Below are 143,601 nucleotides of genomic sequence, written 5' to 3'. Positions count from 1 at the left end.
AAGATAAATTAGTCTGTTTTGCAATAATCAGTGCTGGTTTTGGTGTTTTTTTTCCTTCAAAGAGTAGATTTTCCATCTCCCCAGCAGCCCAAGAAGCGGACAATAAGAGCAAAGTGAGTGGATGGGGTGAAGTGCACATCTGATGAGATGGCAAGTGGGAGAGGTAACTGAGATGTAGCTGTGTGGGAGGGGTGTGTAAAGCTGAGACAACGGCAAAAAGACTGTCTTGCTGCTGCTGCTGCCTGAGTTCCCCCACTAACTCTGTTGTTCCATGCAACCTTTCAGTCCAGTGTTACTCTGGAATTTAATTGCCACTGGTAATTTTTTTGAGAGGAAGTTCATGATGGGTCATACTTACGTCTCTGTTCAATTATCAGTTGCGAATACTAGCCAAAATTACCAGTGCTCAACCTGTAAAATACTACTGATGATGCTCTACTGGGCTGCTAAACTGGAAGTGAGTCAGGGCTGATGCAAACAAGCAGAGAAGGCTGATGAGAAATGAGGTTGGGTCTGACAGTCTTTGTCTGTAAAATTATGATGGTACACTTTCCTAGCTCTTAGGCTGCCAGAAATACATCTTCCACCACCACTGGATGCAATGAGCAGTGGAAACAGGAGAAACACATAGTCTTCTACATTTGTCATCATGGTTTTTTTTTTTTTTAATTTCTTCACTTGTTCTATCCGGGATCCAACTTTGTAATCTTTTGCGTTCATCACTGTTAGAACATGCCAAAAAAAGGAGATTGCGGGGAGGAACAGACAATTTTACTGTCTCCATCGTTAGTTTTTGTTGGATAACCTCACACATCATCATCATCACCTCTCCCAGGGAGCTGGAGTCTGGCACAGACCATCGATACAGCGGGTCTGTGCCCAGCGGAGGGCAGCAGTGCACGCACCGAGCCACAGCTCCTACTGCTTCCCATCTCAGCTCAGAGCAAGCTGCTTACAAAAATTCCTCTCCCCTTTAAACCCAGCGTGTCACTTCTGACACTGCAAGTGCAAAATGAGAAAAACAAAATGAGAAAAATAGAAAGGAAAGGAGTATGAAAGAAAGAAAAAGCTTCTGGAACGCTGATGCAAGTGAAGAAAGCTTTTCTGCCTGATTCTATGATTAAGTACAAATTAATTATATGAATAATCATGGAGTCATAGAATATCCAGAGTTGGATCCATGAGGATTATTGAAGTCCAACTTCTGGCCCTGCATGGAACAGCTATAAGAATCCCACCACGTGCCTGGGAGAGTTGTCCAAATGATTCTTAAACTGTCAGGCTGGTGCTATGACCACTTTCCTGGGGAGCTGTTCCAGTGTCTGACCACCCTCTGGGTGAAAAACTTTTCCTAATGTCCAACATAAATTTACCCTGAGACAACTTCAGGCCATTCCCTTGGGTTCCTGTCACTGGTCACCAGAGAGAAGAGATCAATACCTACCCCTCCTTTTCCCCCCATGAGGAAGTTGTAACTGCAATGAGGTCTCCCCTCGGTCTCCTCCAAGCTGAACAGAGCAAGTGACCTCAGACACTCCTCACCAGGCTTCCTCTCCAGGCTCTTCACCATCTCTGTTGCCCTTTGGACACTTTCTAATAGTTTAATGTCTTCCTTATATTGTGACACCCGAAACTGCCCCCAACACTCGAGGTGAGGCTGCCCCAGAGCAGAGCAGAGCAGGACAATCCCCTCCCTTGCCTGGCTGGCCATGCTGTGCCTGATGCCACCCAGGACAGGATTGGCCCTTTTGGCTGCCAGGGCACTGCTGGATCATGTTCAACCTAATCAGGACCCCTATGTCCCTTTCCACTGCACTGCTTTCCAGCATCTCATTCCCCAGTCTGTCTGTGCATTCTGCCCCATCCCAGGTACAGAATCCAACACTTGTCTTTGTTAGCCTTCATATGGTTTGTGATTGCCCAGGCCTCTAATTAACAGAGAGACAAAGCTGTCCCTAATGCATTGCATTTGTTTTTGAGGGAAAAAAACCAACAACAACAAATCAAACAAAAAAAATATTCCAAACCAAACAAAAACCCCACAACAAAACTGCTTCCTTGAATTTCCTTTGGTTTGTCTAAGGAAAGAAAAATATTTCTGGTTTGTTTTTCAACATCCAGCTTTTAATTGAGAGCAAGAATTTGTAAGTGAGCACGGTTGACACATGAAGCCTGGACAAAACTAGTAATCTTGAAAGGCACGGATCTTGGTTTTACATCCTAGGCCCGATGTCACAAAAACTGTGGGCTTTAACACTTTTCAAATTTTGGTTACTCTTCTAGTATGGATTAGGCCCACCTTGTTATTAGTTCTCATTTTTCTCTGGTTGCACACCTGAGTCTACACACTCTCAACATATATGTAAGATCATCTTGGTATGAGAAATTCTGGTTTATAGTTTATTCATCTATACTTTCCTAGCATGAATGGATCCTTCTGCAACCTCTGAGCAGCCAAATCCTTTGGGTTTTTTTTTATTGTTAACTGGGTTGAAAAAGAAGACTATAGTTTCTATAATTTAGAAGCCAATGCTTTGTGATATTTTTTAATAAATCCTTACATTGATTTAACAGCATAGCAGAAAGAAGAAAAATCAGTACTTGTTTTGCCATAAGTATCCTCCCTCTTTGAAGGTATTACTTGTGTGCCTCTAGCTATCTTCACATTTTCATTAGTTTCTAATACACATTTCTTATTAGCTGAAAACCTCTTTTCTGTTAAACTGGGAATAATGCAAACCCCATCCCTTTGATACTACTCTCTAATTCACAGCTTTAGAGCTGATATGTTGTTTTAGTCTGCTCAAATATTTGCTTCTTGGGAGCTAGTGATGGCTTATATATATTCATTAGTTCTCTTCACAAAAGAATTGTACTAAAACCGATCCCCTGGGATACACAAACTTCTAGTCTGTGCAGAAGAGCCAAGCTGAATGGCAATATTGTGCACTGTTGTGGCTAAACACTACTTTATTGTTCCATTTTCTTACCCTGATGATTATGAATGTAGGATTTCATATTGATTTTCTTTAAATACCCAGAAAAAGGTTCTTCTGATTTAATGAAGCCATCTGCACCTGCCGTGAGGAGGCCTCCACGTTTTGAGGTGATCATCTGTTACCCCACTGTAGCCCATGGGGAGAAACAGGCACTTCTGTGTCCATTTGACTTTTACTTATGCAAATGATTCATGGGTGAGGTGAATCACACTGAAAATTACCTTTTTTTTTTTTCCTGTGACTAAAAAACACTCGAGTTAACACCTCACACAATGTAGCTATCCAAATTTAGAATATTCAGATAATGGCATATAAAAACAAATCAAAGAGGATAGTCTTCATGGCATTATTTGTAACTTGGCATTTGAGAGGATAAGGAGATCAAGAGCAGCCTGGCTGAAACGGACTTAGGGGTGCTGGTGGATGAGAGGTTGGATTTGGCCCAACCATGTGCACTCACAGCCCAGGAAGCCAAATGTGGCCTGGGCTACATCCAAAGCAGTGTGGGCAGCAGGGTGAGGGAGGGGATTCTGTCCCTCTGCTCCAGTCTGGTGTGACACCACCTGCAGTGCTGCATCAGCTCTGGGGTCCCCAGCACAGGAAGGGGACAGGACATGGACCTGTTGGAGTGAGCTCAGAGGAGAGACATCAAGATGGTTAGACAGGTGGAGCACCTCTCCTGTAGGGTCAGGCTGTACTGGCTGACATCACCCTGGATGTTTTGTAAAGAGGGGAAGCATGTAAGCACACTCAACTACTTGTACAGTAGTTTACATATGAAAACTAATTTACTTTAATATCTCAATTACTTTTAAATATTGGACGAACTCCATAGGTGCAATAGTTTCTCTCTTTTTCTTTCTCTCTCAATTTTTGTTTTCATTTAATTTTATTGATTTATGTTTTCTCCTTCTGCACAAAATAAATAACCCCAGTCATATCAGACATCCAGGGATGATTATAATATTGCTTTACCTTGACTTTGAAGACAAATAGGGCCTTTTTTTCTGCCTAGCAAGAAAAGCTCAGGTTTCAAGTACAGCTTGGGGGTATCCTCAGCAGTGGCAGTGGTGAGTTCTGCCTCTACGTCTGTCTATAGAAAGACAGAAGCTTTGCCTTAATCCTGTTACAAAATCCTTTCTGCAGCCAAACTGAGACCAGCTGCATTCCACTGAGCTGAGCTGTCATGAATTTATTCAACCCACAGACTCAGATCTAGCTTCCACTACTCACTCATCCAGCAGCAAAAGCTTCCCTGGGAGCAGAATCAGTGCCTCTGCACAGGCCATTAGGAATTTGATCTGCACTCTCTGAACTGGCTGTGCTAGCCCAAAAAACACTTTTGCTGAGCTCCTGGGCAGAGAGGGCCACAAGCACCATGAAAACTGAGCATGTTACCAAGGCAGTGAAAGCCACCAAAAGCATGATTCAGATGAAATGTAAGACATTTTAGTCCCAGTACGTGATTCATCCCAACTTCACATAGCTATTTAAGCAGCCTGAACAGTAGAAGAGTCTGTAGGCTTTTGAATCTCCATGGGTAAAGCTGCTTCACATCAAATGTTCTGCCAATACATATACCCCAGGGTGGCTAAATGGCTGCTATTCAGTTCTTCTCTCAAGCTGAAACCTCGTAGACATTCATGGACTAGTCACCACTGCTGATGAAAGCCCACAGCATGACACTGTTTCATTCCAAAACCTGGCCACAAGGGAAGGAAGTGGTGTCCTGACCTTATTACAGATAATAGCCTGGGGGTTCATGCACTTGTTGAAGAAGTAGGCCACCTGGAGTCAAGCACTGTCCTGAGCCTGGGAGGGGAATAAAATGTGGGACTCAGCTCTCCCCTCATCACACCTGCTCTGCAGGGCAAGTGCAAGACAGTCCCTCGGAGCTGAAGGAAAGATTTAGTTGTGCGTGGGAGGACAGAGGTTGGAATGATATAGAAAAGTGCAAAAATGCTGTTTGATAGTTCCCAAATTTACAGTAATCCTGATGGGAAAGCTTAATGTTTGCTGCTGACTGCTGTGAACCTCACTCTGCTGTGCCTAACTGTGTCTGTCTTAGCTCTTTTTTGTGGTGATTCTGAACCTCTCTCAGTTGCAGGTGGTGAGGGGTTAAGATACTTTCAGTATGAGTTGTTTTATCTTTCAGTGTTCTAATATAAACCTTTCCTACAATTTATTCATTCAACCAAAGTAAAATTTGGAAAAATGTTTATTCCAAAGAAATTCACAGGTCTCTCAATCTCCAAATGCTTGTGCTGGTACAGCTACCAGTGCCTAACAGAGAAGAAATTGAGATAGAATATTTACATTATGTAGATGAGAAACAACTCATATCTGATAGTAGACACATATTTTTTACCATTGAGTATCATGATTTCTTAAGAATGTTGCACTTGTGCTGGGCTTTGTTTCATCAGAGGAAGAATGTTTCCCAGCAAAATCTGCTTCATGTAAATTCCAGAAACCATTTTCACTGTAACTATTTTTATTGTTTTGTTTAGATTGGTACCCACACATTTTCACTCAGACATAGAATCACATGATCGTTTAGGCTGGAAAAACCTCTAAAATCATCTGAGTCTAACTGTTAACCCAGCCTGCCAAGTTCACCACTAAACCATGTTCCCAAGAGTCACATCTACATGTCTTTTAAATACCTCCAGGGCTGGGAACTCAATCATTTCCCTGGGCAGCCTGTTCTGATTCTTGACAACCCTTGCAAAGAAGAATTTTTTCCCAATATTTAATTTAAACCTCCCCTCTCACGACTTGGAGCCATTTCCTCCGATTATTTTGCTTGATGCATTGGAGAAGAGGCTGATCCCTACCTTGCTACCCTCCTTTCAGCTACACCCTCCTTTCAGGTGGTTGTAGAGAGAAAAAAATGTCTTCCCTGAGCCTCCTTTTCTTCAGACTAAACACCCCAAGCTCCTTAGCTGCTCCTCATCAGACTTCAGATCCACCACCAGCTTTCTTACCCTTCTCTGGCCATGCTTCAGCACCTCAATGTCTTTCTTGTCATGAGGGGCCCAAAATGAGCACAGGATTTGGGGTGAGGCTTCATGAGTGCTTCAGAAAAAACAGTGAGGATCATCAAAGTGCTCACATGGGGCTTTCTGGGACCCCCTTGATCTCCCATAACATGTATGTGTCCCTGCCTTTTTAAGCCTTGCAGTTGGATGTTTTCAGAAATACATACTAGGAATGCAGCACAGAGTATATCTTCCTCCAAGTGTTAACTTTCTACTCTTCTGACATTTTAGTTTATGCTTTTTTCCATTCCAGTTGAAAATCTAACTAAACACTTTTAACACCTTCAGTTCCAAGAGAATAAGTATACAGGTTTTAGACATCTAATTAAAGGCATCTGCATTGTTCTAATAGTAGGATTGTTTAATTCATATCGGATGTTTTTCCTTAAACTTAAAAAATACAAACTCACATTTTAGAAGATTATTGAAAATGTTGCAATAAAAATAATTTCCATTAATTTTTTTGTATGGTGGTATTCATTTGTTTGATCTCTTAGTAGAATGATTAACAGTATGGTTTGGTATAATTTTCACCACTTTCAATCTAGCTTGAATACAGAGCCATACAAATTCTCTCTATAGGGACATTAAATATAGATTGGAACCTTCAAAGGATGTTTCATCTCACCTAGAATAGCATTACAGGACAGCTGGACTGCCCTCCATGTGACTGTCTTCCACCATTGATCACAGAGCCTGGATGGCAGGCTTAGATGTGAACAGTTAAATTTTTGTTAGTGAAAGCCGGGTGATACGAACCCATTCCATGGTGCAGGAGGAAACAGCACTGGATTCTGTCTCCTACTGGAAACCATGTGGACAATCAGTTGCATCATAGCCTTCTAAGTATATTAGTTGCATTACTTACCAGGCATTAGATAAGTTGAGCCTCAAACAGGAATTGGGGCATCTGAATTACTGCTTTACCCCAGACCAGGAGTGCACTTTTAAAGCACCTGTCCCACTCTCCCCCACCTGCTGCAGTTTGGCTCATGTTGCAGAGCACTCCTGGAATACATGAATCAGGCTCCTTCCCAAAGAGTGTTGCACACCTGTATTGCATGCTCCGGGATGAGGGGTAAGGCTCTGCAACTGCTCCCGGGAATCCAGGCCGTGAAGAGCTAGAATAAAGCAGAGTTCCAAGAAATAACACCATTACATCATTGTGCAATGACTTTTAGAAAGGTGGAATGTGGATCCACTGTACACTGAAACAAATACAAGGTAGTAGTCGCTAGAGGGAGCCCAGTAATCATCATATCCTCCACCAAACCCCACTAACCTGGGTTTTGGCTCTTAGATGGTTAAGCAATTTAATGAGGTCATGGAGTGTTACTGCCTCCAGTACTCAGTAAAGAAAACGAGGGTAGTAAGGCAGGAGTAATCAAGGCTTCTGCAAAATTCAGCATTCGTTCTACATTCTGAAAAAAATACAGACTTTTTAAAGAATTCCCCACAGAAAACCAGCTATTGCAAAGTCAGTGCAGTGGCTGGGAACAAAATTAGTTTTGCTTAGACCTTTTAAAAATGTCAGCTTTAAGTAGCAGTATCTTTTAGTGAGAAGGCATTCACCTTTTGCTCCTTCGAAGATCAAACACCAAAATGGGCACAAGATGTCCTTCTGAAAGCCTTTAGACCACAAGCACTACCCTCTTTTCCATAACTTCATTACACCATAGGTGTGCCCAGATGGCAATTCCCAGCAGCCAGACTTCAACAAGTGCTGCTTATAGCAGCAAACCAGCCTGGCTCTCTCTGTGGTTAAAGAGGGCTGTGTAAAAGACAACAAAGGCATATTCCTGCGGTGTAACTACAGACATGCATTCAATTTTCTGCTGTATTCTAAATTTAGTAAATAACATAGCAGTTACAGTTTGTGGTTCTCTGTTACAAACTCTATAGAATTTGCAAGAAGTCCCAGAAAAAACACTTCAAGAATATGAAAGCTGTGGAGATGGCCCCTGCTGCAAAAGAGGCTCTCTCAGGGAGCAGGGCCCTGCAGGGATTGATTGCAACCTGGACAGAAAAACACCGAAGCATCTCAGGTGTTTCTTTTTAGAAAGCATACAGCAGTAGAGGGCAGCAGACAACAAGAAATCCTGTGGACCTTAATGAATCCTTGAAGTGCTGAGGTAACTTGCCTCAGAGTTACTCCTCTAGCAATCCAACCTGATCATTGCAATAGATACCACCAACTCATACCAACGTCTCACTTCTGAGATACAAAAATGCAGGAAATTCTCTATCAGTAAAGCAAAATTGCTGGCAAGTAATGCTTCATGCTGTCCTAAAACACTCAGTGCAACAGGACTCAAATAAGAAAATTCAAGAAAATTAGCATTAGCCAGCATGTAACCCGAATTTGTCCTTTTCAGTGATGGCTAGAAAACAGGCAGCACTTAGAAGTGAAGCTGAATGACTAATTTTCTGAAAAAGCAAATTCAAGCCTCTGACTGGCTTTTCCTCCCCACCCTAGAACTATTTCTCCCTGTGTGTGCAGAGGTAACCACCTCACTGCTGCAGGCACTCAGGGTTGCCGTAAAGTGAAGAAATTATCTCAATTTCTATTTCTCCAACCAAGAATTGCTGCTCCGTAAGTACAGCGATTTTCTCTTTTCCGTGGTGGAAGGGAGAAGAGTTTTATTGGGAGCTGTTATTTATGCCTTTCATGGGAATGTCTCAGACGTGAAGGAGATCGTTCCTGTCCCTGGAGAGCCTGTTGGTTAGGCAGAAAGCATTTTAGCTACGTCTGTGGGTTCCCCTGCCCGACCCTCAGGCGTTGTGTGAATGTCAGAGTTGAGCAAACAGCAGGGGAACACTCAGCTTAAGAGACTCCACGATAAGCCAGAACATCCAGCTGCTGGAAAGCTCTGGCATAACACGCTTTTCCTGTGGTGAGCTGTGGGACGTGCAGTCAGGGCTCATTTCAGGGCTGCCTTCAGAAACACAGCACAAGCAGCAGTCCTTGTGCTGAAAAAATTCGGAATGGTTTCAAGTCACCAGTTTTTGAGCTGCCTGCTTTGAACATAATTTGACCAGGTACTGTACTGCTCCCTTACTATGTTGGGAAATACGCAGCAAAATGTTTATGGCTATTTGGAATTTTTTTCCTTCTGTAGATAAAAATATCTCAGGGAAGTTTTTCAAGTACTTTTCCCTTTACAACATTATTCTCATGCAAGACTATGGAGGTTTTTAAAATGCTTTTCCCTTTACAACATTATTCTCATACAAGGCTGTGTACAAAGTGAGAGCTGCAGGCAATTTGTTTACAAGCCTGGGTTTTCTTTTATCTGTATCAAGCCTACAAAAATAGGAATTTTGAAAAGAGATTTTCACAGACTGAACAGTACTGAATTGAATGGTATTAACTGTGTAACTTTTCACTGAGTGTTGCCAAACTGATGCCACAAATGGGTACTGTTCTCGAGAAGAGTGTATATGTGGACATCTAAAAATATGAATATTTTCTCTTATGCAAACTGGCTTGAATTGGGATTTTAGTATCTTTTAAGTATTTTGCTGGAAAGTAAATACTGATTATAAAATTTGAATCAATACAGGAAAACAATTGATCAAATATTAAATATATACAAGCTGTGCCCCCCAGGATTATGAAAAGCGATGAAGAACTGGATAAAAACTAAATTACTCTGGGGGAGGGATTAACAATGGGAGAGGGAGTAAAGAGTTTTGCTTTAAGCCAAATTTGGCTCAGATGGCAGAGGGGACTCTTTGCTCACAGTTTCTCTGCCTGGACTCCGATTACCTCTCACAGAGGAAATGGCTTGACAGGGATGCTAGCAGCCAGTATAACACCAGTAACTGTTTTCTGCATATTGCCTGCTATTTTACAGGCAGCTTCTGGGGAAGCTCAGCCTCGTGCTCCTGGCTGGGCTTTAAATCAGTGTCTCTACTGTGAAACACAGGCAGTCAGTGACAACCAGCTGCACAATTAAATCTGATTATTTCCAGCTCACTTTTACTTCAACTGTTTTGAAGGCACATATTATGTAAATACAAAAGATGGCTGAGGTGTTCTCCAGTCCTTTTCCTATAACTACTTAGGATGCAGCAAAGGCACAAACTCAAATGCAGGAAACTAAGTATCTGTAGATAGCAATGCTGCATCAGCTATGGTGGTTGTAAACAAGTGTTTGGATGCCAGTTTTCTAAGCATAGAAATTTAAATTTTTGCATCGAAGCTTGTAGAGTAGAATGTAAGAACTACTGATATTAACTAAACTGCTTAATACACAGTTTCTGGAAAAAAAAAATAAATATGAAACAAATATAATTTATAAAATTGAGATGCTTGGGACAGTTCAGCCAGAAGTGGGACAAATTTGAAAGAAGTCTTATTTTAAGGCTTTTGAACTAAGTTCATTTGGCACTTACTTCAAAGTCTTTAAATAGTTTGTCTCATTGTCCTAATAGTGAAAGGAAAAGCCCTAGAGAATCCTCTTCATTCTCACAGTTAAATAACAAGAGGTCACAAATTCTTCTAAGAAAATATAGTTGTTGGAAAAAGATGACTAGAATTTATACAACTAAAAATACCTCCTACAAGCCTGAAAGGAAACTTAGCACATTATATGAAGAAGCACAATGCTGCTGTTGTCTGTGATTACAGAAAAATAAATTATATTGGACTGGATTTTAAAAAACTTTTTTTCCTTTCTGTACAATAGGTATTTTTTATACAGATGAGTCATGTAAGAAAATAGAATTATTTCACTATTTTGAGATAAGCTTCTCTACATAAAAAGAAAAATTCCTCTAATAAGTGAAGTGCTAGCAATAAAAATAACATTAATGCCTTTACTCTTCTTAATTTAGGGTCTGATCTGTGGTGCACTGGGGCAAATAAAACAGAATGTCAACAGGCTTTGATTAAGTTTTTAATCTATTTTTATTCCAGTGACTTCTAAGAAGATGTAACTATGACAAGATACTCTTGGTTTTGCAGAATTTGAACACTCCAAATGCAGAAATGTTTTGGCAACTAACATCTCATTGGTAAGAAAAAAATCATGACTTACTGTTATATCATACTTTGATCTAATGTGAGTGAAGCTTAATAATTACATATATAGTGTGTTATAAAAGAGTAGCGTGTCTTATCCATAAAGTATGCTCACAGTGTGATTTTTGTTTGTTTTCTTACTAACTTTTTCACAAACCAAAGGTCCCTGTCTGGGCAAAAAAGATGTCAAAGGAAGTTGATTCCATTCTCAGTTTTCCAGACCAACTTTTAATAAACATCCTAAGCCACTGAAGCAAAATCACATGTGTGTCATCTGCTACATGTAAATTCACATGTGGGACTGCTCACAGGAAACTTGGAAACAATCAGGAAAGGAGATTTTAAAGTTATGTTCCTGACATTTTCCTCTTCATTACTTCTGCTTGGGCAAATGATATACACTTAGCACACCCTCTGTGTCTGGACAGCGGGGTTTGGTCTGCAGCCAAGCTCAACTCTGAGGGTCTCTGGCCATGTGCTGGGGAGTGGCCAATTCATTGGCTTCTTTCCTTCTTCTGTGTTTCAGGTCACCCCTGATTTTTGGTCTGCTCCTGCAGGCGCCATTCACACAGCTTTCCAGCATCACACAGCCAAACTTTGTCCTGCTGCTGGCTGATGATCTTGGCATAGGGGATGTGGGTTGCTATGGGAATGATACCATCAGGTAAGGAAACTGACCATATGGGTGAGCAGAGCTGGTGTGATATTTAATGTAAACCTGAAACCCTCTGCCCAGGATTATCTCCTAGCCTAGAGGGCATTCCCAGGGCCAGCTGTGCTTTGTGGAGCTGTATTACTCTGGGAATAGGACAATTGTTCTCGTGTATTCCTTAATTACCTAACACTTAAAAAACAGCTATATCTGAAGATAGAAATGTTGTCCCTTCTTTCAGCATACAGGGTTCATTACCTCAGTTTAATTCTATGTCACCATTCTTTCCCAGTCTCACATCAAAATACAGATAAATGATTGCAATGTGCAAGGAAATATTTCTCTTTTGAGCCTCAAGGGCAGAGAACTTGGCTTCTCTTTGAAAACTGTGCCACAGTATTGCCCTCTGGCTTGTAACTTGTTTGACCAAAACCAAATTTGCTATGATCCCTCCCCTCATCCTGTGAAATTCTTGGAATCTCACCTTGAAAGGCTTCAGTCAGCAAGTTTCTGATAGGCAGCTGGTGATCACAGGTAGCTGATAGGGTTCTGCAAGGCCAGGCCTCCACAGCATCACCCCCAATGCATGGATTTTCTTTTCAAGAGCAGTGAGCTATGTTTGGAGTGTACTAGCAGGGTGAAAAGTACCTGGACTCTCTTAGCAATAGGTTCTCTGCAGTACTAGGAATGGAAGGACTTCAAAACAGCAGTTTGGGAAGCAGACATAGTGCTCCTTTGAGGAGGAATGTTTATCAGCTATCTGAGATGGCAATTCTGCTGAAGGGTGGAACTACACCAGCTGCCTTGCCAAGTTACCCCAGACTGTACCTCTGGGTGAAAGTCTGCAGAGAATAAGAAACCTTGCTGCAGATGTTGTTTCCTGGCAGAGTGCCTTTGAGGAAGGAATCCACAACAGTACCAGTACAAAGCAACAAAACATCCAGGACCTTTCAAAATCCTACTGAAGGTTTTGTCTACATTGAACTGATAATTGCAAATACAAAATTGTAAAACTGAAGCTCAATCTAATTTAAAATAGAAGCAGGCACACCTTGAATTGGAAGAGGGAGATATTGTATTCTGAAATATAAGATATTATCTTGCATGTAACTAGTGTGCTAAGCAAGCTTGTTTTTGTTGATTGCCAGTTGCTTGCAAAAGACTTTCCGCTCACCTACTTACTCACCTTGTGGCTTAATTCACACAAGAAATTGCCACTACAGTGTGAAAACATGCAGGATTTCTTTCCATTTTCTGCCTTTCTCTTCATGACAAATGTCTTGTTTGCTTCCTTATCTGTGCCGTAAGTCGTGTATCGTCTTGTCTAGTCAAGCACTGTCACCCTGTGGCAACTAAATTACCATTACACTGATTCACTGAGGCTGATCCACTGCTCTTTAAAGAGCCAGTGTAGGAAATGCAGTTCTGGAGGGATGAAAGGTTTTTGCCATGAGGGTGGTGAGGCACTGGAATATGTTGTCTGGAGAAACTCAACGTGCCCAATCTTTGGAAGTGTTCAAAGCCAGGTTGTATGGGGCTCTGAGCAATATCATCTCAGGAGGAGTTCATGCCCATGGCAATGGGGTTGGAACTTTATGATCTTTAAGGTCCCTTCCAGCCAAAACCATTCTACAATTCTATGATTTCTGCAAGACTCATAGTAGGATATGGGAATCAAGAAGGAATTGTTGGCTTGAAATTAATCCAGATACTGATTGTTAATGAAGAAAGAAAAAGTGAAATATTTTCCCATCACTCAAGAAAATTAAAATAAATTTTAAAAAATATTTCCCAGCCATCTTTGAGTAGAAGAAACTTCTATAAATAAAGACAAGTACTGTAAATAAATACAAGTATACAATATCTTGAAAGACTCCCTGAATGATATCTGGTGGCATTGGTTGCATTTGTAGGACGCCGAACATTGATCGCCTGGCAAAGGAAGGAGTGAAGCTGACCCAACACATTGCTGCAGCTCCACTTTGCACCCCCAGCAGAGCAGCTTTCCTCACTGGCAGATATCCCATCCGATCAGGTTTGCCTTGCAAAGCCACACAGCCTTTCAACATTGCTTTATTGCTGGAGAGAACAATGTCATACAATGAGCAAAGAAGAAATGAGGGAGTGCAAATCAGAGGGGTGCCACAGACATGCCATCCCTCACTGAGACACATGAAATGGCAGGCTAAATACCTTTGAGGCGCCATCTGTATTTGTGGGGATCTGGGGGAAGCAGAGCAGAGAAGAACCAGCTGTGTAGAGCATCTTTGTCTTCCCCAACTCAAAATTTTGGCTGTGTTTTTCTACTCAGATTGCAGCCAGGATGGGGTTAGAGCAAATTGTTACATTCAAAAAAGTCAATACACAAAACATGAATAATAGCAACAACACATTTATAAAGCACTAGTTAAATTAATTTTTATCATAGGTGACTCCTCATCAGATGCCAGAAGCAGATCAGCCCTGCAGGGAGCAGAGTAGGTCTGTGCAGATGTGTGTCCATTCTGTCCAGTCAAGGTGCATTCATGGGAACAAGTCATTCATGGGAAAGCTTATTTACGTATCTGTCAAAATTAATCTGTCCTAGGAGATAACAGTTTGACAGCTATATTATTTTTCCTAGTTGTGTTTTTGAAGAAAAAACACTGTACTGTCAAACTGAATCCCTGAGATGAAGAGGTATGAAAAACAAATAACTCTACATGTTTCTAGGAGCAACCCTCAAACACTTGTTCTATTGCAAATTATCTTCAGAGCCTTCATTCCCAAGACATTTTGAAGCTGGTATGTCATTCTACTCTTACACTGACAGCTCCCACTGAGACTAGTATCTTGAAAATGCAAATGGCTTGTACAGACCCTCTTTCACTGTAACAACAGGGACAGAGATGTTCAACGCTGCAATGACAGATTGAACTTTACATAGCACTGTATGATGGAGTTATGCTAGGGTAAAATGTGAAATAACAGGGTGTAAAACTGCAGGTGAAGAGAAGAGAACTCCTCTGTGGGTCTCAGAGATCAGGTACCAGCCATGCCACTGTGCAAGGAAATCTTGAGTTCCGAGGCAGCCTTCAGTGAGCTGGAGTTTGAAACTGACAGAGGGCTGGAATCTCCTTATGCTCCTCCCTGCCCTCACATTTGCACTAAGCACGTCCATTTCATGCAGTCTAGATGCCACTGTGACATATAAAATCTCCTATATAACCATGTCATTACAAATGAAATGAAATTTTTTTTAAAAAGTCTCTGTATGAGATACAAAGAAGAAATAATAGGTACTATGGAGAGCCTTAACTCTTTCTTAATCTTGTCCTGGGTCTTAGATTCATTTTCCCAAACAAACAGCATTAGCAGAAATTTTTAACACCATTATTTCAATGAAATCAGGAAACAAAAATTATGTTGGATAAAAGTACTCAAACTTTTATACTTACTCAGGTTTTTTTATTGTATTTTTAGGGATGGATGCTATAAATAATTACCGTGTTATTTTTTGGAATGCTGGCTCAGGAGGGCTTCCTCCAAATGAAACCACTTTTGCCAAAATACTGCAGCAGCAAGGCTACAGCACAGGACTGATAGGTATGGGGGCACCCCTCTCCTAAAGATGTTCTTGAATGTGTTTCACCTGCACATCTCAGTCAATACATTTGTTTTTGTTAGTAACTGTTCATACTTCGGTTGAAGTATTTTTATTTCCTAATTAAGAATAACATGTAAAGAGAAATTCTGACAAAAAAAGTACCTCTTTTAAAAGAAGAAGCATATGATAAAGAAGACAGTATTTACCATGGACCCTCTTTCAGCTGTGGCTGTTAAAATACATTATTAAGTCCTGAATATTATTGTACCAGGTATAAGATGCTTATTCCAATACTATTTCATTCAAAAAAAAGGTGAAAATATAAGTGCTATTTAAATACGCATGACAATGTTTTACACAGTTAAGACCAAATTCACAGCAAAAGGGAACAGCTGTATGTAAAACATTAGAGATAGTTAATAGTATCACAAGATTGGGCCTTTCAGAAACAAAGCAATTATTTTTTTCTTCAGTCACAGCATGCCACTGTACTTCACCAAGATTTCAGTACAGCCCAAAAACACTGCCTTCTTCAGCATCAATGTGAATTTCATTTTACTTTTTATATTATAGTGCTATTTTTTTAATGCAGTTGTAACTTTTGGTCATGATCTAGTTTCAAATAATAATCTTAGATGTACCACGGTTCTACAGGCTGATAAAGCACAGACATTCCTGCCTGACTTTAAAGCTCTTTGCCTTACCTCATCTGAATATGTAAAATGCCAAAATCCAAAATCTGTATTTGGCACATAAAATTATTAGCTGCACAAACCAACTGAATGTATTAGCAAAAGTTCCTGCAAAAATATATTAGTATTCATTCAACAGAATAAATCTAAACCACACAAGAAAAAACTAAAAGAAGCCTTCCAGGCACTTGAAATTCTACTTTACTGAAGCTCCATCTTCTGTTAGTTTTGTAGGGATATTATTTTGGTTGTTTTTATCAGCTCGTAAAACAGACTGTTCATGCTTCCTCTTGGTTTCAGCAAGTTATCACTAGCAAAACAATCAGATTTTTCTCCACTCTCCCCAGGGAATTGCCCTGCAGGGGAGTTGTGCCTCTTGCCTCCTAGAAGCAAAATGGACAGGTATTTTCCCTGTGGGCATCTCAGCTAAACTCACACTACAGGTGCCAAAAGCATCACTTAGATTTACCAGATTGACAGATCCTGATTAATTGCACCATGGGGGATGATGGAAAGCACCAATGATAAGTGACACACAAACACCCACTGGAACTTTACCTTCAAGTCACAAAGCAAAAAATCTTAACACAACATCTACTTACATCACCACAGCTGAATGAGCACTAAGTAGTCTCACCTGAATTGTTTGTGATTGTTTTGCCCTGAGCACATCCAGTTTAATTGCAAAGTTAAATCCTATTAATAACCTGAAGCTTGAGGTGATAATGAGATTTTTTGTTAGGAAATGCTTTGAAGGTACTTTGTAGTCAGAAAACCAACTCTGCACAACTTATGCCCTCAGAGATTAATTTATCTTAATTATACACTTAGTTTAGCTTCTGGAGATTTGATTCTTTTCTAGCATGTCAGAAACCTTTATCGACCTCAGCTGGAGATTTAGGTGTTGGAGTGCAGCTGAATTCCAAAGAAACTTTAGCTGCATCCGTGTTTATGACCACGGCATCTATGTATTGATTACAAACCCATTTCATTCTATAGCTGGCTCTAAATATGCCAAGAGGTAAACTGAGCAGAGATCTTAGCTAAAAGTGATTAATCCACCTACAATAGAACTTCCATTCTTTCTTTATATTTACAGCTGAAAAGCAGCATTTTTTCTCCTCTGAGGCAGTTTTTTTGTCTCATATTGTAATGACTGCAATTCTATTGAAACCTACAAACCATTGTTGCCATAGTCCTGTCATCAAGCTCTTCAAAACCTTACAGAAACAAACCTGCATAGCACTTTGAAGGTAAAGGGACAACTAAAAAAAGGTTATTTTGCCCTGTGCTTACAAAAGGACAGCTTCTTCCTATTCACTACATGACAGGCCACCAGGAAGTCCATACATTTTTGCTCAGTTTTGAATTTCCCTCAGTTTCTAGTTCCCTTTATAGTACCTTCTTTTAATATATATTTTTGATCAAAGCTATAGGGCATGAATATGTGTACAGAGCACAAATAACTTTATTGGAAATTTATAACTTGTAGAGGTTTACTTCCATCAATTCCACCATGTTACGTTATATTACTCAGTATATTTCTGTGTAGGATAAAGAAGTTATCACAGGCAGAAAACAACCAACAAATTTTTTTAGAAATGTTTGTATAAGGAAAAGTCAATTCTTTTAAAATATTACCTTTTTAATAATCTCTGTTTTCAGGGAAGTGGCATCAAGGTGTTAACTGTGAATCCCGCAATGACCATTGCCATCACCCTTTAAAACATGGATTTGACTATTTTTATGGTTTGCCTTTTACGCTGATAAGTGACTGTGAGCCAATGGAGACACCAGAGATGGACAGAGCCTTCAGAAGGAAACTCTGGCTTTCCACTCAGATGATTGGCCTCATTACACTCACTGCTGTCCTGGGAAGACTGACTGGCTTGATTTCAGTCCACTGGAAAACCCTGACCTGCCTTGCTGGGTTTAGTTTCCTGTTCTTCATATCCTGGTACTCAAGCTATGGGTTTGTACGCTACTGGAACTGCATCGTGATGAGAAACCATGAAATTACTGAGCAGCCAATGGTGACAGACAGAACTACATCCCTTATCTTGAGAGAGTCCATTTCATTTATTGAAAGGTAAAGCAGGCTTCCTTTGATCACAAATTTTCTGGTTCTTGCACATTTTGTGGCTTTTAAACAGCACTATCCTGTTTCATGTCTTCATAATTTTTTTAAATTTTTACAAATTACAACATTTCTAAAACACAATATAATTTATTTTTAGAATCCTATAATGATGTAGGATTATAAGCACTAATATTTTGTCCATTTTAAATAATATCAATAATTATATATATTTTTTTAAAGCTGTTGCTTAAGAATGCCTCCAATCCCTAGCTCACTAAAGCTGTTAATATTTCCCAACTTTCATGAGTTGTATTGAATATTTCTAGGCTATATTTAAGAAATATGTATATCTATCAATTGGACCAATATTGCAGCTTTAAGAAATAGCAGGTGATGTCAGAAATGTGTGTGTGGGCCAGGGAAGGAGAAGCAGAGCTGTGATGTAGCCTTCTCACATGGACTGATAAGTGGGCAGCAGCTGGCAGGAGATGAACCTGCTGCCTTCACTTGGTGCTTTGCAAGAGCAGAAAGTGGAGCTTCAATATGGAAGTTTTATATCTATGATTCAGGGTAAAAAAAAGGTAATTTTATACAGGCCCAACATTATTCTATCAGATGGCTCTTAATCACTGGGTTATAATATCTTACAAAGTAGGGTGTTTCTGACGGGGTTGTTGAAATAACTCTACGCAAATAATATAATTTTTCATTACAACTGACCTTTATGTGCAATGAGAACCTGCCTCCTTAATAACACACTGTGGATTTCTGTTTTGTAGAAATAAGCACAAGCCATTCCTCCTGTTTCTTTCCTTTTTGCATTCCCACACCCCTCTACTCACCACAGAGAAGTTTCTTGGGAAGAGCAGACACGGTCTATATGGAGACAATGTAGAGGAGATGGACTGGATGGTGGGTAAGTCACCATAGCGTACAGCAATGTCTCCACCTGTCTAATACCTAGGCCTAAATTTGTAATAAAAACACTGTTGTTATTAAAAGAACAAGGAAAATAATTAAAAGCAAGTGCAAAAAATTCCTAAGCTTTTAATGAACATCTGTCAATCTTGTGTGAGCACTGTTGACTTATAGTGTTGGCTTTTTACCTTCTCCAGTTTTGGACCAAAAAAGTCTTTCTGTTCACTCTTTTTTAGTTTTTTTGGTCAAGTTTTTACCGGATTTAACCATGTCCCCTTAGCTCCAGTCAACAATTCTCCTTCTCTTCTTACTAAATATGTGATAATTGTTTTGTTTTCTATGATTAGTAAAGACCAGGTAATTTCAGTCTCTTATACTCATTTCTAAGTAGGATGCATCAGAAGGTGATAAAATCAATGAGCAAATTATTCCAGATGAAAAGCAGCAGGCTGTTTATTTGTGGCTGCTGCATTAAGCAGAGTACAGAATATTTTTCAGCCACAATAGTAAATCCAGAAATGTTCATCAATGTTAACTGGTATGCCCCCACCCCCAGATTAGATTTGTGTTATTTTTCAGCCTGTTTTTTTGGAAGGGAAGGATAATTATTTATGATTCAGTCATGATGGACAAAGAGTACCCACATTTGCAAAAGAGGTAAGAGTCAGATATACATACAGGAAGAATTTGGTTTCAAACCTAACTGTCAAACACTTACACCCCACAAATATCATTAAAAACATCAGAAACAGCTCAACAATTACTTTTAAATTTAAAGGAACTGTTTTAATAATGCATATTATATCCATGCAGTAATGTAATGCAAACCCTAACTGTGGTCTAGACAATATGAGACAAGGGTAACCTTATGCTTTTTCCACATTTTTCATGATGGCCACCACTGATGCAGAATCTAACTTTTTGGGGCCTTGGACCACACTTTCTTTCCATATTTTTACAGTATGTGGTGCTTTTGCCCTCTACAATACAGACTTCCTGTCTATGACTGTGGTTCTTTTCACTCCTTGTTAAAATACCAATAATAAAGTGGTTACAACACATGACACATTTTCTGTGCTTTTAGAGACAATGAAATCATAACTACAAATCTCAATCTTAATCATATTAAACAATGAGCAGATAAACATAGGTAAGAAATTACATTGGTAAATGTTTAAAAGAGGTTAAAATTTATGTAGTCTGAGGTATGTTTTTGCTTTTTAGTATACACATATTATTGTGTTCACAGGCCAGGTTCTAGATGCTATTGACAAGGAAGGCTTGAAAGATACCACACTAGTTTACTTTGCCTCTGATCATGGTGGATGGCTGGAAAGACAAGAAGGAGAAAGGCAGCTGGGTGGCTGGAATGGAATATACAGAGGTAAGAGCTTCCAGGGATGGTGACAACCCAGCAGCAACCACTAGAGAACTTAGGACCCCCCTAAGGTTTAGATAAGATTGTACACTCAAGGAGTAACACTAGTTTATAACCAACAAGAAAAGATGTCTCATTATAATAAAGCATGTAACAATGTAGCAAATTCTAACCTGGGCAGGCATTCTTTATAAGCATGAATTCCCAAATGGTCAGGGGACTGGTCAAGTGAACACATTTTCACTCATGCTGATTAGGAGCTTAGCAGCAAAAACAAGAGAAAACAAAAGATGCATCAAGGTAACATGATAATACAATAAAATTTGTGTAAAATTTCTCTTTGTTTTAAATCAAACTTATTTTATTTTTTTCTTTTTTTTGATGAAAGGTGGAAAAGGAATGGGAGGCTGGGAAGGAGGAATCCGTGTCCCAGGGATATTTAGATGGCCAGGAGTGTTACCTGCAGGCACAGTTATTGATGAACCTACAAGCCTTATGGATATTTATCCTACAGTAGTTCATTTGGCTGGAGGGGAAGTGCCCCAGGACAGGTACAAACAAAAGTATCTTTATACCTCCTTCTTTCCCAAAAAATTGGTAAATCTAGTTTGGAAACAAATTCTAAGAGTGTGATTTCTTTTTCAGTCCTGCTGCTTTTTTTAGACACATAGGTGTCTAGGAGCTCAGTCACCTCTTCTCTATATTTGAGATTCAGACACTACTTGCCATCTTCTGCAATCCTCTTTCTTGTCCAGACATGCCAGTTCCAGCAAGAGGTGTGCAGAAGGAGCACAGTCCTGTTCAGCTCACCTGAGCCTTGTGGTCTCTGTTTTTCCTGCTAGGGTGATGGATGGCCGGGATCTGCTGCTTTTGTTGCGAGGAGCAGCTGCACACTCTGAGCACGAGTTCCTGTTCCATTACTGCGGCGTTCACCTACATGCTGTGCGGTGGCACCAGAAGGACAGTGAGTACAGAGATTCTTTCCAAACAACTGTGTTCAGTCTGCAGGAAGACACATCGGTCTAGCACATCTTTTTCTGGGATTTCATCTTTCCAAGTAGTTCCAGGTGTAAGGTGGTAAAGAACTTACTAGTGTTGCCTGTATTGTACAGCACCAGGAGAAATTACAATAATACATTAACTAATAAGTGTAGAGCTGAAGTGCATCCAGAAATGAACTCTAGACAAACATTCACTCTTCCTTGCAATAACTCACATTGTTATAACCAGCCTTCTGTGATCCTTTCTTTCCTGCCAGCTGGAGCAGTTTGGAAAGCTCATTATGTGACTCCCATCTTCAGTCCTCCCGGTGCTGGCGCTTGTTACAATAGAGGGGTTTGCCCATGCTTTGGGGAAGGTGTGACCCATCATGACCCTCCATTGCTGTTTGAGCTCTCACAGGACCCTTCTGAAGCCAAACCCCTCTCGGCTGACACAGAGCCCCTCTTTGACACTGTCATCAGGAAGGTTGGCAGAGCCATAGAGGAGCATCGCAGGACACTGACTGCAGTGCCACAGCAGCTCTCTGTGTCCAACGTGGTGTGGAAGCCTTGGCTGCAGCCGTGCTGTGGGACATTCCCGTTCTGTTGGTGTGATAAGGAAGGTGAAAATAAACTCATTTGACCTATAAAGGATAGAAACTGAGACTTTCTCAGAAATGTATTTATATTCAGAGTGTTTCCTTTGGGGGTGTTGACCCATGGGTCATTTTTTCTCTAAATTGACCCTTAATAAAATAATTGTTCCAGGGAATGGCACGGTACTTAGTAAAGGTAGTTTTAAGCTGGACATGCTCAGAGAGGGATCAAGATAATCTGAAGACCATATTTTTACTTGTATCTGCTGACAACAGAATGAATAGTTCATATGCACTGAGGCAGGCCAAGATTAGAGCTGTACAAATAATGATATAACTTATGTTTTTGTGATTATGAATGTACACTCAGAAGCTTTGCTTTGTTTTTTTTGTGCTGAATTTCTAAGTGATTCTTGGACTGAAGTCTCCCTTAAGTTTGTTATTTCCCTATCCTTTTGCTATCCTGGCAATGCATAAGGTGACCCTATAATAAATTTTTGAGGAACATTGCTTCCAAAATAATTAGAAAATAATCTTTCCTGCAGTTCTCCACAGAATTTTTCTTAGGAGAGGTTTGCTTCTTTCCTTGTAGCTAGTGACTCCAGCAGCAGTGATGATGGCAGCTAATTAGCCAGGGCAAGGTATAAATCTTGGAAACATGACAGGCTGGGCCGTGGCTGTCTGCACTCTCTGAGAAGGGTGGGACTCCTCTGGTTGGAGTCAGCCTCTTCTAAAGGAGAACAAAAAATGGAAGGGATTTCCTTTTTCCAAACTTCCCTTTGCACCCAGCTCCCTAAACAGCACTGGCAAGAGCCTTTTGGCTCTATGGCCACAGCAGAGCCACACGAAAACCTGTTCAGTCATTCAGGCACAGGACTGCACAAGTTACCCTGCTGCCCATAGCTCAGTCATAACTGTTTCCTGCTGACAAGCAGCATGTGCAGAAAATGCTCCTTGAAAAATGCCAAACACTGATTATGAAAACAAGCAATAATTTTCTATGGAAAAGAAGAAATGCACAATTAAGGTATTTTTACCTTCACAAGTTACATTTTCACTCCACCAAAGAGCTAGAATTACCTAGGATTATCTCTTTGCTTTTGTGCTTTCTTCTGCTGCAGTTATTTGTGTTAAAATAGCTGTTCCTATTCAAGTGGCTTTGCAGGTAATGTTTTTCTTTGTAGGGCAGTAAATACATCTGTTCACATAGACATGTTTACACTGGTATATCTGAATATGTAGGCATCTGAGAACATAATTTGCCCATTTGTTTTACTTCACTGTTTTTAACTGTTGTTCTAACTACCGTGTTAGGACCAATTTATCTTGTTTGTCTTCTTTGGAAAACATTTGGTTTATTTTGGTTTAATTTCCTTTTCTGCTTCCCACAATTCAGTTGCCGGAAAATCTGCAGGTAAACAAAGTCCTACAGCTTAAAAGCAAAGTTTTATTTTATGCTGTGACATCATACATTTCACAGACTGTTATAATTCAACCAGATGCTCCATCAGTGCTATTGATGAGAAAGGTGCTCAGTCTTACTGTGAAAAATTGAAGAGGTTCAGTAAATCCATCACTTTCACATGTTCTGATTGCTGCTACTTCCTCCATTGTTAGGGAAGTCTGCATTTTTCCTCATCTGATTGCATTCTATTTAACTGGTTCTTTCTTGGAGAGATTTTCATATTTGTATTTCATATGGGGTTCTTTTCATATTCATTATGAAGTGTTTTCTTTACATGAAATTATTGTAATCAGGCTGGCATTTTTCAATTTTCTCAGTAATTTTCAAGATATCACTTCCATTCTCAAGCCAGTTTAGTATCTGGGATTTTATATCCTTTCGATTTTTCGACACCTTTAAAAATGTACTGGTATAATACCTGTTAATATGAGTGAGCCAGTTTTTCTTGCACTGAAATACTTCATAGCACTGTAGAATATCCATTAGGAGCTAGAGGGTACTGGAAAATATCCGAGCTAGGATTTGTCCTGGATTGGTGTTTGTAAAGAAAGCACAGTGATCATCCCCTGCTGATCTCCAAAGTGCCACAGGATCAACAAACATTCAGGGTTTGGTAGAATGGACATTATGCTTGCAATGATGCCAGGCAATTATAAAGACTGCCTTTACAAAAACATATTTGGAAATATCCTAACTGGCAAATACTAATCAGCTTGTTCACATTTTTTTTTTTTTCTGTATGATTGATGGGATACTATTTCAGAGCAAATCATTTGCTAATACTGATTTTTCCTGCTAAGTCACAAAACACTTTTCCTCTAGCTGATTTATGCTGGTCATAGCCTAAGACGATGTAAACAGTGTTTAAGACTGAATTTCAAGAGTATCCTATAAAACCCCTGAGACCTAAATTTGGATACTGAAAACGTTTTCAAACACTGTAGAATGCAACATTTGAGCATGAATATTGAGCTGTTAAAAATATAATTTTCTCTTTTCATTTAAAAATTTGGCATAAAGGATTTGTCTTTTGTCATAATATTTGTCATAAAATATTTTACTGAAAAGAGATAGGTGAAGCAGAAGAAGGAGAAAAAAATGAGTAGTTCTCTAGGCAGTTTGTTTTGGGGTGTTTTTTTTTTGGTGAGGTGTTTTGTTTGTTTGTTTGTTTTTGTTTTTTTTTTTTTTAATTAGAATAAGAGGAATATTTTTAAGCTGGCTTTGAGCCCTACTGGACACACAGTGGTCAAGTGCTTCAGTTTGACTTCACTGTGTAATCACCAAAAAGATCATAGTTTTCAGTATTTCAAGCTAAGCTTCTGTGCACACCATGATGGAACATTCTGATAATTTGTCAGGCGTCAGAGATTAGCAGTTTTGTCCCTGAAGTACAAGTTGGTATCTGTGATATCTATGCTTGAGCACTATCTCAAACAAGACTCTGTGCTGTTAAATATCATCTCAGGGGCAAATCAAAATATCAGCAATTAACGGCAATACCTGGAAATATCAAAATCAGGATTATAAATTTAAAACTCTCACAGCATCTGTCAGAACCATGAAACTGAATGGACACAATGTGGCCTCAAAATTTCCACTATGTGTCACATCATCACATGGTATTTTACAACCAAGAATTTTTATTCTATCTAAAAGTTGCAATTAAATATTGTTATTATTATAAATTACCAGTAATATATAAAGAACAAGCACTTACTAGTCCTTTTTCAGGATTTGTCTTTTTCAGGATTTGACTTCAGTTAGTATTGTTTCCTTAATGGGGCTTCACTCTTTCACTCTTGCACACTTTAGTACCCCCCACAGTTTGCTGATGGTTTTTGTTTAAAGGAGTTTACTAATCTCAGCAGAAGACTGGGATACTTGCAAAATTCAAACATGTGAGCCAGTTACAGAGTTGACTTTCTGCCATTACACAGTTCATTTATTTCTTACTAGTCACTGTTACAATTAATGAATTGTTTATACCACAAAAATGAAAAGTCAAAATTGCAAGTATTTTTAAAAATACATGTTCAATCTATATGAAAGAAATTGAGAAATCAAGAAAAATTGTTGGTAGCCAGGAGATATGAAAGTTGATTTATTTCACCCTATTTCAATCTTTCTCTGGAGGCCACACTAAAGACTCTGGTAATAAAGAGTACTTTAAAAACATCACATCACCTTACTATGCTTCTGATTATGGCAGATGGCCAGAGACACAAGACGGAAGAGCCTTTCTGGCTGGATAGAGTAAATTTCCACAGATGTGGGAATTGCGAATGGTGTGATCAGACCCGCACTGGAGTAAAAGGGCCAAACCCAAATCCCTTCTTCACTGTGAATTTCTTCACTGTGTCTTTGGGGAGTGGATTCTTCCCTTGAGTCTTGGTTTGTAATCCAGGAATTTTCTGCTGCCTCCTGAATTATACCATTTCTACTTAGCTCTTTTCAATTTCCTCAAAAATAGGAAAAAAAACCCTTTCTCTTTGTATTTCTGAAGCTCTCCTTTAATATCTTTTCCCTAAAGCATGCAAGCCTCCTACTCTCCTCAAAAGTGTTTAACTTGAGTTGAAAATCCATTGCTTATGCTCTTATTTCTTTGTCCTACTCCATGGGCTTTTCCCAGCTACCAATTACTTTTTTGGGCAGAAATTCTTAAGGAAAATTTTGTATTAAGTATTGCTATATGCCAATAACATTTAAGACCCTAATGCTCCCCTTAATTCTAGTACACCACACCCAACAATGAGGCTGTGAATACCATTGTAATTATCAAGGTCTAGTTAGTAAATTCTGTTTCTTCCTTCTTGTCATAGTATTTTTTATTAATATTTACTTTGGCCTTTGAGCAAGAATATGTCTACACCAAGAACCTCTCTCTTTGAATAAAGCCCTTATTCAGTGTTTTACATAACACCTTTATATCCTCCTTTTAAACCAGCATAAGCACACACAGACAGTAAAAAGAGGGATCCAGTGCCCCCATGGGACTGGAAAGATGCATGGCAAGCCAGACTATGCAACCACATGGGTATTAATGCTGACACAGGGGAGAACTCACAAAGAGAGGAACTATAATAACATACAGGGGAATTAGCCATGCTGCCAGAACTGGCCAGTCAATACGATGCTGGATTTTCTTTGATCTCAAAGGAACTGGTTGGCTCATTCTCTGCATTAGCCAGGGCTCTCCCACTTCCATCCACGTGGTGGTTCTCCACTCGGTGCGCTGTAGCCAACAGTCTCACTGCCTGGGATTTACGAGCTTCCCCTCAGTTGCTGCTAAAGCTCTTCTGTTTGCCTTAGCAGTTACAGCTGCTGGATTTGCAGCATCTGCTTTAGAACAACTCTTCCTTACTCGACACTTGTTACCAGGGGAAGGCAGGGAAGCTCTCCTCTGCAGCAGGCAGGATAAAGTAAATGCCCTTGCCCAGTTTTTTGAAGGAAACCGACACCTGCAAATTACTCTGATAGGACGATATGAGCTGTGGTTTTGATAACCCTTCCTTGGAAGCAAAGATCAGAAAGCCTGAGGCAAAGAGGGAAGTGAGAAGAAAGCTCTGGCAGTGAGTGAGCATGGAGTAAGTAAAAGATTAGGGGGTTGTTTTGATTTTGGGTTGTTTGGGTTTCTTCGTTTTTCAGTTGGATTGCTTTGTTCTCTTGAAAAACCAAAAAAACCCAAAAGATCCCACCCTCCCGCCACCCCCCAGAAAAACCCCAAACTTTGCCTATGTTTTCCTTTGGAGACAACATTTCTTCCCTTCCTTTGAACAGTGCTGAGCCATCTTCTGGGTAAGGGGTGAATTTGCCATTAATTGATGCCAAGCCCTGGGACCCTGGGGCTCGAGGTGGGAGCATCCACTGAGAAAGATTCTCTGAGCTTTTGCCCCCCTTCCACCAGCACAGGCGCCTGTCTGTGGCTTCGAGGGCTGAAGGCTGAACTCTTAATTCAAATTCAAATTGTAGGTAACAGCTCTGGCCTGATGGCTTATCGGCTAAGCATGCATTTGAAACCAGCACAGAAACCGCTGAATCATCCCATGAAGGATCTTCACCCTGGAGGGGGCTTTGGGGGTATCCAAAGACCACCAGGATATACGGAGCATGTGTGGTGCACATGCTAATGATATTAATGACTTCCAAGAAATGATTTATATAACCACTCCTATCCTGAAGAATGTAATTAATATTCATGATTTTACCTATAACACTGTGTCTTTGGGGTACTGAGGTGTGTGTTTGGTGGAAACAATTCCCACACATCCGGTGCACCGAATAAAGCAAATACCCACTTCTCTGACTTGGTCTCTGAAGGGTCTCTGGGCTCGATTGGGGCGAATCACCACCAGAGCCAGCTCTTTCCCAGGCAGATTCCACTCCACTTCCCATGAGGCAGTGCTGGGAAGTAGTGCTGGAACAGAGAACTCTGCCCTGCAGAGCTATGCTCCCCTGGGGGAGGCAGCCTCCAGCCTCTGCTCCTATTCACTCCCGTCCTCCTCTGCCAAGCTCTCAGCCTCCACCTGCTGGTAGAGCTGGTCCAGCCGGTCATAAATAGTAAAAACAAAACATGATTGGGGTTGGAGTGTGTGATAGGGGGAATCAGCAGAGTACAATCATTAACAAGCTGTGCTTTCCTTCCCTTCTTAGTGTTTCAAACCGAACTCCAGTGTTTGAGGCTTATTATTATTATTTTTATCATTATTATTATTATTATCATTATTACTGTGACTTCATAGAGATGAACACAAAGCATGATCTATCTCTAGTTTGCTCCCCTGAGTTCACTGTTCCTCTAGCAGCTATGCCCCTAATTGCTGCTCTTTTAATGTCATTTCCCTTCTCTCGTTCTGTCTCTGATTCTCCAACACTGTGCACTGCTCTTGTCCTGGCTGTGAGGAAAGTTGTGTGCTCCTAGGTGAGTAGTTTGAAGCCTGAAGGCACAATTAGAACAGTCAGACCAGGGACTGCTAATCATAATGTAAAAATGCATTAGGTAATTTACAGCCTAGGGCCAGGCCATCCCCTACTGCTGCTGCTCTGAAGGCAGGGTGCTGCTGTGCAGCAGCCTGGCAGAACAGGATGGCAATAATAAGTTAAAAAATTTGGGTTACTTGCCATGAGAGTGTACTCACTGACAATGCACAAAGCTAAGTGGTAATATAATATAATCATGGTACCAGCTAGCAAGTATTGATATTTTCCAGGCCAGTAAAAACTGTATCCCCCTGGTGAGCACTGTTACAGCTGGTTCCCCCAGAGTGCAGAATGGAAAGTAAAGAAAAGAAAAAAAAAAAAAACAAAAAGGCTACTGATAATCTCTTGGACAATGACTGTGCTCACACAAGATGGGAGTTTTTAATTTCTTCTCTCTCTTTCCCCACTTGTTGCCTCCCCTCTCCTGAACATCTGTATAGCTAGAAGCTATGGAAGAAAGGGATCAACAGGGTGGAAGTGTATGTGGCATATGGTATGTTTGAATGTGCTTCTTCCAGAGCCATAAAGCAATAAGAAGTTACCATTTTTAATTGCATTTCAATATACTGTTTAATGAGTTGAAGCTGTTCTGTAGCATGCGTTTATACAAAGTGGAAAACAAGTGTTTATTTTCAGCCAAAAGCTCAGCAGAAAGACGCTTTTGTACATCACTTGTAAATATTTCTATATGTATAAGAATTATAATTCACTTATTTTTATATAAAAAAGTGTTGAAGAGTTTGGGGTTTTGCTCTGGTTTTACAGCAGTATGCAAATTATTTCTTTCAGTATCTGAAGTTAGACAAAGAAAGCAAGAAGGTTTTTACCCTGTTTATTACTGTTCTAATTTACTAGTAGAATGTACAAAAAACCCCTAGACAACTGAAACTTTGCTCCTGGATAGTTAAATCCCCAGAGCTACTGGTTAATTATTTACAATGGGGAGTTCACAGTCATGTTTACAGACAGTCCTGTGTGTTGGGTTTGCCTGTTAGAGATGATGGTTACTTATTCATTCAAAAACATGTTACTGTACATAAGATCTTTGCATGAAAATGGAAAATTCTAAATTTCCTAAATTTAAATGGGAGCTCTCTCAGTCTGCGATAGAGATTTGCTGTTGTCCCATATCATGCAAAATTACTACATATTGGGATAACTGTGTCCATCTGAAAATATCAATCTCGGAACAGGCTTTAAGGCTATTGATGAGCAATATTTACTATGCATAATTATGAAAATTCTGATATGTATGTGTAAAAATGTAAATTCGGGATCTTTTTGCAGCATGTATTTATTATAGCTGATGCAGGTGTGGGCCTGGTTGGCATCTTACAATCACAGTAGAGGAGATGGCTTCAAGTCCAAGTATCCTTGATTTGGAGAGGGGAGTTTGTTTAGGTTTTCCCACTTCCCTTCCAAATATAATTAAAACTACTTTACTTACTGGAGACAAAATACTCAAAAATGCCAGTGCGACAGTGGAACATAACCTGGATTTTCATAGAATTTATGGAACTTTCAAAGACCAATTGTTCTCAGGTCTTGGAAGTTTTCGATACATTTTGAAATCTATGACAATGATTCAAGATGAAAATTCCTGAGCCAAATGGATGACAGTGTTTCTTTGACTACAGTCACCAAGGCTGCGGTAGCCTATCTGGGTTTTTGAGATGGAAGAAGTGAAACCACTAAAACTCTATTCCCCTGCTTCCCTAAAAAAATTGTGGCTGGCAAATACAGTTTCCCATCAGTCTCCAACACTTATGAGTCATGTAAATAAAGAGTAATTTTTCTGTGTTTCAGGAGGTGTGTCATAACAACACTGACTTCATGTTTGTTCTGGACCACGTTTGGCCTCAGTGCAGCTATGGACTCTAAACCCAATATCCTTCTGTTCCTGGCTGATGATCTTGGAATCGGAGATATAGGTTGTTATGGGAACAATTCTATAAGGTAAAAGATCTCTCAGTACAATACATTTGACATGGAACCGCAATTCTGGGGAATTCAGCCTATTTAATAAAAAAATAGAAATGTTCTTAATCTCCTAATTGAAGACTCTAGTAACAGTGTATTTAAATACTTGTAGATATTCACATATTATTGGGGTCTAAATAAAGACTGTGCAGTGAAAGAAAAAGGTATGATATTTTCATTTTGTTTTTAAGTTCATTCTGGGAATCCCTCACCCCCACAATGTGCTAAGTCTCTAGCCACTTGTTTTTGTATTACAGTTACTATTTTCTCTCCTTCTCATGAATGAATTTCTTTGTTCCTTTTCATGCATAGTTAAGCCTTACACTATCCACCCAGTACTTTTCCAGAATTCCTGATACACTTGTTTGCTGCCTTCTCCAAAACACTCCAATCCAGAATTATGTGGACTGACCCACATGAGTTATTATATGATTGTGCCATAAAAACTAGTGATTCCATTCCTTCAAAACTAAAGAAGCAAAGTAGAAGTGAACATACATCAGGCACATCTCACAAGCCTCCACCTGTGTCCTCAAGTGGAGCACAGACATTTTGCTAGCATGCTGTGGGTGCATGTGTCTCACATGGCATTGGTGGGGCTGTGCAGAGATGTGGGAATGTGCTTATGAAACTCTGCTGATCTCCTCTGCTGGTGGTGAAGATGGGTGAGGCATCTTTCACTCTTTGTGGTGTTGGAGTTTGCTCACCTGGGAGAGCTGGGCATGCACACAAATATAACTGCATAAAGATATCAGCTTATTATGAAATAAAGAGCATGTTTTAAAAACATGGAACAAGGCAGTCTTGGTTTCAAGAGCTCCAGATGCCCTGGGAGATTCTCTGGCTCAGTGAACTCTAAAATTTAGGGTTCAAACGTTCTGGCAAATAGTTTTTAAACTAAACAGTTCCCACAATGCTTAAGGTTTTTTCTGCAGTGTTGGCAGGTATATTCTAAGACTGTGTCTCAAGAATGGATTCTCCAGTGGCTACAACTACTTAACCTGTTGTGTCAAACTTGTTACTATAGCAGTCTACCAGTCCTGGAGTAATAAAAAATATTTAGTTTTTTCTTTTTTTTTTTTTTTGAGGGACTGTTCAAAAGCTTTAGTTCTTGATGTTTTATTTTAACAATTTTCAGTTTACCTTGCTTCTGTTAAATTCAAAACTGTGTTTTAGGACCCCAAACATCGACCGCTTGGCAAGAGAAGGAGTGAAGCTTACTCAGCACATTGCTGCAGCTTCACTTTGCACTCCCAGCAGAGCAGCTTTCCTCACTGGCAGATACCCCATTCGATCAGGTTTGGCCCATTTTGAATTATATATTTCTGTGCATGCTTCTGAGGAAATACAATAGCCAATAAGTTTTGGAATAGGAGAACTGAGCTATTTGCTTGGCCTGAGACAGAAGATACACTGCTAGAGGCTCAAGCCTTCTATAAGGGACTTCTGACTAGGAAACAGTGCCTTACCAGCTGACAGAGCTTTAGCCTTACTTTACAGGATGCAGGAGACGCAAATGATGAAAATAAATAGGTATGGAGAAATGCCAACAGCAGTCATACCTGTCACTCCCATACTGCAGCACAGCCTGGGTTGCAAACCTCCGGAATTCCTCTTGATGGTCATGGATAGGAGTAACGGGTTAAAACAGGGCTCCCAAAAGAAATGAGCAAATTCATTGTGAACATAGTGCAGAATGTCACAAAATTCCCATGAAAATGGAGATTGGATCCATTCCCTGTCTTTTAAAGGTGCCTTATGGAGGACTTAATAAATGCATGTCTTGGCTTGAGACAATTTAAAGGGAACATTCTAAAATTAATTTTCCCCTTTTGTTTTAACTAATCCCTTTCCACCAATAAGAAGAAAGGGAATATAAGTAGCTATAAGTGAAAAATAACAGTTTACTAACAAAGAGAAATTTAAAGTGGTGGAGTCATGAAGGGGTGACTGCATGTAAGGAGACAAAGGAAAAATGGTGTCAGCTGTCCCCCTCTGTTGCCTCAGCTCTATGGAAAAAACAACAGGACCAGAAATAAGTAAGGTAAGAGACAGGACAGATGGCAAGAGAGAAGAAAAGAAAAAGCTAAGAGGAGCCTCTGCCTTGAGCAAGGACCATGAGGCCAAAGCAGATCTGTCTGAGAGACCCCTGACTTTTAAAAGGACCCCCTGGCTCTTTTTCTGGCTGCAGCACTGGGTCTTAAAGAGATGGCAATATTTTGGGGCAAAGATAGATATGGAATATGATATCATATGGGGTTACCCAGGACATCTCTCTCTAGGTGCTGTATAGCAAAATTAGATACTTATATTTAGAGCCAAGTGAAAATTCAGTGCATATATTTGGTCTCCTGCTCAACATGGTACAGCATCCCTCTGAGGTAGGAAAATGCAACTGTTATCTCCTGGTTTAGATGAAGAGCAGAGACTACCACAGTAGCTCAGAGATGCAGAGAATAAAACCTACACTACAATAACGCCATTGATTTATTAACAACTGAGTGGTAAAACTGGTGCCAAGCAATATTTATTTTGAAAAACAGCTCTTGACCACCTAAAGTATATAAAACACACTATTGATAATGTGATGTGACTACTTACAACATTTGCTTTATTTTATATTTTGTGAGGAACTGCTGGCTTCAGGTTGAGCTCCTCACACAATAACTGGCAGGAGCAGCCCAGCCTCTGCCAGCAGAAAGAAATGACCCACAGGAATGACTGGAGCTCTTTCTGTCAGGGATGGCATCCAGCAACAGATACCGAGCGCTACAGTGGAATGCTGGGTCAGGAGGGCTCCCTGCTAATGAAACAACATTTGCCAGGCTGCTACAGCAACAAGGCTACACCACTGGACTGATAGGTAAGGAAAAATATTTAACATGACCTCGAAGAATGAGCTAGTTATGTGAAGGGAATTTTGGGATTGTTTTTAGCCCAAAAACATCAGTTAGTCCAGGATACAAAGCCTCTCCAAAAGGCTGATAGGGGAAAACGCCCCTCCTATTTACAAAACTCATATACAATACAATCTAAAGGGTTTTAAGACAATGCTAATGGCTGTACAGGGTACTCAAAACAGGAAAATTTAAAAAGTGTGTCATGGTCATAATGGTGGGCATTTATTTTAATTGGTTTAAAATTTTTCTCAGAAGTTGGTCTACTGTGAGAGTTTTGCTAATGCAGAGACTGCTCCACACAAAATAAAGTCTTTAAGTATTTCATCTGCCTTTATGAGGCAAGAGGAAGAGAAACAGAAGAGGATAGTCAGAGAAAGGAATAAAGTTTGTACCACAAAGGACTTGATGAAGCATGAGCATCTCACAGATGAGGCACTATGTAATAGCTGTCTCCTCAGATGAAGCCAAAATGCAAAGGTTTCAGGGAAATGCTGCCCCACAACACCATCCTGTCTCTGACTTTGATCAAGCCTCAACAGTTTCAAGATCCATCCTTCTTTTGCCAATGTCTCTAAAATCAACTGGCAAAATTACTTTTCCCTTCCATTCAAGTTGATTGTGGCAGGCACTCCATGATGGATCCCTTCACATAAATGGGTAGGTAGGGTAAGCACTGTGTCCCTAAAATCAAGAGATTTGGGATCAGCTATGTCAAATGCATTGTTACTTCCAAGTGCTGGAAATGGGTTACTAACTGTAGTCTTTCTTATTTTCTTTCTTTTAATTAGTTGGCAATCACATAACTCAGCAAACCACAGGGCCTTTTGATCCAGTACGCTTTTGAAGCAGACAACAGCTTCTTTTTACATTTTGGGCAGGCATAGAGTAAGATTTTGGTTTACATCCTTTTCTCTTTTCATATGGAGAAACTTGTTTGAGAATTCATCTTGCTGAGTTTGGGGATCAAAATGTTTGTCAACATTGCCCAAAAATTTATTGGATCTTTCAGTTGTCTTCTCTACGCTGAAATGAAGTTTGTGAATTGAAAGTTTGGAAGGGAGCTTAATTAAGCCACTAGCAAGTTAAAGTACCTTAATTCTTTGATTGTCCCGGAATTGTAATGAAATTCCCTCCTTATGTGACCTCTGTCACCTCAGTAGGTGAGAATGTCACAAAGATGTGTTTATTCCCTGACCATTTGGGGAGCACCCATTATGGCAGGATGTTCACCTGGTCAGGCATTGGTTTCACTCAGCATCCTTGCTCATGAGGTCCATGCATCAACACTGTGAGGAAGAATGGACTCACTCACCTAATTCCCAAACAGACGCTGCCATTGTTACCTTGAGCTGCTTCTTTTGAGATGTTCACCATAATGTTCTAATTTCTTTCATGCTTTAAAACCTTCAGGAAAGTGGCATCAAGGTGTAAACTGTGAATCCTTCAACGATCACTGCCACCATCCTCTCAATCATGGATTTGACTACTTTTATGGAATGCCTTTAACACTTCGAAACAACTGCCAAAATAACAAATCTCTGGATCTGGATCCAGTCCTTCAAGCTAAGCTTTGGTTTTATGCTCAGATAATTTTCCTTGGTGTGCTCACACTCACTGCTGGTAAACTGACTGGTTTGATTCCCATTCACTGGAAGATAATTACCTGTTTCACTTTGGCTGGCAGCCTTTTCTTCATTTCTTGGTATTCCAGTTATGGCTTCGTGCAGTATTGGAACTGTATCCTGATGAGGAACCATGATATCACTGAGCAGCCCATGAGGTTAGAGAGGACTGCTTTCCTCATGCTGAAGGAAGCAATATCATTTATCAAAAGGTCTGTAGTCTTTTGTAAGGGAGCTGGGATGTGCTGGGCACTTGGAATAAGAGTGTTTCTCTCCAGTAACTATAACCGTATCATGCAAATCACTTTGAAACTCATATTCCAGTTCTCTATTAGAAACCCAATGTACTTAAAATTTAATTACAGTTGTCTCACATTGAAATCTACAGTAAATTCAGATGGATTTAAAAAAAATGATGCATGACCATCTAACCATGCCCTATAGTCTGTAATGAATATATTTATTCTAAGATTAGCTAGCTTGTTTAGACTTCTCTGCAAGACTCATTTGTGCTGTTAGTCATAAACCATACAAAACACCTAGAAAAATGTGTCAGGTGCACAAAGTTATTACATGCTAAAATATCAAAACACTTTAAATCTATTTTTATGGATTGAAAAGGAAGGCAAGTAAGGTTTTTCAGTTTCTAGATTCAGGTTCTGCTTGCACGGTTATCTATAATATTTTTGTGCAACAAATATCTTTCCATAAAACAGGGGAAATGACTATTCTTTTCTTATACTTTGTGAAAATAAACATAATGAAAATGATAAGTGGCCATCCTAAAAAAGCCACGTGAATATTAAACATGAGACTGCATCCAGTTGCATTTCATGAAAAAGTCAACGAAGTTGAGCATCTGATTCATTTAACCACTGTGCAAATGCTATGCCTAGTTACACAGTGGAAATTGAAAATAATCTGTCTGAAAAGGATTTTTCTTGCCTACATTTCATGCAAAAAGAAAACAGTTATCTGTTATCACTGAGGATGCACTAGAGATGTGTACAGTTGAGACCCAATGTCTCTCTCTGTGCATAGATGAATATTAAACCCTTCAAAATACCCTAAAAGCACACACAAAACAATTCTGTTTGTTCTTAAGAAACAGGCATGGACCATTCCTCCTCTTCGTTTCCTTCTTACATGTCCACACCCCCCTCTTTACCACTGCAAAATTTCTTGGGAAGAGCCGTCATGGTTTATATGGAGACAACGTAGAAGAAATGGACTGGATGGTGGGTAAGTGTCTTTCATGAAGGATATGTTGCAGACACATACACCTGTGTATTTTAAGGCAGGAAAACTAACAAGGCAAAAATACCTAGAGAAATTTAAGCTATTAAAAACTCCTTATAGGGCATTGTGAAAAATTATTATTGAAACATTTAAGTCTGGCTTGTACTTTCCAATTTTTTAACAGAAACCTTGTTATTTATCTTCTCAAATTTAAGGCAAAATTCTGGATTTGCTAGACAAAGAAGGTTTGAAAAATCATACATTCACATACTTTGCCTCTGATCATGGGGGGCACTTGGAGGCTCAGAATGGATCTGCCCAGCTAGGTGGTTGGAACGGTATTTATAAAGGTAGGAAAAACATTATAAATTTACATGCAGGTTGAAATCAGAAACAATTAATTTGCTTGGCTGAAGATGGAATGAATTGCATTTTTAGCTTGAAATATAAGTGACATACAGAGCTGTTTTAATCCTAGACACTTTTTCTTTCAGTAATGTGCAAGCATTATTACACATCACTTTGACAAAAGTGATGTCTAGCTTTACCAGTAAATTATCTTGTTTTCAAGTGAAAGGTGCTGAAAAAAAGTGACAGTTCACTATGTTGAATTACCCCTTCCTCTTCCCCTTCCCTCCCTCTTTCCCTAAAATACTATGTACTGATTTGCTTATTCCTTTTCCTCACTATGTTCCAGAAGTCATTGCTGCCCAGCTGATCAATACAGAACAGAGTAGGGCATGTTGTGTCATGACTTGTGGCAAAAATTTATTCCTTTTAAGTGTTTATATTCCACCAAATCCAGTGATTTACATAATATCTTTTTTTTTCCCCTCTGAGTTCCATATATTGAATCATTTTACTGCAGGAGGAAAAGGCATGGGAGGCTGGGAAGGAGGGATCCGTGTGCCAGGACTATTTATGTGGCCAGGAGTATTACCTGCAGGCACAGTTACTGATGAACCTACAAGTCTTATGGATATCTATCCCACAGTTGTTCATTTGGCTGAAGGAATATTGCCACATGACAGGTATGGAGATGTTTACTACTAGAGGGATTGATAGGAGAGCTAAATACTAAAAATTGACTGTATTTTATCACCCTTAGAGATTCCACAAACGCTCCTTTGCCTCAATCCTAGCCTGAGATTTTAAACTAGTGAGCAAACTCTCACAGATATGTCCACAGGCATGCATGTGGGCAGAGCAGCAGTTCATTCCAAAGACCAGGTGTCAGTTTCAAGCCCAGGTTCAGCCTCATTCTGGAAAGAATTGGTGGCTGAGGTTATTTTGGCACCAACTGACTTGACTTACAGGCCTTTACAAGGTATGTCCCAAGTCTGGTAAACCCCTACTTGCCCAAGGGATTTCTTTCAGTTCCATTGAAAGTTGCAAAATGTTAACAGTTATGAGATCAGTATTGATTTAATGAATAAATTAACTTTTTTTCTGCTAGACCAAGCTCTAAATATTGTGTATTGCTAGATGGAATGAATTGAGCCAGATATTATGAATTAAAAATGAACAAACAAACAACCTTCTAAACAACTGAAAAAAAATCTAGGTATGTAAGTACTGGCTTGGCAGTCTGCTGGCTGCTCTAAATCTATGAGCAAATTATTCTGTTAGCTGTCTCATGCACTGATGCAGCCAATGCAAAGGCTGTGCTACAAATGCAGTTCACTGTCAGGTTTGCCCCTGCCTGACTAGGTTTCTCTCCATTACATTAGGGTGATTGATGGGCGAAACTTGATGCCTTTACTGCAAGGAAGAGCTCAAAAGTCAGAGCATGAGTTTCTGTTTCACTATTGTGGGTCCTACTTGCACGCTGTGCGGTGGCACCAGAAGGACAGTAAGTACAAATGTTTGCTCCATGGCAACTGCAAAACATTAGTTTTTTCCTCTTGCTAATTGTCAATTTTCTTGCATGACTGGTGTTTTTCAGTACTGGTGTCTGAGATTCTTGAAATTGTTGTGCATGACATACCAGTGATTCTGTCTAGCAGATAAGTCTTATAGCAAAAAAATTTTTGTGGGTAACAAAGGACATTATAGGAAGAGTGGTGAGAATACAGACTCTTTACTAGTATGCTGGAAATTTAATGTGGTTTTCTCTCCATATTTCTAGTGAGTTCCATGTTCAAAGTCAGTAGTCTACACAGAAAATCTTATTTGTGATCGTGGGGGTACCAGGGTGTGTGAGAAGAGGTCTCCTTAATAAATAGCTCTACTACTATTGCTTCAAGGAATTTTCTGGTTTTCTCTATGGCCTTGTAGTTGTGCCATCAGTTTTCTTTCCTGACAGGTGGAGCTATTTGGAAGGCTCATTATGTGACCCCAGTCTTTCATCCACCTGGAGCAGGAGCTTGCTATGGAAAAAGAATTTGCCCATGCTTTGGGGAAGGTGTGACCCATCATGACCCTCCATTGCTGTTTGAGCTCTCACAGGACCCTTCTGAAGCCAAACCCCTCTCGGCTGACACAGAGCCCCTCTTTGACACTGTCATCAGGAAGGTTGGCAGAGCCATAGAGGAGCATCGCAGGACACTGACTGCAGTGCCACAGCAGCTCTCTGTGTCCAACGTGGTGTGGAAGCCTTGGCTGCAGCCGTGCTGTGGGACATTCCCGTTCTGTTGGTGTGATAAGGAGGGTGACAGCACACAAATTTTGTGACATGCATGTCTAATGGCATGTCCCATGACACTCAGTACTCTGCTGACAAGCAAGATAATAATTGCGTCTTTTCTTCTTCCGGGAAGCAAAGTGGATGAAAATAAAAAAAAGGAAAAACAATGTCAACCAGAAGTTTTTCTCTTTATTCTTGGCCACTAATCAAAGGTTTAAGGAAATCCTGGTTTTGCAGACTTGACTGTAAGAGAAAACTCTAGAGGTGTATGCCTAATATCTGACTGATTGATGCCTGCTCAAGGAAGACAGTTGGAAAATGCTGCAAAGCAGCAAGTGTACAGTGCTGAGCAGGCAGCAGTAAGAAATGCTAGGTTCACATAAAACTAAGTGTTTGTAGTTGTGCCTCTACAGTCACAAACCGTAGTTGTACTCTATTCAAACGTGGTAGTTTGAGTCATTACTGCTTACTGTACTGCTCTGTTATCTCTGCTGAGAGATGTTGAGCAACATCTGAGGTGGAGAAGATCTGACCTAGTAAGGGATTGTCCTTGACTTGTGAACTTGTGATCTGAAGCTTTATCTGGGTAAAAATAACCTATATCACAGACAATATGAAGTATAAAATATTAATGGGAAGTATAGCTCTGCAGCAGCTACAAAAGAGAGAGGAACATTTTGCCCTTCAAAAAGAGCTACTGCTGCATACTAATTTGGCAAAAGCAGTTTTATTGCATACAAGAAGCTAATAAAAATGTTTGAGTTAGTAGTTTGCACTATTTCAATGTCAGTTCCAAAAAACAAGGTTCATTTGAGAGTTATATTGGAGTAAAAAGTATTTGGTAGCAATATATATATTTTTACAAACTACAACTTATATAAAGGGATCATGTCAATGCTACTTAAAAAAACATAAAACAAACCCAAACCAACAAAACAAAAACCTGCAGTGGTGTGACCCTAGCCTGACTTTCTTAGGAAATATGACTGCACTGCATTTTGCAATGAAATTACACAGATTTTGGGACTTTGAACTATAGTAATGCCTGTATTTTTGAAGTAGTAGATTAATTTACTCGTTGTTGAATTTAGTAAATGGAAAAAGGTTGTTTTAGTTTGTTTGTTGTTTTGCTTCCCTTACCCCTTTAAATCTCCCTGCAAACAGTTTACCTGATCAGCCAGTTTAGTTGGTTAACACTTTTCTTCTTGTCTCTTAGGGAATTTTTTCCCCCACAGTCTGACATAGAAGCGATTTTATGAAATTTTGTAAGTGTTATTTCAATATTTATGTTCACTACTATAAGTTGCCTCAGCAAGCCTCTCAAAGGGAGAAGGAGCTTAACAAATGCCAGTGTTTGCTTTTAGTACTTAGACGTGTCAGAAAAGCAGGAAGAAAACAGCAGTATAAAACACACAGTGACTCAAAAAAATAAGTTTTTGCTGACAGAGACATTGCCTGTTTGCAGCAGGGAGTACATGGGAGCTTCCTGTGCTCAGGTGCAGTAAAAAACTGTTTAGCTGAAGAGGAGGAAATACTGCAGGGCTCAAATGCAGAGATAAAAATCATCTCCTTTCTGCTTTGGTGTTACGTACTCACATTTTTTGGGGGGGTTAGAAAAAGTTTAAAATTTAATTCTGCTGAAGACAATAAGTAATCACAGCTGTTACCTTTATAGTCTGTCACTAACACAGTGGTGAGAATCAGAATGCAAGGTCTTTGCCTCAAGATAAATTTTTGCTAGCAGGAAAAAATGTGAAACTGTGTGATTGCTTTTTTTTTTTTTTTTTTTGAGTCAGTGTGGCCAGGCAGTAGGGTTTGTTTCAGTTTGCATTTCTAAGTCATGGCAGCAGCAGCATGGGCCCACCTTCATTAGTGAGCACATAGTGAGAAAGTCATAAATAGTTAAATAGAAGTTCAATCATAATTTGGATGAAAGCTAGTGAAAGTTAATACTTACGTTTTTGGCAGTTTTCAAAGATCTGCCTTTCCCCAAGCATGATATAATTTTTGAGAAATATAATTTTTTCAATAAAAATCTTTGCACCAGAAGCATCACAAGCTGTTAAGCAGTCATACATAATAAGTATTGTGGTCAAATATATATGAATAAAAGTAGCCCAATGTCACAACATAAAAATAACTGAGTATAGTCATATGTGCAAGGAGGTAAAAAAGAAAAACAACTGTCTCCAACCCTGGTTATCCCTGCCACTGGATTATATTAATCTGGTAGTTTTAGTTGCTTCGTCTTTCCACCTCACCGACTCCTACTGACTTCTCTAGAACACAGTCTTAAATTCAGTAGCTGCTGTATTCAAGTAATACAGAGAACCAAAATGTCAGCAAATAAATAGGGCACCTCCAAGTCATTGCTCAAGACATTCTGAATTGTAAAATGTATTACACCAGATCTGAGATCTGAAAGAAGGGGATGAATAGTGAACATTACAAATAAACACATCTTCAGCACAGGTGTGCTTACCTTTCTAGAAAATGCAACAAAATAGACAACATGACAGAAGAAAAGGAGGAGGATGTGTGAGTCCTTTTATCTCATCTGGAAGGCTGGAAAAGCTGTGTGGGAGAAACAAAACCATTTGTAGCATCTCCTGTTATTTTTTATAGCATCTCTTCTGAAGCACTGAAATAGAGCAGTGACAGACTTTATATACATTTTCACAGAATGAACTGGATAGGGAATCTAGAAAAGGGGGTAGCCATTTTGTGGCAGCATTTCAAGAATAAGGACTTTGTACTCTGCCTGGAATTCATATAAAAGCTGCATAGCTGTTCCTGTTTGATGGCTGTTCCAGTTTGCTGGTTGTTGTTGGCAGGGATCCCAGGTGCGTCCCTGATGAAGAAGGGGGAAGGGAGAGCAAGAGGAACAGGAGCAAGTTCCTGCCTGCTTTCTCCCACCCAGCTTTTAGAAGATCAGGACTGCTCAGCACATCCAGGAGCAAGAGAGATCTTGGAACAAGAATAATTGAGAAGAGGGTTTGTTTTCCACATTGTTAGAAGGCGTTGGCATTTTTTATTAGTCCTGATGATCATTTTATTGTGGCTTACTGGCTTACAGAGGGAATTAATATCTGATGTATTCTTGGATTGCTGTAAGAAATTGCTGATTTTTACAGGCTGCTGTTAGATTTATAAATTATGGTAGTTTTTCTTATTTAACAGCTAAGGCAACTGCACAAGCCCTAGGGCCCAGTAGTACATTCATCACATCCTAGTGCTGTCAGTGAGAGCTCTGCCTTCAGAAGGAATCAGACTCTAACAGAGATATGTGAATATGCATATTTAAATTGTGGTGTTTTTTTCAGTAAATGTGGTTCTTCTTGTAGTCCTTCAGTAAGAGCAGTGCTCCTAAAATGGCTTGCAGTAAACCAGATTGTGCCACACCCATGATATTATGATCTTTTTAATACCACCAGTATGCCTCCTTGGTTAAAAATTCACAGTTTTCCTGAGAGTCTCTACATAAGTCTCTGTCTAAATACTGATGGGCCTGCTGTGACCTGCTGGCCATGATGCAAGACCCTATGGGGAGAAAGTGGAAGAAAGCAGAGCTGTTGTACAAGCTCGGAAAGCTTATCAACACCCTGGGAAGTCAAGGGATTTCTTAGATGTTCAGATCTGTTTGGTTCTTTTGCTGCTCTACAGTTCACAAGGGCTGATCCTCAGCTACTTGGTGTAGACTGAAGATTTGCATTGCAGTAGTTTTTGCTTCATCATGTACCCCAAGCTCTTTTAATTTAATGCTGCCTAGCAGTTGCTGGGAAGGCAGAGCTCTGCCTCCATTGTTAAAGGACCATGAAAATATTGCCATTATAGATGATGACCAGAGCCATCGCTTCTTCTTTGCTCTCACAGATTAATGGCTTCATGCACTTGCCTGATCATAGCCCCAGCTCTGTCCTATGGAACCACAGTTCATTGGGGTCTCAGGGGAGCTACATCCAGGCTGTGACAGTGAAACACCACCACACTGCCATCTCAGAAAAATCTGAGATCCTAGCAGCAAGTCCTACACTTCATACTAATACAGCCAGCTTTTTTGGGCTTCTGGCATCTGCATTCGCAGTAAGGTCTTGCTTCAAACAGCCACTACATTGAGTCAGAGAGACTTTGCTGCCTTCCTGTTAATCTCTGATTCACCCACTGGGCAGGGAGCTGGAGCTTGAGCTTTCAGTAGAGCCTTTCAGGATCTTGCCAACAGCAAAGGGAAACATCATCGAATCTATAGAAAATTTCGTAACTAACAGTGATAAAGTTTGGCTTTTTGTTATGTTGTTTTTGTTGTTCTTGAGGGTTTTGTTGGTTGCTTTGAGGCAGTTATTTTTGTTTTGCTGGGGTATGTGTTTATTTGTTTTGGGGGTGGTTTGGAAGGGGGGGTTAGTTTTTTTATTTCTCATATTTTCTCAGCTATAGCCAAACAAGCTTGGAAAAATCATCAATGGACCCCAAGTTCTGACTTTTTTAATACTGTTTTCCTGGTCCCAATAACAGTATCTGCAATTATTTTGTCTTACTGCTAGCCCTCTGAAATGAGTAAGGCAGAATTATACTCTGCTCTTGCCAGTTTAATATTTCTCAGACATTCAAGGTAAACTGTTGTGTACTAAAAAGGGAGAAAAAAAGTTCCCAGAAAATGCTATATTTTCATTTTTGGAGAAAAAAACCCAAAACCCAAGTCTTTCATTAGTCAAGATGGAACTTTTCAGTTCTCTGTGTTTAGAAGTGACTTTGTGTTTACAGAAGTGTCATGAGTTGTCACAGAAAGTAAATGTTCTTATTACTTTCAATCTGTTCCTTGGTACAGACAATAATATATTTGTTCTTGTACTGCTTTGAAATAGAAAGAAGCATGGAAAAGTAAGGATATTGCATGGGTGGGATATTTCCAACTTTTTTCTTTCTTTTCAGTGATGGAATGAATGGCATCTCTAATTTAGGTCAGTTTATACCACGAAGCTGAGCATGTGCCAATCCCTCCCCCACTGGAGCCAGTGTATCAAGTACTTCTGCAGGACTTTTTGCACAATTCCAATGCAACCTTTTCTGTAGATCCCTTAGGCCATTCACGAGGAAAAGGAGGGCATTTCCCAAGCCATTTCTTATTCAGAGTGGCTAGATGTGCTCTCTGTTTCAGCAAGCATAGGAAATCACTTCCACTCATATGCCTTGCCAGACAAAAATAAATATTTAAGAAACTAAAAGATTATTTCTAGATTTTTTAAAAGTCCAGGTTGACTTCATAGAGTTAGCAGGTAGAAAAACTGCCTTGTTAAATTTAAAAATGGCTTTAAGCTTTGGAGTCCTTTAAGGAAATAATCAGGAAGATATTTATTTCTGGAAGTTTTTAGTAACAATTCAGATAGAGACACCTTCTTGAATATACCACATATCATCTAAACCTAAGAACAATACAGTTTCTTCCCTAAGAATAACACTGCAAATGTTAGTTTCCAGGATGGCTTTTATTTGAGGGTTTTTTTGTCATTTATAAGCTCACAGTAAAGGTCAGATTCTTTTCCTTAAAGTTGATCTGAGGTTAGGTAAAAAGTGAGATACTAGTTTTGCCTGATTTGTAAAATGGTGGAAACTTTGCTTTCAGTGAACACCAACAGTTCTGTGCATGTATTGAGTAATAGGTACTTCTAGAACTTCTTTAAATCCAGTAACATTTTGCCTTCTTTCCCAATACTCACAAGTCCCCCTGGAGTTATTAGCAGCTGGGAACAGGCCAGATCTTGCAAAACTGCATGCGAAATCACCAGAACTGCTGGGCTCTGACTTATTTTTTTTCCTTTTTCACCAGAATTTATATGCCAAATTATGTACCTGTTTCTTAAAAGGGAAAACTATGATGTTTACCAAGGAAAACAATGGTAAAAAAGACATTCACTGAGGCTGCTTCCTGGCTTGTGGGTGGTGTGCACAAGAGAATATAGGCAGATCTATTGCTTTTTCCCTGCTACCACTACCCCAGCTTAAGGAGAATCTAAGAGTAGCTAGTACAGGTTTAGATTGGTTTGTATTTCAAGATTTTTTAACCTACTTTTATAAGACATGGAGGTTTAGGAGTATATATTACATATAGTATAGTACACTTACTTTGCATTTATCACTTTTTGCTGATGAACTAGCAACAAGAAGATGTGTCTAGCATATGTATTTTACATCAGGTGAGCATTTGTAAGCTTCCATTGCAAACACCTTGAGCAACTAAAACATATGGAGATACTTTTAGGGTCTTCTAGGAAGATAATAGAGTTTAAGCTGCACCTTGATTTTGCAGATGGTGTCATGGTTTAAGGAGCATTTTCCAGACAGTCTGTGTAGCAGTGGGTGCAGTAAATGCCACAGTCAAGCCATGGCCATAATGCCCAGTGTGACTCCACATCAATCACCTTCGTGCTCCTGTCCCACTCATTCCAGGAGCCTTAAGAGGAGCATCCTACACTCCCCTACAAGGGGTGCCTCTGGACACTTGTAAGTATCCAACCACTCTTTCTGCTGGGAATATCTGCAGAGATCAGGGCAAATGTCATTAAAGAAATGCAGACGCAATATTCCTGTGTGAATAAATAATAATAGTAATAAATAAGTAATGTAAAATAATTAGAACAAAACCCCCAGAAAATTATACTAATACTATATAACTCAAGGACTTCTGAAAATATTCAGGAGCTCCATCTGCTGGCACTCTTTGGCTGCTGTTTGCACCTTACTGAGTCCCCATAAAACTTTAAAAATAATAATTTAAAGTCTATTGTAAAATTTAAAATTGTTTCTTGGCAATTTTCCACTTTACTTTTGCTTTTAGGAGCTACCTAAAATTTTGGCTAATTTTATGCTTGTTTCCAAGAACCTGTGTATCAAACCCTTCAAAACCTAACTTTTTACTGATACTGGCTGATGATCTTGGTATTGGAGATGTGGGTTGCTATGGCAATGATACAATAAGGTAAGAAATAAATTACCCCTTCCTGGTGAACTTCAGTAAAAAAAAAACATTGATGATACTTAGCATTAAAAATTAATTATTAATTTGTTAGTTTATCTAGATACACTTAATTTAGCTAGATAAACTATATACAAAATGAATGTTCTACAGTAATTCCTGCTGGAGTCACACAGGCATGCTTGAGGAGCTGTCTTGGACTTAGACCTTTGCAAATGTGTCTGTGCACTGTGCTGGTCAGGCATATGTATAATATATAAACTTCTGCAACTCCAGGGTTGAAATATGAAGGACTGAGATTAGAATTTAAATCAGTTCACAACTCTAGTAGACTTGTTATGAAATGACAGGTCAGTCTATGTGATATATTTATCCCTAGTGCAGTTATCGGTCTGTGTATAGATTGATTGAGAGAATTATGTGTCTTTGTTATAGCCTATTATTATCTTGGATGTTGTGCTGTGAACAGACTGTTCTTCCCTGTGCTGCATGGGATTCTGTATGGGATATAGCTGAGATATCTTTTCCCCCCCTTTTTTTAAAGTTAATAATAAGAACATATATAACCATGTAAAACTCATTTCTAAGGACTCAAGCTATCTCAAAAATATATATATATATAAAGCACACAACTTTTCTAGCTGAGTTGTAGGTAAAGAGATTTTTGCAAATTTTATGGTGATATTCTCGACAAAACTAGAAGGAGCAAGATACCATGGATTTCTGTGTAATATGTTTTTATCATAGATGGGGTTTTTCTCCTTAGGACCCCTAACATCGATGGCCTGGCAAAGGATGGAGTGAGACTTACTCAGCACATTGCTGCAGCTGCTGTCTGTACTCCAAGCAGAGCTGCTTTCCTGACTGGCAGATACCCTATCAGATCAGGTTGGGCCTCTCTCTAGTGCTTTGCTGCAGTTAGTCTAGTCAGTGTTGATATTAAAAATCCCCTTAAATAAACCGTTTTAAAGAATAGTTAATCTTGGGATTTGGAGTCTCAGTGAGATGGGCAAAAAATAGAGATGACTAATGATTGATTTCTATGGGCAAATCCCCATGTAAAACACATTTAATGTGCTAAATGACAACACAGAAATGGATGAAAATCCAAACAGTACAAAGCACCCAGAAGTAGAAAAATGAAGAAAATTGTGCAAATGTTGTATGTTCAGTGGCATTAAATGTAATATTTTTAATATCCTGGCAAACTTTTTCACAGTGAAATGTGTCAGACTATAGAATAGTTCTCAGCAATTGTGTTTAAAACAGATTTACTTGCACCATGCAAATTTACGACAGAAGACTTCAGCCACCACATACGGCATAACAATCAGTGCAGCTTCTGATGTGATTCTGAGTCACTTAAGGGCAAATGTAATCATGAACTGCATATTTAAGAAGTGTGTACCTCTAAATCTGGAAGCCTTTTGTTCTAGACAAAACTTTTTTTTTCTTTTCTCTTTTCTTTTTTCTTTTCTTTTCTTTTCTTTTCTTTTTTTCTTTTCTCTTCTCTTCTCTTCTCTTCTCTTCTCTTCTCTTCTCTTCTCTTCTCTTCTCTTCTCTTCTCTTCTCTTCTCTTCTCTTCTCTTCTCTTCTCTCTTTTCTTTTCTTTTCTTTTCTTTTCTTTTCTTTTCTTTTCTTTTCTTTTCTTTTTCCTTTTCTTTTTTTTTAACATAATATTTTGAACTTGATGTTAAAAACAGAACAGATGTTGAACAGAACTTTGATTGTAAGAGTTTGTCTAACGTCCAAATAGAGATGTCTTCCTGCTGTTTGTAGACACCCCAGCACAGCTGAGACATCTGCATTGGACTAGCATATAACGACACAGAACTTGGGAAAGGCATCATTCTGGAGGTCAATCAGACTATCCTAGGGCATAGGAAATGGCTAATAAAGAGGCACCAGGCTTAGGCAACTGAGTCCCATTTGTTAGAAAGCACAGTCTGAGAAGGCTGGAAATCTGAAATCTGGCTTGTTTTATTTTAAAGACTATTATTCCTCTCTAGGCATGGCATCCAGCACTCAACGGCAGGTTCTCTTCTGGAACGGTGGTTCTGGGGGGCTCCCACCAAATGAAACTACTTTTGCCAAAATACTCTACCAGAAAGGTTATTCTACAGCACTAGTAGGTATGAGATAAAGAAACTTGTTGCCTTTTCATTGTTTGTTATTCTAATTAGGTTGCTTCTGTAAATATTTTTTTTTGTCAAAATGTCCACAATCGGTTAAACTAGGTTTTTCTTGTATGCATAACTTTCAAAATCAGCAGGGATTTTATGACACTATCCACAAGTCCCAGTGTCAGTACAGTGTATCTCATAAATCCAAAATTAGGATATATGGAATACATAAATACACACTGCAAATGGAAGTAAATTCAAAGGAAAGAATCTTGTCTGCCCAGCACAGATTGCTTTAGGATGAACCAACAGAGACATTCACTGATGTATTAAGCAGAAAAATGTTAGCTAGAACTTGTGTGTAAAATAGTTCATATTTTTGCACCTAGATCTTTCATTTGGCACAGGTATTCTCCAGTTTCTCCCTATCAGGTTGCACATTTTTGCATGGTTACTTCATTGTGTGAAAAACAGTAACTACCAATTATTGCAACAGTATTTGTTCTTATTCAAGGAGGTCTCTGAGCTGGACCCTTGGCCTACATGGAATTTAAACATATAGGCAAGGAAAAACAGCTGTTCTAGACAGATAAAGTGTAAATACACTGTTGCTCCCTGAGTCTCTCTCCCTTCCACACCAGCTCCCCCTTGGCTGCACCTTAATTGAGAAATACAGACAGACACACCAAAGAGTTGTAATATCAGTTTTAAGATCTTTGTTTTATATTTCCAGGGAAGTGGCACATGGGTGTGAACTGCAAAACACACCGTGATCACTGCCACCATCCTTTAAATCATGGTTTTGGTTACTTTTATGGCATGCCTTTTACCCTTGTGAATGAGTGTCAAGGCACAGATGACCCTGAACTGGCCAAGTCTTTGCAAGATACATATTGGTTTTACACTCAGATGATCATCCTTGCAGTATTCACTCTTGTGATTGGAAAACTTGCCAATTTATTCCCAGTGAAATGGAAAATAATCATGTGTCTGGCTATCTGTGGTCTCCTATATTTCATCTCCTGGTTCTCCAGCTATGGTTTCACCAAGTACTGGAACTGTATCCTGATGAGAAACCATGATATCACTGAACAACCAATGAACCTACAAAAAACTACTTCTAATATGCTGAAGGAGGCAATTACTTTTATTGAAAGGTAATCAACAGAGGTGAGGAGCAGACAGGGGTTGTGTGAGTGATACAGAGGGGTCCTGGCCAAGGACTGTGCCTTCTGCCAGAAAAATGATCTTAGGGTGGTCAGTGGACTATCATAGAAAGTATCATATGAAGTTAATATTTTACAAACAGGAGAGTGACAGTGACCTTTTTTTTAGTTTTGTGGTTTTGGGTTTTTTTCCCCAAAGGTGTCCTTTGTTTACTATCAGTAACCTCAACTGGAATTGAACAAACCACTAAATCTTTAAAAATATTCATGTGTTAAGCCTGAGCATATCCATATTTCTGTCAGGGTTTAGGGGTTGTGTGTTTGTTTTTTAAAGGAAATTTGAGACAATATAAATTCCTTCTCTAAAACTTTAGCACAGGTAGTCTCAGGTTCCTAGGGTATCCTGACTTGATGTTGAAGGGATACAGTTTCACTGTAGGTGAAACCCACTGATATCACCCACTGTGAGTCATAATATTCCTCCTCCATGGGGACACTGATGCAAGTGAGTGCTATTCTCCTTGCTTCCAAGAATGTGTCAGTCTTTTGGCTATCAGCTGTCCTAATTTTTTATTTAACTTTCTACAAATGTCTCATTTGGAACTGGAAAAAGAAAGGGTCCATTACTGTTTGGGTCTTAATATAGAACAAACATCTTTGAGGAGTGTGTTTTATTCCCCTCTGTCTCCCAAAACCTAAATGTTGAAAAGATGTCGAAATTTAAAAAAAAAAAAAAAATTGCTTAGGTCACAAAAATAATAATATTTATTGAGATAGTAACTGCAATACCCCTGTTATATTTTGGGTTGAGTGACAGTTTGAAGAGAACTGACTATTGTTTTATTTTATTTCAGAAACAAGCATAGGCCATTTCTTCTCTTTTTTTCCCTTTTACATGTTCACACCCCTCTCATTACCACAGAGAAGTTTCAGGGAAGAAGCAGGCATGGCCTGTATGGAGATAATGTCGAGGAGATGGACTGGATAGTGGGTAAGTTTGGTCTTGAAGAAAATTCTTCATTCATTTGAATGTGGAAAATGCAGTAAAGGGGTGATCACCAAACTCCCTTTTGGCAATTGTAAAAATCAGTGAACTCACTTTGGTTACACAGTGGGTTTCAGAGACTTCCATATCATGACTGTACCTTTTTTTTTTATTTTCTTAACATGAAAGCTTAAACTTTCCTTGTAAGGATTTGTTCTTTATCTTTTTTAAATGACACACTTCTATACTGAATTGTTAAATGCAGTCAAATAATCAAATATGTCTTCAATCATGTTTTTAATCAAAATGTATGACATTTCTCCAGCTCGATTTGGTCATAGATGTAAAGAGTGTTGCTGTTGAATATTACATCATGTGATGGTTGTTTTGCCTACTTATTCATTTTTATTAAAAAAATATTAAAAAAACCGGAACCCTCTCCTAACCAAAAGTCCAAGTTAGAAAGCTATGGAGTTTTACTTAATATGTTGTGTGAAGTCAGTGAAGACTCAGTTAGGTCTTAATCTAGGCTCTTGAGTGCCAATCACGTCACATTTCTGATTGGTTTATTTATTAGGTTTAAAAACCTAACCTTAGTTGTTCCTTTTCTCTTCAATGAGATGGATAGCTACTGTTTGTACTTAGTCAAAAGTGAAGATCCTATTGACAAAGTAATTGCCTCCTGTCAAGGCTACAATTCAATCCCTGAATTTTTTAATCCTCCAATATCCACATCTACAAAATTGTAATTTGAGAGGAGCCTGATTGCTTCCAATGAGCAGGTTGAAAACTCCTGCAAGATGCAGATGAACCAGAGGACTTATCCATGCTTGTCTTCCAAATTTTTGGCACCAGTCACCTTCAGACACAGGCTACGTAAGCAGAGATGGATAGCAGAATCAAGATGTAATGAACATGCCTTGTGCAGTTGAAACAGGATTGCAGCTAGTGAGAGAACTCTCCAGAGCTGGACAGCTAAGTGATTTGGGGTCTAATTCAGACCCAGAATACCTAGACTCTTTTTGGGAGAAGGTTTTGTAGGTAAGGTCAATAACTAGTTTCACCAAGGAGACACAGGAAATCTGTAAAGGCAAAGAGATTGAGTAAAAGTGCTGATCACTGGCTTGTGCTTTTTTCTTGTGCTGTTCAGCTTTTGCAGCTGCTTTTGTAGCTATGTAAGCTGTTCTTGGCAAATATATTTGATGCAGAAGATGATGAAGACGATTAATTGAAGACAAATCACATTCTATATAAATATTTGATGCAGTCAGTACCAAAACCATTCCTTCTGAAGTTAGGTTTGAATTCCAGTCTGTTAAGTTTTTACCACTGACATCAGGAGATTATTTTGGTTGATAATATACAGCCTGGTCTCAGAGTTCCTGTTCAGTTCCTGGTGAGACACAACAGTTTCCTATGGTTAGTAATCAAAGCAGCACTATTATTTAAGCTTTTCAACATGTTTGAGGCTGCGAGGTAAAGGCACCTCTTGACACAGAATTTACAATATAAATCTGACAGAGTATTTTGAGTAGCTTGAATAAAAGTATTACTCATTTATTTTCCAATTGGTTTTATTTTTTTTTATTTTCCTGTTTAACAGAATTCATTCAGGCAAATGGAAAAACTCAGTCTTCACTGAATTTTGAGTCAGTAACTAAAAAAATCGGACTGCATCTCCTGATGTAATTAAGATGTTTTGCTTTGTTTATAGGTAGGCTTCTGGATGTTATTGACAAAGAAGGTTTGAAGGATACCACATTCATTTATTTTGCATCTGATCATGGAGGATTCTTAGAGGCTCACAGAGGAAATTCTCAGTTGGGTGGATGGAATGGGATCTATAAAGGTAAAATTTTAGTAGTGTGCAAATGCATAAGACTTCCCCTTAAAAAAACCAAGATAGAATAAAATAGATCCAGACAGACCACACCTAATAAACTATATACTGGGATTATAATCTTGGATTGTAGGGCTGAAACAATGTCAGAGTATCTTCTATTCATAGGGCTAGGGCTGAGTAGAGGGGCAGGATCACCTCCCTTGACCTGCTGGCGATGCTCTTCCTAATGGACCCCAGGACAGCATTGACCCTCTTGGCCCCCAGGACACACTGCTGGCTCATGGACAGCTCATGGTCCACCAGTGACAAAAGCTCTGTGGAAATGAAGATCTATGGTATCTCTTGTATGTGCTCCCTCCAGATTGCTAAACCTTGAAAAACCACTGTGACATCTTGGGCAGCTTGGCACTTACTGTATCATGCAGTCTGAAAGCTGCACCCATCACTTGTTTGCCTACAGAAGAGTTGTGTGCACCCTGGCCTTGCTTAGCATCACAGTGCATGTTGTCTAGTACTAAGTTACTTGATGAGCCACACAAGAAATGTTTGATCCAGCTCAGATCCATGCAGGAACATTCCTACATGCAAAATTAGCCTTTAGCTCTTGTTATGAAGTTTCCATGCCAGTAACAGATGCAAAAAGGCCAAGAGGCTCACTTGAATACCTCAGAATCTGATCTAAGGAATTCAATTCTACTAGCTGAACATAAGTATATTAGTAACAGGAGAATCTGGAGGGGAAAGAGAAATGTGATTAGGGAGTTCAGTATGAGAGGAAAATGATGAAATCATGCCTGCTTAGAGAGAAGGCACGATGGGATACAACATCAGTTTAGATATCAATAATAGAAAGACATTCCTATTTATGTCCACATACAGCAGAACAGGGGATATCCCACTGAGACTAACTAGCAAGATTCAAAAATACAATTCAATTAATAAATATCTGTAAAATTCACTGTCACTATTGGGAACTGCATATTAAAAACAAGCAGATAAATAAGCCAAACACACAAATAATGAGAAGAGCCGCTGCTGAATGACAATATACTGTTTTCCAGGATTTAGTGTGTTTTCATTAAAATTACATGAATATTTTAAAACTTTTAAAACCTTTTATTATACATGCACAATAAAGATCTAGTATCTTTTATTCTTTTATCTTTTTTGACACTTTTTCCCCTTCTATAACAGGTGGAAAAGGAATGGGAGGATGGGAAGGAGGAATCCGTGTTCCAGGTATAGTTAGATGGCCAGGAGTGTTGCCTGCAGGGACAGTTATCAATGAACCTACAAGCCTTATGGACATTTATCCTACAGTAGTTCAACTGGCTGGAGGGGCAGTGCCTCAGGACAGGTACAGAGATGGCTTCATAAACCATATTTGTTTCACTTTCTTGGTTTAGGCAGAAGCTGACTGTGTCATGCATCCTAACAGCCAGAGGTTAAATTCTCTTTATTTCTAAACCAAGCAATTCTCTAGCTTTCTTTCTGCACAGCTTTCCCCATCTTGTCTGCTTATGTGGAAAATGCAAAGAAAAAAATCATATGAGTCATTTAGCTAGCTCAGTTCTGCTACCACTGAAAGGCAACTTGGTTGATTTGGGACACTAGGATGACTGTAAAAAAAGACTTCTCTAAAGGATATGAGAAAGTGTGGTGGCTAAGCCATTTCAGCAAAAAGAATATAAGTACTGGTGCTGTGTAAGTAAACCAACTAACTGTTGGGCAATTCAGTAAGTGGCTTCTTTTTTATTATTATTTTTACATAGCCTGGAGCTCGCAGAGCTGTCAGTGATTTCCATTTCAGGTATCAAAATTAACACCTGTGAACCATGCCTTCACTATTGTTATCACTTCCAGGAAAATTACAGTAATAGTGTCTTATCTGCCCAGGCAGGATATGCAAAAACTTCTAGTAAGTGCTAATTGCTGGCCTCCACCCTTTCACCCAATTGAAAATCTCAGGGCTCATTAGCTAAACAGTACCTTGGTTTAGCAATGACACTTGAAATCCTAACGCTGCATACATAGAGTGAGTACTGCTCATGATCCATCTGCAAACTTAAAAGTCTGAATCTGTCTGGTGACTTTGGTCCTCTCCCTCAGGGTCATGGATGGGCACAGCTTGCTGCCCCTGCTGCTGGGGACAGAGCAGCACTCCAGGCATGAGTTCCTGTTCCACTACTGCGGTGTGTTTCTGCATGCAGTGCGCTGGCACCAGAAGGACAGTGAGTATGAACATCCTCCTCCTGCAGATCAGAGACTATGTAACGTAGTCTAGCTTCCCATGGAGTATCATGTAAAAAAATACATATACACATATACACACACACATATATATGGAATAAGTTCATTGTCTCGAACTCTCAGTTCTTCCGTAAGCCTCATTGTTGGCTGTCCTGCCTTGCCTGAGATGAAGGGCTTTGATTCCTGGGAAGCAGACCTTCAAGAATATCTCACTGTTCTTAGAGATCTCTCTTTGTTTCTCTGCAAGGCACACCTTTTTTGCCAGTGCAGAAAGTTTCTGGTCAGAGAAAGCTGTGTCTGACTGTCTCAACTCCTGGAGAATATTCCTGCTAGAAGAGTCATGCCACACTCCCTTAGTGAAAGGCCAAATACATATTCCAATCAAGTTGGGCATTTGAAGAACTGCTTTTCAGGTTCTCCTGCTTTGCTCCTCACCTAACTTCCATTGCTTTCTTCTAAGCTATAAAAGCTCTACTTAAGTAGCTACGCGCACAGTATGATGGCGCAAGGTGTATTTTGTGGCATTTTATCGTCCTATGAAGCCTTGTGTACATTTAGATTTCTTATGCATGCCTTTCCACAATTTTTCCAGTTGAACCTCAGCTCCTCATGGCAAGGGACCTGAAAACAATGCAATGTTCTGCATATGAAAGACCAGCTAACCAAATATATAACTCAGCTTTCAGCCAAGCCAAAAATTTTGGCTCTTTGCTCCAGCTGCCATTTCTCCTGACTGGGCTGAGAGACCTTTTAGAGTCTGTTTTTGCCCATTTACAAATATGTCACACTCACATTATATATTTATTATCTGTTTACATCTGCCTGTTAATCAAGCTAGTTATGAAGCCATTTTGTCTTAATGTCACCCGGTTAAGACCCATCTTTTAAGGCCTTCACTGAAGCCAGAAGAATCCTTTGTTTATATGTTAAAGAGTCTTTTCCTTTACCTCTGCACCATAAGTCTTATTAGTGACAGTCCATTTCTTTCTGCTCATTAAACTGATTGATTGTTACGAGATGGGTTTGAGAGATGTTTGGGTCAAAGCAGCAGGTTTCCTTTCGCTTGGATATATTAAACTAACTTGCTGCACATGCACCCTTCAGATTCTGTCAGAGCTACTTCTGTAGCAAACTGCATATCCCTGTTTGCCTGTTGGAGATGAGAGAAACCCCCATTGCTGTTACCAGCACTGATTCCTACTACTTTTTTGTTTAACTCCTTGTAATAAATATCTATGCTATCTTACCAACAGACATAAGAAGCAAATCCCATGCTCTGGGCACCCTGATATCACAGAGGCTGCTTGCATTTTTGTCATGAGACAAATATTCTTTTAGTCATAAGACAGTTATAAACTGAAGGATGTGGGGCACATCCAGCCAGCAGCAAAGCACTCAAACATACTTAAGGAGTATCTGTCTGCCCTGAGTAAGCTGTCAGAAAGTTTAAAGATTTCATCTTTATTTCCTGATCACAGGATATTCTGAGCTAGAAGGGACCCACAATGATGCTCAAGTCCAGCTCTTAAGGGAATGACCTATCTAGGGATTGAATCCACAACCTTGGCATTATCAGCACCATGCTCTAACCAATGTTTTCTGTAAGAAATCCACATTCTTCATCCTTTCTCTCACAATTTCAGAAATGGAGATATCTAACATTTAGAATTGTTACAGATTTATTATGCCAAAACATTTCAGAACCTTTGAGACATCATCCCTCCATAGAAGTGCAGAAGCATAGTTTAGCAGGATTTGGAAACCATGGAGTGAAAATAAATAGATACAGAGCCAACCAGCTAGCCAGCAACTGGATATTTTAAGTTAAAATATTACCTAAGTGTTAATATCTGTTATTTGTTTCTATTCACCTTTTAAGAAGCTTTAAATTGTATTTATTAACATAATATTTTTCTATCAGTAGTAACAAGACAGAGACTGAAGAATAAAGCTTCAGGCTCCAGACATAAAGAACAACTCTGGGGACAAGAGAAGAAAGGAAGTAAAGTTCAGCTGGTTCCATTGAACCAAAAAGAAAATTCCATGTAGGGAAAATTTAGTTGTCAGCTCTTTAATGCATTGAGCACAGAGAAGTGGCTCCAAGAGGTGAATGTCCTCTTTCTTGTCGTGTTCTTTTTCAGACAGAGTATCTAATTGCTGTCTTCTTGCTGGGCACATCCTTTTCTCTGAGTTCAATGTAGTGCTTTCTAAATGTGGGGTAAGGAATAGGAGAAAAAGGAGCAAGGACGAAAAAGTAAAATGTGATGAACTGCATTCAGATGTAGTCCTAGTAATTTACCACTTTTTCACTACAAGTTACTAACCTGTGTTTATCCCAAGTTCAATACAAGAGCTTGATGAAGTACAAGCTCCCTCTCCATGTAAACTTAAAAACTAGATTTCAGATTTTACTGGTTTTAAGGCCTGCAATTGCCACCCTTTTTGGAAGTGTGCTGGAACTTGAGCAGAGAAATAAGCTGTGGTCAGTTTCTGCCTAAATATACTTCTTCACTCAGACGTACAGAGCCAGAAGAACAACCACCTACCAATACTTACACCCAGAAATTAGGGATTACATTCTCCAATCTCCCCCCTCCAAGAGGCATGAAAAGTTCCAAAGGGGAACAGGGAAGTTTTAGACTCCGTCTGTAACCCAAAATATAGGCCTAAGTATCCATATACTGCACATGGTACCCAGAGCCAAGGCACACCCATGAGACACAAAGAACCATCTGAATCCCTGCCAGCTTCCACAACACCTTCTCCTTGTATGTGACAATCAAAACATAAGCTTCCCCTTAGAACAACAAAACAGATCACTTAAACATGAACCAACATTTCAGGGACCATCCCCCAGCTCCTAATGACATTAAGCTGTTCAAATGTGCTTCTGTGACAGGTGGCACCGTATGGAAAGCTCATTACACTACTCCAGTATTTCAACCAGAGGCCTCTGGGGCCTGTTTCAGAAGAGGAATTTGTCCATGTTTCGGGGATGGTGTGACCCATCACGACCCTCCACTGCTGTTTAATCTCTCACAGGATCCATCTGAAGCCAATCCTCTACCAGCTGACACTGAGCCCCTGTTTGACTCTGTAATAAGGAGAATAAGAAGAGCTGTGGAAGAGCATCGCAAGACACTGACTCCAGTCCCACAACAGCTGTCTCCTTACAATAATATATGGAAGCCATGGCTGCAGCCATGCTGTGGGATGTTCCCGTTCTGTTGGTGTCAGGAAGAAAATAACAAAGAAGATGGCATAGTTTAATACCAAAATAAAAGTACAGTTAGCTTTAAAGAAGTTGATAATTTTTCACATTTACATGACTACAGTCATACAGAAATTAGAGATAAATGGTAAATTACACTGGAATAACTAAAAGGGACATTAGTGATTGCTCAAATGGCTTTGATTTTTGTTCAAACTTTTTTCTTACCCACAGAAATTTAGTAAGGCTGCGGTTCAAAAACAAATTAGAGGTCATCGGTAGAATCTACCCCTCAAGTGAATAATTTGGGATTAAATACCTAATAAATGAAACAAAATTTCTTTTCTTACTGATTTTCAATTCAAGTAAATGATGACCAATAAAAAAGCAAATTTTTAATAGCAGATATTTGTATGGGAAATATGCTTGTTAAGACAACAGGACTGAGCCCAAGAGTGTATCCCTATTCAGGCCTTACCTTTTTAATGAAAAATAAATTTCATTTGTTGCACAAAAATGAAAGGATGATGACAATGAAAAGATAATGAAAAATAAAATTGCACATTTCATTTGGAAACATACTAAAATGCATTGGCCTTTCAAAAATAAACACCTAATTTAGTGATTTTTTTTTGCCTCCTCAACTGTACATTCACTTGTCTATCATGTAAGAATTCCCTGGGAAAACTGAACTGACAGGTATGTTTTAAAAATTAGATAGCTAAAATTAGCATCTCAAGATCAGTAGCAAAGTACCTAGGTATTCTGAAATGTTAAATCACTATAATTTTTACTGACATGTTTTCCACATAATTAAGTCATTTCCCAACTTCCTTGAGAAGGAAAAAAAGGGGAAAAAAAAGAAAAAAATAATCACACAGCTTCCTTGTGAAGCTTGTGAAATTTGGGACCTATCTATGAGACTAATTCATAAGCCTGCATGTCCCACTTGAGTGGCAATGCCTCTGATTTCAAAGGAATGCCATTATGCCTCCTGAAAAATATGCTTTGTTTTGTGAAAAAAACACTGCTTTCAGTTGGAGGTGTTAAAAACAATTCACCTCACAGACTAATCGCTTCTGTGTACAGGTCATCTTCTCCAGGCCAAACAAGTGTCAGCACTCTGTACAGTCATTAGGGAAAGGGAGGGAATTAAAATATCTAATCCTCTCTTGCTGCCCTTAGGTTAAATAAATTCATCTCTCAAAATATAATCCTAAGCCTGCTCTTGCAGGGGTTTTGTGTCAAATCAGATTTTCAAATGGAGGTTCATGTATTTTTTACTCCTAAAAAAGTAGATTGCAGGCAAGACACTCAGATTCAAACTTCTAAGTCTTCCTGAATACTGTAGTATCTAAAACACAGAAGTATCTAAAAATATGTTTGTTCTCACTTCTTGATAGTGTGTAAATCCACATCAGTATTGCTAAGAACTTATCAGATTTGATATTTTCTGTGGCCGACAAGGGACTAAAACCAGAGCAGCTGCATTTCACTGGATTCATGCAGGGAGAAAAGAGCATGAAAGACTACTCACTTTAAATCGAATTTTTCAAAGTTTGGCTGCTTGGGAGCTGGAGGATAAATCCTACTGCTCTCTGGGATAAAGGCAAAAGCTGTCAAGTCTGTCAGTTCAGTAGCTTCTACATTATCAGTTAAGCACAAGGCTAAGCTTTTTCTCAGTTCACTTCCCTGGCTTCCCCACTCACCCACTCCACTCATTAGGTTACATATCAGGAAAAAGTTTTTCATCCATAGGGTGGTTGAGCACTGGAACAGGCTCCTTGGGGAAGTGCTCACAGCACCAAACCTGTCTGAGTTCAAAAAGCATTTGCTCTCAGGCACATGGTATGATTCTTGGAATGTCCTGCACAAGGCCAAAAGGTGGACTCAGTGCTCCTGCTGGGTTCCTTCCAAATCAGCATGTTCTATCACTTACACACAAGAACACACCCAGCCCCACATTAGTCAATGAAGAGAGCATTTCCCAGGAGATGGGAAGGTGTTCAACATGTTTATACCATTCAAGGACTCAGCATGCAAGCATGGGTCCAAACTCTAGGAAGCCAGACTAGGAAGGCCAGTACATCAGCAAAACTCCAAACTCCATCTCCAAGCACAGTGTGAAAAAATCACCCCATATAAAAGCAAACATTGAACACTTTTTTAATATATCCTTTCTCTGAAAGTTAAATTTGCTGAACTGCTCTATGGTCAAATTCTAAGGAGTCACAAAGATATCCATGTTGCCTTTCTGACATTCAAATGCAGATAATTTTATCTTGGCTGGCATCTGTGGGAAGTCAGAGGGGCTTTCAGGCACGTGGAGGAAGAATTAGGGCTGGCACCATAGAGAACCAGTTTTTGTCAACTTACAAGAGACACAAACCAGGCACAGGGAAATATGCTTTTCCCACACTGAGAGGGAGAGGGCAGACAGTGCACACAGAGGATCTGCAGGCGACAAGGAGAGAAAAGTAATGGGAAATTGCTGAATAGGATGCAAATCACTTCAAAACACATGGGGGACAGGAAAGAAGACTATTTTCAGTCCTAAATGCCTCTCACTGTCTAAAGCTAAATGTATCTTAAAAGGTACAAGTTTTGAGGAGTCAGTGGTAAGCAGAAAAAGGAGGTTAATTATTTTACCTGTTCTATGCAGATCCTAGCCATGGAGTTGTTGCAGATCTCTTGGTGTGTATACACTTTAACAAAAACATGTAAGCTCTGCACAAGCTGTTCTTCTGATCTTCTGGCAAATGTATATTACCCGCAAACAGACAAACCCAACATCATGCTAAAGATGGCCTCATGAACCTTTTTCACATAAAATGCATTAGTAGGCCAAAAAACAGTCACAAAACCATCTTGAATAACAATGGAAGGAAGAAACTCTTAATTCAGTTCTATAGGTTTCCTCGAAAAATCATCTATAATGATGTTTTACAACATATATTAGTATGAGAATAAAGCCTAAATTTTATGCTTTCTCCTTTCTATTCTCATGGCTTCTCCTTTTGTAGCAAGGCACAAGGACAACATAAAATGGCCTATTAGGAAAACCTGAGACAACTGGCCAATCTCCAAGCCAGTGCTAGCCATACAAGAATGTGCCTACACATGGTTTAATATAGACACCATAGAGAGAGAAGTATTACTCTGTAACAAATGAAATTTGTTTTACTGAAAGAGCTGTCATTGTACTGTGTAAATGTTTGACATTCATGTTGTATGGAGCTGACTTCCACTTAACTCGTTTGATCATTATTAAATGACATTTGGAATTGTTGCATTAGACTGACTCAACAGAGCAATTGTCAAATCTCTCAGGAGTGAGACAATAAGCTTCTAAGAAGCCTCACTTCACTATGTTTAAATATCAGACACATTGCTTTGCTCCCTGCTGGGACTCAAGGGAGTGCCAGCACACAGATCACAAGATCCCATCGTTTAAGGATGCAAAATAATTGTGTAACAAATAAACTGAGAATAGTAATTTGAGCTCAAAATTTATACAGCTTGAAATTCCCAAGGACTCTGAGTATATTTGAGAGGCATTTAGATAAATGACAAAGAAAGAGTAACAAAAACCTCTTTTGCTCATGACAGATTGTAGATTAAAATACAAACACATGGGCGTATATATAGTATTGAACTCAATAAAACACTGGAAGATTTTTGTAGGATGTTTTAGATGTAATATTACATCTAATCAACTAAATTTTAAAAAATCATATTTATTCAAAACCTAGTTTCATATTGCATTACCATTCTACTGCATTACTAAGATTTTTTTAAATAAAGAAAAAATATTTTAAAAAAAACCCTGCAACTCCCCCAGCTGAGATAAATCAGGTTACTACATCCAAATGACCCTGGCTTCTGCTCTGCCATTTGTCTAAAAGTTGTAAGTAAAAGGTTTGGAAACAGGAAGAATTTATGGTGGTTTGAAAAGAAAAAAGTCTCTAAACTAAACAAAACATAAAGCAGGTACCCATCCATCCCATGCAGTTAGTTCTGTTCCAAGTACATAATACTATTTGAAGGCTCTGAAAATCTTATTGTTCTAAAATAAACAAATTATTGGTTTCAGGTACTTATTGTTGTTCAGAATGTTGTACAGTGCCATAAAATTGAACAGTTTTTCAAGGCAGTAAATGTCCTGGCATCCTGACAAGTATTAAAATAAGGACAAGTCAGAGGCTATCTGTTTTGGAATTTTGGAGTTTTTATCCTTCCAATTTGTTGAAGTTGAAAGGGCTCTGACAGCAGTCAAAGTGCAATTCAAGAAAATAAAATTCTTGCAACTGTATTTTTTCCCCTTTATTCATATAATTGCCAGTTTTCTAGCAATTATTATTTATAAGTTTTAGTTAATTACATGTTACTGTATTTTTTTAGCTGCCTTTGCTATAATTATGGTATGGTGTCTAAACCTACAGGTCTAAACCTACAAACTGAAGGTTTATACCAGGGTGCAAAGTGTAACTCGAATGTCACTACTTTTAATTTTTAGCACAATAGAAGTTGTTTATAAACCATCCAACTTAGGATGAACAGAATTTTGGTTGAAACAGTTTGCAACCAATACACTGACAATGCAGACTACTTCAATGAACAGTATCAACAGACATGTATATTTGGAAGCTATTTAATAATTTACTACCATGCATTTAATCTCATATATTGGGCTGATAAAAAGTAAACAAACAAACAAAAAAAAAAATCCCCAAAAACAAAACAACCCAAACCAACAAAAATTCACACCACAGAAATAAAATCCCAAAATTATGAAGATTTGAAAACTGAAATCCCCCCAGATGAAAACTGGGGGGAAATTGGAATGTGAGATTTGAATTAATGAGATATGAATTAAGAAAACAGGCCCATTTCAGGTTATGTCCAAAGTCATAGGAATCAAATCAGTTTAGAAAATAACAGAATCAGATCCATTAAGGAATAAATAGGCATATTGTAGACTTACTTGTGAACAACTGGATATTTATAGGAGCATACAAAAGTATCAAGCACCTGCTACTAACGCAGTCTCCCATTCATGGACAGAAAAATCAAGGTGAAGAAAAACAAACAAAGCATTTTTTCGAGTGGCAGCTTTAGAAAAAACCCTTGCTGTGAGCTGACTGATCCAGAGAGACAAAGAAAACTTATTTCCCAAGAATTACCCAGTTGGAACAGACCCTACAAGGCACTAAGCAGTAAGTAAAGTGAAATTCATGGACAACAATCTCCTTTTCCTGTAGGCTAGGAAAGTGCAGTAACCCACATGTCTAAAATTTTCAAGAATTTTTCATGTGGTACACCCACACTATCTTCTCCTCTTTATACATGAAGAGCACCCAATAAAATTGTTGAATGGCAAATAAAAGTACCCTCTAAGTCAAGTAGTGAATAACTCCAAGCACAGGACAGAAGAATCAGCATGTTTTGTTTTAAACACAAGCTGTCCTCCTTAAATACAGAGCCTGCCACACAACAGTAGGTCATAGTCTGGCCTTGTTTAAAGATTAATAGTGCCACCAAAAAGCTTACACTTCTTATCTTTCTTTACCTTAAAGATACTTGAGGCTATACCACAATTTAATGTGGGAAAAATTCCAGGTGAAGCTTGGTAAGTTTTTTTCCCAGGACACATTTCCACTTAGCAAACGTCAGTGCTGTGGTTCATGGCCACATGCAGCCTGTAACAGCCCTCAGACCTGGCTGTGACCCCAGGATTGCAGAATGATGGCCATAAAAGCACAGAATGCTGCCTGAAGCACAGCAGTGGATTCCCATACAAAATTATCCCTTTTCACACCATGGTGGCAACAGCTGTGTGCTAGAAGCCAAGAAAACACTACATTATATGTAACTAGTTCAATTTTTTGTGTATAAAGACAGGACACAAAAACTAAGGCAGGGCCTTTAACAGCCATACTTTTCATGAAATCAAGTAAACCAGCTCCTGTTGTGCTAATTCCTAAACATTGTAATTATGTATGTCTGTAGAAATAATTATAACTCTCAACTTTTAATTCTGCTCAGCAGGTAATGCTAATGTCTCAAAAGCAATTAAATAAAATTAAAAAAGAAATTAAAGTAACTAGCTAGTCATGAGTAATACTCCCTGGCACAATGTAAACAACCTATAGCTCTTCATCATCTGATAAGCACATGACTTCATATGTCTTTTCCATTTCTTTTATTTTCACTACATTAATATATTACAATTCTTTGCAAAACATTGTATAAGCCACACAGACTACCATTGTACATATTAACAGTTTGAAATGTGCTCAATGACACATTTTACTACATTCATATGCCAATTTTTAAAAACTCTTACTTACTGACTTCACATCAGTAATTTTTCTTCCATGATCTAATTAATGTACCCAGTAAGATCTAGTAGTTACTGTAAAAAATACAGCCGCAGGAAGTATGAGAACACATTGCTGACTACAGCAAAAACTGTTTGAATTATATTAGCAACAATTCTTATAAAACAGAAGTGCACAAGGATAGCTAAGAAACAGGGATAATCAGCAGACCAAATGCCACGTGGGTGAGAATACACTGCAGCTGCTGCCATCTCCACCCTGCTGCACTGGGCCACAGCACCAAGAGGTAGAACCACCTGTGCTCATGTGTGAAGGTCACCTACCCAGAAACACAGGCTGTCGAGGGTGCCAAGCTTAGCCAAGGAGAGAGATGCACAGAAGATTGTACTTCTTAATTTCTTTGTTGACCCTAAATACCTAACTTGACCTAGAAGCTTGTATTCAGCAGACACACTGAGATCCCCGCTTTAAGAGTTTAAGGATAAATGAGACCTAGATAAAATCAGAAATATTCTTCAAAAGTGAAAGCAAATTCACTATTGTGAATATTAGAAAGTCATTCTAAGATACTCAAATAAGTATTTTTCTTCTTTTAAGGAACCTTCTGACTCTTTCATTTCTTTCCTGATTAGTGCAAGTTATTCCCTGCCCCACCCTTTCATCCTTTTTGATGGGGAGAAAACAAAAAAAAATTTTCTTCTTCCCTCCTATCCGGCTATCCTTTTTTTCTGCTAGTATCTATGCATAATTTTACACCATTATTTTTAAACAGAATTCCCAAGATATTTCATTTTGTATATCTCTACCAAAATTGGTGTCATACAAAGACTAAAACTGTGAGTCCTGCAACATCACTGCAGAATTCTTATTCCAATATTGAGTGAGGATACAGATAACTGTCAAATCTGTTATCATATTAGCATGACTGTCAAGACTCTTTCTTTAAATTTTTTTTTTGCTTTGAAATAAAGTATTTTACTTGTTTGTTAAAACAAACTCACTGAGATGAGTAAAAGTTCAATACGCAAACCCACAAAACAACGCCTTGTAAGTATCCTTAATATAATGCAGTCTCACTAGTAGATTTTTTTCTGGAATTATGTTCACAGATTCATTGGTTCCCACATACAGTTAATGTGTAAAGGATCTTCAAAGGGCCTGTTTACTAAAACAAGTGCCAACTGTGTTTTTAGTAGTACTCAAATTATCCTGCAATATAGGGCAATTATGCTAAGCCAAAGAAGGCCTTTATCAGCTGCAGTTTGAAGTACTGTAAACAACTTGATATAAAGCACCAGAAGGTTTACACCATGCTGTCAGCATTTCTTCCTCTGACCACACAACTCAGAATATGCAACTAAAGCTCACAATATTTTAAAAAGCATCAGAATCCTATAGCAACAATAGAAAAGGTTAATAGACATTATCAGTCTGTCTTAAGAGTTTTAAACCACTCTTCCTCACACTAGTTATGGAGCTGAGCAGCTTCCTATAAATAGGGCAAGCATCCACATGTTATCACAGATAAAGTCTGAAGTTCCTCTAATCCTAAACATATGTAAATTAAAAAGTTTTGTTGCAGACTCTTATGAGGTCAGGATTTCATTTCTTAACTTCTTTCTCATATTGAAGTCTGCATCATGGTAGCCCTTGAAAGTGTTAATTTGGTTTCAAGAACAAGATTTTTTTTATTTTTATAGCAACTGCTGAAAGTACTTTGGGAATAATCTTGATTTGGGGAATAAACTCAATTTCCAAAATAATTTTAACTTCCAATGTGTTTCCCACACATGACTGTTTCTGCAGAATGCTAAAGGTTGCAGCAGGAAAGAGTGATAAATACATGAGAGCTCATACTCAGAGTATGAACTCTCATGTATTTAAGTAGTTTAATAATGAAGTATGAGAGTTCATATTTCATTATTCTATAGAAGGCACAAAGGGAGAACAATGAAGATGAGACACCTGTAACAATAAAAATGAGGCACATTTGTCAGTTAGAAAACAAGAGTCTGTATCTGTTAAATCTCCCCCAAGAATGTATGAGGATCCATAATAACTTCTAACTCTGGTGTCAGGTAAACTGTTAAGACAGCCAAGTGTACAAGAATTGCATTTATAAAGGAATGTATCATGATGGCCATAACAGTACATCCTTAGTGTAAAAATGCATCCAATTTCTTTTTGATATGTTCAAAAGCATCTTTCCCCATATAGTCTATGTGCCCTTCCTCCCATTTTCTCCGTTCATCTTCTGGAGTTGGTTTTGCTGGCTTGAAGTGAATAGACAGCTCTGAAACAGAGCATGCAAGCTCTTTCTGTGGGAAGAAGCAGAACAGTGGGAAAACAGTCATTTGGTTGTTCTTACTTCAATATTGTGAAGTTAAACCTTAAATGTCAAACATCAGCACAGTATACTCCCAGTTAAACTGAAAAAACAAACAGTATTCAATCATCAATTCCTGCTTTGATAATGTCACCTCATTTTCCCATGCTTTTACTACTTTCCATAGTATCTTTGAATATACCAAACATTTATTTTACTGATCCTCACTCAGATCTTGGCATACACAGCAACAATACAGTGAAAATATTACAAATATGGCCTGGTTGGAGTAGAATATCTGCTACAATAAAGCATTTATAGTTTAACTGTGCAAATCTTGTATCCAACAGGCTTTCACGTGAACATAGGTTTCTAGAATTTTTGGTAATTTGTTTTATTTGAACTCCAGTGAGATCAGTAGACACATTGCTCATTAAATTATTTCAAAAGATGGACACTATTAATTATGCCAAAAACTAGTTCATTTTGAATGACAGTCTGAAATTGTAAATGTTGGTTCAAACCCAAGTCATCATAGGTACACAAATGCAAGACACATTATTAGTGATAATTTCTACCACATAAAAGAAAAAACTGTGTGTCTACAATTGACTAATGTCAGCAAAAAGGGAACATCCTAACAATTATAACCTGTAATAAAGATGAAATATACCAAGGACTACTCAAAGCAGCCACTGAAAAACTGCCTTCAGTACTACTCAAAGAGGCTTGTAGGAAGACAACACATCTCATGTTATAAGCAAAATTTAAATCAACTACAATGGCTTTCTAGATTTTTCTAGTGAAGCCCTCACAAATTCAAGGTAAAAAGGTTTCAGAATAGAACTTAATGGGCAGGAATCAATGTCTTATATTACCTAAATGCCCTGGAGTATCCATTACATCTGCCAGTTTGGGGCAGATAAGGCACAGGACACGTGTAAGACAAGGTAAGGTATTTCAAACAGCCAACATGACACTAAATGCTTGGGTAACTGTATCCTTCCACATGTATCATCCCTACCTGTGTCCCACTCTGTACATGACTCTTAACATGGCAGATTTAAAATTAACACAATGCATTGATTATTTGGGGGTTAGCACAGAAAAATACACATTTAAAAATTCAACATTTTGAAAAGAAAACTAGAAAGGGATCACACCTGAGTACTGGAAACAGTTAAGGAATTACATAGTGAAAAGGTTAAGGAATTTATTTGCAGATTGCATTATAATTAGTTGACTTTTCCCAAAATTATGTTAACACATGCAGTTATCAAGAGATGTTCAATGTAGAAAGCTACATGTACCATTTCTGAGGTTTCCTGAAATGCAGGCTGGAATACAGGCTGTTCTGAAGGTCTGTCAGGCTCAGAGAGATGGACGTTAGAATCTCTTGGTTCAACTTCATTTACAGGTTGCTAAAATACAGCCACTGAGGTTTTATTAGGAGAATATTTTTTCATAATTTCCTTATCATGAGAATTCATACAATGCAATTGTTTTCAGTCTTGGGGTAGGGTAAAGCAATGGATGGGAGGGATGCAAGGAAACACATTATCAGCAAGGAGAAAAGTCATGTCACCCAGCTTTAGCTATCAAAAATGGCATTGGATCAAAGGTCCTACTATAATCAATCTAGGATAAGTACCTCCAGAGGGCAGCTCATCTCATCCTAAAATAGGTTCAAAGTGGCTGTCATTCTTCAGTGACTACACATACAGCCTGGGAAGAGATTTTACAGTAGATACCTACCATTCATGAGGCCAAACTTCAACAAGAAAAATCTCTTTTTACTAGCTTGCTCTCACGTAAACTTTTTATACACAGGAAATAAGAATAGAACAATGCATTCCAAAACAGAGGTAAAATAGATTGCCCAAAAATATTGACCCAAATTTTTGCTTTTGACAGATATCAAAACATAAATGAGTAGACAGACCCCATTCTGAAGTCTTTTCCCCCAAAACAATCCCACAAGACTATTGAAGCTGAGCAACAAAAAGTGGAATGACGGTACTCCTAAGTAAGAAGCGAAGGAGGCTATTAGTTTCAAATTAATCAGGTCTTCTGATAAACTAGTCCTAGTAAATAAAATAATAATAGAAATTTAAATTTTAATAAAACTACTTTAAGTGAATATAATGCCTCTTTTACCTCAAACAAACATCTTGCTAATGTGTCCCTATTCGGTTTGAGCCTTTCCACTGGAGTCAGATGCATAAGACAAGGAAATACATCCTTTGCAAATAAAGAATTCTTAAGTTACAGAGCTTGACGGTTTGCAATTTTCCTTCAGCTGCTTCACATGCAGAGTGAAAAGGGAAGAAGGGGGAGGAAGAGGGGGGGAAGGGGAAAGGAAAATTACAGTTTTACTTCACAGAGTAACTATAGTCTAAAGAAATGATGTAAAGAACATATTAAAAGTTGTGTTCCTCTTTCTAGAGTGTAGTTCACAAGTTACTATAGCAGAAGACATTAGAACACTAATTTTCTCCCAATTGTACCATGGTGTAACATGGTTTATCACGCAATACATAATTACTTACACCTGCAGAGGCATGGTGCTATTATGTTCAATTTAATTCCTGCATAAAATAAGGAGAGTGAGGGTAACAGAAACATACAAATACAATGAAAGTGACAAAAGAAGCAGGAAGACTTCAATATTCATTTGCAGGTTTTTCAAGACTCTCCTTGTTGCCCAAACCACAAAAATTTGAGGAACAGTTTTCTGGGTCAACACTTGTGGGGAAAAAAATATTCTACAGAGGAATGATAGAAAGGATTCTAATTTTAAATGTATTAATTCACAAAAGTATTAATATTCAAAATATTACTTTGGTAGCAGAATTTTTTATATTAAATTTTATTAAGTACTTAACAACTTTGAATAAATTATCTCTTCCTAAAATGCAAAGCAAACTCTTTCAACCTCCAGACATGTCATGCATGCAGTACTAAAGATTAAAGAAAATAAAGTCTTTAGACTATTTTTAATGCTAGTGAGAAAATTCAATAGCTACAGCTAAATTAAAGATACAATCTTCTAGATCAGAAGCATAATGAAAAAATTATATACTAAAAGGAGATTCTACTTTGTTACTGCATTTAATAATATACAACAACACACTCACAGCTTTGAAAGTGAGTTCCTCGGGTGAGCATACTGTGGGATTTACTTCACTTGTCTGCTCTGGTGGCTCAGGTATTTGCGGAGAATCAGCCACATAATGACTGACCTTCTTCAGTGTGACTTCAACTCCATCGAAAGTGTGCTAATGGAAACAAGAACATTTCACCACTGAAATACAATTTCTAAGAAAAATAATGTCTTGTTTACAACATTTGCACTTCCTTACTGGGATTTCAGCATTAAAGGAATGACTTCATAAATGCAAAAAAAGTCTATGGTCCTAGATTCAGACCATGCTGCAATTTGGGTTTTTGCACTCCTGAGTACGCCAGCATCATCAGGAGGTAGATCTAATAGGTCTTTCCACCACCATAGCTGGAATATTTCTTTAATATGTAATGCCTTAAAAATTAAAGCATATTAAAGTATAAGATCAAAAACTACCCAGTCCTTCCTCTGCCTTCAAATTTGTCAGGAGGTTAACAAGCCAAATTATTCTCTGAGGCTTTGATTTATTCAACTGATCTTCTGTGATTATGCAATTAGTTCAATTATGTTAATAATTTATTATTACAAAACATTAAGAAAATATTTAAATATGCATAAATGGGATCTAATTTGTCCTGTCTGGATACAAAATTAAAAACTGTATTTCTCCCACACATTTCTTTATGCTGCTGATCTCTAAGAAATCATCTATTTATCAACAGATTTTTTTATTCTATTTGTGAAAAGCACACATTGCTGTATTTCCTTTGGAGAAAAAAAAAGCATAAAGAGATCAGTAAATGTTTGATGACATAGGAGTACTGTATACAACATCCTAAATGCAATTAACACTGGTTTTGCAAACCTGATTTATTTGTTATTACCTTCATAAAACAATTTATCATTTAGTTCTCAAAAGGTAAATTTTATTACAGTTCAAGAGTAGTTTGACAGTCTACATCAACTTAGCTTCAAGAAAAACAAAAATCTGTTTGTTTCATGGCCAGATTATCCCTTCTCTGGCTAACTTGTATCATACTTTTGTATGCATATATATTACCACAGAAACTTTATCAAATGAGAAGATGGCTGCAGGATATTTTTGGAAAGCAAATAGTACTAAAAATCCTTCTTAAGTGGCTACTTTGGACACTTCTACAAGCAATCAGTGCTACTACCAGCCAACAGATACTAAGTTTTCCCACTCATATTGGGATTGCATAGCAAGGTTTTGGTAGCAGAGGTACTACAGGAGTAGCTTCTGTGAGAAACCGCTAGAAGCTTCCCCCAAGCCCAATGGAGCCAATGCCAGCTGGCTCCAAAATGGACCTGTCACTGGCTGAGGCTGAGCCCATTGGTGATGATGGTAGTGCCTTTGGGATAACAGATTTAACAAGGAGGAAAAGTTGCCTTGCAACTGGAGGACTGCAGATGGAGGAGTGAGAATATGTGCAAGTAACAACCCTGCAGACACCAGGGTCAGTGAAGAAGGAAGGGAAGAGAGTCCTCCGCGTGCCGGAGCAGAGATACACCTGCAGCCTGTGGTGGACCCCACACCACAGCAGGTGGATGTCTGAAGGAGGCTGTGACTCCATGGGAAGCCCAGTCTGGAGCAGACTCCTGGCAGGACCACTGGACCCATGGAGAGAGGAGCCTGCACTGGAGCAGTTTTGCTGGCAGGACTTGGGAACTCATGAGGGACCTATGCTGGGGTAGGTTGCTCCTGAGGGACTGCATCATATGGAAGAAAGTCTGCACTGGATCAGTTAATGAAGAACTGCAGCTTGTGGGAAGGGTTCACACTGGAAAAGTCCATGGAGGACTGTCTCCCATGGGAGGGACTCCACATTGGAGCAGGGAAAGAGTGTGAGGAATCCAGCGCCTGAGGAGGAAGGAGCTGCAGAAACATAAGATGAACTGACCACGGCCCTGTTCCCCATCCCCTGTGCCACTGTAGGGAAGAGTTAGAGAAAATAGAGAGTAAAGTTGAGCCCAGGAAGAAGTGAGGGATGCAGGGAAGGTGTTCCAAAATTTGGTTTTATTTCTCACTACCCTACTCTGATTTGCTCAGTAATAAATTTGATTAATTTCCCCAAGATGAGCCTGTTTGACCTTTGATGGTACCCGGTGAGAGATCTTTCCATGTCCTTACCCAGACCCGTGAGCCTTTCCTTACCTTTTCTCTCCCCTGTCCAGCTTAGGAGGGGAGCCACAGAGTGGCTTTGGTGGGCACTTGGAATCCAGCCAGGGTTAGCCCACCACATGTAATTTCTTCCTCTAGCAAACAGAGGATTTTCAAAATTTTTGGTTTTGATTCCAACATATTCCCACTAACTCCTTATCAGTTACCTTGCATTCCTCAGATTCTGAGTCTTCCATCTTTTGATGTTTTTCCAACAAAGGCAATATACTGGCACTGTATATATTCCACCAGAGGGCAAGAAATGACAGTTGATGAAAAGATCCAGAGGTGGTGCCATCCTGCATAACTCTCTTTGTTTGAAGGTTGTATTTGTAGTTCCATGGCTTTGTCGCTCCCAAGAAGTGAACAACTTTGGCATCTCTACCAAAACTGTTGAGATCAAAGATACAGGTCTATACACATTTTTTTCTAAGCTTATATAAACTCCTAGAAGAGACATGCTAACTCACAGCTGAGGTAATTTGACATTTTGCAACAGCAACACATTCAAGATGATATATATTAATATTTTTTCTATCTTATTGGTTTAATTAATCTTGTTTAACATAGAGAAAACAAAAAGTTGCATTGCTATTTGCTTCCAGCTGCTGATTCTTGTAGAAAAGTGCATGAAGGAAACTGACAGGTTCGTGCGGTACTATTTCCAGTACTCCTTCATGCTCTATTCAAAAACAATTAAGTGTCACCTCATATATTTAATCACCATTTTTTTTTTTTATTTCTGATGGCATATTAAAAATTACTAAAAAATACATTGACCTAAATTAATTTTCCATTAGGAGTGTATTGTGCAAGTGGAACACAAATTCATGACACCATAAATCCAACTTGCCTTTTCTCAGAAAAGTTTCTCAACTGCATTGTCTGGAGTCATATATTTAGTAGCACAAATTTAATTTCATAGAAGAACCTAAGGAATGGCTGAAAAAAATTTAAGCAACACAAATTGTTTCTCTTGAAAATTACTCAGAAACAAAAGAACAAGTTTAAAAGTAAAGCTGTCAGAACCTAATGCCAAAGTAATTACATCTTGTAACAAGACATTACATCTTGCTCTTTCTTTGAAAGAACATTCAAGACAGTGCAGCCAACCCTGGGACTCTTTCTGTGCGCAGATGTTCATATTACATTTAAGCTTCTACTGCATGACTTCTACAAAATTTCATTTGTGATACTATATGTGTAATTTATATTTAACAGAACATGCCATTGCAGCTCTCTCTTACAAAAGGATGTTCATTAACAAACTAAAGAGGTTTAGAGTCAGTCAGAAGTGTTATTACTCACTGATTGAAAGCAGGAACATAGGTGTACACAGAGCTGCTGCTTAAGTTATAGAGGAAAGGCAAGTGTTTGCCAATATCTGCTGTTGCCCAGTTGCTGAAGAAGCTGTTCAACAAGCCTTGATCACCTCCTAAAGAATACATAAAACAGCATTACCATAACATGTGTACACTCGAATTTGTATCAAAATTTCACATCCAAGGATGGGAGTGAGACTGAGGACTGAGACTGGTGTGTTCATGGGATTGTAACTTGGATTTGAAAACATGGCCATGTGAGCAGGTACAAGTGAATAACACCTGATTCACTCCGATGCAAGTTCAGTGTAAATGAAGTCCTATTGTAATACATGAAGAAAGGAGAAGTGTTTGGTCTCCCTCAGAGCAGAAGACTGTAGATCAGCTGTATTTCTCTCTCCTAAGCCAGACAGCAAAATTAAAACTTACCGAGCAAGACTCAGACACAGTGTCCTTTCACTGCCTTCTTCTGGGAAGCACAGTCTTCTCTAGTAAGTCAACAGGTCTTAAATACAGCGCAAGAGGCAAAGTTCTGCACCTTTAATTCTTGTCCAATTACATAAAGCCCAGAGAACTCCTGCCTTCCCCTATTCCGCCTGATAGCATGGAAATTGTCATGCACTTCATCCCTTATGCCTTGCCCCTTACCATCAAAGCTGCCATGCTCAGCAGCAAACTGGAGCAGCAGGTTGTAAGTCTTCAAGGAGGGCCGGAACACAAACACGCCACTATTGAAGCAGTCAGGCCAGCCAGAATCAGGAGCTGCTGAGAACTCTTCTCGATCAAATAATTCATCAACATTGCAGAGTACCTTAGGGAGAGCAGGAACAAAGAAAAAAACGTTGGAGCAAATATTTGTCTGCAACATGTGTTGTCAAATTAGTACCAATGGAATAAATTGCTAGTTTGGTCTAGTATATGGCCTGCAGAGCATAAAAGCAGTGATATTGCAAAATATGTTAGGGGTGAAAACCTCTATTAGAAGGCAACATCAATTGTGGTTCTCCATGATTTCTCTGATAAAAGCACAAAGCCTGTGAAATTATTTCATGAACCTTGGAGAGTGTGGCTAGCACAGGTTTTTCCCATGAGAATTTTCTTGTGTTTTGTAAATAAAGATAAAGTTTGGATGTCATTGGAACAGTGTCCCAGTACTTGGACGGTGCAGGCCTGGCCAATCAGGCCTGGGGGAAGGCTTCTGACTGACCAATCTGGGTGACTTTTGAATACTCTATATATATGATGAAATCAAAACAATAAAGGTCATTCCTTCTTGCCACTGAGAACTGGTGCCTTCATTACTCTGCTAGCTGCTCAACAGCGACATCAGAGCATCCAGAAGGTGTCTTTAAATATTATACCATGAAAACACAAAATTTCCTTTTTTCTTAGCACCTTTCCATAGTCCATTATTCTCAGTAACTACAAGAGAACTGAATGAAAATTGGGAATCTAAATAATTTTAGTAAGCAACAGACTGACTAAAGGGGTACTAGAAAAAACTATCTACCGTTTTCTAATGTAACTTAAGTTCAAAGATGTGCTTTTGTTTTTCTTTTAAGCTTCACAAGAAAATGGGAAAATCAATCAGGTTAAAGCCCAGATAACTTTCAAAGTTTGTGGAAAGACAGCTGTGCAGTCACAGAAATTCAGGACCCCACCTACAACTGAGCTACCGTGAAAACCAGGTGTAAATCTTTTTAGCTTACTTAATTTAATTTAAAACAAAGACAAAATTTGCCTTCCTCCTTTAACTTTGATATAAAGCAAGAAATCATAAGCCTTCTTCCTCAAGAAGAATAACTCAATTTGGTTTCTAATTCAAATACAATCCTATTAAATTAAAATGCATCCTAGTCTTTCAAAGTGAACCGTGAAAGTGCAAAGGAAGGCTGACATGACTGTTCTTGCAAAATTATGGCCATTTTTATCTCTATACCTCTAAAAACTTTTCTAAAAAAGTAATTATTATGTCTGGGATTTTTTTTCCATATTAAAACCATCCTGCCTCGCTGAACCAGAATAATTCCAAACAAAAGTATATGAGAAAGATCTATTTTAAGCTTCTGTCAGAAGACAAGGAGCACAGAGTGAGTTTGTGATCTCTTTTGAGGACAGTCCTGAGGCTACTCTCCAAACTGAATTAATTTTTATGCAGCCAGCAAAACCATGAGCACTGCTCAAACGTGCCAGGATGGAGCTCCTGCGACCTTGTGACCGCCAGCAAATCCGGTCACTCCACAGGCCAGCAGGCTGCCTGACAAGGAAGCATCCCACACTCAGAGACAGACACAAATGTTTCCATGGCTCCCACTCTACTCACCAAAGTGTCTGCATCCATGAAGACACATTTGCTATAATGAGTCAGAGTCCAACAATGAAGCTTAGTGAAGGTTACACCCAGTTCTGGCCTCTGCATCAGAGCCAAATGGACTGAGTCAGCACTGTCGAGCACATCCACCTCGATCACTTCATCAAATACACTGCTGAGGACTGACCTAACAGAGGGAGCAGTGGAGAGAAAGAAGTGAACTGAGACAAGTTCATCTGAGCTCACTTCAGGCGGGAAAATAGTGACACATAGCACCACATTAATTATGACAATAACAAAACCTAGATTGATTGGTTAGAGTAAGAAGTCAGAGGAGGCAAGTCCTTGCAAACAGCCTACTGAAGTGATAGCTGTCAGTTAGGCCATAAAATATTGTCTCCTCCACTGTGGCGCCAGCACACCTCAAAAGCAAGAGCTGCTGTTTGAAAGAGAAAACAATCCTTATTTTAGTCATTTATCTGCTATAGAAACACCAACAGAAATGAAAGCGCTTTTCATCCTGCACAACTGGTTCTCAAGAACAGCACCATACTGCATTTTACAGGAGGAGACATGCACTGCCAGCACACTCTTTTGTACTTATTGTGCCCAAGTAAACACACCTTCAAAACCGTACCTTTGAAAATGGGCAACCTGCTCGCTACCATATATCATCTCAAATTAAACTCTGGCTAGACATCTTTTTCTTATGCATGCATTTCATGGGAATTCTATAGGTAACACCAAAGAAGGTAATTTTCCTTCAAGAAGTAAGAAAAAAGGTCTTTTAAACACAGCTTATTTATTTACACTGCACTATTGCAATCAAAGTCTTCAACGTCTCACAAACACAGGAAAAGAAAACCCCGTGCTGATTGAAATCTAGATTTCAGGGTCATTAGCTTTTGCCTGACTGATCTTCAAGGAACAGGAATTACCTGGGAAAGAACTAGGTGTAGTACAGATTTTTAGAGGTATATTTCAGTGATCTACTTTTCTTTTTTCTTTTAATGCTCTGCCTGATTTAGAATCTATATTATAAAGGTTTTTCTTCCCACTGAATGGGCATGAAAGGAATTACAGACTTAGTATTGACCCATGCATCAGATACAGGATTCCCTCAAGAAGGTTAAAATGTTCTGACAATATCCATAAAAGTCCTTTAAAAGTCTGTAAAAACAGGTTTTTGTGCATCCAGTCACAGCAAAAATCTGAAAATATGTTTCCTGAGCCAGGTGCATTGCAAATACATTCACATGGCATACAGAAGAGAGGAGCTTGCACACTGCCTAAGACATAGCAGAACCAAGAGTTTAAGTTGCTAGGGCATGGTATGTGCCTTTTACAAGAGACAAGGCTTGAATTCAGACTTAATAAGATTTCTGTAAATGCTATTCTGCAGTGCCTGCAGAATCACAACACAAATTGGAAAGTTATTTATACAAAAAAGCAAAAAGCAACTAGTTTCTCATCACGATGATAGCTGTGCACCAGTATTTTGAGAAGATTAGTCATGAGAAACTGAGCCCTTAGGTTTATGGAGAGTTCTGATGTCACATGTGGTTATGTATCTCACTCTAAGAAAGAAACAACTGGGGGAAAAAACAACAGTAGTGCAAGACACTAAAACCTTAACTCCAAATTTTCAGCTTATGTTCTCAATTATGTGATGAATTCCAGCCACAAACTCTATTTCTGCAAGTGAATTCTTATTAGGATTAGAAGCTTATAATGGATGTTATTTGAGACTCCTCTTAGAAATCACTAGCCAAGGGGGAAGTTCTAGGCATAATGCTGTGAAATCCACAGGAAACCTATTAAAATCTTTCACACTGTTGCTTATTCTTCCACTCTTCAAATCTCCAAATACACATTAATACCTACCTCATCCCACTGGAAACCTCTGGTGCAATTAGAACTGCCAATTTTCTGGATGTCATATGGTTCCTCAATGACTGTCCAAGAACAAGAGCACCTTGACAGTACACGTCATCAGTTGCCAGGGTCACAAAGGCTTGATCTGTTACTGCAAAAAAATATTCAGAAGAGTCACTTTACAGCTTTAACACAAGCCCTTTTGGCAGGCTCCCTCCTCTTCCATATAAACAACATTCTGTGGCTTACAACAACCTGCAGCTCCTGTGATGAGTCCTTTTCTCACAGATTCCGCCCCAAAAGACACAATTGAATAGAAAATCCAGTGAATGTGAGTGCAGAATGTATGTTTCTGATTTTTATTATTTTTGTTTGCCTGATATACACAACAGCAGGTATAAAGTTTTTGGACTAGCCTTAAACAAATAATTCCCTAAGTCCTGTTGCTTGAACGTAATGTCAATCAAAAAAAGCTGATCTGTACATATTTAGATTTTATATTTAACTAACACAGTATAATGCAACTGATAAGGAAAATGTTCTTGTTTATACATTGCTGAAAGCTAAGGAAAAGAACAGGACGTTGAGTACTATCCAGAAATGTTCTTCTTTCCACAATGCCACTGAATCAGCCCAACACTACTTTTGCTCTGTCTTCTTTGTACTTTGCACTTTGTACAGACTGCTCTGCCTGCCTTGTCCTTTGTACCTGGTGCTGGCTGAACAAGTGCAGAGAAATTCCTATCAAGATCAATATGCCTCCCAGAAGCTGAGGATCCCTAGCTCAGGTAACTACAGAAAATTTAGGAGTGTTCCTCATTGCTAAGAAACACACGAGAAAACAAGTTACAATAAAAAAGAAAGCAACCTACACTCCTGCACAACAGGATACAATGTATTTTATAGAGACACCAGGCCTGTGGCAGGATCATAAGAGGCTGCTTCTTCAGCTCTGCCCTGTGACAGAACCACCACGATCAAAGCTCCCCTAGGGAGAGAACCTGTAACTCAGCAAGGAGAACAGCCTCCTAGGAGTAGAAAGATGATACATTCTAGGCTTCAAAATTAACCAGAACAAGATGAGCAGGTCACAGAGATGAAGGGAATTCCTCTGAGCTCTTCAGAACTTCAACAAATACTTGTGTTGAAATGCTTGTTTAGAACAACCATCATCTCAAGGGACAGGCAATTGCATTAAATAAATTAAAACAACCAAACAATACCAACATAAACAACCTGTCATACAGTTTCCAGGGTCTGTGAGAAACACTAGGAAAGAATCTCACAGAACTAGTTGCAGAGAACACAACAAATGATCTCATGGCTGCTTCAGCCAGAGGCTGCAAAAATGATTAAGTTCTAACCCCTAACCATCATCAAGGTATGCAATAAAGTATGGTTGATGCCCATGATATGCTAACAGATACTAAATATTTTAACTTTTCATGTCTTCCAAATCCAGAGTAAAACATGGACCCACTGGTGTGCTGTCTTTTCCCCCTGCCCCCAGTGTTTGCCCTCTTTCACTAATCTCCAGCCAGCCATCTTCATCTGAAGCACACATACCTTGCCTTTGCTGATATTGCCGCACATTCCTGCACCTCAGGAGAAGGCCAGTGGTGTCAAACTTTGCCTAAAAACCCCAAATCATCCTTCCAAATTTAAAATAGTTTGCACAGCCCCCAGCTAAGCAAACTCCAATAACATTTCTAATCACAATATTCAGAAGAAGCAAATGAAAAAAATGAGCTTTCAAGTTTCCCATTATAATAACAACTCAAGGAAGTTATGGGTGTTCCAGAAAACTATGAATAAGGAGTTGCTTTAAAATGACAGCTGTGTAAGTAAACTGCTCCTACTGCAATTTTCCAAACGGTTAAAGGAATGAATGTAAGTATCCAAAAATCAATATAAACCAAAAAAACAGTGAAGGCTACTTCAGCAATAAAATTACTCTGAAAAGACACCAAAAGTCAGCAAAGAAAAGCAGTTTTGTGTTAGGCAACAAGCATCTTCAGCCAAACAGAGGTAATAAAACAACTACTGAGAGGAACGTGGGAGGTAGGTTAATATAAAAAGCAAATAGGGAAATGAGTGGGAAATTAGTTTAAATCTCAAAATACTCTATTAAGTAACAACCACAAAACTGCACATGATCTTCACATGGGTTTTGCAAATTCTTTTAGCTACAGAAGCTGAATCTTTCTTTACTTAACTAATACATATAAAAATACACAAACTACTCATCAAATAGTTCAGCAAGCTGATATGGCAAATTACCACATCTTACAAATGCTTTCATGTCCCGTACCCCTGGGTAAAAAGCTGTAGTCATAACCACAAGGAAGAAAACTGCCAAACAACTTCTGCTTCTAAGAAACTCTTCCTGATACCCCACAAAGAAAAGAAACCAAGTGTCTGTTTTAAGAATCAGATGTGGGATACATGTTACGGCCTTCTTAATACAGTGGATCATTACAGAGATAACTAAATAAATAATCAAACTATTTACTGAAAACGTTTAACACTAAAATATTTCTGGTCCAAAGAGTGAAGTATGTCCTAGTGATTTTAAAATCGTACAGGGGCATCATTAATTCATTAAGGACCTACAGGTGTCTTAAAATCAAAATATTTTATCATTACTTTTCCTTTCATCTAATCCTTGCTTTCAAGGAAGCAGTGTTACTTGACTTGTTTCTCAAATTCTTTGAAATATAGCCTATAAGTAAACATTTTCTTTTTATAACTGAAACTAAGGATCAGGTTTTCAAATAAATTTTTGAAAGCAAATAGTTTACCTGAAAGTTTTCATTTAGCTGTAATCGAGGACAATGCTGCATTAAATCTAATGTACACAGGGTTTCAATCACTGACTTTAAAGGATCAAATCTTCTTTAAGTTTGAAAGCCAGAGATGTAGGTATTTAAAATTCATTGCAACTCGTTTTTGGCTTTTTTGGTGGTTTTTTTTTTTTTTGGTTTTTTGGAGGTTTTGTGTGTGGTTTTTTGGGGTTTTTTTGGTTTGGTTTTTTTTTTTGTGGTGGTGGTGGGTTTTTTTTTGGTTTTTTTTTGAAGTGTCAAGAACACTGTTAAGCATAACTTTAATTCTGTGTGCTGAATGACAATAGGATTTTTTATGGACAACACCTACTCTTAAGGGTATTAAGTTTTCAAGCAAATTGTTTTCAAGCTGTGGATCCTTATGGCTAATACCATAATACTGACTATCAGGGAATTATGAGAAGAGTAAGTTTATGATTAGAATCCCATTAAAACCCTGTCATATGAATTTAAAAATCTGCTCATTTCTCTTGTCTGGATTACCACAGAGCACATGACGATACTAATTCAGAAATCATTATCATCAGTAGTGGCTCCTCAGTTTTATTACCTAACAATGATTTCTTAGAACATAACAAGGATTTTCAAGGAAGTGACTTGCATTTTTCTAGAACCTGCTCTGCAGCAACACAGAAAAGACAGCAAAAGTAATGTCAATCACCACACTCAGGGAGAACTCATGTGGAATTTGTTACACCTTTTTTAGCCATGATCACCAACTTTTTATGCTACTTACTCATAGAAGTAGTACCTCTGACACTGCCAGAGGCAAAATTCTTCGACAGACATGAAAATTAATTCTAGGGGATCTAAAAAGCTTTATTTAGAATACAAACAGAGCAAACAGACAGGGTGGTGCTCACTTTGATGTTCAAAGAGAAAAAGAGAGTTAATAAACACCAGGAACCCATTTTGAGAATCAGGAGTGACTGATAATAAAAAGCACTGAGTGACCCAGGTACACCTGCCAACTTCAAGACAAGTTTAAGTAGGGTAGGGAGGGTTTTTTTCATAATCCGTTAGACATATTTTTACATTTCTTCTAATAGAGAGAGAAAGGATAAATGCACTCTAGCTGTGGCTCCTAGAGTAACAATTCAAATTTGCCAAGCTGCCCACTGCATCATGGCAAAAGGAGGCCAGGCACTCATAAGTTATGACTTTTCTGCAAGATCATTCTAAGTAACACATTGACAACTTCTGCATAAAAAATAAGAGCAGATAAATCAATAGCTAAAAGCCTCCAACAGGCTGGTTAGGTCCCCAGTGCATACTGCCATTCATACTAACCAACTTTGTAACAACTGCTTTCCTAAATTCCACCCCAACGCTGTCTGTTGCTCCTTGTCACCTCCCCCTCCTACTCCAGAGACAATATATTGGATGAGCAGGCTGCAGCCTGGACCTGTGCCCTCTGAGCCAAAGCACCTACCTCTGAAATCCCAAGCCACAATGATATAACACATCCCCAGCTCACAGCACGCTCCCTGATAATTTTGTTACTCCCTCTCCCACAGGGAGGTCTCTATGGATCTTCCCCTAGAAGCATGTCTCAGTGACAATGTGTTAGATTACCAAAAAGACAGCGCAAATTACAGGCCTTCTCACTTCTCTGACCTAGCAAAACCACACCCTGGAACAGAAAGCTCTGCTCCTGTTGACATCCACAACCTTATAAGCAGTCAAGAAGTATTTTGTTACAAGAAGGTAAAATGAATAATGATGTCAGACAGTAACCTGAGTCAGACCACTATCAGAAATTATTATGCAAGTTTCCAGCAAAGAGGCAGTTCTTGCCCTAGTAAACAAATGAAAGCTGGCAGTTTTAATTCCCAGGATCCTTAGGTACAATAGTAGAAACATTTATGTCACTAATGAAGAGAACCAAAAAAAATTTTTACACAGGCCTTTTTATAACAGAATTTAAACTGACATTCGATGACATACAATATTTCTCTTGGCCTAAAGAAGTTCTGCCTCATCCAAAACCAGATTCTCTATCACCTTTTATTAAAACATTACTGAATTTTAGTAGCCAGTATTACTGCTGTTGTGTCAGACGAGCACTTGATTCCAATTCTGTGTAGCTTTTAATATATGTCTTTCAGTTAAGAACTGTTACATTCTGCTTCAAGACCAGTGCTGTTATTCAATGGATAGTAAATGATCCTCATGAAAACTCAAGTGCAACAATATAAAAAGATGCAAATAATCATGGCACATAACACCCAACACTAGTCCCAAAACAGTCATATACAAGTTTGAAAAGTAGTAATAATTATTAGTAATAACTGCTTAAGCAAGCCAGAGACAGCACAGAGAACTTCATGGTATGTATCAACCCCTCAAAAAATAATTTAAAAAAAACCCCAAAACAAGAAAAGCTCCAACCAAACAAAACCACAATCCTCTAATCCTTTCAATTGCTGATTTGTTTTCTGCATCTTTTCAGTGCTGAAGTGCCACATAAATGAAGACAAACTTGGGATCCATCAGTCCGGATGCCTGACACCTTTTAAATGGTTCAATAAAGCAAACTTTGTGGGAGTTGCTGCTCTCAAAACCAAGGAAAAAGTTGAGTCCAAGAAACAGAATGGCACCTGCACCCACCCCCTGTGATTAGCCCTAAAACCAGTACCTCACGGCTTTAAGGATAACTGATTAAGACCAATACCATTGCTGTGCAAGGAGGGGCATGAGAGTTTCTCTAAAGTTTTTCTAAATCTGCCTTGGATTGAAGAGGCCAACCCCAGCCTGTCACCCGGGGGATCCACCGGGAAAGCACGCAGAGATCCAAGCAGGCCAAGGTGTAAGCACCAGCAGAACACATAAACGAGTCCAGCTGTTTCACCCCATCACCCAGACAGTTAAAATCCCCCTCTGGCGCTGCTAATTACAGCACAGCACTCTGCGGATGAGAAAGCAGCAGAGACCCTCGGCCGCCCCGGGGTGTGAGGAAGGGTGAGCCCAGGGAGGCTCCAGCTGGCGCTGCCGAGAGGCTACCAGGGCAAGGGGCCGGGGGGCTGCGGGCTCGGCCCGGGGGGCTGCGGGCTCGGCCCGGGGGGCTGCGGGCTCGGCCCGGGGTACTCACCGGACATGCCGGGCAGCGCCGGGGCCGCGGCGCCCACCTCTGCCGCCGCCTCACCTGCTGCCGGGGGCCGCTAAACCGCGCAATGGGATTAGCCTCCTTCCTTCCTTCCTTCCTTCCTGCTGCAGGCAGCGGCAGGTGAATTACACTCGCGGGGATCCTGCGCAGCAGCAGGGAAAAGGCATTAGCGGCGGAGAGCATGGCGGGGGGGTTGGCACGACCCACCCCGCCCCCGCTGCGGGCGCTCGCTGTCCTGCCGGGGGACCCTCCTGCCCCGCTCCCCACACGGGCACGGCCCGGAGCTCGGCCAGGCTCGGCCCGGCACCGCAGCCCCACACAGCCCCTCCGCTCCGGCGGGCGCGGCCTTCCCGCTCCCTCGGCCCCCGCGCCCACCCCGCGCTGGGAGAGACCCTCGCCTCCCTTCCTCTGTTCCCTGCCGTCCCGTCCCGTCCCGTTCCCTGCCCGGTGCTCCGGGCCGCCTCCGGGTTTCAGCCGCTGCCACAAAGCCTCTCCACTAGGCACACGTCTGAGCAGAAACCGAGAGGATGGGACACAGGCTGGGGAGACTCCGTCGCGCCGGGCCCAGAGGGAAACACCAGCTCAGGGACGGTGAAGGTGGCAGAGCGTGGAAAAAGGTCTCAGAGCATGAGCACGGTGACTCCAGAGTGGTGTGTGAGCATCCAGGTACACGGGATTCACCGTGAATGGAGTCTACCCCTAACTCCCTGGGGCCATCGTGTACCCCACAGATACACGGTCTGATAACTTGTCACCCACATAAGCAAGCACATGTTTCCAGGGAGCTTATGCTATTCAGAGAGCTGTAAATATTTTCACAAATGCAGAAATAAATTCACAGCCTTTATTCGCACAGCATGTTTTTGCCACTAACTTGGAAGCCGTGTAACTGTGATGTGATTCAGTCGTACGATGTCTCTAAAAGGTAATTTTAGGCTGATGTGGTTCAGCAGAGGCATTTTCGCATCAAAATGTGAACATCAGTAACTACATAGCAGAGGCCAACAATTTCAGGCAGTGTGCCGCTGAAGAAAATGCCCAATGTTACAACTCAACTATTTAAAACTTTATTCCTAACAATTTGCGAGACATCTATGTTGAAATTCCAAGCTGCAGCATTTGTTGTCTCATACACTGGGAGACTCCTAAAGGTCCGTTGGAGAAGAGGATGTCATTGTTCTGCAGTAGTGTTGAGGTGTTTAAAGGAAGGAAGGACATAAACACATAGGAAATTAAGTTTTACTTATCCCATAACTCTCAGGGATCAGTGTTCAACAGTGGCTCATATGGACAAGTCAACTGGACAACATGCTTACCAGTAGCAAGATTGCTGTTGTAGATAATTTTACTGGCAGATCTATTTCAGTTGGGGGACTTCATGACTAAAAAAAGGCTTTTCTTGGTAATAAAAATTATGTCTACATTCAGATTTTTTTTTTTACTTGTGTGCCAGCAAATATTTTTATGGTATAGATTTTAAATATCAGAGCCAGTAACACAAGCTAGAATTCTGATGTTCTAATGGCAAGCTTCTATCCCTTCCTTTGCCTCCAGATTTAAATACATTAGAGCTTCCCTACATAACCCCTCAATTACATTAAATAGTAATAGAAATAGTTATTACAATAATGGTAAATTTGTTATCATTATAATCATCATCATTCTACTTGAAAGGGCAATTAACATCAATAAGTGTGCCTCCACAGTGGTATATTGGATGTATGCTGAAATAATTAGATAAAAGAACTTCAGAGGGTCAAACACTTGGGTAGTCAGGGTTTATCCATTCAGATTCATGGGTTTTCAAATTCTCCATTAAAAAATCTGCTTTTGGGCTAATAATATCAACACAAGTAATAAATTATTTTGAAAATACTATGAACAATTGTAAATAAATTGTCTTAGTATAGCAAAAGCAAAAATGGTGCCTATAGATCCTTCTCTAGGCACTTAATCAAAAAAAGGAAAACAAAGCGCATAGTTAAGATGTTTTAGAATTTTTTGGTTCTTTTTCCTGTAATTTTACTTTAGTTTGAAGCATTTCCTTCTTTTCCCTAGTGGGACATAGTTGAATTTGTATATAGAAAGTACCAGTCCTCACACGTCCCAGAAAGTCACAAACAAAACAACCAAAACTTAGATACTCTTAGATAAAACATAGTAGGTGTTTATTGAAAATTTTGAAGAGAAAGAAGCAAAATATGTATTTTCATGGTTGAAGAAACAACTGAAGTCATAACAGCAAAACATTTATCATTTCATTAATCAAATCTTTATGTCTGCCTGGCAAAATATATATCAATCCATTGGAACTATTACCATGGAAAATTAATATTTTACAAGAAATATCAAATGTCCTTGAAAACCATATTAAAAATCTTTTCTCATTCATAAGTTGAAAGTGACAGCCACAAATGTTCATTTGTTTGTAGGTTGTCAAGATGTTTCTATATTTAAACTGATGTACATTATCATTTCTGTCAGGATCACAAAAAGATTGTGGTAATCTAAGCAGCTGATATATATCCATTTAAAAATATTTTAGATAAATAGTATTTTATTTAATGAAAAGAGTACTTTTTCAGTTTGTCTTCCTCTCATTTAATTAACACAAAATCCCATTTACCTCCAAGTAGAATTTCAGTAACAAAAACCATGCTTTGCATATAAAATGAAGTTAAACTCACACCAATTTCCTTGTGCTTTAAAAAGTTAACTAAAATGGCTGTATTGCAGAATTTTGTCAGTAAACTGCTAGTTTTGCCAGCTTTCATCTGTATTTCATTCCTTTGCTGGTATTTTGATTCAGTTAGTTAAATGAAGGCAGAGAGACAGGAAAAGTGTTAGTTTTTGTGATAGGTTTGTCTACATGTGGACATTTGTTAGCACTGCAAGGTCGATAAGGAATGAGGGAAAGGCATGAAAAACTCTTGCTAGAAAAGCTATGTCAACCACACCTCCACAGAGTATGAGGTTTAAAAGTTGTTGTGACTTAGAGAATGAAGCATCACAAGCTCATTCTAAATGAATCAGAAAGCTCTATACCCATTTTCCCTTTTCAGAAGTTGTGAATAATATGTTCTTTCTTATAAAAACCCATCTTGCTAGATCAATGCCTTTGAAGGTTCCTAGAGTAGGGCCTAAGGTTTCAGGAAGAGAAACAAACCTTATGTGAAAGTCTAGTTCCTGAGAAGAGCTAAACACCATTTCAGTAATGAATTAATTTAATAAATAAATAAATAAAATCAGCATGTGTCCTCTCATTTTATTTTGTTTTAAACAGTGGTTTGTCAATATACATAATCTTCCCAATATATTATAAAATTAAGAATGAATTTTCTAGCTATAGTTCCTTTCACTTTGCTAGAATTCAGACATACATACAAAGTAAAGGCATTTAAATTTTTTCTCCTTTAGACAACTACAAGTTTTCTTTAAACATAGTACACATTACAGAAATATACCAGAGAACCCCAACAAATATGAAAGGAAATGGCAAGCTCCTTATTCATATTCTATCAGAAGGAATAAGTTTTTTGGCTAATTTTGAACATAGAAAAAGATGGTTTTGGTGACTCAAACCCTCACAAATCCAATATTTCCATTTTTCACTTATATGAGACTTTATTTCTTTGTTAAGATAACTTCTGAGTCAAAATCTGTATCCAGCCCTTATGAATGCTGGTCAGAGAGAGCACTATAATCTCCTGATGTTTTAAACATGTCTTTGATGATATAAAGCTCAAGGTGTAAAAGTGCCATCAGGTTAGAGAAAGCAGGATTGCAATGTCTCACGAAAACATTCATTAGAGGAAGATTTTCTTCTGTCAGAATGGCAACGTAGAATGCCACCAACCAAAGGAGCCTGTGATCATATAGCAACTCTTCTTTCAGTGGTTTACACCGCAGCCCCACCTGAAAAATGGAGATTGAACATTCAGTATTTCCACAGTGGGTGCTTTTGCCAGCTTTTCTGAGGCTGATCTGGGCCACCCAGGCTGGTTTCCACAGAATCAGGCACCTCTATGGTGGCACAGACAATTGTTTGTCCAATTGCCTTCTACTTCAGCACTAAATCGGTGCAAAACTGTTTGGGCCTTACCACGTGGTTTGAAACAAAGTTTCTTGTTCTTGTAAGCAGAGTAGGCCGCTATTGATCCAACAACCAGTATTACGAAAGCAGAAATTACAGGAGATGTAACTCCAGCTATTAATCCTGAATCTGTGGAAAAAGAAAGAGAGGTGTTTGTTTTGTTTTTTTCAGAGGCACTGAAATGGCTTCTCTTAAGCATATGGTCTACTAAGGTGTGCTTTTACCAATTATGAAAATAGTTTGATGAAACAAATAGAATTAAGCAGATGAGTAGAAATTGAGTTATACTACAGCTGATATGAAAATGGTCTCTTAAAGCCTAATTTTGTATATGTGCTACTTTTATAAGGCTAACATCATTTTAATATTTCATGAAGATCAGAAATAAATTGTAGAATAATGTATATTATTTACTATACCTGTGTTTCCTCCATGATTGAAATGATGCTCCTCTTCTCCTGCAATAGAGGGTGGAGTTTAATCAGAGAAATGTTTGTCATCTTGTTTTGAGAACTAAGTCTTTACTCAGCAAAGTGTAGTGGTGTACAAAGGGCAAAAGGGGTGGCCCAGCAGGACTGCAAGAGAGGAGCTCCCTTTTCACTTCTCCCTGACAGCTGTGCTGGCCAGAGGAATAACTGTTTGTCCTCTTGACCGTTCATTTTGGGGAAGAATGTTAGATGTTCATCTAACAGAAGGATCACACGTAACAGTCTACATCATGCTAATTTCACAGGGAGTGGGAGGCCAGGATACTCCAGCCCTTGTCTGCTGCCAGACAATCAGATGATTTATCAGTAATTTACATCAAGATCATAGGCCTGGTCCATCTACTTTCAGTTCTCAGCAGAAGCCCCTAGCTTTGGGACTTTCCTCGCTAAATTCAAACAGATAAAACCTGTAGCATTCTGGCATACTGCTACAAAATGTTTTGGAATACGTTTCAAGTTTTAGCTTCAGGCCCAAAACCACATCTTTTTGTGAAAGATAACTAACCTATATAAAAAAATAAAAATAGCAGAGTCTGGTCCTATACCTTCAGAGACAAACAGGTTACCACTAAAACAAAACCAACCAGCTCCAATTTACAACTTTTAGGAAGACGTTGCAAGGGAAATTGGCAAAGGTTACCTGTCATAACTGGTGGTAAAGGCTTCCCATCATTGAGATCTGAGTCGTCAAAACCTCCTGCAAGATAAAGATTCCAGCTGAAAAATTATCTAAAATTGGTAGATACTTCATCTTCCTTCAGCCCTCTTATCCACTCCTTTTTAGTGTTCTAGGGAGGGGTGAGGGACAGCTTCAACATGGTGGTCACTGAGTGGTCACCTACCAAAACTCACCTGAAAGCTGAAGTACTGACACTCTTGGTGTCTACCTGTAAAGTGTCTGGTTTGGACACTTGTGGGATATGTGGGTTCTCAGTAACACAAATCCTTATATAATATGGGTATCTTGAGTCCCCGTGATCCCTGAAGCAGAGAGTCAGTGCATCTTTTCCAGGAAAGACTCCAAAAGAACCTGTCCATGGCTCATGCAATACAGCCTTACCCAAAGTAAGTACAGGCACTGGGTGGTAGCCACAATAGATATGACACTTTTACTTTATTTGAGTATCTGGAATCAAGCTCAAAGGTAATACAGGCTTACATGCATCTGCCCAGCCCCACCTGCTGTATGCCCCAGGGCCGTCTCAGATGCACATCTCAGTTGGGATTTGAACACAGGCTTATCCCTGCCCTGTGGCTAGATGTCAGATTTGAACCTCCACATCGTTCAGTGTGCATGCCCAAAACGAAAATGTAAACAAGATTAAGCATTTGTCTCGTGCCACTTAGGACACAGTGTCCCTTATTTTGAGCAGGCAGAAAAACTTTTATGTACCAACACTAAAACTCAGAAACAAGCTTTCCCAACACTGGCTCAGAAAGAGTGACTACAAATGGAAGATATAGTGAAAGGGTAGCAAAAGCTATTACTAGAGAAATAAGAGATTAAAGCATTCAAAATGTCTGCTCTGAACAGCTCATAGCTTTACATTTTCTTGAGAACAAATAGTCTTACCAGAATTGCCATAAGTTCCTGGGCGGGGTGGAAGAGGTGGGTATAAAGGTTTTCTTGAGATGTCACCTATTGATAATGAATATTGTTAGATGGTTGAACAGGCAAAACTGGGAACTGTAAATAAAGAGTAGGATAATTTGATATTTTATACCTATTTCTAATTTGTCCTCCCATTAATTAATAAAAGGATCTTGTCACTAATTAAAAATAATTAAGCACTATATCAATAAATAGCTCGCTACAAAAACTAACTTGGAAGTGAACAGGGAATGTTTTCAAAAGAAGAGAAGAATTCACAAAACCTTTGAAGAAAAATGTTTCATGTCTTTTTGGCAAGTGCTAACACTGCTTAAAGCTGACAGCTGGGAGGCACAACATGTCACTGTGGGTGTCAGTGGTGCAGTTATTCAGAGCCAACAGAGAAGCTGGTGTTCTAGGCTGGGCAGGAGGCAACAGGTTATCTCATTGCCATCAGCAGGTATTAATAAGATCTGCAGATTAGTTTCATCTAACAGATGTTGAATTTATCTAATGCATGATGAATTTTCTGCTCTTGAACTGTGCAAAATGAACTCAGACTTCAGCTTTGCTGTTGTTTAGGACTTTGTGCTAGCACCTAGTCTTAATTTTCTGCCAAAGTATTAGAAAGAGATGTATTGGATAAAGCAGGAGAACTGATGACTAAAAGCAGTTTCCAAACTGCATATACAATGCTGGCATGTCAAGAGCTCACTTAGGTCAAAACCTGTCAAATTTAATGTCCAGGACTTCTGCTCTGCATTTGTAGAGTGGGTCTTCTCTTAATCACATATTTAACTGTTCTCATAGGCAGACAGTGAATTTAGCTCTGCACAAGGTCACAGAAATAAACAGCAATTTCCCTCCCCCTCCTTAAATCTTTCACCTTCCAAACATGCCAGGTGTCCTTTTGCTACATTTTCTTCTTGCCTAGCTGCTAAATACAATAGTTCTGTTTGTGAGTAACTCCTAGGTTCTGATCCAACAAATTTAGGTATATACTTAACTTCGTGTGAGTTTAGCCTACAGTCAGTGGATTTTAGGTAGACTCATAAAGCTTTGCTGCATCAGACTTTGCCTAATCAATTACATTCAAGAAAAGAAGGACTTGTGCTGTTCCAGTTCTTTTTGTAATGGACTAAGGCTCACTGTGGTGCAAAAGCAGAAAACCACCAATCCCAATTTTCATTTCCATTGTGATGCAGCACTTAATCTCCTCTAAGCATAAGAAGATACCTTTTATGGCATAGCTGGTGAAAAAATATTGTCTTCAGAAATACTGATAATGAGATACATAACTTTAACATCATCATACCATGTATGAATGTCAATTAAGAACCTGAGCTGAAAATGGAATGAAGAAATAAAAATCAAGGGAAACACAATTTGCCATCCTTAGAGTGAAAAGATTTGGTTTAGTGACGATACTTAAGCTATTAATTAATAATTTACTTAATATATTTAACCTCTCCTCTCCTAACAGTACTGATTAAAAACATGAAGGAATGGAACAATTAGTACAGGGAGGAATAAATTACAATAAAAACATGGGAATTACAAACACAATTAGATTCAGCTTTTTAAAGTCTGGACTAAAGGCACTTCAAACAAAGGGATGAAGTGACACAGGGCAACTTGGAAATGGGGGAAAAACAATACAAAAGGTGTCATTCTCTAAGACTGAAATACAAGTAAGCCAGACCACTGCAGCTGGTTCAGAGGTTCTGTGCAATGGGCTGAGAAGCAATCTTTCTATTATGTGGCTGTGATCGAAGTGAAATTTTAGGCTTTGATTCAATACTAATTACATTTTGGGTAATTTCAGTGTACAAGAACCTTTCTAGAGTACCTCACATCCTTGGTATATCTCTAAACACACTAAATTACATGTGGTGTGAAAATTCCCAACCTCAAGGATTTCATATGTCTGCACAGCTCAGAACAGTACTGTGAATACTTCCTAGGTCGAGGTCTGGGTGTTATGGGAATACCTGGAAGTTAACAGCATGTTTAACAGCTTGACTGCTTCAAGGTTAAGCTGTATCACCAATATTCATCTCTGAAACCTTCTTGCCTGAATTTCTAATTTGCCATCAGCAGAGCTGCAAGAAGCTCAAACCTGTCCATCTAGTATTACATTTGATTCCTAATCTTAAGCTCTTTTTTGATAGCTGAAGAAACTACAGCCATCCCCTTCCTAAAGCTTCTGACAGAGAACACCACTGTGAGCCATCACCACTGAAGGGGCCGTGGTCTCTCTCCCCAGCTATGCCTGTCATGGCACAGTAAGCCCCAGATAACTTCAGTTCATGCAAGGTAGGGCAGCTGGAAGCTCTCAAAGGCAACTGGCGGCAAGGTGCTGTCCCCACTCTGCATGATGGCCTCAAGCAGATGGGCTGCATGTACAGGAGTTGTAATGACTCACATGACCATAGCACCTCCTGCAGTATTGAAATTTCTTTCTACAAATTAGGTGGTTCAGAAAAGGACTATGAAAGAAAAAAAAACCTTTATATTCAAGAAAACAAGAGAGTACTCACCCCCACCAAGAGCATCTCCTAAATGTAGATCATTGTCTAAAAATGAATAGAAGGAAGATGTAGAAAAGTGAGTTACACACAATTCTTGAGGGAAATGATATGTTATTTTCATTAGTATGTGTGCAACTGAATGTTTGACAAGCACATTTTCCAGGTCAGTCCCACAAATTCAAATAACTTATCACACTTTTCTTGAAAACTCTAATAGAATCTAGTATTTCCCCAGACACTAATTGACAAATAGTACAGTATTTTCTCCTCAAAACATGAAGGATTTTTTCCTTCTTTAAATGATGTCAAAATAAATCTTACAGTTGAATCAAGATCAATATCTCTTTAATATATCCACAACTTAAAAATAAAATTAGTTATGTTAAATATATAGCTGCACCCATTTTTTAAATATTATTAACTTTTATGTCTCTGCTTAAAACTGGTATATGTATGCTTGGCTTAAGTGTAATTTATTGAACTGCAAAAACTGAATACCCATTTCAAGAACAAACACTAGGGAGCAATAAACCTGCTTGGGAAGAGATTGAATCAACTAATCTGTGTAAGGGTCGTGGTGACCCTTTGCTTCAAGCAATCATATGTGCCTGTCTGAGGATGGGTGACAGTCTGTTTTTCTTTGCCTGAGCTATAAAGATTTTCATATAGACTTAAATGTCTGTATGTGCATGTTACACAGTACATCTGTAAGTAAGGCTGTGACTCTTGCCCAGCATTTTACACATCTCACTGTACATGGGATGGAATATTTCATCCAATAAACAGTTTTTCCATGAGCTGCAGATGCTTAAAGAGGAACTCTGTTTCTAATTTGCAGGTGTGGACATGAGCATGCAGGTGATACTTTAAGGTTTGTGTGGAATGATGGTGAGTTCTGAAAGAAATACATTGGATGGATGTCGTAACTCCAAGAATTCCATTCTTGATGCTAATAAGTGTGGAATGATACAGTGAATCAGAAGAAAAAGGGCAGCAAAACCTATTTAAATTTTGGTACCAGTGCTTATTGCCACAGACAATTAGATAGACTTTCAATTAAACAACTATTTTTTTCATTATAGATATGTCAGAATTCCCAAAACACAAGGAAATCACCATGCAGAAGTCTGTTTTCTTCTGTTCTTTATACCCAGGAGGACTGAGAAGCTGCTTTTGCACAATATCTAGTCTCATTTGGGTAACAACTCAGAAATGCTTTGATGTCACCAGGAAACCTGTCAGGAAGATTATCAAATTCATAATACATTACTTGGTTTGTTCTTGACAGGTGTTGATCCTTCCTGTGTCTGCCCAACAGAGAGTTGCATTTCAAAAATACCTTTACCTGTCAAATGTTAACACTGTAAAAAGCAATAAATTGAAAACTGGATTCAATTTATTTTTGAGATGAAGAATTCAGGTAAAATGCAAGTTCCACACTGGAGGTTTCATGAAAAGATTTGTTGCAGAAATGCTAATGTTGATATGAATGAAATAAAAATGGAAATGTCTGTAGGGACTAGAAAAATCAGCAAAGTGTTAAAAGAATAGACAATAAAAGTCACTGTTCCCAGCAGTAAAACTGAGGAATATGTTGTTTCTGTCAAAACCAGCAGGCCTGTGCTGCAATAAGATGAGAGCACAGGTGACTTGTCAGCAGAGGAAAAGCAGAAAGGCATTCTCATATCAAAGGTTGCGTCATATCACTGCTTTTCCTGATTGTCCACCCAGAAAATAAACCTGTGCACATAGTCTGTGTACTCCAAACAAGCAAAAAAAGAGATAGTGGGCAGCAACCTGACCAGGCGCTCGGAGACGCTGGAGTAAGAAATATTATGAGGCAATGGTCTTCTCTGTAATACTGATTACTCCTAAAGGATATAAAATATTTGTGGATTCTACTTGTCATTTCTGATCAAGAAGAAGCACAGAGGCAGGATAAGAGCTCAGTAGCTGATGTGCTTTGTCTCATGGTGCACATGATGCTCACCAGACCACCTGAGCACACACATCTTGGTGCTCATGAGCATGTGGGTTTGAGAATGTGGCTGAATTAAATAGAATGCAGGAACAATGAGGTGGGGTAAGAATCAACTTCCTTTGAGATTTTGTAAATAAGCATTACCTTCAATCAAATTTTTTGATGAATTTTCCTATGCTAGGGAGGTGCCTACAGGAGAGCTTCAGCTGGGGCAGAGGTGTATGGGATGCCAAGAGGACACTGCCTGTACAGTAAATGGCCTCAGCTGAATAAAAATCTCAGCCAGCCTCATTTCCAAATAAGACATAGAGGAAACCCTGAAGTTAAGTTGAAGCATTATGCAGATGCTAGAACATACTTTTGTACCATCTTTCTGCACTTTCCAAATCCAATGACTGATTTCCAACACTGTGCGTTTGGGTTTTTTTTTAAAGTTTTAATTGCTTTTTAAAACTCTCTGCAGTCCTCTGTAGTGCTGAGATTCTGAAATAGTCTGCAATACATAGATCTCTTCCTGCCCAAGGATTAGTGAAGCGGATTTGGTTAGGGCAGATACTCATTTGATGGTCATATCTCTAACAGATTTAGGAGTCCCTAAAAATGAAAATCACTGTCACCTGACTGAGGCAGCTTCAATGCAGATATTGGTATCCCTAAGCAACCTTTAAAAATTACCAAAGTAAAGTATTTAAGGGCACAATTCAAAAAACTTACTTGAAATGTTTATGTTAGGATGGGAACAAATCCACATTTAGTGCAATATTTTAAAATAGACAGACGCTGCTAATCTAGGCTAGACAAAATTTTGTTTGCCAAATGAAGTGAGAAGGAAGAATGCAACCATTAAAGTATATAATAGCTACCACTTTGATGAATACTGCCCCTGTTTGTTCAAAGAGGGAGCCAGAGAACTGTGTAGAAAATGTAACAACTTTCATTCAGCTAAAATCTTATTGCAAAGTTTTTCCAGGAAAAAACCCAAAGTTGTTGTGTGGGCTAATGTTACCCAGCATTTTATTTGATAGACAGAAATTTATTGCAGTGTAGTTTAGGTGAAAAAATCTCTATGTCATCATAAATTGGTCCATCAGAAATGTGATTTTGTCCTTTTTTGGAATTTGGGTTTTTTAGCATTAAAAGCTGTTCGTTGGAATTTGTTGTTTGACATTCTCAGGCCTACAGCTCACCACTGTTCAGAGCCTTTTTTTCCTTTCTGACACAAGTAGCTTTAGCAATCAATACTAGATAATGTGAATCAAATACATAGTGCAAGGAAAGAATACCCCACACTTCCCTCTGATTCTTTTCCAAGTCTGTTATCAGGCATCATAAATAAATATACAAGAAGTAAAGATAATAGGGGGGAAAAAAAGGAGAGGAAGAGTTAGCCATTTTCAGCAACAGTTGCCATTGTTATACTCCCCAGGGAGTTCAGTACTATCTGGAAAAGTGTGAAGAAGGTCTTCAGGAAATAAAAAACTATCACTGGCCAGCCATGCTTTAAAACCTTACTGGCAGCAGTAAAGACATGTAATTGGTAACTGTTAAAAAAGTACTTATTTTACATAAAGAAGACAGATATTATTCACACATTATCCTAGCTAAAGTACAGGAGAAAATATGGTTAAGAATCTCATGTGAAAGTTTCCTACATAGACAAAATCAATTTTATGACCCATTATTTATTACTCACTGAACACAGGTCTTGTCGGTCTTCTGATCACTGTAGGCTTCCTGGTAATTATGTCATCTGTTGGACAAATTGACATGCCAATAAACAATAACAGCTTCAACTTAACATAAGAAGGTATCTGCAAATGTAGAGAGCTGCTTTCAATAAATCTTTATGTATCACAGCAGAAGCCAAAAATTAAAGGATATGTTTTCAAAGTCATTTTTGTTTGTTTGTTTTAAAGAAAATTTTCATTACGTGACAGAAACATTGAAATCTAGCATTTTCCAGTTCTCTATATTTTTAAGTAGCAGCCACTTCATATTCCATTCTTCAAGTAAAAAGACTTAGAATTTATTATTGGGTATAAATTCCATAATAAAATAAAGATAGGAAATTTACATACCTGGGTGATCAAGGGCATCAGCTAAATCAAAATCACCTTGACCTAGGAGGAATGAGACAGAAGAAAAGACACTAAGTGAGCAGGCAGGTTTCCATGACCTCCAGACCTGAGGGCTCTGTACAGAGCCAGAACACAAGTAAGAGGCAAAAGAAAGACCCATCCAAACAGCAGCAGGCACAGAACAAGCTGTCAGCTGTCAGCCCTGTGCAGCTCAGTTCTGAATGACTGTGAGAGATGGGCTCATTTAATTCCAAGTTATTTGTTCAGGTAGGCTAAAGAGAAGCTGCTGTCTCATGTAATCATATTCGTCTGCTGTGCAAACAGCCCTTTGAAGAACACAGGTTGCCTGTTACAGGGCATGGGGCTATTGCCAGGAGACAGCTGAAAGTAGCATTCAGCATAGTACTTGTGAACCAAAATCATTAGGTGAAAAATATTAATATCTTCATTATTATTTTACTATTATTTTACTACTACTAAAATTACTATTTTTTTATTAATACTTACTGCTCAGCTTCAGCGAGCAGCTTTACAGGCAAAGACAGTCTTGTGATCAATTGCAACACAAATCAACTTTGTTTTTTTTAATTCTTAGTGTAAGATGGGCCATAAGCAAAAATATTAAGATGTTTTTACATAATATAGTTTCCTCTGTACCTTAAAAAATCTGAAAAGGGAAAAAAAAGCCTTCCTGTTCTGTGTTAGATGACAACATCTTTAAATGTCACAGCAGAGTAATTCGCATCATGATTTTTGAAGTTAGCAGGCAAATAAAACTGGAAAATATTTTCAATGCTTAAACTGAAGCAGACGACTCTGAACTGAGCACAGTTATTTAGGAGAGTTTTACTTTCAACTCTACAATCTGCTGCTTTCCTTGTAATAGGCAGCCTTCATGAAACATGGAGAATTTGAATCCATTGGTTTTCATCCCGGGTGATGCATTGTCCTTGTGTTTACACTCCAAATACAAATTCAGCCACACAAAGCCACAAAGACTCATGACATGCCGTGGGTTCCCCAAACAGAAAAGTATTACTGTATTCTATCGAGTAAGCCTCAAGCTGCTCTTGATCTGCATATATTTATTATCCCTTCTAAAAGGCTTAATACCCAGCTCCTTATTGAAATGTTTTTCTTGGTAAGTCTTGACCACTTCAGAGCAAGAAAGGCATCGTTCAAGTGGAGAAACTGAGGAACAGAGAGAGGCTGTCAGAGGTTTGTCAGCACAACAGCACTCTGGGTTCAGCTGAGCTCCTTCATCTTGGCAGGTGCTGTACATTTTCATGGCATTCTTCTCATTAATCACTGTTCCTGAATAATAGCTCTTGCCTGTGTCAAAGAGCTCCCAGCAAGATTAATTATCAGTGGTGAAACACTGTGTGATCCTCAAATAACATTCAGTGCAGGAGCATAAAGTAGAAATGTTTTGATTCCCATGAGGATTTTAATATAAGTCTGTGAACTTAATTATAGCTGTGGTCTGGTGGAGGAGATAAAACAAGGCTGGAATACAAAGTAGGAATGGCTTCTAAAGCAAAACTGTCCTAATAAAATATTATGAGGAACCCATGTTTGGTAAGTAAAAACAGGCAACAGCATAAGGCTTTCCCAGTAGTGTTAGCAGGGTGCCATGTTATCTCTTTTATATTTTATCTGCTCCTGGAGTGCTACTTCATCTGGCCACCTCTCCTTCCTCTGCCCTGTCCCCTCAGACAACCTTGCCAAGTACAGTAGCCTTTGGATTGGGTCTTCAGGTGGATAATATCTGTGGAGTCATAGAATCACTGAATGGTTTGTGTTGGAAAGGACATTAAAGACCATGGATTTCCCATTCCCACTGCCATGGGCAGGGACACCTTCCACTAGACCAGATTCTTCAGGGACCTCTTCAGCCTTGAACACTTCCGGGGATGGAGAAACCACAGCTTCTCTGGACAACCTGCTCTGGTGCCTCACCCTGTTCACAGTAAAAAATAAGTCTTTCTAACATCCAATTTATAACTACTTTCTTTCAATTTAAAGCCACCATTAAAGCCATATTCTAAGACCCTGACAGTTTTTGGGTTTTTTTACTTAGTCTGTTAAATACATAAATATGTAAAATAGACAAGTTACTTCATCAGAAGATATTTCCTGTCAGAGCCCTGAGTGCACCACCAGCCCTCACTGGCCCTGAGCTGCTGCACATGGGCTGTCAGCCCAGCCATGGGACCCTTTGATCTTGATGCAGACATGCTACCCACAGGCTGACATCCTGGCAGTGCCTTGGCTTATATGGTCAAATTATATTTTTCTTCAGTGCCAGCAGTAGAAGCAACTTAATCTTGACTGTCCTTTGATTTTGTCCTCTGGTAAAATCCTCATTTTTGATCAGCATCCTGCGTACTGGAGGAGGCTGTTTGACCTGACCCCATTGCCTCAGGATACCACCATCATCAATGGCTAAAACCATTTCTTGTTGCAGTGAGTCATCAGGAATAATTTTGTAACCATAATCAGAGTCATCAGAAATAATTTTGTAATACCAAAGAGTTGTTGACCAAAGCAGCTCATTTGTTACAGGTCATGACATGCAGGGACTAACAACATGGAAAGCAACTACTGAGGTCCTAATTCTGTAGAAAGAATGTGACAAAATCGTCTTGTGAAGGAAGACTGTGGAAAATTTTCAGGTACAGTATTTCTTTGAAATTAGGAAAAAATAAAAATAGAAGGCGGAATCTAATCAGATAATGAAATTAAATCAAGATGATGCAGATGCTTTCAATTTCATGAGAACTAAAGCAAAACAACAGACTGAAACAGTTACTAACTTGTTCCCTTCTCCTGGACAATATCAATGTTTCACTCTCCTTTATATGTCTGTTTCTTTATCGAAAATGAGGGAAAAGGCAAAAGATGTTTTGCAACTTCAAGGGAGAAACAGAAGAAAACTATAGAAATTATAAAAAGCAAAAAAGGAAGACTGAAAATTTCCTGCAGAAATTATTCAGATTCATTGTTATTTAATTATTTCTAATGATAAACCAAGCAATAAAGAAAGACAGAAACACCTAATGACTGCTTGGGAGTAAGACAGGAATTCACACTGAAATGTTTTTGACTGTGTAGGTATGAACCTTGAGAGATGGGCAGTTTGTATGAGGACATCTGTGAAGCATGGGAAGCTATATTGCAATTAACCAAAAGACTGCTTGGACTTCCATCCCAAATTCCTCTGACAATAACATCAAATGACCACAAGGAGTAAGATTCTGTGGAGCAGAATTTTAAATGCTCAGTACCCTTTCTGAGACTGTACCTAGACATTTTAAGAATCTAATTTTGGGGGATAACAGATGGTTAAATAGCTGGACCGCCCAGACTTCCTCCACACAATGGTGGGTCTAAAAACAATACCACGTTAGTCTCAGAGAATATTTAGCTCAATAGGAGCTGCAGTCACTTCAGGGAACTCTGAAGATAAATGACAAGGGAAATAAATTAGTGAAGCTTCTCCATGAAACAAAGAGACTGAAAGAAATTAATTTTCCACATATAAAAAAGACCTTTTTTTTGGATCAGTGTCCATAAAAGAAAGAGCTGGAAATATGAGAACAAGAATGACAGAAATTTTAGTGGGGCAGAAACAACTTTGTTCCTTTGGGGGTTTTTATTTTTTTAGGGTTTTTGCATTTGTTGCTGTTTACTTTGTTGGGTTTTTTTTTTTTTTTGTTTGTTTGTTTGTTTGTTTATTTTAACCTGGATAAAGTTATGAAGACATTTAGCTGCACAGGTGGCATTACCTCAGAGTTATCTCTGCTATTACTGTTTTTCAGCTAGTATGCTGTTTCTTGGCATTACTTCTAACTTTTCTTCTGGGAGTATCCTTGTTTTGACAATGAAATAAAATGACTGTGATAAAGGTTTTTTTGGGTGGTCCTCAATGATTCATAACAGAATTTGGGAAAATGCTTATAAGCTCCTGCTGAACACACAAAACAGTCCTTGCAAGGTCATGTCCTCAGGCATATGTGAATTCAGTGTGCAGAAACTCTGAATATTAGTTTTCTGAAAATATGACTCACACATCCAGTCACTAAGATGAAGACAGCAGCATCTTTTGTCTATGGTTTAATTTGTTTATCAAAATGTTGAATGGATCCACCACCCTTCAACTATGTAGGTGTTTCATCACACGGGTCTGAGATCCCACAGCTTTTGAGTAGAATTTACGAGGAACGAGGCTGGATTCTGCAGGTGAGTGTTACTGGTTGGTCATGACAACAGCAGTCAGAAGGTTTCTGACAAAAAGCTACCATGACACCACTCTGCAATTTTTAATCTTTGTAAGTAGGCTCAGTCCTGCACTAGATCCATATGAACACAGCTTGTGGCCCTCAAGATGATGCAGATTTAAATAAGGCAGCAATGAATATTGCTAAGTGAGGGTCAGGTTATGTGACAGATAAAATTAATTTCTCAGGCTTTTAACATGCACAGTCTAGTATTAAAAAGGAACCTAAAAGCCATGAGAAAATGTGTTTGTATGTGTTTATACACATTTCTGAACACACATTTAAAATGCATTTATGCACATATGTGTGAGATAAATAATTTTGTCATTAATATGATTAAAGTAATTGGTTTTGGGTGCATTGCTAGAAGCTGTACTTTTGGGATGAGATTACTTGTGTTACAAATACATTAGAAGCAACTAACTTTGAACTATCTAGAAAGGGAAAATAAGTTGATTTTACAGTATTTAAAGACATGAACAAGTATGATTCCTTCATTATAATTAAATAGGAAATGTTTTGTGAACACAATGAGCTTAAAACATTATGAAGCTGGCAGAGACTGAGAAAGAAGTCAGTGACTCAGAAATAAGAAAAAATTTCTAAAAGGGAACAATATGTTACCAAAATCACGCATGGGACTCATTTTATGGCTTTTTTTAGCTGAAATTGTAAATTATTCTTTGCACAGACTTTATTTCTGATTGTAATACAATAATGAAACCTATTTCCTCCTTAATGAGAAAATGGCATGTATTTTCCCATTCATGTGATATAGACCATAGCCACGTACTGGTCCAACTTTATTCAGGAAGCAATTATGGTTGTTTAAAGGACATTACTCACTTCTGTGAGAACATAAAGGTTTATGCCTCAGAGTGGACACTGTGGACAAAATCTCAATGAGCAGATACTATTTCTTTCATGTAATAGCCTCATGATCCATATTTCCTTAGTGTAGCTTGTTTTTTTTTCAAGGACCTTTAGTTTCATAAACAACGATTGCCATTACAACCCCTTGATGCTAGGGTGGAAAATGAGAATGCTTTAAAATCTATAATTAAGATCCAAGGTCCAGTGTATAGACCACAACATGTGGACATGATTATTGGCTTCATAGTTTTTGCTTGGCCGCTTCTGGTTATAGTTTAAATTCAAGGGAAATTAAAAGGACTGTCTTGTTTATTCATACAAGAATACATTTAAATAATTACCAGCAACTAAGATGCACTAATAAAGCAGGAGTGGCAGTATTGCTTTAGCTCTGCACAGCATAGTCTCACCAAACACAAAAAAAATCTTCTAGTTTTATGATATTTGCCTTGCTCTTCAAAGGCAACTGATGTTCTTTATGATCTGATATGCCCTGAATACATAAACTAAAAGAGATATCATTTTCTGCATTTTGCTTCAGAGTGAGTGCAGAAGCAGCTGGTGTGTGCTGTACAATTGCAGGCAGAGCAAAAGATTTGGTATCTCCCGTGAAGGAACACCATACATCTGTGTACTTTACTCAGATTTTCGTCTTTGTATCATGAGGCAGCAGAGCTTGGGCCGCGGTGTGTGCTCTTAAGCCAAAGCTTCTCTCTGTCACTGTTGATTCATGAAACTTCCAGCACTTTCCAGCCATTTGGTCTGAGAGTTTTAGGTCTAATTATGGTCACATTACATGAGAACTGTACTCAGACAAAGACCTGTATGAGTGTTCCTACTGAAATCCTTAGTGTGGCACAGGCAGCAGCTGCATTGGGCTCTCTGAGGGACCACTCACTGCCCAAGTAGCAGCAGGCTGATCCCCACTTTCTGCAGTGGGTAGTTTGGAGAAAAAAGAGGGAACTGAATATAATATAGATTGTCAGGAAGATGTCAAGCTTTGCTGTTTCTCTTGCTCACAGAGTGTCTTTTAATGTTCCTCTTCCCACTTTCATACCAAATACACTGGTAAAATGTATGAAAAATACCTCTTGATTTTCAATATGGATAGCCTTTGGTTTCTTCACCACTGGTGTAATAAGACTAGGGATGTAAGGAAGGAATTTAATTTGTCTACTAGTCTTAGTGTCTACTCTGGCCTTTGCATTCATTTAACCAGTAGCATTGCTGCTCCTTGAAAATATTTTGCTGTGATTTAACTTTTACATAAAATCCTCAGGAATGAAAAATCTATTGATAATGGGCAAGGCTTATTCAGTGGAAGTGGGACTGTTATATTTTCATAACCCATCCAAGCCCTTTCTTTCAGCTGGGATGGTGTGTTTGCCTTCATAAGACATTGTACTACAGGTCAGATTAAAGTCTTTTAGTATTTTCCCATAACATTCATAGGTGTCAGCCTGTGGAAAGGAAGGGAAACTCTAATCAAAACAAACTGAATCTCTCTCCTCCTACTATGAGGCAAAATTCCCCAGAAAGGTCTATTTTTATTTATTTCAAATCTTGAAATAACTCTGACATTTATTTGTTATTTATTTGTTATTTATTACCCTCAATGGGATGGAAAGGAATTGACAATTGCTGGTGCAAATAAGTTAAAAATACCTACTCAGGTAGGTCAGACACTGCTGCCAGGCTTGCAGCATGGCAGCAATATTTGAAAAGTGAACCTGAGAAGCTGAGTAACTTCACCAGTTGTTTTCTCTTCCCGAGCTCTGATGTTGCAACAGCTCTGCCATTGTTAGTGTTTCAACCAGTTCAGGTATGTCGATTTTTCAAACTGCAATCACACCCTTAGCTGATAGCACTGGCATGCCTGAGGATAATAGTAGTTCAGGTCTTGGGAGTGAAATCGTTTTGGCAGCCAGCAAAAGAGAGTTTGCTGCCTGCTGAATCCATAAGTGCTTCAGCATGTCCACAGAGACCTCACACAGAAGAGCAGTGAGGACTGCAGCTACATGGGACGATGCAAGAAAAACAGGACTCTGTTTTTTCTTTCCCCTGTTGTGTCTTAAGTCCAGTGAAATCTACAGTCACAGAACTAAGTAACACAGGGTGTCAAATCTAAACAAGTCTGCAATTTTCTCCCCATAAAGTGCACAGCTAATTAATCGAGTCTACAATTGATTTTGAGTCAAAAACTTTGTAAGCCTTCGCTGAACAGAGGTCCATGGTTTACTGACTAGCAACAAATGCTATTCCCTTTACCTGTGTAGCATCCAATACCTGGTGGAGTAAACATAAACCATCTCAGACATCATGAGTCTTTGCACTGTCTTTGTCACTGGCTAAACATGTGATCTATCAGTTGACAATTAAGGCCATGGATATATAGATTATGTCTATATTGGGAACCTGAGGAGCATTCTCAGCAGTCAAGTCTGACTGAGAGTCTCAGGTGCTTCCTAGGTCCATATAGTAGAGAGCCCTTAGGCTGGACTGCTTCCCCACTGCAGGTGTGCAGGTTTGTGTCCCAAATAGGACCAGTGTTTCAAACAGATGCATGGTCTCAGCCTCCAGGGAGCAACCTAAGTTGATTCTGATCATACCTTAAACAAGCAGTGTAGACATAGCCAAACCTGGATTATCAGAAATCAGCAAGCTGCAGTAACTGGTGAGGGATGTTACTACGAAGTTCACTGGAAGACATTTCTGTGAAGTTTATTTCATTTGGATCAGGGTAAAAGCCTCTCAGAAAATTAGTTGCTGAAGCTCAAATATATAGGAGTCTTCATGTAACCTACCTCAGTTTGGAAATTACAAAAGCCAAAGAGCATAGCTAAAAATGGAAAACTGCAGGGAGCATGTATGTTTCTGAAGTGTATCAGATTTCACTTTCCTTGTGCAATACGGTTCTTGGTTCTGCTATGCTCCTGTTGAGATGTGTCCATCAAGGTAGAGCCTGCTAACTCAGGATAGCTGGGCATAAAGGAAATGCTGGATGGTAAGAGGAATGATGTCATCTGGTCTGGCTGTGGTGGACCACTAGTTTCTAGACGCTATCATAGATGGTTACAACTTAGAAAAGAATTAAGCTACCTGTGAAAGGGTGACTCATGCCACAGACATTCCTATAGTAAGAACTTAGACCAGCTTTTCACCAGCATGGCTGAGCCTCTGTAATATCATGTCTTGATTGGGACTAAGAAGTGGTTCTTGTAAATATCCCCTGAAATGTGGTGAATTCTTTGATGAGAAAATTCAGTGCCTGTTGCCATAGACTTAAAATACTTAATTTTGCTTGTCAAAGTGGATTAATTAGTTTCCAGAGTCATAAGACTGTGTCCAAAGCCCACAGCAACTTTCCGCAATGACTTTTTCCCCAAAGTAGAGCCTGAACTGGCTCTAAATTAGCACATGTATAAATCAAGAATGATTAGGCTGACTACCCTTGTAATTAAAATAGTAGAATATATGTAAATTGGCTTGCTCATGCTCAGATTGTCTGAACAGAACTATTCAACACAAGACAGTTACAGAACAAGAAAGTCTGCATGCCAGAGGTAAGAGATACATGAATCATCACTGCTCACAACGCAACATGCAGGCCAGCACAGTCCTACTGCTCTGCTCTTTCTACACCATGTGAAGACCTCTAAATAATTCCTCATTTGTTAAAATCAATCTATTAAACTAAGTTATGACCCTTTTTATTTTTACTGCAAGTTTTCCTAGGGACTTCATTTAAATCAGGGGTAGTTAGAGGATCACCATCAGCTTTATTTTGGAACTAGTTTTTAAAGATTGATTTCTTCCTGTAGCCAACAGTGCACTAAAAGTTTCTGCAGTATTGCTAATATACAAAAAAGAAAAGGTTAAAAGTACACCCTGTGGCAGATGCACACAAGTTTAATTCTATTCGGTTTGACATAAAGAAAATTTCAAAATAATGTTTTGTTGAAAGAAATTATATTTGAATATAGTAAAATGACTCAGTATAAAAAAGTTACATTTTCCCTATTGCTATTCAAAAATATATACAAAATGTATTCAATTCTTATTTTATCCTGCATGAAAAGGTAGGTTTGCGTGTGGAATACATTGACTAAAGTTAATAAACTATTAGTTTAGAATTATTAAAGCATATGTACCAATTTGAAAGTATGAATGTCTTTAAACTGAATCAGAATTTGTTTTTACAATGAAACTATTAGGTTTCAAATAACCAATAACCAAGAAAAGCTTTAAAATATGAAGTCAGTACTTGACTAAGGATCTCTTTTGAAACTGTAAGATCCCCTGGAAGCTCTCATTTTACTTCTTTCATTTAAGTTTACACTCAAGTCTAAGCTTGTGAACAATTTTTTGCATGCAACACTAGCGAGAAAATAAATTATAATAAACAAACTTCTACTTGCTCTATTAGGAGCAATCCTCCAAGAGATATGTATCTCTTTAGAGACTGGTGAAGTACATATAAACACTCTGGAATGCTTCTCATGAAACAGTAGCAACAAGTAAAAATTCTAGCAAGCATTTCCAAGTAAACAATGATCCTTTTTAGGGGTTGGGGGTTTAGGTTGTTTGTTAGTTTGTTCTTTCATTTTTAATAATCTAGCCCTTGGAATAAGCCAAGATAAAGGTCACTTACCTCTTACATGGACTAGAAGGAAGCCAAGGCACAAAAGAAAAATAGTTCTGAATTTCCCCATACTCTTCTACGCAGTGCCTTGAGCGCACTGGTTACTTTTTCCAAGCAATGATGGTAGATGTGGCAACTGCAGTGCCAAGGTTTGAGGGAGACACTTGGAATCAGCAGCTCTGTCCAAAAACGTCTCTCACCACCACACCCAAGTTCTGCGAGAGAGAGAGAGAGAGAAACCTTTTTACATACAAAACAAGCAACCCTACTGGGGCCAAGCTGTGAGCAGCAAGTTAGGTACCACCTGTGCTCCAAAAAACCTATATATCACCCAGGCAGGAAGCATAGAGAGCTGGGGAAGCAGAGGCAGCACCCAATGAGGAGGGAGCCAGAACATGCTGGATCCACCTCCTTCCCAGAGGGGGAAGCCAACCTGTTTGACATCCTCACCTTCAAAGCAGGGTGTGGTGCTGTGGGAGCTCAAGCAGCTTGTAAGAGGAGACCGTCCTTCTCTGAAGCATGCTTGAAAGAATCAGACATACTCTGTCCTCAAAGCACCACTTCTCTGCTTGTTTCTTGGCTCAGTTATAGCAGCTGATAAAGGCAATTCTGTGAGCCTCAACCCCTTACTCAGACCACTGTAATAAGGAAGTGGATGGAGGTCAAGAGTCCACTTGCAGCAACAGAAGAATTAACTTGCAGCAACTTGGAATTGCCTACAGAGGGATGACAACAAATCTAGTTTTCTAAACTTAAAATGTAATGTTGGACTACTGAACTGAAGCATGCTTAGCTCTTCAGTGGATGCTTATCTTTACAGGTAAACATTGCCCATCATGACTGTTTCTATTGATCAAGTTTGGGTTTTTTTTTTAAATATGAATATCCATGCATATCCTACATGGAGAGAGATGTAAGATAATGCTGAGTGTAATGATACAAAACTTTAGAAAATGAACAAAAATCATGCATCCATCTGTAGATGGACATACTTTTAAATTACTGATGTGATTTAAATCCAGTTTTGTCATAGCATCTCTCTAGCAAACATATGTGTCAAACACTCATGTCCTTTGAACTGGATTGCAGCCACCACCCTGGTGCCCAGCACAGCAAGGTGACTGTGCATCATCACTTGTGCTGGGGGGTAAGCTGCAGGGGGATTTGTCAGTGCTGTTTTGTCTAGGGCAGCAAATAGCTCAGGACTCTGCTACCATGAGTGGCCAATCTGACTGTTCGTGGTGTTGCTGGGTGATTCAGTCTGATGTGAGGCACAGGCTGCCCCCAGCTGCATTTCTGTTGTGTTACCCAAAACATACAATAGGACTCAAGCTTTTATGCTAACTACAAAGAACAGATGCAACAACATAAGCTGGACTGATAGAACTTGGTGATACTGGATCTTGAAGGAGATTGATGTTCAAATAGGTTAACTCCCCCTCCCTGTCTCCTGCCCAGCTTTGAAAGAGCAGAATGTTATATAAAGGTCTGGCTTATACCTACTTTTAGAAGGCCTAAAGTTCAATTTGAGTATCATCATTCTCCATGCCATGGCCAATTCCTCAGTTTCAGAAGAGTTAAAGACATTTAGGCTGAAGAGGTGACTTTTACTGCTAGTTAAAACAAGAACTATACAATGAAATGAGCAATCCCATAAATCCACTGTTTCTTTGTTTGTTTTTTCCAGAATATCAAAAGCAGGCCCGCATGGGCTGATCTTCATACAAGTGACTAGTTTGCCTGAAGGGAACAGGAATACTGGCAAGGTTAGGTATGAGTATCAGGCAAGTCCAAACAGCTCACATATGCTCAGTAGCTTTACTCCAACACATTTGTTTCTGTAAGGGAAGTCTTCCCAAAATGCATTGTCTCACCTGTCAGCTGGTACAACTTCATTGTGATATTGAACATTCTCAGACAAAGTTTGAAGATGATGCAGATCTTGTTTAGTTCTCCTGAAGCCAGCTATTGCCCTGTCTAGCAATAAAATGAAATAAATACAAAATATAAATAAAAACAATATGAATGTGGGTGGCACTGGAAGGAGCAGATCTAGTGTAGGAGTCAGGATGGCCTGAATACTTATCCCATTCCTGTTCCTAGGGGCATTGCAGGAACTTCTTAATCTCAATTTTGTCAAAAACATGCAACAGCTTGCCCAAGATAGCAAGTAAAAAATATTGTATTTTAAAAAGAAATAGAACACCTGACCAAAAATTGCAGTTTTAGCACTTGAAAAACCATCTTTTTCAATTTAAAGGAAATTAAAGTTCTGCCTACTATTAGATGACAAGGCAGATGAATTGCCTGGTTTTCTACTTGTCTTTAAAGGAAAACCCCAATATTTTAGAAATGGCAAATGGGGGTAGAAAAGGAGGAAGTGTGTCTATCTGTTCTCCACACCACATACATTTAGCCCATCAGATCTCTTTTATATGAGATAAGCTAAAAGGGAAAAAGAATTCTGTCACAACTCGTCACAGTGGCAGTCCCATCTTCCTGTGAGCAGAGGTCAGACGAGGCTTTCTTTGGCATGGGTAACTGCTCTATGTGTCTATTGGAGATGAAAGAACTGAATTACACACTAGAACTACTTGGGAATGCCCCTAATATCCTATCCAACTCATCTTTTGTCACAAAACCAGAAGAACTTTAATTAAAATATTGAAGCATCCAGTAATATAAGCCATTAATTTAAATGTAAGCCAAACACACAAGTGAATTGTGATAAAATTTCTTGTCAGTAGAAGAATAAAATTAATAGGCACTAGCTAAAACTTCAATGATTTTTCACAAGCAGAAGGAGGAATGTGTATTTTATTCTTGTGGTTCTTAAAGTACTCCAAATGCAGGGATTTGGAAAAACTCTGGCTTTGCTCCATTTAAGTACTTTTCCTATTCCTAATAATCTCTTCACTTCCTTTCAAATGTGTCTTCTGTATTTGTGTACCAGAAAAAAGCAAAAATGAAGTAATATTTTCAACCTATGAAAATGTTAGGGCTTGCTTCAAAATCTTCTCAAGTGAAAAACACACAGAGAACAATGTGCTTGAGATGGCAGTCTAAAGTAATATGTGAAAAAAAAAACACCAAAAACACAGAAAAGCAGCATTGAAAGTGTAATTCTGCCCAAGATACACTGAAAACTGAGTGCACTAAAATGTTTTTCTTAGCCTTCAAAATTTGGCACAGATATTGAAATATGCATAAAAAAGAGCTACTGCAAAAAAGCTGCCAAATTTTATGCTCAAGAATTGCTTGCTTTCATTTGCACAGCCCACTGAATTAATTTGGATAAGTTTGGATAAGTATTTGAAATGAATATTGCATTTGAAAACCATCAAAACACTTTTCAAGCAGACTTTTCCACCAATAGGATGAAGCAAACTGCTACTGCAGCTACCTTGTAGAAGATAAAGTGACGTGTTACTCTACAGCAAGATCCTGCTTTGATTAGTTTCCCTCCTATTACTAATGGTAACTCCTCCTCATCCTCAAAGGATGAGGAATCTACTGACTGGAATAAAGAAATGGAAGTGAAGAGGGTATGCCACAGGAATGGGACAACACTCTTTGGTGCCATCTATTTTAACTCAGTTTGATTGTAAAGGTACCTCACCTGGGTGAACTTGCAGTTTGGACCTAGAAACAACAGTATTTTTTTCATTCCACTGCTCAGTCTGACTGAAACATGTATAGAAACTACAAGGTTAATTCCCAAATTCATATCAGAAAGTCGACAGTAGCTCATAAGGTCATGATGGGCAGCAGCTGATCTGTGGGATGTGACTGTAAAACTACTTCAGTAGGGTGGTGAATAAATTGGTAACTGATAATATTTCCTCTCTCAATGAATGGGAGAAATGATGACTTAGGATATTTAGGATATTTAGCTCTGTAACATAATGGCAGTTGAGTGAGGCAGAAACAAGATCCAAGTTTCAGTGGGTGCTGAGGCAAATAGCAATGTAGCAATTAATATTCCAATGTCTACAAGTGAACTGCTACGTTTTATTCAGGTAAGTAACAGAAACACATAAATTGATAACTTCTCACAAGAAAACAGAAGGTAATTTCAAGCCTTTTCCTTAACATTTTACACCCAGGTGGCAGCAGCCAGTCTTTTTTCCTTCTTCCACAACTCCAGACTGTGGAGCCATAACTAGACAAATAAGTAAATTGGAAAAATCAGTAAATTTGTTACTATTTAGGCACTTGGCCTTGCCCTCTCATTCAGTTATGGTCCTCTCACATCAGAAGGTGAAACAACACATGGCCCTGCAAGACTGTCTACTGCTTAAGGATGTGATGATAGCTGGATGAAGAACATTAAACTGTTAAGTTTGCCCATACTAAGACTTCTACTGCTGTACATATTTTCAGTAGATTCTGGGTAACCAAATCTTCTTCAAAAGCCATGCCTGTCCTTCACACAGATAGGTGTCTTCACACCTGTGTCTTCTTTACCCTGTCTTGCTCAGGGTAAGCACCCTGAGCAAGCAGCTCAAAGCTTTTCATGTCTGGCCAGCTTCCTTCTAAAATGATTAAAATGTCTGTACAAAACAAACCTGAGCTGCTGATGGAGCAGGAAGACAAACTATTTAAAGGATACTTCCCCAGGTAAGCACCAAGCTTTTTATTTTCAGAACTACTACAAAACAGAACAGGTAAACTTTTTTTTGTTAAGTTTATTTTTAGAAAAATTTCAATGTTGATAGAAGGTCTTAATAAGTAATTTTTAGGCTCACAAAAGCTGAAAAAGGATTCAAGAGTCTGGTTAGCTAAAAGCTAGTTTGAGCTCCCCCTGCCATTCTACCCCTAACAAACACAAGTCATTTCTGTTTTCTCTACACTTGGCATTGATATATCTGTTTATTCATGTAGGCAAGCAGTACATTTCTTTTCTTTGTATTTACATAAATCAAATGTTTATATAGAAATCACTTTTGCACTCTCAAACACACTTCAAGGTTTTAGCACTTTTATACTAAAAGCAGACATGGGGCAAAAAGAGACTTACAAATTAATTCCATAACAAAATACTAAAATTTGTGTAAAGCTTTGTTGCAAGCTAAGAAACATGTACAAGAAATTCTTAAATGAATTATCCTTGGCATACATTCATATTTGAATGTACAGATATATTTACAGGTTTAATATCCAAATTCATTAATGACTTCTAAGATGTTCCAGGAAATGTCATCTTCCTGTAGAACTTTGTCAGGTGGCTGAAGCCCATTAGTAAGACACATATGGTAAAAAACTGCATGAAAATTTAAATCAATTAGAATGAAAGCCAACAAAACTGGTCAGACTATTCCTTCCTGACAGAACTAGTTATTGTTCCAGATTTAGTCCTTTAACTGTTATGAGTTGTAGTTTTCCATGTTTCCAGAACCTTGAAACTTTCCCGTCACTTTCAAGAGCCACAGCACAGGTCACAAGTGCTTTCACAGGAGGATGAAATCATAGGTCATCATCCTGAGGGCAATCCTTCACAAGTCCAAAAGCACTTCTCATGTTTGCTATTTCTACTGTTCAGCAGATACCTGTGCAGTGAGGTTGGCTTGTTCTGGTCAGTCTTGCTGTTTGTACTTTGGAACTGTAGTACTGTTTCTGTCCCTTACACGTTTATGACAAGCCTTCGGAACTCAAAATTTTTTTCTGTTAAGCTTTTGGCTATGGAAGTCTGAAGATGTTAATCCCCACTCCCAAGTACTTCATCCACGATTGTTTAGATTATGCCAAACATCAATATCACCAGAAATACCAGGCTCTGATCTGCAAAACAGGCTTTTCCACAACTGACCAGCTCAGTACTTGCTAAGCAGGAAGAGTCAGAAAGGATGAAGGCTCTGTGTGCATTAACTTTGGGTTTTCTCAATCTGTACCAGACAGATGCAACGAAAAAAATCCAAAAACAAAACAGAATTTTTGTCTCCTGAATGCTCAAGAACAAGTATCTCTCCCCTGGCAGCTGGCCCAGGCAGCTACACAGATTGGATCAGCAGCACCCACACCCAGATCCACCATCCATACACAGTGAGCCTTTTGCTTTCAGGTGCCCACAACATACACCAAGCTGGTTGGTTGGTTCGCTCACTGCATACGGGTTATTTAAAAAAAAAAAAAAAAAATTTGTACTGCCTGAAAGCAATACCCAAACATTAATTGCGTATTGTTTTTGGAGAGGTAAGGAAAAGTTAAACACACTGAATGCACTTGAGACACACCCATTTGTCAGAGGAGTCCAGGGAAGAATGTAAAGGCACAACATACGTCTACACTCTTGTCATTAAGGCCATGTACTGGTGTGCAACAATGCTTCACAGGGCTAACCATACAGAAGTACTCAGGTCTAAGTCACAGTCCCAGAGGTGTTTCAAACAAGAACTGTTTTCTCATGAAACTTCACTCTGCTGTTTATGTTATACTTTTTTTTTGTTTCCTTTTCTTTTTTTCAGGCAGAATGCAGGTTCTTTATCCAGTTCCAAAGATCTGTTCTTCATCACTCTTTCTTTAGTTCTCCAGAAGTGTGCGCTGAACTAAAAGGTGAAAAACAATTTAAGGTTAATGCACTAAGTAAGCACACAATGTAAGTTATGTATTACTACATAATAGTTTATGCAGTCAACAAACTTTCTGTACACGTTTGACACAGTGTGATAAATTCAGGTAAGCAGAGGCTTGATTCTGTGAAGCCAAAAGGCTGCATACCAAGGGATATTACATCCCAGATTTCTCACTCAAATAACCACATCCTACTACATCAGGGAAGCTATCTACACTTGCAGTGTAACCCAACACTCAGCTCAGGTTTGCAGTTCTTGCAGATGCAAACAGGTTGTGTAACTCATAGAACAAAACCAGTTATTGAAAGAAAGTTTGTAGGTTAACTACATGTTCAGGAAGTCAAAGATAAGCCTACATAAAATTTTAAAAATGTAGATATATTCTGCAATGCCATTCAACCTGGCTTAGTGCGAGACTGCTTCTAACTGGAAACCATGTAGGTACAGAAGCAGAGCTAACATCTGCTGACTCCCAGAACTTATATCAGGAGCAGCACCATGCTGAGCATGGCTGCTCAGTCTCTTAGCTCAACACATGATCATGCTTGTCTGCAAAATATAATAGAGGTAGAAAATTTGGGATGTAATATGACATCAATACGTAGGTAGGAGTAATCACATATGATAACATCCCAAGTATGACTTTAATGGTTAAAATAAAGTATGCATTATCTGACACATTTGAGTCCTGGTGAATCTTGGCCAAAATTCTAGCATATACGAGCTACAACTCATTTTAACTGCCTTTGGTAGAGGTCTTTGAATGATACTACTTGCTTCACTGACACACAGCTGAATTGAGGATACCTGACTCTCTTCAATCCTTACAGCCAGTCTCAAGATGTTTAGTACTTGAGAGTTTTATATATTTAACAGCTTAAAGAAAAAGTGTCTATAAAGAAGATAATGAACCAGATGGAAATTAATAACAAACTGATGCAATACCTGAGAGAAATAAGGTATATTATATTTTTTTTAATTATAAAAATCCCCCAAATAGTTCTGCAGGTTTCAGGTTAAACTCACAGAAAATTTTTTTTGCAAATAAATACTGTTTTGAGATTTTAGTACTCAGTATTTCAAAAGCATCCAGTGAACTTCAGCATGAGGTTATACTGCTTCTTATTTTGTTGACCAGACACTAGGGCTAGAAGACCAAGTTTTCACCTATACCATTTCTTGCAGTTCTATCCATGGATTCCTGGAGTGAATAATCTTTTCTATCAGCCAAGTCCTAGCCTACACAACCATACATGGAAGGGTGAGTTTGCCAGTGTTTGTTGCTTTAAAAGAGACCTTTCCACATCTCTCACCTTTGTTGAAAGATTAATTATGTGATGATCATTTCATACAAGAATCACTCTATGTTCACAACAGAGAACACTTTAATTACAACATGCTAGTGAGTTCAGTCCTCCTTGCATCCCGTGTAGTTTCATCTCTGTCCAAACATCATTTATTTTTTATATATATTCTTCCACTGTTCTATATCAGTTTTTAATTAGAAAACATTTCAGATTCCAATCAGAAACAACATACACAAACTTCCAACTGCAGTTATGCATCACAGTGAAGGAGCAGGCTTGTGTTTTCACAACTGCCTCTAATAATACTTTTTGCAGAGAAAAATCAGTTTTTCACTTTCTCTAAGCTTCTATATTTCCACAACGTCTCAAGGCAATAAACCAATCTGTTCAACAAAAAAAACTAGAGAAGAGTGGCCATACTGTCAGAACTGAATGCTTGAGTTTGTTGTCATGGTAAAATCACAGAATCATTAATGTTGGAAAAGACCTTTTAGATCATCCATCTTAACTGTTACCCCAGACTGCCAAGTCCACCACTAAACCATGTCCCTATGTGCCATACATCTGTAAAATACCTCCAGGGATGACAACTCCTCTGCTTTCCTGAACAGCCCATTCCAATGCTTAACAACCCTTAACAAACTTAACAACTCTTTCCATGAGGAAATTTTTCCAAATATCCAATCTAAACCTCCTCTGGCACAGTTTGGGGCCTTTTCCTCTTGTCCTATCATTTCTTACCTAGCAGAAGTGACTGACACACATGTGGTTACAGCCTCCTTTCAGGAAGCTGAAAAGATGACCCCTGAGCTTCCTTTTCTCCAGGCTAAGCACCCCCAGCTCCCTCAGCCATTCCTTATAGCACGTGTGCTTCAGACTATTCCCCAGCTCTGTTGCCCTTCTCTGGACTCTCTCCAGCACCTCAATGTCTTTCTTGTAGTGAGGGGCTCAGAACTGAGCACAGCACTCGAGGTCATCAGGGGACAATCACTGCCCTGGTCCTGTTGGCCACATTACTGCTGATGCAGGCCAGGATGTTAGTGGCCTTCTTGGCCACCTGGGTACACTGTTAGCTCGTATTCTGCCAAAATTGTTTTGGCTTTTTTGTTAGGTTTTTTTTTTTTTTTAAGCAAAGCAGCACAATTAATTTTCTCCAGTGTGTTAGATGTCAATAAAGTGCATTTAATAGGATCCCCACCAAAGAGCTGATCTTCCATCTAGATTCTTGTCTTACCAGGTGGCTCAGATTGCGCTCCCCTATGGCTGTCCATGTTCACATTCTCTTCATCTGCTGGGAAAAAACCAGACGTTTAGCATTCAAATTCTCTTATATTTGAGGTTCTTAATAAATAGAGATAATTTGAGAGAATAAACAGCACTGAAGAAAACAGGCTACAGATAGCAGTTGAGTTTCCCGTGTTTTGTCTGCACAAGTTAATTTTAACATGCATGGTGGTATAGATATTACTCAGTTTCCAAACTTCCCAAAGTACAAAACACCAGTGCCTGGCTGAATGGCTGCTCTATCGCTTCACTAAACAGTCAGAAAGACTGAAACAGATGTAACCAAAGGTTCTTACCCCTCCTATCACCCACAGTACTCCCAAAGTTCTCTGATCCAAGTTATATCTTATTTAGGTGGAAAGGAAGCAGATAGCAGGCAATAGATGATTGCAGAAGAATCTTTTGGGAAAGATCATTGGGGTAAGTTGTCATAAAACTAGTCAGTAGGCAGGCATCTTGTGAAGACACAAAGGCAAAACATACAAAATTAGAAATTACAAAGTATTTTTCAGCACAAAAAAGTCTCTAATCCCCAACCTCCACTTGATTTTCCTTAAAATGTATTTTTTCAGTCTCTCCTGCTTATTTTTCAGCAAGAAGTGCTCTTATTTTAAGAAATTTAAAGCTTTAAGTCCTCCTAGGTATGAAACTCTAATTTTTGGGCAAGGAATTCTTCAGTCTTAGATGTCTAATAAGAAAGGTTACTCCCTGTGAACATAAACTCACTGGGCTATTACAACTATCTTATGCATAGGATCAATTTATACTCTACATATCAACACAAAACTGACTCTCTTTAGACAGTAGGAAACAAAACTAACTTAGAGTTCTTACCGCTTTGCTTGAAACAGAGTTTCTTCTTCTGGTAAGCAATGAAACTAGATACTGCTCCAATTACAGTAGCAGCCACAGCACTTACAATTCCAGCTATTGCTCCCTGAGAAGCTGAAAAAACCAGAGAAGTTTGTATACATTTTTCAGAATGAAAGCCATATCAAACATGTATTGTCTCAGAGTAAACTCTGAACACTTACAAAAACCATAAAACTGAAATTACATGAAAATGTAATAACCAACTATGTCTTTGTGCATAATGAAGAGTGAATCCTCTCACTTTATAACCATTGATTTCTTAGCAATGCCAGTTGTTAAGGAACATAAGCATGCCTGTTTTAAGTTCCACCAATTAAAAAAGCTATACTTTCATAGCCATATCTACTTTGTATGCATGTTATCACTGCATCAGCATCTCTGAGACCTTAAAACTTAGGAATCATTTGAAACATAGAAATGTTAAAGGATTATAGAAGCAGAGCTTGAAATTAAGAATTCCAGATTCCACAAAAGTTTTTTAATTGTAACTCACTCCAATCAGTGAGTTGCTGGGATTACCATTCTACAGAACATTAGCAATGCAGAAACCCCCAGAAAACAAGCTTCATTCATCTAGAAACCATCATACACACAAATTCATGCATTTACCCTCCTCTTCTTGGCCATTTTTTGGAGTTGGGCCCTTTCTTTCTGTAAAAAAGAATGAAGAGTTTACATTTTAATATGTCTAAAGAACACTCATATAATAATGAGCATTTCATCAATTAATTATGCAAAATTAAAAACCATCTATTATATCCATACTGTGCTAAACTGGCACTGAAACTTTCTGTTTTCGAAGCATGGCTCAGAGTGGTGCCAACTCCAGCCTTGAGTGCTCAGCACTTCTACAAAATGAGCACAGAACACTTGGGGAATCTTGTTTAATAAGCTTAAGGTACTTTAACTCTGATCTGGAAATAGTAAAATTGCAGCAACACACACAGGGATGACCAGCCCCATCCTAAGGATGGCCATTACTGCAGCTTGGTTCCAATGACCATCTCTGTAATGAGCTGCACCGTAACACTTAGACATAGCAAACGACCAAAAAAAGTTTGGCAGGCTATGGAATGGTTTTATATTGCTCAGAGTAGATATATCCTACATAGAATCATATGATGGTGGAGGGACCTTAGAGATCACTGAGTTTCAAACCCTCTGCCACGGGCAGGGACACCTTCCACTAAACCAGGCTGCTCAGAGCTCCATCCAACCTGGTCTTGAACACTTCCAGGGATGGAGCACCCACAGCTTCTCTGGGCAACCTGTTCCTCACCAACACCATCATCACAGTAAAGAAGAGAAGACTAAGGATCACTTGGAAGTGTAAAGATCAGTTCATCCTGAGGGACAAAGGAAATCTTTGAGAACACAAGGTGGACCCTCTTTTGACCCACTCCTACACTTCCTAACTACAAGAATAAAAAAAGCAACTGAGAGTATGTCCCAGATCTAAAAATAGCGTTTGGGTGACCTTAAGAACTATATTCATAGTGAATTTTGAAGGAAGTGTCACATTCACATTTCAGTTTTAGAAGCCATCTTTCTTAGTGTAACAGTAAAAATTACTCAAAGTTGTTGCTCTAGACCAGTTTTTACCCCTTAAATGCTTGGGTGGTTTTTTTTTTGGCAGAAACATAACACATTACCTTTGAACTCAAAGGTATGCTCTTAAGTTTCAGGTACCAGAAGCAAAGGTGTAACAAATTAGAGCATGTTTAACCAGCTTGTGAGCAAGGTTTTCTTAAAAGCTCAGCTAGCCATAGAAACAAAATGAAGCACAACCGACTCTCTTACCATTGCTGCCACTACCATCACCACCTCCTCTTGGTAAATTGCCATCAAATAGATCTGAATCATCCAATGTGCCTGTAAAAAATGCAAATAACATTACCATGTTTTAAGTTCAGTGAAAAAGACACACCAAGGCACATAACATGGAAATTTTCTCAAGACTATTTAACTGAATTTGCGGTGGTTTTGGGCTCAGCACCAGAGTCACAACATTCGACCTTTTAAAAAGCCCTCACAATATGAAATCCCTTTAGCTCAGCACTATGCAGTTTGACAGCAGCACTCCTGTCTCTGGGCTTCCTGAACAACTGAGAGAAGTCAGTGCCCATGACCAGGTAGTACTGCACAAATCAGGTTAAGCAAGCTCTATAAGCTGCTTAACTGTAATAGCTCAAATCTCACTATCCTTTGAAAGCAAAGAAAGAATGTGGACAAAAAAGGACCATTTCTTTTCAAGGCTGCAACTGTGAATGATTCTTCAGAGTTATGTCTCTAGGTCACAGACTGTCCAAATGTAATTCCCTTCTCTGATTTATTGCAGGACACTGAAGTAGTCCCTCTCCATTTCCACTGAACCCTACCTCATGGAGCCTTCCTGTCTCCTCCTTCCCTCTGCTGCCAAATAAATATTTAGTTATGCAAAGCATATATGTTTCCAGCAGAAAAAATAAAAGTATTGCATTAGGGGTTGTTTTAGTTGGGTGGCAAAAGCACTGTACTGAGGCTTGCAAGACTCAAATTCAAGTATCTGCTGCAAATCAGGCAGGTGAAAGAACAAGAAGTGAGGCTTGCATTCCAGGGCTCTTTACCACCATGTTCATGGATAATGGCATCATCACAGCTGCATCCATCTATATCTGTTTTGTTCTGGGCTAGGCAAAGACAGAGAACCTCTAAAGCAGAACAAGCAGAAAATGACATGTTTTAAATCTATATTTCAAACACAAATAATTATATTTCTTAACTGGGCCTTTAAATAAAAAAAAAGAAGTAACCCTTTATGTTGGAGCTTTACCTTTAATTTAGATCCTTTAAGAATAAAGATCATAGGCAGTTCCTACTTACTTTTTAGCATGACTAGGAGGGATCCAGTTTGTAAAAAAAGAACTCAATCCAATACACGGGTGCTCCACCACAGGCAGACAAGAATGGCATTGCCCCAAGCACACACACACTGTCCCATCCTGTCTCTTCCCCACACCACCCTGTTTTTAAGTGAAAGTGACTCAACAGGTTTGTTATGGAATTTCAAGACTGATGCAAAGCTTATTTGCAAGACAACTTTTCCTCAATCCTCAGTGCTTGATGTATTCCACATCTGACATACATAGCAGAAAATTAACAAGGATCAATTATTAGAAGTGTAACTGAGACAGTAAAACCTAGTCAGGAGTCAGGAGTTTGTGCAAGAAGTCTTACCAGAGCCTTTAGGTTGATCTCGCTTGGGGTTATCTAATCATGGCAGAGAGATTTAGGGAAAAAAAAAAATGTTAAGATATAGTACAGTACAGTAATGTTCAAAGAGACTATGAGAGATTTACAAATACTCTTCAACAGTTCAGAAATTCCTGTTTGATCAGTCTTACCAGTGTCTCTAGGATTTGCAGGAGGATGTGGCTTGGGATCATCTGCAGACAAATAAGAGTTAGAATAAAGTGAGCAAAAATACTTTTGTGAAGAAACCAAAAGCAGAGCATATAATGACTTTGAAAGATGCTCTGACCAAAAAAAATATTTTAAAACTTCCGTATGTCATTTTCCTTTCATTAGCTAATGCTGAATTTCTTTGTAGTCCCTTAGCTAAACACTGTGTTTTAATGCAACCAAGAGTGTTCCTGCTACATTAACCTGCATGTCAGATCCTTGCCATGACAGAACATACACAGAGAAATGCACTAAGTGTTGTGCTGCACTTTAGTTTGCACATCTGATTTCCAAGGCTGAACTTCGTTGAATTTTTCTACCAGGTAGAGATTACTTGGCTGTTTTCTCTTTTAAAATTACCAGATTTTAACCAAAAATAAACCTTGGTACCTGATCTGAAAAACAGACAAGGAACACAGAATAGAACTAGACATATGGTCAGTGATACTTCAATTAGCTGGCCACAAAATAGGAGAATAAGAGATCTTAGAAATTATCTCTGTGCTGTTTTGTCACAGTCTTAAAATAAGAGTATTTTCCTTCAAATTATTTCTAACAGATTCATGTCTCCTTGTGCTAACAAAATTACTTCCTGTAATGGGAGAGTTTACTTTGGATTTAACATTTACTTCCATAGGTAATAGTTTATGGAATTAGTGCCATCTAGTGAAACACGGCAATGAAACAAGTAGTAGTTGGCTAAGAAATTATTGAAATTCACACTGTTTTTGTGATCCAGAACTTTAAATATTAATGTTAACTAACATAACTAGACAGCAATTATTTTTATCTGCAGTTTGCTACCTTAATCAACTCTGTGCCCTTACTATATTTAGGTCATAAAGGATGGATAGAAATTGCACCAGGTAACTGTGAGCAATATCCAGAAAATATGATACTTACCAGGATCAAGAGCATGGCTCAAGTCAAAATCATCTACAAAGAAAGAATGGAAGTTTAAATGTAAAGCAAAAACCGAACTAGTCCTAGACTATTTTTTACACAAAATGCACTTCACAATGTTTTCACCATGAATGTAATGACAAGCTCACTCAACAGTTACTCAGAGAAAAGCCCCACAGAGTTACCAGGCATTACCTGCCAAGCGATTTTTGTCCTTCTGGTGATCATGGGACCTGCCAAGGGCCAGCTCAAGGTGAGCAAGCTCCAAATATTCAGGCTGAAAGTCAGCAGAAGGGATTCTCACAGGGTCATTAAGCTTGTGAAATCACAAAGTATATTCCTGAAAACACTAGTGGAAGATTCCAAAATGAAGAAATTCTTTTGCTATTAGGGAACTGCTTTCTTTTATAGAAAAAAACCACACCCTATGTGCCACTAAATTGAAAAATCCAGGATCTCAAATTAGTATGTACACTACACTTGATTTTACAGTAAAAGGCATTACAAGCCAATTAGATCTCACCTGAATCTGATGGTGTCTTCGGAGTTATAGGAGGCTTCTCTGTACTTTCTGTCAAGTATGGTTAGGGAAAAAAAAAGTTAAATATTATTTAACACACTCTTCAGAAGCTACATGAAGGATAAAGGACAAGTATAATGCATGTCTATACAACAAAATGCACAAGACCAAATCTATATAGCAAAACAATTTTGCCTCAAAGAGAAATCTTTAATTGTTTCGAAGACAAATTTGAGTTCTATGTGGTCAACACCTTGACAAACACATGGCTGAATTGTTCCACTGAGGTTTAAACAAACCATATGTGGCAAAGTTGTCATGCTTGGTCATACAGTGATACTTGGAAATAAAAGAGCCAAAAGAGCAGCCACAATTTTCCTGCTTACCTTCCACAAGTGCATCTCCTAAGGAGAAGTCATCCTGGCCTGTAGAAGATAAAGAAATAGTAAGGACAATGCTTTTTTCTTACTCAAACCCAACATTTAATGAAGTCATAAACACGTCTCTGATCTATCCTGAGGTATGTTTTCTGCTTCCTGAGACAATCTAGAAGAATATTTAGAGTCAGGGTTGAAGACAGACATTCTTCTGTTTTTCCAGATCACTATCCATATGTCTTTCTAGAAAAAAAAACAGGAATCACACTAAAAATTGACTCTATAGAAATGACCCAAAGGGTAAGTACATATATTCCTGCAGTCAGCAATGCACATAATCCTTTATTCTTGCCACTGCTATTGCATGTTTTCTTAGTGCCATCCATAGTACACTCTTTCCCAGCCTTCTTTCTACTGAACAACAAAATAAGCAGGGGAACAGCTCCAATGCACAAGATTCAAGTGTGAAGAAAAGCCTTAGACCACAAAGGCCATTATGAAAGTTATGTGATCAGATAATGGATTTAATATCTTGGTACTGAAAATTAATTTTCATGGGTTTATAAGACTTGTCTTTCCCCTAACAAAGGTTAGCAGCATGAAGGTGGTTAAGATATTGGCACACACAATCTTGAGCAGTCTTTTTAACTTCCTAAAAAACAGCTAAACACAGCTGGCACCACTATGGAGGTCTCCAGGGAGATTAAATTCTATTTTCAGTCCCTAGGAAAAGAACACTGTCCCTTGGTGTATTAAGTTGGTTGCTAGAGCTACTGCTGCTTACCCAGCCAACTGCAAACACACCAACTCAATACATACAGGATACAAACTAATTTTGCAGCATGAATATAGTAGTGTGATCTCAGCAGCAGAGGCTTGTAAGGTAAGTGAAGAGCTAAAACAGCTGCTTGGGGTGTTTCTGATTTTTCATCATCCCTACTTTCACTGAAGCATGGAATAAGAAAAAGGCATGAAAGTATCAGCTATTCAAGAAAAAGACATCCAAATAGACTGCTTCAGCTGCATAGAAGCTGGAAGACTTTTTCTACTTAATGAGTATCAAGCCAGCCAGAGCAAAAGTTATTTCCAGACAGAAACTACTTTAACTCAGAAGATGCCTGCATAAAGCATTGATGTGTCTGGCTTTTCCTCTAAGGCTGTGACTACCAAACAGGCATCAGAACAGGCTACAGCAAGGTCTGAAGAGAGGAATAAAACACAAACACCAAAATCAAACCACAAGCAGAATGCTCCTTTCACTTACATGACAGACCAAGCTAAGTTAAGTCATGAGTCTAATACCAGGAATGATGGATGCTCATATACCTGGTAACATCTTTCATCATAACTGAGGCCAAAATTGAAATCTCTTTTCCTTCTCAGATAACGGCATCAATAATATCTTTTTTAACAAGAAAGAAAAGAGAGTACGATACTTTTTTTTTTTTTTTTTTAGGGAAGCAACTCAAATGGAATAAAAAAGTATGCAGTCTGGCCTCTTGAATTGCTACAGCAGAAACTGAAATTTGAAGTCTAGGAAGTGATTCCCATAGTGTAACAGTTGAATTGAAAACCACCTTGCTCACAGACACATAGGGAGGTAGCCCTGCCCGGTCTGTGACAAGCCCTTTCATGGAAAGGACAATTGATGGCCTTATTGTGGTGCACAAGCAAAGCAGATTTAAAACCTCCTGGATAAAGTAAGGAACTATAGATCTTGAATAGAAAGCAAGAAGATATTTTACTTGGTGTTCCTTCTTTCAGGTGGAGACCACAAGCTCTTTTAGATACTAAGCTCATGAGAAACTACTTCACAGAATGCAAAATAGTTGCAGGTCATTTATCTGAAGTCTACATCATCTTGCAACACAATTATATAAAATTAGCAGGTGCTAAGACACAAATATCATTTACTTCTGAAGTTACTGGTTTGGTTAGACTACGCCAAGAAACCTCCATATCAACAGACAAAAAAAGGCCAAAGAACTCAAGAAATTTTAACAGATATTTCCATAGTTGTTCCTCAAACCTGAATTCTAGTTTGCTTGTTTTCTCAAGTACATACATCTCTCAGGCTACAGTCCTCTGGGAGGTATGCCTAAGACAGGACCTGATCAGAATCTGGTAGTCTAACTCCAAGAGGACAGGCATAGTGATCTGCTGAAGATGCACACTCCTCAAAACACTCTGAGTAGCACCCAGAGGGAGGGACATTCACAAACTGTCACCACCATCTATCTCAAAGTCAAAGGTGTATCACTAAGACAATGAATGCTACACTGGTGTGTATATTTCAAGAGCCCTGTTTCTTTACAGGCAGATGGAAAAACAAGCACATACACTCAACATTATACTTTGGTGCAACTGAAATTTTACCTGGAGCAGAAACGAGGCTATATGAAGAGTTTCCCGCTGCCAGCATAAAACTTAATCCAGCAACTCAGAATGGCTTCAGTTGCAGAGGTTCCCCTCAGGAGGGGAAAACCTTTGTATAGGGGTGTGCTTTCAGTAATGTTGCTGTTTTAAGGAATTTTGCACATGAGCTTCACAGAAAAATAATTTAGGATGGGATTACAAATCACCAAATTTATGTAAAACATGTTTTGACAGAGGAATAAACAAATAAGAGAGTCAATAAAAGACAGAAATCATGCTTAATTGACTGGAATTATTCATTATTCTGAAACCAAAATTCTGCTTTCCACGCATGCAGCAAGATGTCAGGCTCTTCATATACATTACTTTTTTGAGATAAAGTAACAAAAAATGTCAAAACCTAGCTTACAGAACTCATTACAATAATCTGCACTCTGAGGTGCTGGAGATTGGCTTTCCCAGCAAAGAAACATGTTTCCCCATTGCTCATGAAAAAGCTTCCTATGTCTTTAAAGCAGCTACTTTTATAAAAATACTCACTCCACTTTTGGTATGTGTGGGTGCAACTAAAGTAGAAGTTCAGTGATTTAGCCTGAAAGGAGAAAAGCTCAGTAATGATTCAGCTGGTTCCAGGAAAGAAGTAATCAGAAAACAAGAGATAAAGCTACAGAACTACAATAAAGGTACCATCAGGGTCCAAGAAGTAAGAGTCAGCAAGAATATGCTGCACTCCCTACAGATTTAAGAAAGACGCAGAGCAACTAAGCTTATGAGCATTTTCTTAGTCTAAACAAAAATATTTACAAACAAAGCAGATATTAAATTGCTTATAAAGTACAATGCAGCAGGTATTTCTAGCTCCTAGGGCCATAAGCAGATTCAAGAATATTTCAGAAGTGTCTACACTATTTTCCTTTCATGTCTGTAGCTCAAATACCTGAATCTCAAGGGACAGATCTTCAGCAGGCTGTCTCTAGTAACCAACATGGTTTGTATTAGCTGGGAGGAAAACAGTGGGTAAAACAAAAGAGCAAACATAGGTTTTGAATAGCTGAAGAGCTAGAGGGTATTCAAGAGATCCAAGTAAGCATGCAAATAAGAGTGCAAAGACATTTTGCAAAGACCTATCACTGCTCTCTTCCTGCTGCAGTATTAGATTAGTCATATTTACATTCCACTGCAGAAAGCAACAGGAGCTTCGGAATGGAGCCTCCATTAGTCATGTGAAAGGTGACACACCAAGAAAGGAGGCTTGTGATGAATCACCACAAACGTAACTTTCTGACTTGAGCACCAGACTGCTTCAACCTTGTTTTCCTAAAAATGCCAGTGCTCTCCTGCTTCCTTCCCTCCTTCTCTCCCTCCCTCCACACCACAGGGTGCCCACAGAGCCTCCATGATGCAACTGGTCTTCCAGTTGTAGGCCTATGAACCAGGTGGCAGTGGTCAATCTTGTCTCTGTCCCACAGCTGGACATTACCTGCTACTCCATCAGTGGCTGACTAGCTTACAAGCAGAGAATATCTCCAGTTGGTAGGGACCCCTAAGGATCACCAAGTCCAACACCCTGCTCCTCACAGGACTAACTATAAATAAACCATATGAATAAGTGCCTCATTCAGACACTCCTTGAGCTGTCAGGGTTGGTTCCATGCCAAATTCCTTCCTGTCTGTTTTAGTGACTGACCACCCTCTCAGAGAAGAACTCTCTCCTTATGTCCAATCTGCACTTCCCCTGATGCAGCTTTATTCCATTTCCTTGTGTCTTTTTAGAGGTAATCAGAGAGAGGCGAACAGGACCTGGCCCCCTGCTGCCCTCCTTGAAGAAGCTGTAGGCTGTTGTGTGGTCACCCCTCAGCCCCTGGACACACTCTAATAGTTTGATCTCTTTATTGCATTGAGGCACCTAAAAATGCACACAAGGCATAGAGCAAAATAGAGTGAGACAATCACCTCCCTCAAGCAGCCACCAGTGCTGTTCTTGATGCACTCCAGAGCACAACTGGCCCTTCTGGCTGTCAGACTGTTGACTCATGTTCAACTTGCCATCAACCCAACCCCCCAGACCTCCTTCTGCAGGTTGCTTTCCAGCTTCTTGTCCTCCAGTTTGTACAGAGAACCAGGATTATTCCATCCCAGGCACAGGACCTGGCACTCGCTCTTAAGTTTGTTATGGTCTTTGACTGCCCAACTTGTGTCTGCTCTGCTCCTTACCCCTTATTTTCATGACCTATGCAAAAGTCTTGAGCTCAAAGAGGCCTTTCATCTCTGTACAGTTTACACAAGCTCTGGCAGCCCTCTTGCAGGATGAGGACATTGGTAGCCACAAAGGCATAAACTCAGGCAATGAGGCAAAAGGCAGCTTCTCCAACTTCCAGAATGAAGACTGGATAACTGGATTTTATACTCCTGTGTCTTGTGCTCCTTCTTCTCAGGGGACTGAAAACACGAGTAGAAATATTCAAATCCTAACCATAACAGAACCTGTAGAAAACACAGAAAGGCCAACACACTGGAACTTGCTCAAGAAACACTTTAAATAAGAGAACATAGACATCACATCCCTTCCAATTGTTTTTTGAGCTTACCAGCACTTGATTTCAATCCAGGTTTTGCCCCACCAGCATTAATTATCTACAATAAAAGACTTCTACTGCTCAGCTCACATTCAGACAGTTATTTTCTTGAATGTCCTATGCAGGCAAAACCAAGAGGGGTAGTTTACTTATAAAAAATCTGGGAGAAGGATGCCTTGGTTCTCATCTTAAAATAAGAACTGTATATCTAAGGTTTTAAATGGAGAACCTGGAACATGGAAAGTACACACAGGTAGGCAGCTAGTGGAAGTACTTAAAACTGTGCTCTTTCCTCTCAGCCAGTGCAGAGGTTTGCAGCTGAGATCTCTGCATCAGGCAATGCTGATAGGATGTTTACTCCCACTGCTAAGCAGCAGTTCATAATTAGCCCTGCCCAAAGTCTCTTGAAATTAAATCTCATTATTTGTTTCAAACCCTGTACCCACCTATCGATGCTGCTTTTCAAGTTTGGTTTCTCTGTAGAGCAAGAGAAAATAAAGAACTTGGCATAAAATCCTGTTCAGCAAATGAAAACCCTTCCTACCTAAAATAAATATGCCCCAATCACAAATAACAACTGTATATCATCCAAAAAAAACAAAGATAATTTTTTACATCTGGGGGAGTATCTGCTTTCCACACATCTGGAGCATTCACTAACGTAACCAAAGGGAATAAAGTCAGCTAGATCTCTGCTGTAACCAATAAAAAGATTTATTTCTTCTTCAAAGAGATGCATAAGACTAGCTTAATAATGATCATATTTATTTTTTGTACAGTGATCTAAAAGCTGCTTCCCTGAAAAGTTACTTTATTTGCACCTATCTTGAAAACACAGTACATAAAATGTTAGGCAACCATGCAGCCTAATCTTTTCTGGATCTGACTGCTAGAAAAGAGTTTTTAGACTTGTTTGTGATTTATTTTAATATTTGAATTACTCTTTCCTCTGTTCAAAAATGGAAATTTAGTATTTTTTAAAAGCCTATAAGGCCATATTTTGACTCCAAACTATTTACTTAAGTCACTAGCAGTGTGAGGGGTTTTAACAAAACATGGTAAAATAAGGCATTTGAAGAAGAAAAAAATCTTGTATTTTGAAGCATAGTTCAGAGAATTTTGCTTGCTTAAAAGTTTCCCATGGACTGGGCAACTTTTGTTGCCACCTTAAGCTATAGAAAGTAGGAAAATACAATGGAGCTCTTATGAACTATAAGCAGAGTTTTCCAGGGGAGGATTTGACATAGGAATAAGAGGACAGAATTAATAGCTCTGAATCAGCAGAAAGTACACAGAAGAACCAAGTCAATTGCAAAGCTAGAGAATTAACACGATGGCAACAGTCCTGACAAACTCTGAGCTGCTTATACAGAAAGAAGAAGGAGTAAAAGAGATCTATGCAAAACTAAGAACTCCTGTGAGTCCCTTTAATCAGCTGGTTAGAATAAAAGCAAATATTTGACATGTTAATCACAACCCAGTCAGGGATGAGTTGTCTACTGCAGTCTGGTTGTTTTCTTACAGTTTGTAATTTTGCACACATATAATGGATGTGGCCACTTTCCCTCCGAACTACAGCTGGGATGTTAGGTGATAGCACTCAGTGGCAAAGCAACATCAAATGGAAAAGCCAAAGACCCCAGACCTTCTCCTTAAGATTAAAAGAGCTTCCAAGACACTGTCACTAACAGCAGCTTGGAAAGAGCTGAAGTATATTCCATGTCTTGAAAAAACTTGTTTCTTGAAGAGGGTACCACCTCCACATGCTCAAAATAAATAAAACCCAGCTGACCACAGTCCTGGGCAACCTGCAGTGGCTGATCCTGCTGAAGCAGGGGGTGGGACTGAAAGGGCCCCAGAGATGCTCCCCAGTTTCAGCAGCCTGTGATTCTGTGACATGGGCTAATCCTAGCCACTGGCCTATACTCCTTGTGCTACAAAATTAATAGAACAAGTCAAGTAAGTCACTCTGTCCATCTGCAATTCTTTTTACAAATGAACACTGAAAGACATTGCTCTGTCTCCTGAAGTTTGTATGCAGAAAGTTAAGCTACACTAACAAAAGCTGTTAGAAGAACATCTGGGTGATGAAAGCACGGTACTTTCACCAAGAAATGACAAGTTTTGGGGGCAGTGGGATAGGAAGCAGAAAGAGAGGAAAAGCGTTTTGCAAATATAACAACTGTGCTGAATCCATATGGCAAGAAATTAAAAGTTATTGGATGTATTTATTTGATTTTTGTTCATTTTTTCTTATCTGTAATTTCAGGAGGACCTGACCACAATTCAAGACTGCAAGTGTCCTATACTATGTTTATTGCTATTTCACCCAGGTACTTGGCCTTACCAAGCATAAACGCATTACTAAAGTTAGAGAGCATTTTAATTAATACTAAGTTACATTTTGTGTCAATTCAGGGACCAAGGCAAAGTACAACTGGCAGACAGAAGCACAGGCTTGTCTGCATCCATGTGCAGCACATCCTTGACAAAGGCCACAGATGTTTGATTAAATTGCCTTGCCTTACTTATTTAAAGATTTATTCCTTGCACCTGCACACTGAAATTTTCACCCTTATAGGTAACTGGTCTTGAGTTCGTGGCACCTTCCTCCTAGCAACCCTAAACCACACTGACATCACTCTGCACACTAAACATGAAGTTACTTGATGTTATGAAGGCCAGCCCCAGGGCCACTGCTGCCACTGCCTTATGTTGCATCAACAGAGCACCTGCTGAAGCCAGCCCTGTCCATCACCCGTGGAGCAGGCAAGGAGTACCCCTGCCCCTCTTCCCAGCTCTCAGTGTAATAACTGCTCCTCTAGGAAGGCTCACAATGGGCCAAGACTCCTCTGATCCCCACCACTGCCTCTGTGTCAGGGGGTTGGATCAGGAGCTCTGAAGCAGCCTTAGGAAAACCTGTTCTCAAATCTCACCAAGATTAAGCAGGCACTGCGCACCTGCTTTGCATTCAGACACTTTTGAAGCTCTCCCTTGGCATAAGAAATGTCAGTAGAACATTTTTTTTTATAAGCATAAGATACCAAAATTCTTTAATTACATGTTGCTCACAGTCTACAACTTCAAAGTTTAAGCTGCTCAACAGACAGGTTTAAGCTTTCACAAAGCTGACAAGCCTTGCAGCTACAACTTATATAGCCTAAATTTCCATAACCAGGTGCATTCTAACCACAAGGCTCGCATTTACTGTTACATAAGCTCCATTCCCTAACTATTATATCAATCAGTTTTGTAGCATAAAAGTATATTAACTTTGTTAACGTATATTAGTTCACATTTTACATTACAATGGAGTGTGGTAGTTTACTGGACACTTTTGGTATTGATCATGCTTAACTAAAAGAAATGGAAGGACAGCTCAGCCCTATAAATAGTAACTTTATCTCTTAGAAGCTTAGCGATAATAAAATATATGCCTGAGCAACCAACATAATGTCAGCATCTTAACTACTCTAACACCTCTTTAAAACCCCCCCAGTATTGGCTACCCTCACAGATAATTAACTGAAGTGAATCTGATTCCAAGAATGTCTGGATTAGTGGAAAAGCAGCAAGAAATACGGGTGCTTTTCAAAGTTTCACTGTGATTAATATTCAGTACCGTGGGTGTCAGTGACTAGTCAAACTGTGTTTTATTTAACATTTGAAAGCTACAAGAACCTGTGTAAAACCACATTTTGGATATCTCAATTTGGCTAGGATACCTCATGCACACAAATATTTACTCTTGCAATTCTGCACTTTGCATCCTAGTCCCCTCCTCAGTCAGCAAGGGCCTGTTGCAAATTTTCATATCCTCCTCCACAGATCAAAGCCACTATGCCAGCACCTCTCCCTCGTCCAGTGTCAAAGAACCTCATTACTTCTTGAGGATTTCTGCACTTACATCTAGCAATACCTTCAGCAGTTCCTGACAAGAAGCTTTCTGACAGACATCCATGAAGCCTCTTGGTCTGAAGTGTGTACTTCAAAACAGTGGCCACATCATAAGCAGTCAAACCTCTACATGCATTTCTTCAGCTCAGTACCTTGCCCAGTCTAGTGCAGAGAAAGCGAGAAGTGTTTTCATGTCAATTGCATGATGTCTTCAGTCACGACTCCAAGAGCTGCAGGCTTTTTCTGCTCATCCCAAATCAGTAAAACACTTGACACAGCAATAAAGTGTATAAGACGATAGGTTAAAGGCTTCCCTCCACACCAAATGTTCAGGAAATACCAGCATTTTGTCTGCATCCTCACACTCTGCATCTCTAGTGGCCTCTTGGATTGGGGCAGGGAGGAACGGCAGAAAGAGTAATCCCAGCATGGTGGGAGGCTCAGAGGAAAAAAGGATGTGTAGCAGCAAGGTTCAGGGGCCAAAAGATGAACTAGATGAAACATGGTAAAATTTTAGCACAAGAAATGAGGAAGTACTAAGAAACCAAAATTTGTGATCTGGCAGGCATTGGGTAATAATTGGCACAGGCATTGGGCCCAAAACCTCAAGTGTTAGAATGGTAAACAATCCTTACTCTGATTAAGGAAAAAAAGTTAAATTTTAATTTATGTTGAACAAATTAATGGAACTTGGATCTTCATTTATAAATTCCTTCTTTAAAATAAAATTATTTGAAATACACACTTGCAATGCATATGGAACCAGATCAACAATACTGTTATTCTTATAGCAGCACACTGAAACAAGGATTCACGGTAAGGAGAACTCTTAAGTCTGCTGATACTATTAAGCTGACAATTTCACAGCTTCTTTTACCTTCCTCACCAGAAGTCTTACCAATGCAATACAGTTTGTAGACTAATAGTAAAATCAAAATCTGTAATCTAACCAGAAACATTAACTGAACACTAACTGAACCGTAAAATTGACTTTGTTTTTCTAGACTCTTTTTATTCATTGTGGCTTTTTCAGTTATGGCTAAAAAGACTCTTTAGGCTCTTCAATCTGTGTATTTGAAATGAGTTACTACATCTTGTGCTAAAAGACAGCGGAAGACTTTAGGTTTTAAGGCAAGGATTTCCTGTGGGGAAGGCGTGGGTTGAGGAAACCAGACTCATTAAAGTATTTGCAATCATTTGAATCATACCAGTTAGCACAAATATATGGCAAACTAGAAACATAGCACAAGTTTTGTTTCTCATTTAAAAGAAGGTTGTAAGGGTTTGTTTGGTTTGTTTTTTTTAACTTCCTATCCTTCAGTACTTGAGGAAAAAGGCAAATCTTCCCTTTTGTACCAAGGGTATGTTCTCAGTAGTTTCAATGTGTTCACGACCTCAGAAAAACAGGTGGAATGTGTTCACAGTGGAACTGCAAGCATTTCCAGTTCAAGTACATCCTGTTAAGGTGCTACTGTTATATTTAGACAAAATCTTTAACAATAATTCTTTATTTCCACTCTAAGAATTAATTTCATCACCTTTGATTCAGTATCCCTTCCTAAAGCCAGATTAGGTTTTATGTACTGGTGTTACCACTTGCAGGCAGCCATTACACTTGCCAGACTTCGGTTTGCACTATAAATTCACTCATTTCAGAGAACACCACAGGAAAGCAACAGGAATGGATGCAGGACAGGTAAGAACTGCGAGATGAAGGAACTGTGCCAGGTTATAGGACTGGCAATGGAGCCAGTGACAAAGGTACAGTGGCAATACCCAAAGGACAGTAGAAGGAACAGTCTAGGGCAGGGAAGAGGAAGGAGGAGAGACAGACAGGGAGAAGTATAGATGCAGAGGTGTTGTCAGCTCATTACAGCCACAAGCTTCAGAATCACAAGTCTTGCCAGAAATTTTGGGAAAAAAGGTCAACATCTCTGCCTAGTATATACAGGAAAGAGCTGACCTTTATAGAAGGCCAAATTAGAAAAAAGGAGAGCTGAAAGTATCCGTGAGAATGGTGGAGAAGAATATTGTAAATCAGATTGCAAACTTGCTGGCTAAGACAAGCAAAAATGGCTCGGATGTGAAGAAGGCATGTCTATAACCATTTGCAGCATTTGTGGGGGGAGAGAGCAGAGAAAAGATGGTGAAGTAACTAACGAATTTGGGATCCAGTCACAAGATGCCTGGCATCCAGGATGGACTGAGAAACACAGAGATAGGGAGGAAGGCATTTCTGGCATTGAAGAGGAAAAATACAGACAGGTATGGATAGCTGGAGGGGAGGGAAGAATGAGTACATTGAAAGATAATGATATAAAATGTAGAAAAGGCATCCTTATCTAAAAGCTTTCTGCATAGGCTTTCTCAAAAGACTCCCCCAAAGTTCACCCTGAAACTACTTGTTTCTAAATTTAACAAGGATTTGTGGGACTCCAGAGCTGTCTGGTTTGTCCAACAATAGCATCAGCTCTAACACTGTATACTATCCAACACATTTGCCTCACTTACTTTTTATTCACCACATGTCACTTCTAATACCACTACTATTACCACCAGCTCCTTTGCACTTCACATAGGTTCAATCTTTTCATCCAAATCACAGGGAACAAACAAGTGGTGGTAAAATAGAAGTCTAAACACTCTAACTCTACTTTTCCCAGACACAGAAGATTTAGAGTACAGTATTTTTGTGTCAGTTATAAAAACAGTAATTCCAGCAATATTGCTTGGATTTGCTTTCCTAGAAATATCAGTTTGAAACTTTTTCACTTTATGTTTTCCTCAGAATACTGGATTTATTTACTAACAGAAAACATACAAGCAACATTTTTCTGTGGTTAAGCAAAAAGGCATACAAAGACAGTTTTATAATTAAAATCAGATTTTTACCAATTAAATTCATGGGTATTTAATCAAAAAGAACTCCTATTTCATGGACAGATTAATTTGTATACTTAGTTATAACTTTTAACTGAAGAAAGAACAACTGCTATCCTAAAAAAACAAGGTTTGATTTTGCCATGATTAAAACTCTGGCTCAGAGTAAAATGAGCTTTACACACATCAAGAAATGGATACCATTTCCTGTGAAAAATTTGGAAGCAAGAAGGGATCCAGTGGGAGTTTTACAGGATGCAAGCTATGAGATAAGTAGAGTAGAATTAACATCTGCATCTAACTAACAGTTGACCCAGCCAAGAGGCCTTCCTGTTACAAGTACTGTTAAAGATGCCATTTCTTAGATTTTTACAGTATATGGACCCTTCACAAATTACTGAAATCTGCACAAAGTAAACTGAATGCATTTGTTATGCAGCCAATGTGCTGTGTGATCAGACCTGACTTAAAACATAAATGTTTTTCAAAATATTTTATTTCCCAAAACATGTTTGAATGACTCCTTCATCTGACATGTCAACTGTGTATTCTAAAGGAACTGTTCTATATGTATAAAAACTGTTCAATACTTAGAAAAACTATTGTAAACAGGCCTTACGCCATGAAGAAATAAGTTCTTGGACTTTCACAGGAATTTGCCTTATGACTTTTTAGAATTCTTTGTAAAAAAAAAATAAAATCTTCTGGATCTTATTATTCTGGCCTTCACAGCCACATGAAATGCAAAGACTAAACCAGTTTAAAAGGCATTTGTGGTAAGTTTCACTGCATTTATTTTTGTTTTTAACTGATGAAAACTGTACCTGTGAAAGGAGCAACAAATTTTCTGCAGCAAGCTAGGAAATCCTTCCGAGACTAGGATTTACATACATATTGAGAAACAACCTTTTTAAAATGAAAAAGCAAGCCAGAACTACCTCGTATGATACCAAGTAACCATCCAAACACTAGCTTTTGCAATATTTGTCCTGAGTCTGCAGAAAAGCTGTCTCTGTGCTGTTGCTGCCTCTATATGTGTCTTGGTTTGAAAGACAAGTGTCTGTTAAGGAAGGTGGGAACCTCCTTTAGAATAGAGAAATATGATCCCCCTTCCCTCCGAGTTATTATAACTTTGAAATCAAGGGGATTTCAGGCAAAGATATAGGAAAAGGAATAACAGTTCTTTACAAGTATTTGTAACAAGGCAAACAAGCAATAGCAGCAGCAGCAAAAACAAACAAACCAGAAACTGGCTGGCAGCTCACTCTGCGCTGGGGTGTTGGGTCACAGTGCAGCACAAAACCCCGAGCAGTACAACTGCGGGGGCTGAGTGGGGAATCTCCGCTGGATAGCTCACCAACCATGGCTAATCCCGGGGTCAGGCTCTGGTACATGCCAGGGTCCCCCTGGTCCCAAGTCACCAGCACAGCACGCACTGGCTCTGAGCTCCCAAAACAGCAGAGAGGCAGAGAAAGGAGCCAGTGAGCCCAGCCACAGTGCCGAAGAAAAAAAAAAAAAAACCAACAAAAAGAAACAGGTGAAAAGCACGTGTTACAGTATCTCTGGTGCCTGGCTAGTTGAATAGACGGTGTAGCCAGAAAAAAGGTGGAGCTCCCCTTCTCTGCCCCCACCAGCTCTCGCAGGAAAGCCAGCCCTGGCTCCCACCTATGGTGAGATTCTTGAGCCAGGGTGGGAGAGGGGGGTGACCGTCCCAGACACGAAACAGAAAGAACAAAAAAACAAAGATGAGATGGGATAAAAAGATATCCCCAAGACAGACCCTTACTGAGTTACCTCAGCAATGTTGCAGGCACTCAGCTGTTCTTACCTTAGCTATGCAAATAACCCGAAAGAGGTACTGAACTGATTAAGGGGACATGGGTGAGATTTGAAAAGTAATTAGCAACTGATTCCCTAGAAAAACAAGGAGAGGGATATGCTCAAAATGCATTTACCTTATGACCATGCTGATCAGCCTGTCCAGAAGCACACTGGAGAGTGGCAGAGAACAGCAAAAGTCAGAGCTCTGAATTACGTAGCTGCTGCATTAGTAGCTGGGGTTCCAGGCACACTACAGCTCTTATAGAAGGAGCCAAAAAATATACCTGGTATGTTTCAACTGGTGTTGTAAAAGCATTCTTTTCAATCCTTCTTCCTGAAGAAACAAGACCCCAACCACCTTCACCTAGAATGGTGTGCAACATATTTGGAACTAGCTGTTACAACGGGTGGAAACACAGCCCTGCCTTCTTCTATGGCATCATCCACAAAGGCAACATCTCGGGAAATTTTTTCCATTGTATTGATGATATACTGATTAAAGGAAAAACCTTCAAAACAGTACTAAGAAATAGGCACGAGGTAATCTTTCTCTTTCCCTAACCTGAATTGATTAATCTGAAGCCAGCAAATCAACACGAAGAAGGCTGAACTCTTCCAACTATAACTCGTTGTATGCTGGGGTGTTTTATATGCTGAAGCAGCTGCCATGAATTTGCAGAAGTAATGGCCTTTGTTCACCTTAGAACATGCTTCAGAGCCCCAGTGGCCCTGAGAACACATATACACAGCCTCCCGAGTGATCACTAATGCAGTGCAGAAAAGACTCAATGACTGGAGTCATGTTAACCAGCAGCAGGGAGAAAAACCACTTTCAGCATCAGAAGAATGGAAAGTAATACAACAGCTACTCAGAGAAACATCTACTTGAACACATTGTGTTAATAAGAATATCTGAAACTCAAAGGCAGTTTGAGAAACATAGTAACCAGGCTGACCAGTTAGCCCGACTTGCCAGTAGAGGCTTATGGTGTGGGCACAAAGTAAAGGTATTTTTAGCCAGGTAGGTCCATGAAACTTCTGCTCATATACTGGGGCAGAAAACATGTCTTAGATTTGTATCAGGAAGCCATACTGCAAGCAATCAGGCAGTGCGAGAGCAGTGGAATAACAGGACATGCATGAAAAGTATGGATGATGAAACAGCACATGTGATGGGAGAAGGGGAAGTTTGAAGAAGCCTGGCAAGTATATCAGCCCCTTTTATCTTCACAGCACCAGCAGGAGTTGTGTCCATGCAGCAGCAAAGTCAAACAGCGGTTGCTAGAAGCTTTTCTACTTGGAAAGATAATGTAGGCAGCACCCTAGGTGGTACAAACGTATGTGTGTGCTGGCATGATGGAGTGCAGCCTTGGCTAGTCTCAGATAGCAGTAATCATTTCAAAACCACAACTGTTGAACAATGAGGGGAAGATTGTGGAGAGTGGGTTTATCATATTTCTTCTAATCCCCTGGCATTTGGAAAGGTAGAACTGCACAATGTCTCACTTGAAACTGCATTCCAGGAAGAGGGAATCTCAACTCTATGAAGCTGTGGGGGAGCTAGATAACACAAATGCAGGAACCCATCATAGCAGCCCTGCAGAAAGGCATTTATCCCAACTGAAAGTGGGTGACAAAGTACCAGACAGCCCCTGGGACACCAGAGCAGAGACAAGGTTGTTTCTATCCTCCTGCAGCAATTGAAATCCCTAAGGAAAAAGTCCTTATCACTTGAGGACTAGGAATTGCCATTTTTCAATGCCCTTTGAAAAAATTATAAAGAAGTTAGATATGTGCTGTTATATAATGTAAATAATCTTAATCTACTCCATAAACTATGCCATGTATTTTGGAGACACAAGATGTAGGTACCTGAAGACAAGATTTATGTCCAAACAACTCCTACATACATGCTGCTCAAGAATTGTTACATGGATGCTCCATCCCTGGAAGTATTCAAGGCCAGGTTGGATGGGGCTTTGAGCAACCTGGTCTAGTGTGAGGTGTCCAGGCACATGGCAGGGGATTAGAACTACCTGATCTTTCAGGTCCCTTTCAACCCAAAGCATCCTGTGATTCTATTCTATGGTTCAATGAAAGTACAGGACATGAACCTGGCAGGGCTTCAGCAGCAGGCTGCCCTGTTTGGGTAGGGCCATGCACTGCTCTGTGCCACTTACAATCATGTCACGCTGGCACTGACACTGCAGGTGCACATCAAACCTTCAGCTGGCCATGGGAGCACAGAATACTCCTGCCCGAGCACACATAAAGAGTCAGCCAGCAGGGACAGGAGACACAAGAGGACATGGTCTGAGGGACTCACAGAGGGAGACTGCAGAGGGAACATATGGCTGTAGATGTGCTCTGGGCAGTAGAGGTTCCAGGCAAACAAGAGACATCCTGGAGGTACTGTGGCAAAGGGATGGACTGTGGCTGTGAACCTCTCAGACCAGGGCCACCCACATGAGAGCAATGACAGCCCTGAGGGACCATAAGTGACCCTCATAGGGGGTGGGACACTGAATAGCAAAGAGGAGCAGAGGAAAATCAGCATGAAGGAGCAGCAAAAAGAAGCCATTAGGCTCATTACAACCTTCTTGGTCTGCATGTCATCCCAGCAAAGGGGAAGACAGGCTGAGCACAACCTGCAGTAAAAACCAGGAAGGCTGATACAGGAGCGGGTAGAGTTGTTTGGCTTAAAATTAAAGTAAGAAAGAGGGAGGGCCTTTGGAGTTTGATGGATCAACCTTTTTTCTCTCAATTCCCAACCCCATGATTGGGATTGGGAATTGCATTCATTGACAGTAAGCTAATTTAAGTAAAAGTTCATGAGATGAGACTGTTTTGCTGATAACATTATCTCAAAGCATTTTACCAGACTCCAAAGATCAGGTTCCTTTGCCAGAGCACATAAAAGCAGTTTTCAAAAGGCTAGAAGAGAGAGGAACACCCCTAGCAAAATTATCCTAACCAACCACTGCTATTCTTATCGCATTTTACAAACACAGCTGCCACCTGATGAAACACAAGGTGATTGCAGTGAGAAGTTCAAGACAGCAAGAGTTAATGTAGGGCTCTTTCTCAAGCACAGGCGACTCAATCATATGAACCAGAGTAACATCAGGAAAATATTGAAATTGGTCTTGGCTGGATGGCAGTAGGCTGAGTCACAGTTAACTCTTGCCAAGTTAAATCACTGTAACAACGGAAAGCTTTAGGATTATTGCAGTGACATCATTTTGATATAACAGCGCAGTGGCCATTTTAAATAACACCACATTAAAAATTATTAGCCATTTCACACTAAAGAAAATAGAAAGATGGAGGAACATGTGCTGCACTTTTAAAGTTCATGCCGCCTTGTATGCACTCTAGCACTGCTATTAAAATCAACTGAAAGCTGTGTGGTGGTTTGTTGGCTTATTTTTGGTTTTGTTTGGATTTTTTAAATCAGATTTAAAAGGCAAACAACTCCAGAGCCAACAAAGCAAAGCTCAGTCTCCAGGAGTCCCTGCAGCACCTCCCTGTCCCAGCTGAAAGCTCCATCTACTGGACTACAGACAGGATCATTTCCCTACCTTTCATCCAGCTAGTTATTTCTCTCAACACTGACTTGCCTCAGCAAGAAGTCAGGAGCACAAGTGTTTCCTCCCCTGTGCTCAGAGCCCTCTAATTAGAGCAGTCTTAGGAAGAAGGGATCTCCAACTGCAATCCACCCCAGGCTACTGATCTTACAACATGGGTACCTCATTTCCCAGCCTGTATTTTAAACACCTCCAGGTGTTCTTTCAACAACTGTGTTTCCATCAACAAGCTCTATTCAATTCTTGCATCAGACACTTAAACCACATATCCCAGAGTCCAAACTTCAGATTCTCAGTAAGCAGACAGCTTTTAATGCCTTGATCAGTAGGTAAGGGAGACTTTTGTCTCCCTTTTAATGCCTACAGTAGGTAAGGGAGACTTTTGAGCTTCGTGTCTGAACACAGCAGTTTTTTGCTGCTCATCATACACAGAATCACACAGAATCATTTAGATTGGTTTAGACCTCTAAGGTCATCAAGTCCACATATGGAGTATAATGTGTGGCTTTTTTTATTTTTTTAAATTCTTCTTCTGCTTTGGTCTTCATACACATTGTACAGAAGTAATATAGCCTAATGCTATTTTTTTTTTTTGTATTGTATTTTGAAAACCACAGATTTGACACTGGGCTAACTAGATGATTTTGCAGGTATAAGATGGCTGAGCTGGTCTCACACCTCACAGCTAGCCACAGCAGGAAGCCTCCTGCTCTCTCCTCGCCTGTCCCCACCTCATTTCCACTCTCCCATGAGCTCCCTGCCACTCCCTTGAGCTGGCAGGAACACCCATCAAACACTCCGCAGAGCAAACTCAATACACCAGATTATTCATTTGCTGATTTATCAAGCTGAATCATCTCAGTGCAGTCCTCCATGGCACGAGACCAAACAAAGGAAGAAGAGAAAAAGGAAAACCCCTCTCCTCAGCAGGAGCAAGCTGTCAGACTGCCTATAGAAACTGGTGATATAAAAACCTACATTCAACCTTCCTGTGGATACAGCCCCAATAGTTTCTAAATTTCAGTTTTGCCAGACTGTCAGAGTTCACACTTGGCTCACGAGACAACACTTGAATACCAGCTCTGAGGTTCAAACCCTAAGCTCTCTCTCTCTCCAAGCAAGCTCAAATAACACAATTCACCCTTGCTTACTAATACATTCAAATCCTTCTGATATGCTGGATATTGATTTAACATTAACAACTTTCCTGTGCCTGAAATGGATGATCCCAGAAGAAGTTATCAGTCAGGACTACAGATTTTTCTGCTTGAATCATAAAAGCAGGCAGTCCCAGTGAAACCAGTCACCTCCACACAGTCTCACCTGAACTGGTAAAGTAAGATCCTTAACTTTCTATAGCAGTTCTGCAGACAGACTATAGACAGCCCACCAACAGTGAAATTAAGTTTCTCAAAAGCATGTAATTCAGGTTTTGCCTTTGTCAGTTAAGACTGCACCAGCACAGATCTGAAATTCCCCTGGAGGGCCCCACCCTCTCCAGGCTGACATTCTCAGCAGTTCTCAAATTCTTACACTTTTTGTTTAAGGAAAAAGTGTCCAAACTAATTATAACCTATCTACTCAGTTTGCATTATTGACATTAACCAGTGCCCATACAAATTAACTAGCTTTCTAAAAGAAGTCTGTTTTAAATGTTCATTTTACTCAGCATTCAAAACAAAACCCCTTGAGGCAGTTGTTGTGCACCTTCCCTCCAGTAAAGCAGAATTCAGACAGACTCTTTTCACTTCCACACTTTTTGGGAAAAAATTTAGGAAGACTGTTTCTCAGTGACCCCAAAAACTTCCATGTGTTAAGAGCATCACAGCAAAGAGCTTGCTGTCCATGACCATAAGGACTGCTTGCAGAAGTAGTGGAGGAAGTCTTCCACACAAGTAATAAGATGATAAATGTAAGCAACCTGAATCGTCTGTCAGTTTTAAAGGTGGTTATGGTAAAATTGTACTATTTTTCGAAGAGCTCAGCTTTGCTAACCTACAAGTCAAGACCACAATAGGGCCACAGCAGAACTGAATTCAAGCAGGCTTGCTGTCAAACTGCTTATCTGGCATGCTGCATGCACTATCTATAGCTTCCAAGAACATGTAGTTTTCCTTCTCTTTTACAGCGAAGAGGTAGATATTTAAGATTTTATGTGTTGTTTTCACAGAGTACCTGAAAGAATATACCGAGGCACAGCAGCAAGTATGCTTATTAACATTGTAAAAGAAGATATTTCTTAGAAACAAGTCATATAAATGGAAAATGACAGTTTGGACTGCAGATTCCAGTTCAGCAGTTTCTCTGCCTGGAAAAAAAAACTTGGCATTGGGGATTTACTTCCCCCATCCCGAAATGCTCCCTTTTACCAAATACCAACGTGCTATTACATACAAACTTTTTTGATCACGGCTCAGGAAAATCGTCCCTGATACTTACTGAAGCAACGAGAAGGTTCTCAGAAAACATACCAGTGTGTTTTAGCCTGCGGTTTTGCCATAATAATTATTTTTAACGGCTGTCGTGTGAGGGCAGACTTTCTGGTGAGTAACTATCCGATGGCCCGGGACTGCGGGAACGCTGGTTTCTTTCCTAAAATGGAAGCCGCGCTCCAGCCGAGCTCCCCGCGACCCGAAACCCCTCCGAGTCTCCTTCGAGGACCCCCTGCAGCCAAGGGCCCTGCTGGGGACTGGACCACATGTTCACCGCAGATGGTAAACCGGTCAGAGTTTCCAGCGCGGAAGATAGGCAGAAAGCTCAGGAATACTTTTCCAGTGAGTTAAATGAAAAAAAAAAAAAAAAAAAAAAAAAAAAAAAAAAAAAACAAAAAGGTCTGGAGGGAGATAGCGTCGTTTCCCTGCTCTGGATAGACGCAGCCAGCCGGGACCCGCCCGGCTCCCTCCCGGGACCGCTCGGCCGACCCGCAGTGCAGCCCGGCTCCGTGCGGAGCGGCAGCGCTCGGCCCCCGCCCCAGGGGCTCCGCGCGGGGGAGCGCTCCCTCCCGAGCCGCGGCACGGCCGCTCCGCGCCTCCCGCCCCTCCTCACCTCTGACCGAGACCAGCACGGCGAGGAGCGCCGGCAAGAGAAGGAGCCTCCAGCGCCGCATGGCTGCCGCCCCACAAACACACAAACACACACGCTGCCCGCAGCCGCTCCCGGCACCGCCGCAGCTGCTCCAGCGGGGCAAGAGCGGCACCTCCCCGGGGCTGGGACACCGCCCTGCGAGCTCCGCCGCCGCGCCCGGGGCCCCTCCTTCCAGCCGCCGGGCTGGGACGGCCCCGAGCCCTGCCGGGATAAGGCCGGCAGCTGGGTTTTCACTGCGGGTCGAGAAGGCGAACCAGCGGGGTTTCGTGGTGCTGCTCAGCCCTGACCGCTGCCGTCCAGCCTGCCTGCGAACCCAGCGGGGCTCTAAAAACAGGCTGTGGGGCTTAAACTCTGGCCACAGGTTTTAAAAGCAGAGGTGGATGCTCAGGTACTCGGGCTTTGCTGCCCTCTCTTAACTCAGGCATTGCCTTTCATTGCTTTTCTTCAGGACGTTACCCAAAACTGAACACATCAGAACCCCTAATAATCCTGCTCACGGCAGGCTTGCTTTTTCTTTAGTCAGAAAGAGGAAAACAGTTTTGAGTTTTGTGTTTGCAAGCAATGCCACACTGACCCACGTAAACCTGTGCTACCACAGTGCTGTGTGAAGATGAATATTAATGATCCTGTTTTCCTATAATTCCCTTTCCAATGGCCATTTTGTACTGTGTATTGAATGCCTTCATTTGAGGACTGGTCTGTCCAAGTGTCGTAGCAGTAGCCTGAAGTGCTGCTGCAGGTCATGGTCAGAACATGTTGACACTTGTGCTGAGCTCTGCTTGGGAGCATATATGACAAATACACTTCCCCCAAATCCTGGTTTTTCACTTGCCAGGAATGCACTGGTTATTGACTGGATAATAAATAGTACAATGACACACAGAGTATGATTTAGAAGGTCGCTGGTGATGTGCAGCTGACTTGGATTCAGTGGTCACAGGCCTTTACTTTCCTCAGAGAGATCCATACCTGTTATTTAACATTTGCAGGACCTTGCCAGCTGGAAAAGTGAAATGTCATAAATTTAGTGATTCACTGTCACTGTCATAAACTGGTGTGCTTCTTTTTTATCTTTGACAGTGCCTAGTAAGGTCATTTTTAGATTTACCCTGAGGCATAAAAGAGTTTAACAGTAGTAATAAGAACACTTAAAATTATACGGTGTTTTAAATTAAAGATAAGCTTCTCCATTAAAATATCTGAGTTTTGCAGGAGTAGTATTGAAGTCATTACGTTGTGGTTAGCAGCTCCCTTTTTTGCCAGACTGCAGGCCTAGAAGATAAGATTGAATACATGCACATACATTGTGTAATCCATCCATATAGATCTAATGCTATGTGCACATACACAGGAAATTATTGGTGTTGCTCAAAGGATGTCCTTTAACAGAGTGTTTATGATTGTTGTTATGAATCACCTAAGAAGCTGGTCCCTTGCCAAAAAGAACAAGAATTGGTACTCCTCAGATGCACACTTCTTTAATCACATCATGCCAAAACACACCTCCCTCCCAAAAACTGCAGAGCTAACAGAGAAAACCTAGCTATCTCACTGAAATTACCATGTCAGATCAGGGCCCTGTAGCTTCCGGTTGTTAAAATTACTCTTCATCAAAAGTTGCCATCTTCAGACAAAGTAAAAGCAACTTCCTGTTAGAACAAATATGAAATAACTGTGCTTTGTACTGGAGCTTGTGTTTTCCACTTGGTTCAATCCTTGAGGCAGGGGCACAACTAGCAGGCACTAGCGACTTTCTGCCTAATACATTTTTCAGCTTTAGGAATATCTGGTGATTTTTTTTCAGTCTTACTAATATTGTGATCTGAAAATTTCACTGACAGTTTGTGAAAATGAGGTTCCTTATTTGTTGCTACCAGCTCTTCTGGACTTTTATTCAGAAAAAAATTATTTTATGGACTTTTATTTGGAAAAAAAAACAGGCTTTGTTGTTTCACATGTAAAGCCAACTCATCCATTAAAATCAAAATCATTTAGTAATAAGGCTGATTATCTGATTGTGTAAGTAATAGTCATGATCTGAGACCCACTTTTTCCAATAGCCCCTGTCTTTGTCTTGCCCAGACTGCAGTGGTTGTCCTAGCAGGTCTGTCTCCCACTCTGTCTCTGTCCTGCCCATAGACTGTACCAGGAAGCCTTGCAGACAGCTTGGGCATTTGCTTGATTTGAAGATGCCTCAGAAGGAGAAAAGGTTACCTTATGGCTTATTTCTAAAGAACAGGAACTTTAAAAGAAGTGCATGGTTTGTGGTTTGACCTGAAGAAAAATGTGACTTATACAGCATCACAATGAAGGCTGGAAGTTGTAAACCCAGGTGAAACTGTTCAAACTTGAAAAAATCAGTGGTGTGCACAGCTGAAGAGTTATCTCTGAGCTATGAAGGTAAGTGCTCTTTCTTCTCAATTTCCTCCAATTCCTCTTCTGAAATAAGATCCTTGTAACATTTTACTGCCTCACCCTAACTTTTTCCCCTTTTACTTTTGAGTTTTCAACAGAAAATGTTTGCCGGAAACATCATAGCTCTCCATATGTCCAAAAAAGCAAAGGAAAGACAGATAGATTTTTACTTACTAAAACCAAGATCTTCATGGAGCAGTATAAAACCTTACTGTTCTGTCCCCCAAGGACACCTTTAGAAAGCAGAGGGACACAGAAACTTCCAGTGGATGGTGAAGCAGATGGACAAAGAGAGCACTAACGGGAAGAGAAAGGAGATATGTGGGATGGGCAAGCTATTCTTTGATACACACTTGCATTTGGTTACTGCTACAAAGTTGGTATGAGTACAAAAATAAC

The 143,601-nt window shown here is 39.3% G+C and overlaps 6 protein-coding genes across 12 annotated transcripts; 3 read left to right on the top strand and 3 right to left on the bottom strand.

Moving 5' to 3' along the window:
• Positions 1-8,536: 8,536 nt before the first annotated feature.
• On the top strand, positions 8,537-23,532 carry LOC146444521 (arylsulfatase D-like). Of its 2 annotated transcripts, none has more exons than XM_085056444.1 (11): positions 8,537-8,633; positions 10,962-11,059; positions 11,593-11,730; positions 13,632-13,753; positions 15,181-15,303; positions 17,662-18,085; positions 18,856-18,992; positions 20,244-20,378; positions 20,761-20,923; positions 21,215-21,336; positions 21,631-23,532. In XM_085056444.1, the coding sequence occupies exons 2-11, from the start codon at positions 11,034-11,036 to the stop codon at positions 21,993-21,995; spliced, it is 1,755 nt and encodes a 584-aa protein (XP_084912570.1). In that variant the 5' UTR covers positions 8,537-8,633; positions 10,962-11,033; the 3' UTR covers positions 21,996-23,532. The 2 variants fall into 2 exon arrangements, with proteins under 2 accessions (XP_084912570.1, XP_084912564.1); XM_085056438.1 differs by lacking the exon at positions 8,537-8,633 and adding an exon at positions 8,842-9,079.
• Positions 23,533-26,440: 2,908 nt separating this feature from the next.
• On the top strand, positions 26,441-38,930 carry LOC146444520 (arylsulfatase D-like). 3 transcript variants are annotated; one of them, XM_085056469.1, is made up of 10 exons: positions 26,441-26,997; positions 30,197-30,346; positions 31,547-31,668; positions 33,111-33,233; positions 34,681-35,104; positions 35,998-36,134; positions 36,347-36,481; positions 37,000-37,162; positions 37,862-37,983; positions 38,409-38,694. In XM_085056469.1, exons 1-10 carry the CDS (start codon positions 26,993-26,995, stop codon positions 38,549-38,551), a joined length of 1,524 nt encoding a protein of 507 aa, XP_084912595.1. In that variant the 5' UTR covers positions 26,441-26,992; the 3' UTR covers positions 38,552-38,694. The 3 variants fall into 3 exon arrangements, with proteins under 3 accessions (XP_084912595.1, XP_084912591.1, XP_084912583.1); XM_085056465.1 differs by having other exon boundaries at positions 26,445-26,997; positions 36,004-36,134; positions 38,437-38,930; XM_085056457.1 differs by having other exon boundaries at positions 26,446-26,997; positions 38,437-38,930.
• Positions 38,931-44,505: 5,575 nt separating this feature from the next.
• On the top strand, positions 44,506-57,394 carry LOC146444519 (arylsulfatase D-like). The gene is made up of 10 exons (XM_085056513.1): positions 44,506-44,648; positions 45,587-45,727; positions 46,491-46,612; positions 47,734-47,856; positions 48,581-49,004; positions 49,868-50,004; positions 51,713-51,847; positions 53,036-53,198; positions 53,951-54,072; positions 56,991-57,394. The coding sequence occupies exons 1-10, from the start codon at positions 44,596-44,598 to the stop codon at positions 57,359-57,361; spliced, it is 1,791 nt and encodes a 596-aa protein (XP_084912639.1). The 5' UTR covers positions 44,506-44,595; the 3' UTR covers positions 57,362-57,394.
• On the bottom strand, positions 49,756-82,858 carry GYG2 (glycogenin 2). 3 transcript variants are annotated; one of them, XM_085056491.1, is made up of 9 exons: positions 82,718-82,858; positions 76,793-76,934; positions 74,921-75,095; positions 73,246-73,408; positions 72,584-72,710; positions 71,443-71,665; positions 69,107-69,247; positions 59,679-59,756; positions 49,756-58,898 (listed from the first exon to the last, which is right to left on the bottom strand). In XM_085056491.1, exons 1-9 carry the CDS (start codon positions 82,722-82,724, stop codon positions 58,836-58,838), a joined length of 1,119 nt encoding a protein of 372 aa, XP_084912617.1. In that variant the 5' UTR covers positions 82,725-82,858; the 3' UTR covers positions 49,756-58,835. The 3 variants fall into 3 exon arrangements, with proteins under 3 accessions (XP_084912617.1, XP_084912609.1, XP_084912626.1); XM_085056483.1 differs by lacking the exons at positions 49,756-58,898; positions 59,679-59,756 and adding exons at positions 63,492-65,961; positions 67,280-67,390; XM_085056500.1 differs by lacking the exons at positions 49,756-58,898; positions 59,679-59,756 and adding an exon at positions 67,280-67,404.
• A 2,015-nt stretch (positions 82,859-84,873) lies between these two features.
• XG (Xg glycoprotein (Xg blood group)) lies at positions 84,874-105,640 on the bottom strand. Its single transcript, XM_085056426.1, has 9 exons — positions 105,299-105,640; positions 95,495-95,536; positions 95,110-95,166; positions 91,445-91,480; positions 88,887-88,952; positions 87,954-88,010; positions 87,245-87,283; positions 86,835-86,954; positions 84,874-86,647 (listed from the first exon to the last, which is right to left on the bottom strand). Exons 1-9 carry the CDS (start codon positions 105,357-105,359, stop codon positions 86,631-86,633), a joined length of 495 nt encoding a protein of 164 aa, XP_084912552.1. The 5' UTR covers positions 105,360-105,640; the 3' UTR covers positions 84,874-86,630.
• Positions 105,641-110,142: 4,502 nt separating this feature from the next.
• Positions 110,143-140,912, bottom strand: CD99 (CD99 molecule (Xg blood group)). Of its 2 annotated transcripts, none has more exons than XM_085056403.1 (11): positions 140,749-140,912; positions 120,576-120,614; positions 120,193-120,240; positions 119,670-119,702; positions 118,709-118,750; positions 118,542-118,574; positions 117,126-117,197; positions 115,935-115,976; positions 115,287-115,397; positions 114,403-114,459; positions 110,143-111,834 (listed from the first exon to the last, which is right to left on the bottom strand). In XM_085056403.1, the coding sequence occupies exons 1-11, from the start codon at positions 140,807-140,809 to the stop codon at positions 111,809-111,811; spliced, it is 564 nt and encodes a 187-aa protein (XP_084912529.1). In that variant the 5' UTR covers positions 140,810-140,912; the 3' UTR covers positions 110,143-111,808. The 2 variants fall into 2 exon arrangements, with proteins under 2 accessions (XP_084912529.1, XP_084912538.1); XM_085056412.1 differs by having other exon boundaries at positions 114,403-114,456; positions 140,749-140,911.
• Between the last annotated feature and the right edge of the window lie 2,689 nt (positions 140,913-143,601).

This window comes from Lichenostomus cassidix, chromosome 1 (assembly GCF_008360975.1).
Source record: "Lichenostomus cassidix isolate B80296 chromosome 1, HeHo_3.0, whole genome shotgun sequence".
Taxonomy (NCBI): Eukaryota; Metazoa; Chordata; class Aves; order Passeriformes; family Meliphagidae; genus Lichenostomus; species Lichenostomus cassidix.
Note: the sequence above shows the minus strand (reverse complement) of the source record. Positions and strands in the feature narration are given on the sequence as shown.

Excerpts from the sequence above, each read along its gene's own strand:
- GYG2 (XM_085056483.1), bottom strand. Across the intron at positions 73,409-74,920 it reads TCATGGATGCAGACACTTTG|GTACTCTGCAATGTTGATGA; the intron begins GTGAGTAGAGTG and ends GCTCTCCCTAAG. Across the intron at positions 65,962-67,279 it reads TTCAGGAAACCTCAGAAATG|AAAGAGCTTGCATGCTCTGT; the intron begins GTACATGTAGCT and ends TTCTTCCCACAG.
- LOC146444521 (XM_085056444.1), top strand. The coding sequence starts at position 11,034 with ATGTTTTGGCAACTAACATCTCATTG. Across the intron at positions 11,731-13,631 it reads TATGGGAATGATACCATCAG|GACGCCGAACATTGATCGCC; the intron begins GTAAGGAAACTG and ends TTGCATTTGTAG. Across the intron at positions 21,337-21,630 it reads GCGGTGGCACCAGAAGGACA|CTGGAGCAGTTTGGAAAGCT; the intron begins GTGAGTACAGAG and ends CTTTCCTGCCAG.
- LOC146444520 (XM_085056457.1), top strand. Across the intron at positions 30,347-31,546 it reads TATGGGAACAATTCTATAAG|GACCCCAAACATCGACCGCT; the intron begins GTAAAAGATCTC and ends ACTGTGTTTTAG. Across the intron at positions 36,135-36,346 it reads AGAAATGGACTGGATGGTGG|GCAAAATTCTGGATTTGCTA; the intron begins GTAAGTGTCTTT and ends CTCAAATTTAAG.
- XG (XM_085056426.1), bottom strand. The coding sequence starts at position 105,359 with ATGGGGAAATTCAGAACTATTTTTCTTTTGTGCCTTGGCTTCCTTCTA. Across the intron at positions 95,537-105,298 it reads CCTTCTAGTCCATGTAAGAG|GTCAAGGTGATTTTGATTTA; the intron begins GTAAGTGACCTT and ends CATTCCTCCTAG. Across the intron at positions 86,955-87,244 it reads CAATCATGGAGGAAACACAG|ATTCAGGATTAATAGCTGGA; the intron begins GTATAGTAAATA and ends CTTTTTCCACAG.
- LOC146444519 (XM_085056513.1), top strand. The coding sequence starts at position 44,596 with ATGTACCTGTTTCTTAAAAGGGAAAACTATGATGTTTACCAAGGAAAA. Across the intron at positions 44,649-45,586 it reads GTTTACCAAGGAAAACAATG|GAGCTACCTAAAATTTTGGC; the intron begins GTAAAAAAGACA and ends TTTTGCTTTTAG. Across the intron at positions 47,857-48,580 it reads TTATTCTACAGCACTAGTAG|GGAAGTGGCACATGGGTGTG; the intron begins GTATGAGATAAA and ends TTATATTTCCAG.
- CD99 (XM_085056403.1), bottom strand. The coding sequence starts at position 140,809 with ATGCGGCGCTGGAGGCTCCTTCTCTTGCCGGCGCTCCTCGCCGTGCTG. Across the intron at positions 119,703-120,192 it reads GAAGACACCATCAGATTCAG|ATGATTTTGACTTGAGCCAT; the intron begins GTGAGATCTAAT and ends CTTTCTTTGTAG. Across the intron at positions 111,835-114,402 it reads AGCGCAATCTGAGCCACCTG|TTCAGCGCACACTTCTGGAG; the intron begins GTAAGACAAGAA and ends TTCACCTTTTAG.